The 144179-nt window shown below is 40.8% G+C and overlaps 4 protein-coding genes and 1 pseudogene across 5 annotated transcripts; 3 read left to right on the top strand and 2 right to left on the bottom strand.

Annotated features, from left to right (window-relative positions):
* Positions 1-23865: 23865 nt before the first annotated feature.
* Positions 23866-24819, bottom strand: OR5B21 (olfactory receptor family 5 subfamily B member 21). Its single transcript, XM_025928458.2, has one exon. The coding sequence runs from the start codon at positions 24814-24816 to the stop codon at positions 23866-23868; it is 951 nt and encodes a 316-aa protein (XP_025784243.1). The 5' UTR covers positions 24817-24819.
* A 3251-nt stretch (positions 24820-28070) lies between these two features.
* On the top strand, positions 28071-37141 carry LOC112865076 (mitochondrial calcium uniporter regulator 1 pseudogene; annotated as a pseudogene).
* Positions 37142-44695: 7554 nt separating this feature from the next.
* LPXN (leupaxin) lies at positions 44696-83504 on the bottom strand. The gene is made up of 9 exons (XM_086677336.1): positions 82750-83504; positions 76567-76724; positions 70913-70959; positions 63962-64061; positions 60356-60523; positions 59264-59437; positions 59100-59181; positions 45835-45983; positions 44696-45519 (listed from the first exon to the last, which is right to left on the bottom strand). The coding sequence occupies exons 1-9, from the start codon at positions 82760-82762 to the stop codon at positions 45250-45252; spliced, it is 1161 nt and encodes a 386-aa protein (XP_086533462.1). The 5' UTR covers positions 82763-83504; the 3' UTR covers positions 44696-45249.
* Positions 83505-86295: 2791 nt separating this feature from the next.
* On the top strand, positions 86296-133120 carry ZFP91 (ZFP91 zinc finger protein, atypical E3 ubiquitin ligase). Of its 2 annotated transcripts, none has more exons than XM_086677335.1 (11): positions 86296-86775; positions 92429-92457; positions 121110-121322; positions 121552-121588; positions 122215-122316; positions 122845-122979; positions 123748-123798; positions 124222-124300; positions 125659-125773; positions 128808-128907; positions 129258-133120. In XM_086677335.1, exons 1-11 carry the CDS (start codon positions 86426-86428, stop codon positions 129766-129768), a joined length of 1722 nt encoding a protein of 573 aa, XP_086533461.1. In that variant the 5' UTR covers positions 86296-86425; the 3' UTR covers positions 129769-133120. The 2 variants fall into 2 exon arrangements, with proteins under 2 accessions (XP_086533461.1, XP_025784284.2); XM_025928499.2 differs by having other exon boundaries at positions 122212-122316.
* A 148-nt stretch (positions 133121-133268) lies between these two features.
* Positions 133269-140835, top strand: CNTF (ciliary neurotrophic factor). The gene is made up of 2 exons (XM_025929104.2): positions 133269-134983; positions 136199-140835. Exons 1-2 carry the CDS (start codon positions 134870-134872, stop codon positions 136685-136687), a joined length of 603 nt encoding a protein of 200 aa, XP_025784889.1. The 5' UTR covers positions 133269-134869; the 3' UTR covers positions 136688-140835.
* Positions 140836-144179: the final 3344 nt, after the last annotated feature.

Below are 144179 nucleotides of genomic sequence, written 5' to 3'. Positions count from 1 at the left end.
TGGCCATCCAAGTAGAGTGTTGCATAAATAATTGGATATGTAATCCAGAGCTTAGAGGAGAGGACTGGCTGTCTCAGATTATATTAATTTGAACGATGCTGGTAATCTTTAATGGTTCAACATGCAGATGTTAAGTGCACATCATCAAAGAAAAGAGTTTAGACAGAAATTAGAGTGTTCTAATGTTTACAAGGTTGAAAAGATTGCGAGATTCAGTGGTAAAGGGATATGGGAGAGAAAACAACTGCCCCAGGACACTGGTTTTGGTCAGACCAAGTAGGCAAAGAGACTTTCAGGGGAGAGGTTAAGAATGTATTGGGTTGTGTTGAAGACTGACTATAAATGCCAGAGGGCACAGTGTAATGATTTCAGGAGTTGGGCAGGAGTAGGAGCCAAGGGAATATGCAGAGATGTATGGACATTATTTTGTAGGAATTGAGGGTTTATATGACAATCCTCAGCTTTGTGATGAGTGACATGGCTAAATAAAATAATGAGATTCGTCTGATGGTTCTCAAGGTAGGGAAGGGGTTGGGAAGACTTTTTTTTTTTTAAGCTTATTTATTTATTTTGAGAGAGACAGAGAGCAGGTGCAAGTAGGGAAGGAACAGAGAGAGGTGAGAGAGAATCCCAAGCAGACTCCACACTGTCAGCATGAGCCCAATGCAGGGCTCAATCCCATGACCTGAGCTGAAACCAAAGTTGGACACTCAACCCACTAAGCCACCCAGGCACCCCCAGGAAGGTGATTTTGACAGGTCAGAGTCAAGACAGGCAGAGTTCACTCCCGCTACTAATGATGACAGGGCCACTTATACAGAGCAGGGTAACAGGATATCTTCTTGGTTCCTTAAAAAACTGCTCACTTGGGGGCACCTGGGTGGCTCAATCAGTTGAGCGTCTGACTTCAGCTCAGGTCATGATCTCGTGGTCCATGAGTTCCAGCCTCACACCAGGCTCACTGCTGTCAGTGAAGAGCCCACTTCAGATCCTCTGTCCCCCTCTCTCTCTCCCCCTCCCCCACTTGTAGTCTCTCAAAAATAAATAAAACATTAAAAAAACACTCACTTGAATCATTAGCGCAGATACAGATTTACCGAATTCTGGAAAAACAACAGTACGCTAAGGAATCATTTCAAAACTTTTCACTAACTTTCTTTTCTATATGTGAAATCTTAGGTTTTAATCCAACACCTTTCTGGAGGAAAAAGAAAGCTAAACCTGGTTGTATTGTATTGGAAAGAAATTAAGAACTACAATGATTCTTTGAGGCATTTGTTGACCTATTGTCATACTTTGCTCCACAGATGGAAACTTCTGATGGAATGGATCATTATATAGCTGGTGCTCAGTACAAACTGAAAAAAGGCAATCATCCTGACAAAGCATCCCACCCCCAATATAAAATCTCATGTAGTCTTTAAAGAATAACACAAGTTCCAAAGCTTTGCTGAAGTGTTCCCCAGCTCCTTCCTCTTCAGACACGACTATGTCACTATGATCAGAATTCATTACTTTGTTACCCTAAAAATATTTTTATTTTTATCATAATTTATCATTTTGTATAAGTGGAAATCATGATTCATAATGACTTACACTGTTACAGATATGGTTTATCGATCATCTGCTATGTTCCCATCACCAAGTGCTACTTTTTACCTCACTTAATGCTCACACATCATGGAGAGATTATCCCCACTCCACAGGCGTGGAAGCTGAAGAATTCTAACATCCAGTTATTTGCTTGCAGCTGGAGAAAGTTAGCAGGGCTGGGACTTGGAGCCAAGTTATTCTGAATCAAAATTTTAGCTCTTTATCATGATGAGATAGTCTTTTAATTTTTTAACATTTAACCCAAACTGGGCACAAAGTGACACATTGAGTTGACTGGCTGATGACTGGCTGGTTGAGTGATTAAGTCTATCATTGGACGTCAATGGGGATCATTAAAAAGCACAAACTTGGGAATCAAATATATCTACCAGTTTGTGTGAACTTTGGGCAAATACCTCACCTTTCTGTATCTTAACTGAATAACAAGAAATGGACCCACAAATGTTTGCGACCTACTTCAACCCCTCAAGAACTCGCATCACTAAGAAGGAGCGTGACTCTTTACTAATACGAACCAATAAGCCACATGGAATGCTGGATGCTATTCATTCCTTCATTCTCTATACAAGCCCATATGGTGCACCAGGGCGTGTGCTAATTTCCAGGCTTCCAGTGATGAACAAGATACATTCCCTGACCTCAGGATACCTAGTGCTCTGAGACACATATATAAACTGATGAATATGATGGGCTGTTCTCTTTCTCCACCCCAAGAAGGGGCACTGTTTTCTCATTTGCTCAGAACTCTGTGATGGTGGCTGACCTTGTTTATACTACAGTCATCAGTCAATCCATGTAACAGTTAACACACTGAGTGCCCAACACCAGAGAAGTCTTTAGTGGCAGAATTAGAATTTGAGATTAGATCTATTTATGTCCATAATATGTCTTGCGTGATTTTACACATCTCCGTTTTGGTGGATTTTGTGGCTGGTTATTAACCCTGATTTTTCCTTCATTATTATCCTACGTTCATTCTCTTTCTCTTCTTAGATATCATATGAGGTCCCAGAAGACAATAACATTTTATATTGATACCCATTTGATCCTCTTAACAGCTCTGAAATTAGTCAAAGTAACTAATATTATATTTCCTGAAAGAGAAAACTAAGATTAAAATACTTTAAATAATGTGTTCAGGGGCGCCTGGGTGGCGCAGTCGGTTAAGCGTCCGACTTCAGCCAGGTCACGATCTCGCGGTCCGTGAGTTCGAGCCCCGCGTCGGGCTCTGGGCTGATGGCTCAGAGCCTGGAGCCTGTTTCTGATTCTGTGTCTCCCTCTCTCTCTGCCCCTCCCCTGTTCATGCTCTGTCTCTCTCTGTCCCAAAAAAATAAGTAAACGTTAAAAAAAAAAAAATTAAAAAAAAAATAATGTGTTCAAAGTTGAACAAGCTTATGATTAGTCTTCTTGTCACATGATAAATATACGTGTTCAATAGGACCTCTGTAGTGTTTAGACATATAATCGCTGATTGTGCGAAGCAGATACAAGAAGTATTCGAAACATTCATGCCCAAGCTCTGAATAAATCAAAGGAGAAATCACTTCCTTGATGCATTTTCCTGTTTACTTCTATGCATGCAAATTTGTGCAGACAGATTTGATCTAGTAGATTTATAGGTTCACCTTATTCCCTGAACATGCGAGTCCGGCGCCTTCGTATGTGAGTGGATCTCAAATCAGAAACTCAGGCTGAGTGAACACCTTCTTACAATATTTTTCTTTAATGTTTGGCCAAAATGTTTAAATTTGTCTACAGGCAGGGAGAACCAGTGAAGACAAAAATGCTATTGGCCTTGGAATAAGCTGACAAGCATTCTAGTTCTGGATCTGATGCTCACACTTCTTAGATAAATAAATCACTTAACCTCTTTGAGCTTTGATATCTTCACTTATTACATGGTGGTAGCCCCAATGCCATTCTCCCTGAAGACTTCTGCTATGATAAGAAAATAAGACAATCTCCAAAATGCCTTATACTTTTAAGGGGTGATCATCACAATCACAGCGAACATCATTATTATTTGGGTTTGTTTTCCCTGGACGTTGCCACATGCTGTTAGTAAGACCAGTCCGGGGCAAGGTCATTGTTGCTGCTAGACAACTATCAAGAAATCAGATGAAGAAATGAAGGGCCAAAGTAAGTCTGGATCTGGGGCTGCTCCCTCTGAAACGAAGCCAGATGGAGTCATGTGGGAACTTGAAAGTTTAAATAATGAGAACCAGGAAGGAGTTATATAATCATGGAACTCTCAGGGAACAAATACCCTCTGAGGCTCCAAAACTCTTTATCTCACCTAACTAGAGAACAAGTGATTAAAGCGTCTACGGAGACCCAGCTCTGCTTGCTCAGGGAGATCATCAGTGTATTCACATTATTTTCAGTAATTCTCTTCGATAATGCAGAAATCAAGTCATACCATGACCTCCAAGGCTGCAATTTACATAAATGTTGGAGGATAGAGACAATGTCCTAAACAAGAAAAGTGGACCCCAGGAATCCATTCACCATAAATGTTTGTACCATTGAGAAGAAATATCAATGGATTCAACTGTTTATTGATCCCAAATGTGTTTCTGCCATAATGATGAGCCATGGGAATAGAGACCTATGCAAAATAAGCATCATTCCTACACTCATGGTGCTTAAGTCTAATGAAGAAGACAGACACTAAATGAGTGAACACTCTAAGAAGCATAGAACTGCATGTAGAATGAAATGCCACATATATGTAATTATGTATAGACTAGGCAGGTAATTATAAATAGTATTTACTTCATGGTGAAGAAGCATGATGGAATCAGGGAAAGTTTTGATATTAATGCACTATTATCATTCTATTTCTGATGGTTCTCTACATACACACACACACACATAAATATATATATATATATATATATAGAGAGAGAGAGAGAGAGAGAGACTATATATATATATATATATATATATATATATATATACACACACATTTATAGAGACTATATATACACATATAGGCTATATATGTATATATGTATATATGTAGGCTATATAGGCTATGAATTTATAGACAAGGTTTTTCATACATACACAAATGTATACATATATACATACACAGAGATAGTATACATAACTTACAAATTAATATGTATATTGTTATATATATAACCTTATGTGTGTATATAGATAAAATTCATGGAACATATATGTTACATGAACATTTTATGTATCTCTGACTTGAATTTTTTAATAGATTTTATTTTTTTAGAGCAGTTTTAGGTTCATAGTAATATTAAGAGGAAGGTACAGAGTTTCCCTTACCCCCAGCCTCACACATGCATAGCTTCCCCCACCATCAAGTCCCTCGCCAGAGTAGTACATTGGTTACTAATGATCAGCTTACACTGACACATCATGATCACCCAAAGTGCATAGTTTACATTAAGATTCACATTGGGGTACCTGGGTGGCTCAGTTGGTTAAGCGTCTGACTCTGGTTTCGGCTCAGGTCATGATCTTGCAGTTTGGTGAATTCAAGCCCCACATCAGTCTCTGAACTGGCAGCATGGAGCCTGCTTGGGATTCTCTCTCTCTCTCTCTCTCTCTCTCTCTCTCTCTCTCTCCTCTCTCTCTCTGCTCTTCCCCTACTCGCACTGTCTCTGTCTCTTTCAAAAATAAATTTAAATAAAGAACTCACTCTTGATGTTATGCATTCTGTGGATTTGGATAAAAGTATGTTATACATCCATCATTATAATCCATCATTGTAATATCATATGGCCCATTTTTATTGCCCTAAAATTCTCTGTGCTCCATCTACTCATCCCTCCCTCCAGCCAACTCCTGGAAAACATAGTAGTAGCCATAGCTGTGCCTTTTCCAGAAGATCGTACAGCCGGAATCAGACAGTATGTAGCTTTTTCCAAATGCATTCCTCCGTCTGTTTTCATGGCTTGCTGGATTTAAGGCTGGGAACCAGGAAGGAGTTCTACACTCATGGAAACCCCAGGGGACAACACCCCCAGAAGAGCAGATTGGGACTTCCAAAGCCAGATTGGGACTGAAGGATCTAGTGACTGATGTGTTGAAGGGGATTATACCGACGTGGAGCCCCTAGTGATCAAGTTCTCCCGTGAGTATACCCACGCGTCCATGCCTCAGGTACTGAACATTTTAATTAAAATCTTGCCTGTAGGGACCAAGATATGAGGGAACTTGCTAAGGAAATTCATGGGTGTGTGAGCTGTTATTTCTTCTCTAATATACCCATCTGTTCTTGGAAATAAGGAAAAAGGGGCCATCAACGTTCTTGGCAGAAGATGATGTGGACATCAGAGCAGGAAAAGACACAGAGGCTGGGGGCACTCAACCAGTCACGACTTCTGATAACCATGCTTCCATAAGTCATGTGGAGATTTTTCTTCCACTCTTTCCCTTTGGCAGTAAATATCCCTGTGTCTATTACGCTCCTCGACTTCTGAAGCCACATCACATACTGGGACAAAAATCTAGCAAATGGCTGGTATCCCAACTTTATTGTCCACGAATACTAATCTTTATTTCCTTTTATGCATGTTGCACAACTTCAAGTGAAATTTTATTTCTTGGCCTTCTTACAATTACATGTAGGCTGTGTGGCTTTCCAAGCTGTTCATTCCTAAGTAGTAAAGAGAGACCAGGACTTCTTACACCTGGTAATACTGGCCTCTTCCACAAGTGACTCCAAAGGTTTCTGTATGTTAGAAAAGAGATGTGGATATAAAAGCATGGGATGTGCATACCAGTTGGAACCAATCCATACATCCTAGCGTATTTGCAAGGGAATTTCTCTGTGCCTGAAAAGAACAATTATATAGCAAGCATGCACTTGGTCTCTGCCACAATCCAAAAGTAAGCATCAGTTAGAACATTTATCAGTCTGATTGTAAGGGAGGCTGAAATATCATACAGGTTACCAAACAGGTGGAGAGAAGTACTCCAATCCAATCCCAATCAACTCCTCCTCCTCCTCCTCCTTCTTCTTCTTCTTCTTCTTCTTCTTCTTCTTCATACTATATTATAAACATCAAAGTTGCTAAGAGACAAAGTCTAAATTGTTTTAATCGCAAAAAAGGAAATGATAACTATGTGCTGTGATAGAGGTATTGGCTAACACTACAATTGTAATAATATTGCAATAAATACATATGTCAAATCAGCACTTTGTACACCTTGAACTTACACAATGTTGTATGCCAATGATATATCAATTTTTTTAACTATGAAAAAATGAGATCTCTAGCATACCCCTTTTGTATAGTTAAAGCGTACAGGTACAATAACATTACACCATTTTCAAGAAAAGGCGTATATCTAAATACATTAGTGTTAGTGCCTTGCTGTAAAGATAATGGGGGGAAAGAGTGGAAATTAAGGAGGAAGGAAGTAAAATAATAGGATAGAGGGACTTGCAAAGACCAATTAAGACAGATTGCGATGAACTGGGGAGGAGGATTAACTCAAATTTATGAACCTACTTCCCCCATTCCCACAAAAAAAGGAGCCCATGTAGAAGACCACTTCAATTGCACCATCTCCTAGATTAGCTTCATCTCTGAATTGTCATTACACTGCTGAACGTGAAAAAGACAAGCAATCAATGGTGATATTTACCATCAAAAGTTGTTCAGTGCGTACTTTTGTACCACAATGTTTGACACTTAATACACGAGCACCCACACAATATAATTCTTTGAGTAAAAAGCATTTCTGTCTCTCTCAGAAAAAAAAAAGATGGAATGATTTGCAGAGTGTAACTCAGATGACAGAAAAGGCAGAAGCAGCAACTTTTTTCCCCCTACAATGAACTAAGTTAGTCCAACATAAGTCAGAGAGTGGACCTAAAAAGAAATATCTTAACACAAGATCCACTCAGCCGGGCAGTTATGATAGTCCCATGAAGTTTATCCATGACGTCCAGAGGAAGAAAAAGCCAACAACTAACAAATACTGGTGGAGTTTTCTTCATCTCCCAGGCATTTTCTAAATTGAGGTTTATTTCTACTATTAAAATATGCCAGCAGACACAGTCACACATACATGTCTTGGAAGAAATTTACAGATCGGGACAACAGGCAAAGGGAACGCTCCGTAGCATTTCAACAGAAAATGGATACTTTCCAGACTGGCATGTGACTGCACTATTCATTACAGCACTTCCTGACCATCTCCTTCAACGGGGCTAGATGCTAGAGCTGCAGAGATAGATTGAACAGCTCCCCAATGCCAAGGAACATACACCTTCATCTGGCAGGGGCCATTCAGAAGAAACGAAGAATACGCTTTTCAAGGAACACAAGCTTTGGGGTCAGACAGCTAGTGTGAATGCTGGCTCTGCCTCTACCAGCTGCTTAGCAAGTCATTTAGTGCCTTTAAATCTTATTTTGCCCACTCATATAATAGGAATTATAGCGTACGTTTGATAGAGATTTTCTGAAAATCAAATGAAACCAAAAATGTAAAGCACCAAGAGTGATGCCTAGTAGGAGGCAATACTTGACAAATGTGAGGTTCCTTCCCTGATCTTTTTTAAGATCAGATGGAATTGAGATACGAATGCTGTACGCATTGAATGTATACCTCTTGAGGGGTTTGAACATTGCAAACACCCATGATAACTTCACTACAGCTAAGGTACTAAATACATTCATCACTTACAAAAATGTTCTTGTGTTCTTTTGTAGTTTGTTTTGTTTTGTTTCATTTGAAGAATACTGAAAATGAGATCTTTTCTCTTAGATTTTAAGGTGCACAATAGCATCCTGCTAACTACAGGTACTATGTTGTATAGCAGATCTTTAGAACTTATTCATCTTGCATAAAAGAAAATTTGTACCTATTGCAAAGCAATTTGTGGGGCTCCTGGGTGGCTCAGTCAGTTGAGCATATGACTCTTGATTTCAGCTCAGGTCAAGATCTCACCATTTGTGAGTGTGAACCTCACATAGGGCTCCGAGCTGACAGTGTGAAGCCTGCTTGGGATTCTCTCCCTCTCTCTGCCTCTCCCCTGATTACATACTCTCTCTCTCTCTCTCTCTCTCTCTCTCTCATCTCTCAAAATAAATAAACAAGAAAGAAAGAAAGAAAGAAAGAAAGAAAGAAAGAAAGAAAGAGCAATTTCCCATTTGCCACCTGCCCTTCTCCCAGTCACTGGTAATCACTATTCTATTCCCAGTTTCCAAATTCCTTGCAGAAAACATAAAGGGAAAACTTCTTGATATTAGTCTGGGAAATAATTTCTTGGATTTGTCATCAAAAGCATAGGCAACAAAACAAAAAAAAATAGAAACATGGGACTGTATCAAACTAAAAAGCTCCTGCACAGCAAAGGAAACAATAAAAAAAAATTGAAAAGGCATCCAATGGAATGGGAGAAAATATTTGCAAACATCTAAAAAGAGGTTAATAGCCAAAATATATAAAAACCTACAACACCATAGCAAAAACACACACAAATAACCAGATTTATAAATGGGCAAAGATATGAATAGACATTCCTCCAAAGAAAACATACAAATGGCCACCAGCTTTATGCAACATCACTAATCAGCAAGGAAATGCAGATCAAAACCATATATGTTAGGATGATTAAAAAAGAAAACACACACACACACACACACACACACACACACACAAGATACGAAGTATTGGTAAGGTTGTGGAGAAATTGGAATCCTAATACACTGTTGGTGGGAATATAGAATGGTGCAGCCACTATGGAAAACTATATGGAATTTATTTTTAAAAAATTAAAATTAAAACTACCATATGATCAAGCAACCCATTTTTCTGGGTATATAATTAGAGGAATTGAAACTAGGATCTCAAGATATCTGCACTCCCATGTTCATTGCCTCGTTGTTCACAGTAGCCAAGATACTGAAAAAACTTAAGTGCCCACCAACAGATGAATGATAAAGAAAATGCTGGTGGGAATGCAAACTGGTGCAGCCACTCTGGAAAAGAATATGGAGTTTCCCCAAAAAGTTAAAAACAGAACTGCCCTACAACCTAGTAATTGTGTTACTGGGTATTTATCCAAAGGATACAAAAGTACTGATTTGAGGGGGCACGTGTACCCTGATGTTTATAGCAACATTATCTATGATAGCCAAATTATGGAGACAGCCCAAATGTCTATCAGCTGATGAATGGACAAAGAAGAAAAAGTGGTGTGTGTATACATATATATGTGTATACATATATGTATATACATATATACATATATGTATATATACATATATACATATATGTATATATATGTATACACACACACATATATAGACATACATACATATATATACACATATATATATATATATATATAATGAAATATTACTCAGCCATCAAAAAAGAATGAAATCTTGCCACTTGTAATGACTGGATGGAGCTAGAGTATATTATGCTAAGCAAAATAAGTCAGTCAGAGAAAGACAAACACCATATGATTTCACTTATATGTAGAATTTAAGAAACAAATCAATGAACACAGGGTAAGGGGGAAAAAGAGAGGGAAGCCAACCATAAGAGAGTCTTAGCTATAGAGAACAATCTGAGGGTTGATGGAGGGAGGTGGGTGAGGGATGGGTATTAAGGAGGGCACTTGTTTCGATGGGCACTGGATGTTATATTTAGGTGACGAATCATTCAATTCTACTCCTGAAACCAACATTACACTATACGTTAACTAACTAGAATTTAGTTTAAAAAAAAAGAAAATGTGGTATATACATACAAGGGGGTATTATTGAGCCTCAAAAAAGAATGAAATTCCTACCATGTGTAACAACATGAAAGAACTTGGAGGACATTATGTTAAGTGAAATAAGCCAGTCACAAGACAAATACTGCGTAATTCCACTTACATACAGTATCTAAAATAGTAAAACTCATAGAAATTGAGTAGAATGGTGGTTGCCAGGGGCTGGAGGGAAGGGTTGAAATGGGGAGTTGCCACTTAATGAGTATGAAATTTTAGTCATACAACATGAGTAAGTTCTAGAGATGTGCTGTACAACACAGTGCCTATAGGTAACAATACAGTATTGTGCACTGAAAAAGTTAAGAGGATAGATCTCGTGTTAGTGTTCCTACCACCACAGGAAAAAAAAAGGAAGGAAGGAAGGAAGGAAGGAAGGAAAGAAGGGAGGGAGGGAGGAAGGAAAGAAGGAAGGAAGGAAGGAAGGAAGGAGAGGGGGGAAGGAAGGAAGGAAGGAAGGAAGAAAGGAAGGAAGGAAGGAAGGAAGGAAGGAAGAGAGGGAAGAAGGAAGGAAGGAAGGAAGGAAGGAAGGAAGGAAGGAAGGAAGGAAGGAAGGAAGGGAGAGAGGGAAAAAGGAAGGAAGGAATGAATGAAGGGAGGGAGGGAGGGAGAGAGGGAGGAAAGAAGGAAAGAAAGTAGGTAGATAAAGACATACTTCCAACTGGCTCCCTGCCCCTCTCTCTCCCTCCCTCGGTCTCTGTCTCTGTTTCTCTCTCTCTCTCTTCCATATAGCTGAACAGAGGAGAGACCGGAGGACATTGAAGCAGAATGATATCAGCATCAGATCCTAGACATATGAGAATGTTTCTTAAATCAGAAAAGAGTAACTTAGGGGCACCCGGGTGGCTGTGGTGGCTAAGTGTCTGACTTTTGACTTTGGTTCAGGTCATGATCTCACAGTTCGTGAGTTCGAGCTCTGGATCAGGCTCTATGCTTGGGGTTCTCTCTCTTCCTCTCTCTTTCTCTCTCTGCCCCTCCCCTGCTAGTTCACTCTCTCTCTCTGTCTCTCAAAATAAATAAACATTAAAAAAGAAAAAAGAAAAGAGTACTTTGAGTTTATATAATTCTTGTTAAGAACAATTCTGGGTGTCCCCAAAATGTAGAGACACCCTCAGGGAGCTTCTTTTTTTTTTTTTTTAATTTTTTTTTCAACGTTTATTTATTTTTGGGACAGAGAGAGACAGAGCATGAACGGGGGAGGGGCAGAGAGAGAGGGAGACACAGAATCGGAAACAGGCTCCAGGCTCTGAGCCGTCAGCCCAGAGCCTGACGCGGGGCTCGAACTCCCGGACCGCGAGATCGTGACCTGGCTGAAGTCGGACGATTAACCGACTGCGCCACCCAGGCGCCCCCTCAGGGAGCTTCTGACCCACAGAGAGAACCCACAGAAGTCTGGATAGGATTCATATAGATAAATATGTGATTCACAAAGATATAAATATGATTCACATAAGTAAGTGGTGATTAGGATAAATATAATTTAGAAAAGGTCCAAGTGCATTATTTTGTTTTATTTAAATATGTCTTCTGCAAAGATGAGGCACTGCTTAAAATATGCTTTAAAAATATGATATTGCTTTTCAGTTCCTCATCATCAATGAATGATGGCTATCTCAGAGGTGAATGTGGTTGATAGGGTTAATCTGTTACAGGCCACTCTTGTCCTCAGTTGCTTCCTCTGTGAAATAAAGATAATTAATATTATCCAACTAATAATATTGATAATAATACCTAGTGTTTCCTGAGCTTTACGACGAGTAGTCACAAGGCTGCAAAAATTATGTCATGTGACCTCCACCAAGCCTTACAAACAAGATTCTGTTATGATCACCACTTTATAGATGGGAATTCTAGGCCTAAGAGAGATGTTAATAATTTCCCCAGGGTTGCATTGCCAGCAAACAGCAAAAACAATCTTCCGAACTGGGACTCTGATATCAGAAGCCACGGCATAAACTACCATGAGAAATTACCTCCTGATTAAAGTAACGCACATAATAGCCAGCACTTGATGTATCGACAGGATTAGTATTATTTTGTGCATGTACTACTTTTGTGCATCCCCACGATTCTTTATGCTACTCTACAATTCAGAATTTCTTGGGTCAGAATTCATCTGACTTTGCAGGCTTTTTTTTCCCCCATCCCTGCTGATATGACAGCTCAGAATTCTCTTGGAGAACCAGATTTTTCAGTTCCTAAGGAGACACAGCATCTCTCCGGTATGTTCTTGCAAAGTTCAAGCCTCTGAATTGAGGCCTTTTATCCTCTGTGCATTATGTGTTCATCAAATTGGAGACTCGTGAACTAAAAAAGGTTAAGAACCACAGCTCAGACTGTCACAACTAAGCAGGACTGCACCATTTATGAGGAGCTGAGGTTTGCAGCCTTTCTCCTACCCTGAGATTTCTTTTTAAAAATTTGTTTAAATATTTATTTATTTTTGAGAGAGAGAAACAGACAGACAGAGCATGAGCGGGGCAGGGGCAGAAAGAGAGGCAGACACAGAATCTGAAGCAGGCTATAGGCTCCTAGCTGTCAGCACAGATTCCGACGCGGGGCTTGAACCCATGAACCGTGAGATCATGACCTGAGCTGAACACTTAACCAACTGAGCCACTCAGGTGCCCCTTTATTCTGAGATTTCTATATTCAATTCCAGACCTCATCTAGATTTTCTTTCTGTCAAGCTCTATGCAACACTGGTATCATTCCACAAGTCCCCCACAAAAATTCTGTGCTATCAAGCAATTTTAAAAGTTGGAAAGAAAACTTAAATACCCCCATCCTACAGAGTCCAACACCCATTAGCCTATTAAAGTCACTGCTGAGAAGTATTGTAGCTAAGAAAGCTGTTGAACTTAGTTCTTATAGAAATGCATTTTGCTAGGTAAACCTGTTAACTCCTCATAGTGTTAGTTAGCATTCAGGGGAAAAAATTCCCTCTTAGAAGCGTGTCACCCGTGAAATCCCTACAAACTGTCCCCTGGGAACAAGGTAGTTCAGAGTTCTACTCCGAACATTTCATGCCAGCCTCAGGACAGCCACATATAATATGCCTCTTTCATGACTCTGTCTCATTAGCTTGAGCATCCTGGGAGGATTCGTTTTGTCATGTTTACCTTTCAAACACCATCAACACATCTGGAATGTATTAGTTATCAATATATATTTGGGGAATTAATGAGTAGTTCAGAAACTTTTGTTTGCTTCCAGGACGGAGGGGTTCCCTGGCGCTTGGGACTTTCAGTGCTAAATCCAGAAAGTCCCAGGCAAACGGGGACAAACTGGTCATATGCCAGGTGGCGGTGACTTCTTGTTGTGTTGATTTTTATTTTTCGTTATCTTATTTGTGCACTCCCTGCGTGTGCTGGGAATTGAGTTAAACACTGGCCATGAATTCATTTGTTTAACCCTCAAAACAATCCTAGGAAATAGGTATTGTTTCGTCTTCATTTCACTGACGAGGAAACGAAGACAAAGCTTTCATGCTTTGCCCAAGAATAGACGGCCTTAACCCCCATCTGGCTCTAGGGCCCGTGTCCTTAACCGTTTTTCTATTCTGCCTTCAAAAATGAATTCTGCAGGTACAGAAAAGAGAATAAGGCCGTGAAATTCATCTTTGAAAATAAACGCTTAGTAATTCATGTGGAAAACAATGTGGACAAGCCTAATCCACTCCCTGTTGGATGAGATAGAGACAGGGAGAGAAAGGAATCTGGAAAAGCCATAATCTTGACATTAATCCAGAAGGCGAGTGAATTTAAATATGAGCTTTTAATATCTTATAAACAGGCCAAGCAAGCCCAGAGCTATTTTTAGCTCTGAGTTATGAAACACAATCACATGGGCAGGTGGCCTACATTTTCCGTTTTACATTTGGTGAGGAGTTTTGCGATCTAAGTGAGAATGACATCCTACCGACCATGTTTCGAAAAGGCAGCCACAGCCCTACGGATTCCGAGCGCACGTAGCAAGACAACTAGTTGGTGTTGTGGAGGAAGAGACGGAAAATCTAGGTCTAGTCTTGCCATTGCCACTTTAGCAACACGACTTAGGTAGAGCCGCTTAAGGCTTCTGTGCTTCTCTTTCCTTATCTGAGAAATGGGAGAGCGTGTGGGGGTCTAGGTACAGAGGAAGGCATGTACAGCCCCCAAAAAACAGAGTGGATTAGAATCCTGGTTCTAGCACTTAGTGCCTGTGTATCTGAGCCTCGGTTTTGCCATCTGTGAAATGGGAAATTTAATTCATCCCTCACCCATTTGTTGTGAAATTTAAGGAGATAACGTACATTGAAATACAGAAAAACAAATCTGGCAGGGTACAGGTGCTCAGTAAAATTATAATTCCTTTTCCTTGAAGATCCAATCATCCATCCATTCAGTAAGACGAATCCTTGAACACCTGCTAGGTGCCAGGTAGTAAGCCAGGTGCTAAGGACCCAAAGGAGAAGATGACCAACCCCTTATCGTTTAGTAGGGTACGTTTCTCCAGCTGGGTGACCTTCAGTGAGGTCACCTCACTTCTCTGAGCTTCTATAGAGCATCATATTAGGATAATGAATTCAATGCTAACAGAATAAGTGTGAGAAATAAAAGTGACAGTGCCCAGCCGAGCCTCCTGGCACACAGGAAACCCTCAGGAAATCCTTGGGGAAGGGAGGTGATGGCCCCTAAGGCTCTTTACCTCTCCAGGGAACGTGAAAGTCGTGTGCTTGAAACTCAGGGCTATTATTTTCTGTTTACTTCAGAAAACAAGTCTGGAGATGTAGGATTTTATCTCTGAGACCACAAAGCTCACCTTCCTGAAAAAGAAAAACAATATTATTTGACGGTGAGAAGCTCTCAGAATTGAGAGAGGGTGAGGAGATTTCTTAGATCATATTTTCTGGGAAACAGGCTCTGAGACTGAGATTTGCATGCAGGTGGCTCACTGGGGGATGCTCTTGGGAATGGCACCTGTCAGGGACAGATGGCGACAGGCCCAGACACAGGGCCTCAGCCTATCCTTTGGCGCTCTCTGGAGCTAGGATGGCCCTCAGAAGCCATCTCAAAGGAACAAGACAAGGGGGGCAGGCCTTTGTGTCCTTCACTGCGCAGTCTTGGTTGCAGGTTACCTTGGGACAGGTAGCTCCCTGAAGGCAGTTCCTGGAGGGAGTGCGACTCTGAGGCCCAGGCAGCTCCCCGTGGCATCACCACGGGAGACACTATTACTGGCATAAGAGTTGCCTGGGATTGAAGAGAGGAAACGTGAAGGGAAGGTAAATGGGGTCCTAAAGAGAAGTTGCTGCTAGAAAGACAACATGTTGCCTCTTAGATAGCACATTCTTTCCAGCTGTAGCCAGGCCCAAGTGTCACTTAGGTATAAAGTGGCCATTATCAGAAGAGAGAACCAATTACGTGTTCATAAGGACAAAGAGTGATTCTATCAGAAATATCCAAGGAGAAGTAAAAGTGGGTGTTTGCAAGCATGGTATGGGACTGGCCACCGGCCAGCGTAGCTGTGACGTGCGTGAGGGTCTGCAGGGGTGGATCATGGCACGAGAGCGGGTTCGGCCGCTTCCTGGACACCAGACCACTTCCCCGGGCCTCAGCTTCCTCATCTGAAACATGATGGTGGGACAGAAGTAGCCCAAGGCCTCTTTCATCTCCATAGCAATAACTCTGGATCTTAATCAGCATTGTTAGCAAGAAAACGCGATGACAAAATGGATGGCTTGGTAATTACTTTGCTTTCTGCTGCTAAGATAAATTTTGTGGCAATGCTTTCTCTGCATTATTCATTTTCCCACTGACTCACTAGTTAGAATGCTGACAGATTCCTCTTGTATTATTGCGGCTTTTATTTCTCCCTCTTTTTAAAATGTTACATTTCCACTCTATTTCTCAATTTCTTGAGGCTGGGATCTGGTCTCTTGTTCGCTATATAATCCCTGGCGGAGTGTCTCTCACATGCTAGATGTATCAGTTATGTTTTATTACGGGCCGACTCAGGCTAACATGCAGAAAAAAAAAGGAAGTAATTTTGAAAGGATATCATGAAGTTCACAGAATCTGTGGGCAACTGGGCAAAAGGCAGGAACCAAGGGCATTTTGGAAGACGAAGGGACAGAAGTCAGCAATAAAGAAACTATGTCCTGTCTGGAATGGCCCCACCTGAATCCCACCACTGGGGCAAATGAACCCCAAGCCTTCCTGCTGTGCATTATCTCTTGCCACAGGTTCAAATTTGGAAGAGTGAGGACTTCTAATTGGCTGAGCTTAGAACTCATACCTGCCCTCTGTACACCTCCATGCACTTCTCTGTAAGAATCTCTCTCTAGGGGCCAGGGAAGGAAAGGCCTCCTTGCTTCGCCTCCCCCATAGACTCGGGCAGACACAGGGGATTCTCCCAACAACCCAGTGATGGTGAGATCATTCTCCAAGGAAGTCACAATGTTTTTAAGAAGGAAAATGGATTCCAGATACTTCAAAACATGACCAATGTCTGCTCCAACAAAAGTTGAAATAAATTTTTGGGTGGATATGTGTTCACACAAAAAATGCTGAACAATTTACCTGAAGTACATAAAATGCTTTGACTCAACACAGATGCATGTGCAAAACTGTTCTAAATGGTCTACAGGAGTTAGGATTCCACCTTTAGTCCTGATACGTGCATGATATCTAGACTTTCCATAGTTGAGTTTGAATCTGTAGTTTAAATTGGAACATCTTAACTTAAAAGAGAATATTCTTCACAGTTGGGCACCAGCTTACATCATTCCAAACTTATTTTCCATTACTTCTCTTCATGAATATTACGTTCCAGACAAACACAACACTTTGCTGAATACATCTGCATAGTTTCATTCTCATTTTGCTGTGTCTTTTCCAGAGCAAATGTTTTCATTTTTTAGTGCCCCCCCCCCCACATCCAGCCCTCCCCACCTGGGCCAGGGATCTTTTCTTTCTTCATTCTACTATAGCAATTTATGTGTACCTCTTGTTTTTTATCATTTGCTACATAGAATTAAAGTTACCTATATGTAGGTGCTGTCTCCACTTTAGTTTATGCTATAAAGTTCCTAAATATAGGAACTCTGTCAGATGTATCTTTTTTAATGTTGTTTATTAGTATTATGAAATGCATCTTATACAGAAAAGTACATAACATGACACATAACAGAAAAGTACATAAATTTCTGTTTTGAAATATAGGAATGAATATGAACTATGTTTCATTTTCCTTTTTTAACATTTTTACTCTGATTACATGCATATATGTGTATTCACACACACACCCACACACACACACACACATACACAAAAAAGTGCATAAAACATGTAGGTTGAGTTTAGTAATAGTTACAAACACCAATATAGACATCATCCAAGTCAGGAATAGAGCAGAAGCCTATATGTATCCATTCCATGCATTCTGTTTGTATCTGTTTGTAGTTTATTTTTACACAACAATTGAAAATGGCAGAAAGAATTGAAAAATATCCCACAAAAGTATGTTTAACATCATCAGCAATCAAAAAATACAAATTGAACAACAATAAAAACCATTAACCTCTCATCAAATTGGCATAATTTAAGAACCCAGTAATCCCAAGTGTTGGCAGTGGGAATTCTCACACTGTGGATGGGAGTAGAAATTGATACAACTACTTTAGAAAATAGTGTCCCCTTGTTTACCTCTGATTCAGTAATTCCACGTTCAGAAGTATATACCCTACAGAACTGAATGCACATGTGCACTGAGACACATGACAAAAAGTTCGTATCAGCGCTGTTCATCATTACCCCAGACTGGAGGTAAGACATGAACAATAGACTGAATAACTCAATTTTGTGTTTTTCTATTGGGCTATCTATCTTTTTCCCGCTGATTTGTAGGGAGCTTTAATATATGGGTATATGCATGCATACGCTGACTTTGTATGTATGTGTAGATGCTAACTTTTTGCTGGTTAAGCATGCTACAAAAACTTATACCCCCACACACACCCCACCCCCCCACACACACACACCCCTTATGAAATAATCACAGACCAACAACTGAGAAATCTCATGTCATGAATAGGAGGTGAGGTTCTTGGGCTTGGATCTGGGTATCTGAGTGGTGGAATCCTACAGAAGTTTTGCTATGAAACTGATTTCTCTGTAAGGACACAATGGCTCTCACAGGTCCAGGTTCTTCAACCGGTCAGATGGGAGCAAATCCTAATTGCCTGCAGAAGTAATGGACTGAGGAGCTGGTGGCCCATCTACTTGAAATCTGAGTGGTTTACTTTTCCTACAAGCCTCTGCCAACAGAAGCTCCTGCCATGTGCCATCCCATCTCTATTCCTGGGTTCAGGTGGGTCCCTGGTGGTCAAAAACTCCCCATTCAGCTCTGCTAATGATTTTGTTGTCAGCAGCAATACTATTAGCAAGAGGGTAACAACTCTAAAAATGCTCTCCTGTCCATTATCTACTTTGACCCTATGACATCTTTGAGGAAGATGTAGCCTGCTACTATCTCCACTTTGACGTGGAAGGAATTGGCTCAGAGATAAGTGACTTTGCCAGTTTCACAGCTAGTAAGTGGTAGGGTTTTGACCAGAAGCTAAGTCTCCTATGTTGGAATTCTGGGCTCCTTCTACATCACTCCTTCAGAGCTTGGCTCAAGTTCCCCTTCCTCCAAGGAGTTTTCCTTGCTCACAGGATTCTGTCTCGTCTCTGAAGAGTTCTAATTATTCTTTTCCATGCTACCCACTCGACAATGACCGCAAATGCCTTGAATTGCCATCTACCTTGTAGTACATGTCTTGTTTTACCTGCATGATTTGCAAGCTGCAACCATTTCCAAAGCAAGAATGGTGTTGTCTGTGGCCAGGTTCCTTCAGAGACCTCACACCATGCCTTTCGTGCAGCAGGGCCCAGTAAACATTGGCTGAGGCTGGCTCGCTCTGTGGGCTGTAGCATTCAAAGTGTCAACTCCAACTCTCAAAGCTGAAAACAAATGTGCTCTGATCCATTCGTGTTCCGTGGAGTATAGGAAAAATTCCTGCCAACAAAGTTATTGAATCCTGAGTCATTAATCTCAAAGCACATTGCACCAGTGCCCACGTATGCAGGAAGATTTGCTTTGTTGGAGTAGGAATTATATCTTACCGTCTTACATTTGTTTGTATTCTCCACAGTGCCTTTCCACATGGCAGGGACTTATCACGAAAGACTGTCTGTAAATGATTTATACATGAAATAAGTCCTTTGTTGAAACTTACTAAAATATAAGGTCACTTGTTCTTTCTCAGAGAATTGGGCAGGGAAGGCAAGACTCATGTTCAAATCTTGGCTCCTCTTATGAACAGTAGGCAGGTAAGCTAACTTCTCAGAGTTCTGGTGTCCTCAGCTGCAAAACTGAAGCACAAAAATCTACCTGGTGGTGAACAATGAAAGTTAAAGTGTAAAAATGTCTTCTGACACTTCAAAAACTTTATAGAATATAAAGGATGAATAAGTCTGGTAAGACTTGGTTCCCTATGAGTTGAAGCATGTTAAACTGTGGGAATCGGGGTTGTCAACTGTAAAATGAGAGGGTTGGTCTAGGTTATTTTTAAAGACTCTTTGAAGGCTAAAGAGTTATGACTTTGTAATATTAGCTTCAATGGTCAAAGACTCCTAATATTTTAATTTTCCTTTCCCCACACCTAAAACTAAACAAACCATCTAATATACAAAGGGAGCCTCATAGTTAGAATAACGCAATCATGAATCCTTTTCCAAAGGGGTAATGTATCCTGATATAAATAATCGTCTTGATTGATGTGTTTTCACTTTCTGTTTTTGGCCACTTCGAGAAGGGAAGTCTTCCCGTGCCTTTACTCTCCTGAGCTACAAGCCTTACTCAGTGCTTCCACATTCATCAGACCATCCCCGCAGGGAGAGGGTGGGTGTTGTTAATAACCAAATGGGCATTTAGTCTCCGTTTGACGGATTTCCCATGTGGAAGTGAAAAGCTCCCCACAGGAATGTGGATTCTGTAAATTAATGTCTTGCTGGCGACAAGCTGTCTCCTTCTGAGTACCTTCTGGAAATGAATACTCATGTGATATCAGCTTGAAATGTGTGTGATGTGGAATTGGGAGCTTGGAACAAAGGAAATTAGGCACTGGATGGAAATAAAAGCTTGGATTTGGATGGGGCAGAGAGGGAGGGAGCTCAGAAGCCAAAAGCCGAGACTGGGGTTGGGGGGGTGGGGTGCACCTGGACGGCTCAGTTGGTTAAGTGTCCAACTTCAGCTCAGGTCATGCTCTCACAATTTGTGGATTTGAGCCCCGTCGGGCTCTGTGCTGAAAGCCTGGAGCCTGCTTCAGATTCTGTATCTCTCTTTCTCTCTGCCCCTCCCCTGCTTGTGCTCTCTGTCTCAAAAAGAAACATTAAAAAAAAAAAAAAAAAGAAGCCAGAAGCGGGGAGCACAGGATAGCCGGGTGACAGCTTGCACAGGAATCTGCTGCATCAAATATGCATTCATCATGCTTGGCACATCCACAGACTTTATCTCATGTCATCTGAACAATTGACCCTGCATGTTGGGTTCAAAGAGATTAAATGACTTTCTTGAGGTCATACACCTGATAAGAAGAGTAAGGATTTTTATCTAGCTCTTGTCCCTAGAACTGGTATTCCCTTATACCCATCTGCAGTCAACTGTAACTCTAGTTTGGGAAGGCTTCCACAGGCAAGAGAAATATATAGGCATTAGACCTTTCACTCATACTTTTCTGCCTAAATTGAGGTGTGGAAGGACAAGAAACACACCCAGAAATACATCTTACTGGGTACTGTAACAGCTATGATATACAAACCCTAGAATTTGATTTTTCATAGAAGCCTAATGGCCCCTATGGTGAGGAGAGTTATTGGTTGGGTTGAGGATAGAAAGGGGTTGAGAAGAAAATAAAGGAGAAGAGAAAAAGAAGAAGGGGAAAAGGGAGGTAGAAGAGGAACAGAAAGAAGAGAGGGGCACCTGGGTGGCTCAGTCAGTTAAGTGTCTGACTCTTGGTTTCAGCTCAGTTCATGATCTCACAATTCACAAGTTCAAGCCCTGTGTTGGGCTCCTCTCTGATGGTGCAGAGCCTGCCTGGGATTCTGTCTCTCCTTTTCTCTCTGCCGCACCTCTGCTCTCTCTCTGTCTCTTTTAAAAATAAATAAACTTGGGGCGCCTGGGTGGCGCAGTCGGTTAAGCGTCCGACTTCAGCCAGGTCACGATCTCGCGGTCCGTGAGTTCGAGCCCCGCGTCAGGCTCTGGGCTGATGGCTCAGAGCCTGGAGCCTGTTTCCGATTCTGTGTCTCCCTCTCTCTCTGCCCCTCCCCCGTTCATGCTCTGTCTCTCTCTATCCCAAAAATAAATAAACGTTGAAAAAAAATTTTAAAAATAAATAAACTTAAAAAAAAAAAAAAGAAAGAAGAGGAAAAGAACCCAATTATATTGATCGAATAGGAAAAGAAGCTGAGCTCAGACCAAAAGGCACTCAGATAACTCCTCCCAGACTCACTTCCCAATCTGGGCACCCTTGAGCTCCGTGACTTCTGTAAGTCACCGAGAAGTGACCACTCCTATGTGAAGTGGATGTTGGCTTCTAAAGACTGTTCTCCTAGGTTTATTGCTCAGTAGGCCACTCTTCTGGGGGTGGGGGGGGGGGGTGGGGGGGGTGGAGGATAGAGGAGGCAGGTCCAGGGAGTCAAGGTCTTGGATCCAGGAGAATCTCCTGGTCTCTTCAGGTGGCGGTGGCCGTGTGCCAGGGGAAGTTTCTCCTAAAGGTCAACCTCATTTCCAAAACTTCCTCTTTGCTCTTCTCTCCACCAGACCCACGATCGCCTCTCCTCAGTTAGAGGTTGCCCTGCGCAGAATGAGTTTGGTAATTTCAAAACGAATTTGGCTTTCTAAGCTCCCTGCTTTAGCCCACCAAGATTTCTGGTTTTCACATTTAAAACAGAAATTATTTTTTCATTGTTTTTGAGATGTTGACATCATGAAATATGTAGTGACTTAGACTAATTGTGGCTATAAACACCACGAAGCCGTTGATATGTGAGAAGTAAAATTAATCACCGCCTCCCACACACACATTTGCTGATACCATCCCGCATACAAAATAAGACCCAAAGGTGGACTTGGGCTGTCCGTCACTGTGCCATTCACATTTAGGAGGTAGGTAAATTTCTACAGGCTTCTTTATTCTTGTAGGAGCTAATTAAAGAACATCGGAATGCAACAGGGATCCAGAGGTGAACTGAATTATTGAAAAAACAGAAGTCAAGAGGGCACAGAAAGCTATTATGTGTATTCATCATAGATTCACCGAACTTAAAGGTGCTAAAAATGCAAGCGTTTAATCCAGAAGACAAATCTCCTCTTTCATAGCCCTTGGGGAAAAAAAATGCTTTTTCCTCCAAACCTTCCACAAGCTTTGGTAATTATGTTAGACAAAGGCCAAGAGCATAGAACAGAGTGCAAACTCTCTCAAGAAAGATATGTTTATTTGGGTTAAAGTTTAAACAGCTTATCTGAAACTGTTACATACAAAGGTGGCTCACTGGGGGTTTTTTGTTTTTTTGTTTTTTTACCAAAGCTGTCCCAACACATTAGCAGAAGGAGACTGAGAATACAATGTGCTCCACCAATGAGTGAACAGGAATGTGTGTGTGGAGGGGGAGGGAAGGGGGGGCGCTGGGTGCGGCTGGAAGGACTGACAGCTGGGGCATCTGACTCTGGGTCCAGTGCCCTGTCCTTTGAGCGAAAACTTTTTCCGAGGCATTATTAAAATTAATAAAAACATCCTTTGTCTGCAGTAGAAGCTTTAACTTTCAAACCCATGGACCAAAGATGAAAAGCATAATGCAGTGCATTTCAAATGATAAATATTCCACAACGAAGATGTGATCCTGACACCAAATTTTAATAGTGAATGGAAATTTCTAATTAAAAATAAGGAAGGGGAAATCCAGTGCATTGAGTTTAGGCTTTGATCTTCTGCTTTGAATCACATCAAGAAACTAGTGCAAGAAGGGTTTAAATGTCCCATGTTGTTATCCACTAAATAGATTATCTCCCCGAGTGAGACATTTTAAAGTGCTGCTTTTGTGGGGCGCTTGGGTGGCTCAGTCGGTTAAGCATCTGACTTCGGCTCAGGTCATCATCTCACGGTTGGTGGGTTCGAGCCCCGAATCGGGCTCTGTGCTGACAGCTCAGAGCCTGGAGCCTGCTTCAGATTCCATGTCTCCCTCTCTCTCTGTTCCTCCCCCACTCGTGCTCTGTCTCCCTCTGTTTCAAAAGTAAATAAACATTAAAAAAATTTTTTTAAAGTGCTGCTTTTGTGATTTCCCCAAGTGGCAGGAGTAACCACTGTTCTTGGAGAAAAAAAGAGCTGAAATTTGCCAAACCTCAGAGTTCAATGGCATCTAGGTCTGAGGGAAGGTGTATCCCCCCCAGTTACCTGTCTACTTCCTACTCACACTTAACGACGGAGGATAAAGTTGGTTGCGTATTTTCCAGAGAGCATTTTTTACCTCTTTGTTCCTAAGGCTGTAGATCAAGGGGTTCAGCATGGGAATCACCACCGAGTAAAACACAGAAGCAATTTTGTCCGTGTCCATTGACTTGCTGGAGCTGGGCTGTAAGTACATGAAGATGATGGTTCCATAGAAGATGGTGACAGCAGTGAGGTGGGAGGCACAGGTAGAGAAGGCTTTCTTCCGTCCTTCCACAGAACGCATCCTTTGAATGGCGATGTATATGAAGAAGTAAGAGATGAGGATGACCAGGAGGGTGAAGAAGACGTTGAAGCCCACGACACAGAAGACAGCCAAGCTGCTGATGCGAGTGTCAGAACACGAGAGAGTTAAGAGTGGCGGAATGTCGCAGAAGAAATGATTTACTTCGTGAGAGCCACAGAATGAGAGTCTAAAGGTGTTTGCCGTGTGAATGGAGGCATTGAGGAAGCCACAGACATAGGAGCCAGCAGTCAGGAGGGCACACACACCTGCCGTCATGGTGGTGGAGTAATGGAGTGGCCTACACACAGCTGCATGGCGGTCGTAGGCCATGGAGGCCAGGAGGTAGCACTCGACAGTGGCAAAACCCACAAAGAAGAAGAACTGAGCAGCACATCCATTGTGGGTGATGACTTTGCTCCCTGAATGCAGTGCGGCCACCATCTTAGGAGCTACCGCTGACGAGTAGCCCAAGTCTACGAAGGAGAGGTTACTGAGGAAAAAATACATTGGAGTGTGGAGGTGGGGGTCTGCGCGGATGATTGCCATCATCCCCCCATTCCCAACCAGAGTGATGAGGTAGATGAATAAAAATACCAGGAGGAGGGGGACCTGAAGATGAGGGTCGTCTGTTAATCCCAAGAGGATGAACTCTGTTGCTTCTGTGCCATTCTCCATAAGGGCCAACTTGAATTTCACCTGGTGATTAAGGAAGAGGCGATGAAAATGAGAAGAAAGGATAGGAGAGAGGATGGGATGGTATAAAACTAGTAAACTGGGGCGCCTGGGTGGCTCAGTAGGTTGAAAGTCCGACTTCGGCTCAGGTCAGGATCTCACGGTCCGTGAGTTTGAGCCCCACGTCGGGCTCTGTGCTGACAGCTCAGAGCCTGGAGCCCGCTTCGGATTCTGTGTCTCCCTCTCTCTCTGACCCTCCCCTGATCATGCTCTGTCTCTCCCTATCTCAAAAATAAATAAAAACATTTAAAAAAATTTTTAAAAAATTAAAATAGTAAACTAACATGTGTTGAGAATGGATGAGGTGTCAGGCACATGCAGGACCCTTCCATCGTATGATAGCATTTAATCCTATGAGGTAGGTGCTACTATACCCATTTTACAGAAAGTTAAGGCTAGAAGAGTTTAATATCAACCCAAATAACCCAATTTCAGAATCAAAGGTCACACCTTTATATTTCTGAACCTGAAGTCCCATACACTCAGAGCTTGAATTGTTCTACCTGTTTATATCGTATAAAACAAATTCTGTAACACAGTAACACAGTTTTAAGATCTTATTTAAAATCTCTTTTTAAAAATAAAAAAGAGTCGGGGCGCCTGGGTGGCTCAGTCGGTTAGGCGGCCGACTTGGGCTCAGGTCATGACTCGCGGTCCGTGAGTTCGAGCCCCGCGTCGGGCTCTGTGCTGACAGCTCGGAGCCTGGAGCCTGTTTCAGATTCTGTGTCTCCCTCTCTCTGACCCTCCCCTGTTCATGCTGTCTCTCCCTGTCTCAAAAATAAATAAAACGTTAAAAAAATTTTTTTTAATTAAAAAGAGAACAGTATGAAGTAAAAAGTCTAAATCCCTCATATCTTGACTTCTTATTCCACTCCCAAGAATACAGACGCCATGGAGATTTCTTAACATTGTCTGTGCACATATGATGGAAGTATGGAAGTAATGGAAGTAATCGCAGAAATCAGAATAATGGCTTACTCTATGCTGCATTACTCATAGTTAACTCATTTAGTCCTCACACCAACTCTTTGGGTTTGACCCTGTTATTTTCCTCCTTTTACACAAGGAGAAACTGCCGAATGACAACCCCAGTCCCTCATTTCCCATTTTTCACCTTTATGAACAATGCTCCACGATAGAGCATTTCGCCCTCTTTCTTAGATTAGCTCCAGCTGGCAGTATTTCTCATGCTTGGGCTCCCTTTTCTGGCTACTATCTGCTCCTAAAATCCAGTAGCTTTTAGATGGGATTGGACAGCAATAATAATAATGATAGTAACTACGGTCCAAAGTCACAAAACTAGTGAGTGTTGGAAACAGAATGAAAAACCTGGCCTGTTAAGTCCAGAGGCCTTAACTACAACCCTTAGTGTCTTTATGAGTTTATTCTTCCACAGTAATTCAGTTGACATTTACGCATTTCCATGGAAATGCGGATGTCTTCACCTCCCTTCAGAAACCTCTGTTATTGATCCGGGTTACAATCAAGTCCTCCAGGTCTCGGCTCTCAGGCTTGATTAGCACACAATTACTTGGGCAGCCACCCAGCTCCACAAGTAGCCATAAGCCTCTTGAAACCCTTGTCCTCATCGCCTCTGGCCCACCCAGCCTACCAAGGCCCCTTGGCATACATAAATAAATATTTGATGAAAGGAAATCATCAGCAAAGTCTTCAAAGATTTTTCACGCTATCTAACTCCGCAACACACAGCTTGCTGTTCTGTCTAGCTGGACCCATGTTTCCCGCCAGAATATTAGCTCAGACCTGTGCTGTGAACAATGTGCAGAAATAACAGGCAAATGGAGCCGGCAGACCTGGCGAAGGGCTTGTGTCTTGATTCCGGTGCACGGTCTCTTTTTCCTGTTGTTCCCCCTCAGCCTGAAGTGTTTCCGGGCTTTCCCTACCCCTGGAAGCCGAGCAGAGGAAGAGCTCAGACAAGGGAGAGAAAACCAAGTGTGGAAGGAGAGGAAGGGCGAAACGAGGGATGAGGAGGGGAAAACGCCTCAGCTCTGCTTGACCTTGGCTTACCTTGGAAAGTGGCTGCAGTCTTCAGCTTGAGGAGCCTTTATTTTATTTTATTTATTTTCATTTATTTTTTAGTAGAGTTAATACACAATGTTACATTCGTTTCAGGTGTGCCACACAGTGAGTCAACAATTCTATGCATCATGCTATGCTCACCACCAGGAGCCTTTTTTCCACCAACAAACAAGGAGACAGCCTAGCCTGTCCTGTTTGGGCGAGTGTTACACACGCCAGTGCTGTGCAGCAGGTGAAATGCTGTTGCACAGCATCCACTCCTTGCTCTGCCGTGTGTCCCCTTTATAAACAACGTTCCAGTGAATACCCCTGCACACGGCTCCTCATGACTTTCTTGTTCTTTAGGATAAATCCTAGAGTTGTATATTTTTCATCTGCTTTTGCTTATTGATGGATTCCCATCCAGTAATGTACCAGCTAACTTTCCAACCAGTAGCACTTTCCACTATATTCATCCAAAAAAATCTGTGATTGTTTTTTTCCTTTTGACTTTTGCCATGTGCTTCCTCTCTAGAATTCAGCGATCATAATATCCTATAATCTGGGATAGGCAATTTCTCGACCTTGTATGTTAAAAACTGAGGTATGTGGTGCCCCCTCGAGATCACACAGTAACTTAATTGCAATATCTATGCAATGCTCCAGAGCAGGATTTCTCACTCTCAGCGCTATTGACATTATGGGCTGAACAGTTCTTTGGTTGCAGGTGGGAGGAGGGGGCAAGGAGCAGGCTGTCCTGTGAAGTGTAGGATGTTGAGCAGTATCTCTGGCCTCTACTCACTAGATGCCAGTAACACACCCCCTTCCCCGGTTGTGACAACCAACAATGCCTCCAGTCACTCCCAAATGTCCCACATGTTCCCTGGGGGGTGGGGGGGCAACACTGTCCCCAGTTGAGAACCAGTCTTCTAGAGTTTATAAAACTCTATTTGTGTTCATGCCTTCATTTAATTACAATTCCATCAGCCATGTATATTATACATCTTATAATATATGTTATATAATAAATATATAATATATATAACATACCTATATAATGTTTAATATAACCATATTCATGTACAGGTATATACATGAAGAAACTAAGACTTAGAGGCATGAAGTAACTAGTTCAAGGTTGGGAGATCCAGCCAAATATTGCTCTCGTTGGTGGGGGCATGGGGGAGAGCAGGAAGGGAAAACTGCTTACCAAGTACTGTGATCCTTTGACTAACAAGGTATTCCTCTCTCATAAACCAACTTCTGCCCCCAACCACGAGAGGACAAACAACCTGGAAAAACTCCAAGAATGAAAGGCAGCTGACTCAGTGTGGATGCTGAATTCTGTTCCAAAGCACCTTCTGAAAACGTTTGCTTGATCAATGTCCTTGGTTAGAACCGACCACTCAATTATATCCACCCAAGCTACAGGTATAATTTCTACCAGTTATCACATGCTCCTTATACTGAACTGCCCCAGAATGCCATCTTCATATGTTAGCAATTAATATTCAAGGCATTTTCTATGTTCTCAAGATGGACAACTCTTTCCATTCTGCATTGCAGTCACTGTTGACAAATGTGTCTGAATCCGCAGCAGCAAAGAGAAATCTGGAAGCGTCTTTTGCCCAGAGCACTCCCTGAAGGGTTGCAAGGCCTGAATCCAAAGCCCATCGCTGCTCCTGCCATTGTATTTCTCTTACCCAAGCCCTGAAAGGTCTAAAATAAATATCAGAAGTGTCCTTGCAAGAATAAAGACATTTTTAAATATTTGAAGGTAATATAGAATAGACCACTTCATTTAATAAATAATGAATAAGGAAGTGTGCTGAAAACTGAAAAACATTCAAACTTAAAGAATTTTTAGGAGCTTAAACCACCAAGATAGATAGTCTGGAAATCAAAGTTTCATCACAATTGTTTCTAAAGGGGTTTGAAGACTCACCCCTGGCCATCACACCCCATTTGGGGAGTTTCAAAGAAGATTCTCAATGGAAAATTACTAGACTGGATTTCATAAAGAAAGAGATAAAGTCTGTCATGGTTTTCTGTATCATTATTCACCGCCTAGACGGGTGCCAGGCACATGGCACAATATTACTTATTTATATTTGTTGAATGAATGAGCAGACTAGAAGCACAACAATTGAGTTAGCATAATAGTTTTTAATGCTTACTAGCTGTGCAACTGGAGGCAAGTCAATTTCCCTCTATCAGTAGAGGATTAAGTAAGATAAGATATGGAAAAATCCAGCCACTCTGTGGTCTGTGGTGGGTGCTCAATACAACCTAATTTATTTCTTTTTCTATTAAGCTATTGGTCGATCATCTGAACATGGCTGCTGGGTTTTATTAACACCAGTTGGTATCAGTATCCTATCTGGCAATGACTATGTCAGTTTCTATTTAAGAAAGGTGAGCCAAAATTACCTATGGGAGGCTCACTGTGTTTCCATTTTTTATGAGATGTGGCAGAGGAGAATGAAGAAAATAGACTTCAGAGTCATGTTTTATACCATTTCTGAGCCCCTTTCTCCTAGACAGACCCATTATTTTCACCCACAGTGTGAAGAACGGTGTTTTGGAAAAGTTCAGGGAAAATATACCTGGTTCCTGGGGAATTATGAGATCTCAATTCAGAACTGCCTTCAACTACCAGACTTTTTGAGTCTGAAAAAGAAAAGCAAAGCTGTTTAGTCCAGGAGAACCTCAGACTTCAAATAGTAAAAGATTTCCTCAGGCTGTGTAGCAAAAGTGTAAAGCCAGTTCGGCTACTTTTATAGTTTGTTTCAGAGCCCAAGTGAGTCATACCAAAGTGGGAGGGGGCTGGGGCCAGCCAGGAACTGGTAGTCATACAGATTTGGGATCCTCTGGAGGGACATACCCTAAGGTCTCAATCGCAACTCGGGGCTCAGTGTCAAGCAAACAGGCAATCAAAACACCACTTTTTCCCGAGGGAATGAAACATTGAGGGGATACTGAAGAGGTTTTAGGCCCAGGGGGAGCCCCAGTTCTACAAGCACAGGTTAAAATGATCTCAAGTTCCATCAAAAATGTCTTCAAAGGAGATGGAAGGTCCAACTGTCCCTCCTCAGCCCACAGATTTCTTACGAGTACTGAGATTTGGCTCTTTCTCTACTAAATGGGGAGAACTTTTTAAATGCCAAATACAGATGATAAACATCAGAATCTCCATTTTCCCTAAACTCAGCTCAGACTGAAGAACCCCAAGTTCCAGGGAGTTTTGGGGATCAAAACACTTTCAGGAAAATTTTTCCCCCAATCAATCTGGTTTCAAATGAGCTTTAACATGGAGCTTATAGAAAGGAGAGAATTCTATTTCAGCCTCTACTGAATTGTCAGATAGTGGGTGCTTCCTATGGTTCAGGCCCTTGTTTAAGTACGTGTATGTTATTTCACTTAAAGTTCACATAACTCTACAAGAAATGTATTACCTTTCCAATTTTATAGATGTGAAAACTTCACTGTATACCTGGCACCTAGATCTCGGCTTCAATAGAAGGAACCAGGGCTCCTTGGAGAAATGATTGGTTTTAGAATGAGAACAGGGGATATAGCAGACAAACACTGAGCATCTTATAGTTCCAGAAAGTGGGGACATGCTTGTCCATCGGACTCAAAGTCCATGTACTTTTACACAACGCTGTACTGCTCCTTTGGGAGTCAATGTGGAAGAGTGAGGATGTTCTCAGAATCTAGAAAAGCGTCCTATTTCTCATAAGGTTTCACAAATGCGTGTTCCAGTAAAGTCGGCTACATGGGTGAAGGCTACTTACTTAATTTTTTTTTCATGCAAATGTTTTCATGGAAAAATTTCCAGTTAGAACAAATTTAGAAATTTTTGATAGAAAAAGAAGTAAGAAGGGGCCAAGCAGGTGGCAAGGTTAGGTCAAATGAGGCCAAGGAGTTTTTGCACCACTCTTGGAATTTCATAGCATCAAATCTCCTGACCCACACACTCAACTCTGAAGACCAGGCGTCCTCCGCATTATTTTAGTTGATCAATACAGCAGCCAAGGGGAAAATGGAGAGAACAAGAGGGAGAGAATAAGAGAGAGAGATGAAAAAAGAAAGAGAAGAGAGAAGAGCAAGAAGAAGAAAGAGAAGGAGAGGAAGAACAAGGAGGCGAATGAGGAGAAGGAGAAGCAGGAGGCAGAAGAGGTGAAGAAGGCAGAGAAGGAGAAGAAGGAGGAGGAGACAGAGAAGTAGGAGGAGGTGAAGGAGGAGGAGGAGGAGGAAGGGGGAAAAGAAGGGGAAGAAGATAAAATAATTTAGTAGTCTCCTTTACCAGTGCTTAATAGTCTAAAAAATTACACAGCTGAAAACAAAGACTATTTACATGGTAAAACGGAATGGTCCCGGGTTGTGATGAGCGAGAATGTGCTGCTTACTGAATGAATAACTCAGATAAATTATGAATCTCTGAGTCTCATCAGTTTCTCACAGCACTGAATGTGTCTTCCTCCTTTTTCCTCAAGAAGGCTCTTAATTCCCCGGGGAACACTTCTGCTTTAACTTCTCTGGCTCCTTCAACAGTTGGTCTCCCCATAAGATTAAATAGTGGCTTCCCATTCAAATAGTTATCCCTGGGGGTTTCAGAAAAATGAGGGGCAAGACAGGGGCCAATTCTGACTTGGGGGCTAGTTCAAGCCCAGACAGTGGTGTCTCTATCCATCTTTGAGTTAATGCTGCCACCTTGAGGCCATTTCAAGCTTTTCATATGATGAGCCATTCCCAGCGGTGCTGACTGGGAAGGAGAGCCAGTCTTCATTAAGTTCATGGAGGAAACATGCTTGGGACTTACAGGCAGAATCCAGAAGCTACTCATCTGTCTAAAAAGTTAATTTCACGGACACATTATATGTCAGCACCTTGTACGAACTAAGAGATCACTGAGTGTTATGGTACCACAAGACACCATAGCACAGAGCACGTGCATGGGTTCAAAGCCCAGCTCTCCTCACCAGTGCCTAGAAGACTCATAAAGCCAGCCTGTCCATTCCTCGCTTTCTCATTACAGGATTGGTGTAAGAATTAATTAAGTTAATGGGTGTAAAGTACTTAGAATACTAAGCACCGTATAAATGTGTGCCATTTTGTAAATATCTAATTTCCTCAAGGAATAAACAGACTCATAGAGGTGAAGCGATCTGCCTAAATCCACGCCGCTGATTAGCAGCATAATTGAAACCCATGGCTCTGAGATTCCATGCTTGTTCCTATGCATTGATTTCCCCAGAATTTCCTGAGCTTCTGTTGACTCCTCAGCACCCCCACCCAGGTACTTGCATTCTCTGAGGATGACATCTTCCTCTCCTTTGCTAAGAGCGAGGCCATCTAATGTTAACTCTTCCTCAGCCCATCCAGTCTGCTTCCTCCTTCTTATCTCAGAACTTCCCTCCTCTTTTCTCAGCTTGCCCTTCAGTTCCATTACTGTGGATCCTATCTCGACTTTTGTGAGATCTTACTGTAGGAATTACTGCCCATCCCTTACACCCTCCCTTACTCACTCCTACCCCCATTTGTCCACAAACACGCCTAAGTTACCCATCCCTTCTCCCAAAACTCTCAAAAGGTTTTCTCTCACAACCACCCCCCACCCCCTGCACCTGACTCTTGATTTCAGCTCAGGTCATGATCTCAGGGTGGTGAGTTCAAGCCCCTCCTGGGGATCTGCTCTGGCAGAGTGGAGCCTGCTTGGAATTCTCTCTCTGCCCCTCCCCCTGCTTGCACTCTCTCAAAATAAATAAATAAACTTTTTTTTTTAAAGGCTTTATCCCACCCCAACACCCTTGTGCTATCCCAGTGCCTCTACCATCAAAATTATCAAGGGCCGTCTACCTCATCTTTCACCCTATCCTCATTCCACTGCGCTGGAGCCTCATCTCTTTCCATCCTACCCCCAACCCCCTTCCACTGAAACAATAGTCTTTTTTTTTTCAAGTTTATTTATTTATTTTGAAAGAGAGCGTGCACACGCACCAGCAGGGGAGGGGCAGAGAGGGAGAGAGAATCCCAAGCAGGCTCTGCACGCTCAACACCAAGCTGGACTTGGGGCTCGAACTCATCAACCACCGTGGGAACATGACCTCAGCCCAAGAGATTTAACCGACTGAGCTACCCAGGTGCCTCTGAAACACTGTTCTTCTTCTGCTTCTATTTTTAATGTTTACTTATATTTGAGAGACAGAGAGAGAGACAGAGCATAAGGGAGGGGACGGGGCAGAGAGAGGGAAACACAGAATCCAAAGCAGGCCCCAGGCTCTGAGCTGCAGCACAGAGCTCGATGTGGGCCTCCAACTCATGAACTGCAAGATCATGACCTGAGCCGAAGTTGGACACTTAACCAACTGAGCCACCCAGGTGCCCCTGAAACACTATTCTTTTTTCTTTTTTTTTTTTTTTTTTTTTAATTTTTTTTTTTTTAACGTTTATTTATTTTTGGGACAGAGAGAGACAGAGCATGAACGGGGGAGGGGCAGAAAGAGGGGGAGACACAGAATCGGAAACAGGCTCCAGGCTCTGAGCCATCAGCCCAGAGCCTGACGCGGGGCTCGAACTCACGGACCGCGAGATCGTGACCTGGCTGAAGTCGGACGCTTAACCGACTGCGCCACCCAGGCGCCCCTAAAACACTATTCTTAAAGGTTACTCAAGAGCCGGCCTCACAGACACACATCCAGCATAGTCACAGGGGGCCCTCTACTAACAAGGGCCCTACTTGGGAGTTTAATGCTCTGCAGTTTGCATCTTCAGATTATTAATAATTTCCTCTTTGAATCTGTGCTTTGTAGGTAAAATCCAGTGGGACGATGGAGCATGCATGGGAAGCTTGGAATCTCAGCCCACGCATGGTCATGCCTTCCCCACTGCCTCCCATTCTTCAATCCACCCTGTTCAAAACCCGGATGGCCACTTCCTGCCCACAGGATAATGTGCCTCCTGACGTTCAAAGCAAACTAGACCCAACCAACCTTTCCGGTTTTATTTCCCTTCATCACCACCGTGCACTCCCCCTTTTATGCTCATGTACCGCAGTGTGTGGCCTCACTAGAGGAGATCCTCGATAGACGAGCTCCTCCCTCCAACTATTTCCCATGCACGCTTTCCCATTTGCCTTACTTCATGCTTTACCCTCCAGCTGGAAGGCCTGGTTTTCTCTCTCTCACTTGTGGATTCCAAGTAAAGCCGTCTCCACCATGACATTTTTCTTGGAGGTTATGGAAAACGTGTGTGTCCTTCCATTGGTGACACTTTTCCAAAGTGCCTTCTCATGTTCAGTCCTGCACATTTTCTGGCTCCTTCTGTTTCTTTTCCCAGAAATTAGTGCAGACGGTCCCCAACTTATGACGGTTCAACCTAATGATTTTTTTACTTTATTATGGTGCCGAAGCAACGTGCGTTCAGTAGAAAGCTTTCCCCGAATTTTAAGTGTTGGTCTTCTCCCAGGCTAGTGACCTGCGGTACAAGCCTCTCTCGTGATGCTGGGAGGGGGCAGTGAGCCACAGCTCCCAGTCAGCCCCACGATCACGAACGCCAATCACTCACTCACCCGCAACCATTCTCTACCCACACAACCATCCGCCTTTCACTGTTAATGCAGAATCCAATAAATTACATGAGATAGGCACCACTTTATTATAAAGTTGGCTTTGTTTGAAAAGATGGGGCCAACTGGGAGCTAATGTCAGTGCCTGAGCACATTTAAGGTAGGTTAGGCTAAGCTGCGATCTTCTGTAGGTTAGGTATATTACATATAATTACTATATTTTCAATTTGGGGTTTATCCAGATGTAACCCCATTGTAAGTCAAGGAAGATCGCTACTTTTGCTTCTCCCACCAGATGTCCCTATGTCTTTCATTACCTTGTCCTCTGCTGCCAAGGAAGAAATCATCCTGTGTAGCTAAGCTCATATTAGGATGGAATGTGTGACCCTTCCTAGACTATAAACTCCTTGAGGACAGTGCATGTGTCTTACTCCTCTTAGGCTGCCTCCCAGAAGCTAGAACAGTGCCTGTAGATGGCAAGGGCCTACTGAATTATGCAAATCCTATCTGATTCTCTATTTAGTAAATTGGACGAGGCACAGAGGTCTAGGCACAAAGATGTCACTTGAGGAGCTCACTTAAGGGAAACATCCTTAACTCAGCAGTTGTGGTAGTATTTAAAAAAAAAAAAAAAAGGACCGTATGCTTCTAATTAGGAATAAATGGAAAATTATTGATTTGTAAGTTTATAAACCCTAGAGGCTTATTTTTTAATGAAAAATAAAAAGAAAGAGTTTAAGTTGAAATGTATCTCCCACCCCTGAAAAGAAAACCAACATCCATCTCCTGTATCACAGCATATTTGCATATATAAACACATAGAAGAGGGGCAATCCTCATTCCTAAGGGTAACACTCTCATCTGGGCTCTTGCCCCCACCTCATCTGTCTCTTACAGAACCTGGTTTATTTAATCAAGTTTTCATCTTAAATCTTCGTATTCCTCTTAATCTTCACCTTAAGCTCCAGCATCCCCATTGCTGTGGTCCTCTTCCTCTCAGCACACAAACATCTAGAAAATACTTCTCTACTCAGGTCACTCTTAGAGCTACCTTTCACGCACCTTTCCTTTCCACAAAACATCTCAGAAGATCTCTGTATTTAAAAATCTCTTATGTATTGCCTCTCTCTCTGTTTTTATCTTACTGTTCCTTCCCTTCCCCTATGTTCATCTGTTTTGTTTCTTAAATCCCACATATAAGCGAGATCATAAGATACTTGTCTTTCTCTGACCGACTTATTTTCCTTAGCATAAGACACCCTAGTTCCATCCACATTGCTGCAAATGGCAAGATTTCATTCTTTTTGATCACCAAGTAATATTCCATATTCCGTATATGCCACATCTTCTTTATCCATTTATCAGTTGATGGAAATTTGGGTTCTTTCCCAAATTTGGCTATTGTTGATAGTGCTGCTATAATCATTGGGGTGCATGTGCCCCCTTCAAATCAGCATTTTTGTATCCTTTGGATAAATACCGGAGGGGAGGGGAGTGGAGGGGATGGGCTAAATTGGTAATGGGCATTAAGGAGGGCACTTGTGGGGATGAGCACTGCGTGTTACATGTAAGTGATGAATTAATCACTGGGTTCCACTCCTGAAGTCAAGACTACACAGTACGTTAACAGACTCGAATTTAAATAAATAAATTATTTACTCTAAAAAAGAATCTCTGGGTGCCTGGGTGGCTCGGTCGGTTAAGCATCCGACTTCAGCTCAGGTCATGATCTGGCGGTCCATGAGTTCGAGCCCCGCGTCGGGCTCTGTGCTGACAGCTCAGAACCTGGATCCTGTTTCATATTCTGTGTCTCCCTCTTTCTCTCTCTCCCTCACTCATGCTCTGTCTCTCTCTTCTCAAAAATAAACGTTAAAAAAATTTTTTTAATAAATAAATAAATAAATAAATAAATAAATAAGAATCTCAAAAGAGATGTTCATGTTGATGGAATGAATGAACAAATGATAAAAAATCAAGTGATGCTGCACGAGGTAACAGAACGAGCGAGCAGCTCTGGGATGGAAACCCACACCCGAAGTCAAGACCCACATCACAAAGCCTTCCCCCGCTCTTGCCTACAACTCAAATACATCAGTCCAAGTGAAGCATGACTTAGTGTGTTAACTCAAAGAAAATGGGATTACCACACAACAAGCAGAAATCACTATATTCTATAAATGAGTTGGTTAAGACCATGGAGGTCGACATGAATATCATTTCAAAGGTTGGTCACCAGGATGCAGCCAAGATCTCTCTCCAGCAAATAACATCTCCGATTGCTAATGTGGAAAAGTGAATGGTTGTTTTGGAGAAGAATGAATTTTCATCCCTCAGAGCAGAAAGTGAGAAAATAAAACTGGAATTGCATGTGTTAAAAGAACGATGGCTGAAGCGACCAGAATCTGAATAGGATAGCAAATTTGACGTCAGTCTAGAAAGAAGCAGAGTAAAAGAATTATATTCGTTGAATGAAAGGAAGCTTCTAGAGTGAGGACAGAAATGGTGGCATTTCACGCCAAGCGAGATCAGGCCCCTCATCCAGATAGACAGGACGATAGACCCTGAGGTCACTGGCCTCAAAACCATGCTTGAATCACACAAGCTTGATAGTATTAAAAATTTAGGTCTGTATTTACATGTGTACCCGTGGCTCTGGAATTTTATCACCTGGGGATGTAATCAAGTGCCTATTGAAAAAAAGAAAAAGAAAAGAAGACCAAAATTTGCCCATCGGTGAGTTTGCAATTAGCTAACAGAGTTTGGCCATCAGAAAGCATGTAGAATTGTATCTTTGCCACTGTGTTCTTTTAAGTAATGTTTTGGGCTGAGTTATGTCCCCATAAAATTCTTTTGTTAAAGCTCTAATCCCCACTGTGTCTGTGTTTGGAGATTCAGTCTTTAAAGAGGTAATTAAGGTTAAATAAGGTCAGAGGGTGGGGAATCCAATCCAGTAGGACTTATAAGAAGAGGAAGAAATAGTAGGGAGGCACGAAGAAAAAAGGCGATGTGAGGACACAGTGAGAAAGTGGCCATCTGAAAGCCAAAGAGAGAGGAGGCCTCGGGAGAAACCAAACCTACTGACCCCTTGATCTTGGAGTTCTAGCCCCCAGAACTGTGAGAAAATACATTTCTATTGTTTAAGTCACCCGGTCTGGTGTTTTGTTATGGTAGCCCTAGCAGACCGATACAAGTAATAATGATGATAAGGATTTTCCTGGGAATTTCCCTTGACTGATGATTAGGCCATTGACAGGCAGTGAAAATCATAACATTGGAAGGTTCCTGAGCTTCCTCTCTGTGGCTCTGCTTCCTTAACCCAGGTTAGCTGTTTCCTATCTGTGGCAGGCAGCTAACTGGATGGATTTCCTGTGCCACGCTCACTCACTTGTGAGCATTGCTTTGCCAATATGTTGCTGCAAAGGAAGATTATGGGCTCCAATTCAAGCTCTTCTAATCTCCCAGCATTTTCAGTTCCATCGATTTCATCCTGAGCCTTAAAAAAGATTTCTAAAATCATACAAAAACAACTAAGAGCCTGCTACAGTTTCACAGTCTCCATGGCAATGTTAGAGACGGAAGCCATGTTGACTTCTTCACATATCTCCCGGACTATTTTGTCAGTGCCTTTTATGTTCGGTTTTGGGAGCCTTACAAAGCCTTTCTCACTTATTATCTTGGTTAATCCTCATGGCAAACTCATGTGGGAGGTATTATTACCTAATTAGGCCTATTATGAAACAGGTTTGGAGACGATAAGTGGCTTAACCAAGGTTTACACACTTTGTAAGTGGAAGAATCAACATTTGAACTTTGATTTGTCTGGTGCGAAGGCTGTTCTTGATCCTCTAATCACAAACAGCCTAGGCTACAGCAGTGGACAACTTTCCTGCCCCGGTGCCCTTACTTGTCACTTGAAAATTTACCACCTGGGCCACACTTCTGAGATAGGCTTTACATTGTTGGTGTCGAGCCTAAAAGACAGCGTCCCAGGCAGAGATGAGGCAAACTTTAGTCTGGTACTAGTGTTATCACTAAAATTGAGTGATCTTGGCCTATTCATGTAAATTGATCATTTTTCCCACAGGTAAAGTGGAAATAATAATCATCGTCCACTCTCTTCCTCAATCCCCTCAATCACCCAATAGGTGAAATGCATTAAGCTTCCCAGAGCAGGGAATATTTTAAAGCATTGCAAACAAATGTGTTGCTTCAATGTATTATGATTAGCAGTGACTGGAAGAACTTTCTAATGACTTTTTGCTTATATACTAACCCCTCCATAACTTTCCCCAAGAGATGTTGTGAGTTACCCAGCCCTACTGTTGGCACTGGCTGCTAGGCACACGCTGATGCTTCCTGAAAGCTTTCAAGCACCTGTGACTTAGACGAAGGGTTTTCTTTGGCCACAGAAGCATGTCCTGCTTGCAAACAGGGCAGGCTAAAGGAGGCAGAGGTGGGGCCGGGGTATTTATTGACTGACATCCCATATGTCCTCCCATAAATTCCAGACATCCTCAAGAACGCTGAGCTCCATCTTCCAACAGAGTAACCTATTCGTCAATGCACACTGAACAGGCCTGCTTCCCTTTGCTCTCCCCTTTTTTCCATTCTCCTACCTGTACATCCAGAGGTCCCCTCCTAAATAGACTATTGCACACAAATCCTGGTCTCGGGGTCCACTTCTAGCAAAACCCAAGCTCAGAGACACTCCAAGATAAGCAATAGCTTCCCCTGGAGCTGAGTGGCAGACTCCCCACCCCAATCCCCACTGCCTTTCTTGTCCTCACAGAGAGTGTTGTATATCACCTTCTTCTCACCCATCTTTCTTCCTTTGCTGGAGGCTCTGGAAATTTCACCTTGCCTAACTCAAGAGTTCTCTCACATATCTTATCATTTTCTCCCCTCCCACTTTCCCTGCCTTTCAAATTTTTTCAGATTATTTTAGGAAAACCTCTCCTTCCAAGCTCCTCACTTCATTTTGAGCCTCTAATATTTCTTAACTCATGTCTGAAAAATGCAAGAGCACCTGGAGCGGGCAAGTCCTATTTTCCAAGTTTCATTGCACATAATGAAACTCATCACCCTCAACCTCCAAAGCACTGAAAGGCGTCCCTAAGATCTTCTCTCAGAATCACTATAAGTGTTTTCTTTCTCTTCCTCAGGCTCTTGTAAACCCAATTTTTTTTCAAGGACCAACTTTCACGATGCAGGTAAATCCAATTGTCTTAAAATTTTCTAAATGTTTTTCTTTGTTTGCAAGTAAAACAGCAAGATTTTTTCTGAAACTATGTTTCCTTACAAATACACAGCATTACAATAACATTAAAGATGTAATAGTTCTCTGTGGATGAGCATTAGATAAAGCAGCACATTTAACGTGATTTCCAACACATTTTTTCATCTTAAAGAGTGACAGCACCCTCCTCTCTCTCCTCTCCCTTAGAGATATTGACACATACACCTCAACTTTATTAACAAATTGTTACAGGAACAAAAAGTTTGTATTTTAAGTATATGAGCTATCTACAGGATGCCTCAGACTTAAAATGCAAAGTGTTTCATGGTGCTCTAATGTAAAAAGCATTGGGAATACCAGATTTTTGTCTAGTAGTTTTACTGTGGTAAATAATGGGCCACTGCTGAGTTTATTTGTTCATTCATTTATTATTTCACAATACTGTAAGTCTATAAAGGAGAGAATATGCCTGTTCTTCTTACACAATTCTTCAGTGACATAATTCCAACTCAAATCAGTTGAAGCAAAAAAAAGAGGTTTTATTTGCTCACATAACTTCTCAGTCTGGGGTGAAGGTGTTAATATTGTAGGATTGAGTGGCTCAAAAAAAGAAGACTCTATCTCTTCATGACTCAGCAATTCTTTCCTCTGTGTTGGCTTCTTTCTCTCAGGCAGGCTCCTCATAAGTGACCATAAAGATATTTCCCAGCAGCAGTGGGTTTTTATTATCCTCACAGCTAGACTCTCAACAAAAGGAGAATACCTTTCTCCCCCACAAAAAATCCAGCTAAGGTCCTGGGGAGAAATCTAATTGGCTTTGCTCGGGTCACATGACTATTCTTGATCCAATCACCTTGGTCCAGGAGAACAAAGCACGTTTATTGGTCAGGCCTGAGATGTGTGTCCTCCCAGGGGCTAAGGGTAAAGTCAGCCCCACCTAACCACCTGGACCAAAGATGAGAACAGTGTGGTGCTCCCATTCTATTTCACATTCCCAATTATGTCTAGTCATAGGACATAACTTAGGCTTAATTAAGTTCATTTAAGTTGATATACTTTAAGTCAAGTTCAAAGGAAGTAAAGTCCTCTTTGATTTCTTGGTCTGCTCATGCTGAGCTATAGGAGTTTTTCCATCAACACTTGTGACCTGAGATATCTTCTCAGTGGAAGAAGGGTAGTTATCCCAGGCAAGAATGTTACTCCTAGAATACAGTGTTTGTTGAGATTTGGTGATATCCAAAATAGGAGGGAAGAAGGATCTCTCAGCAGGGTGCCAGGAAGTGTGTGCCATTGTCCAGAATCCATGATCTGTGAACCTAAATGCAGTTAAGACATAGCTTCCCACAGGAAATGAATTTAGGTACTGTGGGTTTACCATATCCAGGAAGGAGAAACCTCTTATATACACTGTCTCATTTCTTACAGAATAAATTTGAGACATTGCCACCTCCCAGCAGTTATAAATTTGCAATAAGGACAACTCAAGCCCCAGCTCTTCTCTGAGATGTCTTTCTTTCTCATCCAGTGGGGCCCAGTGGATTTCCATTTCTCCTTCGACCTCTGGGTTCTCAGTGCTCACCTGATGCCCTGATGGCAGGTTCCATCTAGCAACACTGTTCCCAAGTGTGTAGGGGGTAGGTGGTCACTTTTTCAGCCCCATGTGTGAGTGGCTGCCACCACCGCCCTTAGTAAGGACCAGTTCATGTCCAAGACACTTGCCCCTAAAGAAAACTGTCACTCCTTCTCATCTTTATTTCAGCTGGAAGAGCTCCCTTGATGTTGTTTTTTTAAAAATTCTTTTTTACATTTATTTATTTTTGAGAAACAGAGTGAGACAAAGCATGAGCAGGGGAGGGGCAGAGAGAGAAAGAGACACAAAATCCAAAGCAGGCTCCAGGCTCTGAGCACGCGGTCAACACAGAGCCCGATGAGGGGCTTGAACCCACGAACTGTGAGATCATAACCTGAGCCAAAGCCGGACGCTCAACCGACTGAGCCACCCAGGCGCCCCTGGAAGAGCTCACCTTTAAGATCACCAGACTGAGGCTGCTTTTGATGCTTCTTAATGCTGTGTCTGTAGGGGCCCAGTGAAAACCAATGCCTCTGTCCCCTGTTCCTCATGATCCCATCATTCCTGACTCTCCTCTCCTTTGGAATTCTGTTAAGTTCTCAGACATGTTGCTTTGGGCACTAGAAATACCTGCTTGCCTCCCTTCTGTATCACTTGAAAGTCAGAAATGCTTTAATATTTTTGTTTTTGAATGTATAGTCCTACAAATTTGAGATTCATCACCCCCTTCTTACCGGTACCCAGACTTTTAAAGTATTCACATCTCTTCCACACTGCCCTTGTGTTTTTAGCCCTGCCCTTAGCTCTAGGAATGATCTGGTTTGCCTTAAGCCAAGCTGCATCATCTATTCTTCCAGTAAAAATTACTGAGTAATGACCAAAACTTCTCCAAGTTAGGATGAATCTCAGGACTTTCACTCGCAAAGTCGGAGAAAAGTGCTCTCACTCCCTCTACTGGTCATGACAAAGGGAGCATGTGGCTGGAGGCCATCCTACACAGATTGAAGTAACTGCCGGAACTTGTATGGAAAAATCATTGTTGTTCTCCACTTTGGAGGACTTTATTACTTATTCCAAAGAATAATTGGCCAAACAAATTGAGAAATTTCTCTTTGAGAATAGAGTTCCCAGTCACTCATTCATATGTGTGTGTGTATGTATGTGTGTGTGTGTGTGTGTGTATATGTATATATATATATATATATATATATATATATATATATATATATGTATATGTGTGTGTGTGTGTGTGTATATATATATATATATATATATATATATATATATATATATATGGAGAGAGAGAGAGCTTACTGATGGAAAAGCTCTATTCCTCAGATTCTATTTTTTCAAAGCTAGCAGTTACTCAGAACCAAGAGTAAACAGATAGGGAATCAGTTTGAGTAATAGTATTTCTCTTGTGTGTGTTTTTTTTTTTAAGGGAAATTTCTTGTGAATGGTTTCCTTGCTGCTAAAACACTGGCCCTGAAGGCAGCATCTCTTCTTGGAGCAAATATGACCACTTATATTCACGATAAGGAGGAAAAAAAAGTGTCCATTTCTCTTTTTTAAATATTTATTTATTTTTGAGAGAGAGAGACAGAGTGTGAGCAGGGGAGGGGCAGAAAGAGAGGCAGACAGAGAATCCAAACAGGCTCCAGGCTCTGAGCTGTGAGTGCAGAGCCCGACTTGGGGCTTGAACGCACAAACCACAAGACCATGACCTGAGCTGAAGTTGGACAGCCAACCAACTGAGCCACCCAGGAGCCCCAAAAATGTCCATTTCATAATTGCACCTGGCAAACACTGGATGTTCTCTGACGTTGTTAAATAGCAGATTCTACTGATATCTCAAAATAGCTAATCCTTAAAAAAAAAAAAAAAGTGTTAGCACCTGAACATTCTTTCTTAAAGGATAAAACCTCAAGTGCATTTTGTCAAATTGCCAAGGCAACCATGAGCACTGTCATATTGACACCTGCATGTGACATCATAGGGTGCAGACATTATAAAGAAGATGTTTAAAAGGAGAATGAATACTTTGTTTAGTCTGGTACTCAACCAAACAGGGCAGGAGGCCCGATGGCTCCCTGCATGACCTCCCACATAGCATGGATGTGTTGAAGTTCCTATTTTATTAACCGTTACCACTTCCTTTTAATTCTCAAAAACCCCCTGATGATCCATTTCCTCAAAGGAGACAGATGTGATCAAGTTTAACAAGAATCATTCTCTAAGAAGTCGTTTCCCATATTGGTCTAAAGACCCTTAAATTGGTCCTATTTTTTTTTTTAATTTTAATGTTTATTTATTTTTTGAGAGACAGAGACAGAGCATGAGCAGGGGAGGGGCAGAGAGAGAGGGAGACACAGAATCTGAAGCAGGCTCCAGGCTCTGAGCTGTCAGCACAGAGGCAGACATGGGGCTCGAACTCACAGACCGTGAGATCATGACCTGAGGCGAAGTCAGACACTTAACTGACTGAGCCACCCAGGGGCCCCATAAATTGGTCCTATTTTTAAAAATACCTCTGATAAAGGAATTTTCCTCAGTAACTTAAACTCCGGGTTGTTGTTGTTATTGTTGCTGTTTTTTCAAATAATTACACAATTATTTTAAGACCATGGTAAGAAAGACATAGTACAGATCTTATCAATATCTCCTTTGAGGAAGGACTCATTCTGAAGTTTACTTGAAATAGGGCATGAGAAAGTCAGATTTCTTTAAGAGCTGACAAGCTTTTTCACAAATTTACTTATGATAGTTTGCAGAGGAACAAATAACTAAATGGAGATTGTCTTTGGGGCTTGGATTTCCTAATCCAAACTGGAAAATATCTAAGATCGTTCATAGCAACTTCCTTGAGAGAGAAAACAGCTATCTTGTCTTTTTGAGAGAACTGTGAAGTTGAGGAAGATGTTTCATTTAAAAAAAAAAGCTTTATTGAGATATAATTGATATAAAAAATGGATGTATTTAATACATACAATTTTATGAGTTTGTAGCAATGCATACATAGGCAAATAAGAATTTTCAAGTGTCTAGTGGAGATCTGTTTTTTCACTTTAGGTAAACAAAGGGAGGGAGAAGCAGGCTCCAGGCTCTGAGCTGTGAGCACAGAGACCAACTTGGGGCTTGAACCCACAAACCGCAAGAACAAAGTGACAAAAACAATTTTAAGGAGCTTTGCCATCTTTTAAGATGATTCAATCACCTCAATGCAAAAACTAAGATGAAATGAATGTTAAGGGCCCAGATTAAGAGAAAACTTAGTGAACAGGAATCCCTCCTTTCAATTTCTTTTGATTAAAACAAAGTGCCTATTGTGTGGAAGTAAACAAGAGATATGATGTGAATTTAATTGCACATAGTACCTAGTATATAACCCAGGAAGCGGAAGTTTATCTCTAAACATGACAGCAAGACATTAAAACTAAAAGCCGTTTTATTTATCAGTGATGTTGGTACTCAAAGTAGTCCAGTTAAAACCGACATCCTCTTGAAAAAGAGAAATATACTGAAGAGAGATGAAGGGAACTTGGGAGGGACCTCAGGACTGCTGACAGCAAGGATAATGCAGCGGTCAAAGGAAAGTGAGTCCCAGAGGGAAACCAGGGAGGTGTGAAAGGGCCCAGTTATGAGGGCCACAGGAGAGAAGACATGGGCAGGGTCGTCCCCGGGGTGAGAATGGGAGAAAACCAGCGGTGAAATAAATGTGTGCATGTGGAAGACGCATCTGCAGAGGCACTAACAGCAGGACTTAGATCTAGATCCAAGTACCCGATTTAAAAAAAAAAAAAAAAGACTAGAAATCTAAAACCTAAGACTGCAAGCCTAGCCATGTAACATCTAGAAGGTTCTTTCTAGATCTATTTACTTTCTCTCTATGCCCACTGAGAAGAGCGGTAACAACAGAGCACTCTTTGCTCTCCTGGTTTAAACTTTACAGGGCATCTGCGGGGACCGTGGGGTCAGCTGAGATTACAGTGGGAAGAGTTTGTGGAAGCAGGGTTGACAGTAGGTCTTGTCATCCTGCTCCCTGAAGACACCCTTTGACAACTGTGTCAGGCAGAAAGCACAGACAAAGTGCTCAGGATGGAACTTGTGGCCCATGGCACTGATGCAGCGGCCGGTGATGGGCTGCCCGCACCCGCGGCACAGTGTTCCTTGGCGCTGGTGGTAATGCAGCTCACAGTAGGGACGTCCGTCCAGTTCAAAGAAGGATCCAGCAGAAAAACTGCTGAAGCAGTCCTGGGGTGGGGGTGGGGGGGGGGAAGAGAAAGAAAAGGGATGCAGATGTCAAGAAACAGAACATCAGCAAAGTGAAACCGCAGCCTTAAAATTCCTGCCAGTTATCTATCTGGTGGATGGAGGCGAGGATATTACCCGCTTGCAAAGCACGCGAGCAAACACGCCCACGGGGGGCGCTGTGTTTTGTGCCTCCTTGAGCTTCACATCAAACCCTCACCCCGAGCTGTGAACCCTCTTACCAGCTGGCGTCCTGGCCTCTCAGAGAGGAGGACTCCCGACTTTCCCTAAATCCGACAGGTGAGTGAGTATACAGACCCCACAAACAAAGCATTCCGGGTGCCAGACGGTGTCCATGGCTGAAAGGTAGTTTTCCAACACTGGGCGGTTGCAGCCACCACACTTGGGTGAGAACATGGCTAAGAAATCCTTCCGGCAGTACGGCTTCTTGTCCTTCTCGTGAAAGCCTGGAGGGGCAAAATCAAGGTGCAGGGTGATACCTTCCGCCAAGTGGGAGGCTGAGAAGAAGCCAATGATTTTGGCTTTCCTGAACCCAGTGTCCTCATATTCAAAGCGGGGCCAATAATCGATACTGACCTCAATGGCTTATTATAAGAATACAGGAGATAATGGGGGACGAGTGCGTTAGTGCTGTGCCTGGCTTATCCCTAGTAGTTAGTATTAGAGTCTATTCCTCCTCCGTGCCTTTACTACCCAGGACTTGGCATGGCCCATCTCACCTTATGATTCAGCAATCAGCTCAGATACCACCTTATCACAGAGGCCTCTCATCAGCCCATATCCATCACTTCATTTTTTTAATTTTTAAAATTTTTATTTTAAATGTTTATTCATTTTTTGAGAAAGAGACAGAGCATGAGTGGGGGAGGGGCAGAGAGACAGGGAGACATAGAATCTGAAGCAGGCTCCAGGCTCTGAGCTGTCAGCACAGAGCCCAACGTGGGGCTCGAACCCACGAACTGCGAGATCATGACCTGAGCTGAAGTCAGAAGCTTAACTGACTGAGCCACCCAGGCACCCTCACTTCATCTCTTTTAAAAATCATCTTTCTAGTATTTAGCACGATCTGAAACTATCTTTGTGGTCTGTCCTCCATTGTTGGAGCATTAGCTCTGAAATGAGATATCCCTGGTCTTGTCCCATTAAGTCCCTCTAGTACCTAAAACAGGCCCTGAAGAAAAGTGCCTAATATTTAAAAAGAAGGTAATACGAAATAATAACTTCCAAATGGATGCAAGGTTCTAGATGTAATAATATAAAGACTTAAGCAAAAATGAGTGGGTTCCTCTTTAAACCAGGAATGAGAAAACTGTGGTAAAAATGGCTCAAATATCAAAAGCAAGTTAAACATCAATAAATTTAGCTCCATTAAAAATACCATATCAATGACTTGTGCATGACCAGAAGTACCATAGGCAAAGCCAACACAGGATAAACTGAAGAAAATGTTTGCCAAATATATCTCAAAAGAATAGGCGGAGGGTGGACAAAAGCAAATAAGTTAAACAACATTGTGAGGAAGCAGCCAGTCAAATCAAGAACATTTAATAAGACATAGGTTCCTGTTTCTTAAGAAACCAGTGGTATTTAAAAAAGGGAAGAGGGGCGCCTGGGTGGCGCAGTCGGTTAAGCGTCTGACTTCAGCCAGGTCACGATCTCGCGGTCCGTGAGTTCGAGCCCCGCGTCAGGCTCTGGGCTGATGGCTCAGAGCCTGGAGCCTGTTTCCGATTCCGTGTCTCCCTCTCTCTCTGCCCCTTCCCCGTTCATGCTCTGTCTCTCTCTGTCCCAAAAATAAATAAATGTTGAAAAAAAAATTTAAAAATAAAATAAAATAAAAAAGGGAAGAGAAGATCATTACAGGATTTTTATTCTGAGAGATAAAACCATCAAGTGCAATGCATACACTTTCCTTGGACCCAACTGATTCAAATAAACAAAGTAAATGAAGTGTTTTAGAAATCTAACATAAAAGATCTGTACGCTGAAAACTATAGAAACCTTATGAAAGAAATTGAATAAGGCACAAAGAAATGGAAAAACATTCCACGCTCATGGATTGGAAGAATAAATATTGATAAAATGTCTATACTACCCAAGGCAATCTACATGTTCAATGCAATCCCTATCAAAATAACACCAGCATTCTTCACAGAGCTAGAACAAACTATTCTAAAATGTGTAGGTAACCAAAAAAGACCCCAAATAGCCAAAGTAATGTTGAAAAAGAAAACCAAAGCTAGAGGCATCACAATTCTGGACTTTAAGCTGTATTACAAAGCTGTAATCTTCAAGACAGTAAGATACTGGTACTTTTAAAAAAAGACTCATAGATTAATGGAACAGAAGTGGACCCACAAATGTATGGCCAACTCATCTTTACGAAGTAGGAAAGGGTATCCAACAGAAAAAAGACAGTCTCTTCAGCCAATGGTGCTGGGAAATCTAGAACAGCAACATGCAGAAGAATGAAACTGGACCACTTTCTTACACCATACACAAAAATAAACTCAGAATGGATGAAAGACCTAAATGTGAGAAAGGAAACCATCAAAATCCTAGGGGAGAAAATGGGCAGCAACCTCTTAGACCTCAGTCACAGCAACTTCTTATGAGACAAGTAACTAGAGGAAAGAGAAACAAAAGCAAAAATGAACTATTGGGATTTCAAGATAAAATCTTCTGCACAGCAAAGGAAACAATCAACAAAACTGAAAGGCAGTGGATGGAATGAGAGAAGATATTTGGAAATAACATGTTGGATAAAGGGTTAATATCCAGAATCTATAAAGAACTTACCAAACTCAACAGCTGAAAAACACATAATCCAGTGAAGAAATGGGCAGAAGACATGAATAGACACTTTTCCAAAGAAGACATCAGATGGCTAACAGACATGTGAAAAGATGCTCAACATTGCTCACCATCAGGGAAATACAAATCAAAATCATAATGGGCTATTACCTCACACCTGTCAGAATGGCTAAAATTAAAAACACAAGAACAACAGATGTTGGCACGGATGTGGAGAAAGGGGAACCCTCTTGCATTATTGGTGGAAATGCAAACTGGTACAGCCACTCTGGAAAATAGTGTGGAGATTCCTCAAAATATTAAAAACAGAACTATCCTACGACCCAGCACTACTGGATATTTATCCAAAGGACACAAAAATGCTGATTCAAGGGGGCACATGCACCCCCATGTTTATAGCAGCGCTATCAACAATAGCTGGATTATGGAAAGAGCCCAAATGCCCATCAAACGATGAATGGATAAAGAAGATGTGTTATATATATGTATGTGTGTGTGTGTGTGTGTGTGTGTGTGTGTGTGTGTGTGTGTGTGTATCTCCACAATGGAATACTACTCAGCGATCAGAAAGAATGAAATCTTGCCATCTGCAACAACATGGACAGAACTAGAGCGTATTATGCTAAGTGAAATCCGTCAGTCAGAGAAAGACAAATATATGATTTCTCTCATATGTGAAATTTAAGGAGCAAAACAGATGATCATAGGGGAAGGGAAGGAAAAATAAGACAAAAACAGAGGGAGAGGCTAACCATAAGAAACTCTTAAATACAGAGAACCAACTGAGGGTTGCTGGAGGGGAGGTGGATGGCGGGGGAGGGGAATGGGCTGAATGGGTGATGGGCATTAAGGAGGGCACTTGTTAGGATGAGCACTGGGTGTTATATATAAGTGATGATTAATCACTAGGCTCTATTCCTGAAGCCAATTCTACACTGTATATTAACTAACTTGAATTTAAATAAATTAATTTAAAAAAAGAAACCTGAGAAATTTAGATATGGGTTTTAAATGATAATGAGGAATTAATAACTTCATCAAGTGTAAAAGTAGTTATGTTTAAAAAAAAAAAAAGTCCTTCTGTCCTTCTCAGATGCATGCTGAAGTATTTAATGGTGAGGTGACAAGATTTCTACAATTTGCTTTTAAATATTCCAGCAAGAAAATGGGGTAGATAGGTGGGTAGAGGGTAGAGGATTTTAGTTCAGTGAAACACGGACACTTGGTGAAGCCAGGCAGCAAGCAATTTCCATAACAAAAAAATTTAATCAATTTGTTGAAATGTAAGAGCTTTCTCTTTAATACTGGACATTTTCACTGTTGGGCTCATGCTGGAAAACCCTGGGCTTGAGTCTTATACATCCTATGTCTGGATAAAGAAGGATGAGAAACCCAAAGTGATTAATTTTTTTAAACCCCTTAAAATAAGTCCTCCTTGGGGCGCCTGGGTGGCTCAGCCAGTTAAGCGTCCGACTTCAGCTCAGGTCACGATCTCACGATCTCGCGATCTCGCGGTCCGTGAGTCCGAGCCCCGCGTCGGGCTCTGGGCTGATGGCTCAGAGCCTGGAGCCTGCTTCCGATTCTGTGTCTCCCTCTCTCTCTGCTCCTCCCCGTTCATGCTCTGTCTCTCTCTCTGTCTCAAAAATAAATAAACGTTAAAAAAAATTTTAAATAAATAAATAAATAAAAAATAAAATAAGTCCTCCTCACAAAGAGACAAATAGCACAAGAAGAAACACTTTTAGTAGTAATATATTCAACATTAGTAAGCCATGAAATTCAGAAGAAAAAAGTAAAGTTCTAATTTTTTCTAATTAGTAGTTTAGTTTCTAATTTTAGCTAAGTAGTAAAAACAGTGTTAAGTAAGTCTACCCAATACTGGAAAATACATGGAGTGAGTCACATATTTATATATTCCTGGTGAGAAAGTTAAATGTTAGTATTCTTTTGGGAAAATATTTGGTAATGCGTATCAAGAATTTAAAAAAAAAAAGATATAGATATCTTTCTCCTGGGAATTAATCCATACAAATATTCAAAAGAAGAAAATGTTATGTTTAAAGAAATTCATAGCAGCCTTACTAATACACAAGAGGTAACCTACTATTATGAACATAGTTGTTTACAATATTTGGTACTACAAATAAAGCTTCAATAAACATCTTTAAGCACATAATCTTTTATAATTTGTTTACATAAAGCCTGAATGGAATAATTGATATTATTAAAATTTATTATTATAAAAGTATGAAACCATGTGAGGAAACGCTTAAGTGAAAAAGAAGGAATTTTAGGTACACTTAACTTATGTATGCATAAATATTAACAAATGAAGAAAAATATTAGTTTTTATGTTGCATGAGGTAAACAAGGTAATCGGTTATAAGTGAAGATTTCTGCACTGTCTTTTTACTGTCTTTACATTAAAAAAAGAAAAATATAACAAACTAATTCATCTTCAAGCACCTATTTAAGTAATATGTTCCCTCTGCTTGGAAAATCACCTCCCCAAGATTCCCAGAGGGCTTGGGCCTTCACTTAACTGAGGGGGGGGGGGACCTGCTTAAAAGAGCAACTGACCCAAGTACCCTATCTCAAACAGCACCCTATCACTGTCCTAACGTGTAAAGTTATAAGTGACTTATAAGTAGAGTTAGTTAGTTAATTAGTTGGCTAGTTTGATTATTGTCTGTCTCTCTCGCTAGAGCACCTGCACCGTGAGGGCAGGAACCGTGTTTTTTGTCACTGTATCCCTAGGACCTAGAACAGTGCCTGACACACACAGGGCAGTGGCTTAATAAATGTTTATTGAATGAGCAGACATGTGAACGATATTACACTATTGACACCATCAGCTCCAGAATATGTGTCATTTAGAGCCTCTCCAGGACTAACTAGATTATGTATAAATAGGTGGACTTTTCTGAAAGGAGCTCTCCTTACCATTTATCAGGAGAGTCTGCCTAAAACGAAGGTGACTGTTGGCAACTCTGTTTATGCAGCACCTGCTTTGTCCTGGTTCCAACCGAAGGCTCTGCCTACGGTACTAATTGAAATTAAAGTCTTCGCAGCAACCCTCCCATCTTACAAGTGAGAAAAGGGAAGCTCAGAGAAATCACACATAACGAACTAGCCAGTAGAGGACCTAAGGTCCAAATCTAGGCCTAATTTCAAAGCCTAACTTCAGTGTCGCACCCCTAGCTGCACCCTAGTCTTGACCTCTGTGTGGGGACTGATAGTATCAGCTGAGCCCAAATATCATAACCCAATAGCTTTGTAAATATGAGGGCTCTACCTGTACTCCCGCCAAAAGAACAGGTAAGCAAAGTACGCAAGGGCATTGAAAAGCGGCCCACCCATGAAACACGGTTGCTAGGAACCCATTTTGATTACTAGCAGCCAGATCCAAAAAGGCAGGAGGAGGAGCCAGGGGTTGGGACCCAAATCATGCAACTTCAGTCTTCCTATTATCTCTGGTCACTTTTTGATATCCCTTGCTTTGTTCAGCTATACTATCTTTGAAGTACGGACAATTGAATGGACTTCTGAGGCCTACAGATCTAAAAATCTAAACTAATAATTTTATAAGCTGTTCTGTGTTCTTCTAAGGCCCTGAGACAAAGAAGAGCTTACTCCCCTCCACCCCCCACTTTGTCAAAGAATGTCTAGGTCTGATCAAGGACAATAGCATGCAGGAAGGCCTACCATTTAAGGAAAACAAACCAGCACCCGCAATCCTTGCTTTTGTGTGGCATGGTATTTGTCAAACTTCAGCATGCATCCAACACCTGGAGAGCTTGTCAATATGCAGATTTGCTTGGCCCTACCCCCCCCCACCCCCCCCCCCCCCCACCAAAGTTTCTGGTTCAGCAGATCTGGGGTGGGGGCCCAAGAATTTGCAGTGATGCTCCATAAAGCAAGCGACACAAAACTGAACTTGCCTGTAAATGGGTGTTACTTGAGAAAATCGTTAAGACATGCCAACTGACCTAGGAATGACCCTCATCTAGGCATTTGCAGGGTAGCTGGTCTCCAGAATGACACAGCAGGGAAGGAACCGCCTCTGGTGAATCTCAGGAGAGGAATCAAAAGCAATCAGCCAAAGTTGCTGTGATGCCCCCGCATTTAGTGATCCAATAAACTGAGAAAGTTTCAGCAGTCACTTTCCTGGAGGCTCTCTCTGGGGCCAATTACCTCTGGAGGACGGATGAGAAACACTAACAATTAAAAGTGTCACAGAGAGAGAGAGAGGTGTCTATACTCTGGTGAGGCTCTTAACCACAGGGGAAATTAGGGAGCACCTGCATGGCCTGGATAATGAACAATTAAAAAAGAAAGACACAGGCACTGAGGATCTGGTCCCCACGGGAGGATGCTAAGGCCTGATAGCTTAGAAAGTTGAGCCTTAAAGAGGAACTTTCTGAACTGAAACAAAAATGCAGATGAATTTAATTTCCCGGAAGGCTCAGTGGTTAAGCTGTCATTATAGAAACTCTGTATGACTATGTGACTCGAGGTGAGGCGGATGCCACCTAATTAACGGACCAACCATATGGCAGGAGACCCATTTGCAGAAAGCAAAAGATAAAAACAAAAATATAAGCTAGGAGGAGCATCTGATTAATAAATGGCCTTCTTTTGTCAGGTGTATCAATAAATGTTTTAAGTGTGGTCTGGTGAATATATAAGGTCATAAATAGCCCAATCTACCTCGTCTGTTAAGAGGGGGCGGGAGTCAAGAACAGTGATTATTAGCTACCCTCATGGTGCTTTCTGGTCATCCTATGGATAGGATAATTTTCTCTTGGATCTAACTTCTGTCTCTTCTTGAAATATGCCTGTGTTCTATTGTTCTGCTCTCAGGCAACCTCCATATCATAATCTTAAGTTTTTTTAATATTTATTTTTGAGACAGAGCGAGATAGACCATGAACAGGGGAGGGGCAGAGAGAGAGAGAGAGGGAGACACAGAATCCAAAGCAGGCTCCAGGCTCCAAGCTGTCAGCACGGAACCCAATGTGGGGTTCAAATCCACAAACTGTGGGATCATGACCTGAGCCAAAGTCAGATGCTCAACCGACTGAGCCACCCAGGTGTCCCATCCATATCATAATCATCCGTGGGCAGCACTCACTTGCTAACTGTTCTACTCAACTAACTCTAATACCTCTATGGCTACCAGTACAATACAAATTTACCACGACACACTTTCATATGATTCAGATTAAATCTCAATAAAAAAAAAAAATCCTGCTTAACTAAAGTGCAACCTGGAAACGAAATACCTAATGATTTGTGAAGAGCATTGAACAAGCTTCAGTGAACAAGCAAATTACTACAAAGCACTTTGCTAGTGCATTATGTCAGTGCTACTGTATCTGGGTCTATTGTCAAACAAAGTGAACCTTGTGGGTGCCAAGAAAGTGAAGATATCCAACAGCAGAAGAAGAATCGAGTCTATGTCACGCGGCAGTTGTGATGATGTAGAAAAAGCATGGAACCTGCACAAATGGGACCTGAGTTTCAATTCCATCTCTTTGGCTCTAGCTGTATAACTTTAAGAAAATTACTTTCCCTCCCGGGGCTCAGTGTTTCCATTTATAATTAGATTACGTGTAGGATAAAAATATTCTTACAAGACTGCAGTGGGGGTTAAATGATTCACAGTTAGGAATATACATAATAACATGCCTGACATTTACGTGAGTCTCTATGTCAGTGAAGGGCAGGATACATGGGACTATTTTCATTCTCTCTTGAAACACCACCAACATGATAAAGAATGATTTACATTAGAAACACCCATAAGGAATAAGAGAAAAGGAGAGGAGATGCCACAGAGGAGATATCAATACAATTTTGCAAAACTTTAAGTAGGTATAAGAGTGGCAACTAGCTTGGCAGGAAACAAGAAAATGAAGCCTGCGTTTCTGCAAAGGGGAGGTACCAAGGCAATGCAAGCTGGGGTTCCACAGCATCAGAGGGGCTCAGAAAGCGAATGTACAAGATAGTTTTCAAGTCTGGAAACAAGATTGGCTGGAAGTCTGAAGAGCTGTTAGATCAGATCCCCCACCCTGCCACAAAATGTAGTGATTAATTCTGGAAATATCAAACCAGAGAGTGTCAAGCCCTAAAAGACCTAAAATAATAATATACAGGGGTTTCCCAGCAAAATGCCTACAGCATGCTACCTGAGTATCACACAGCTGAGTCCACCAGTCAACAAGTTCTGCTTGTACCACAGAGCTCCCAGTTAACCTTTTAGTGTCTCATTCTTAAACAGGAAATGGACAACCAAAGATCAGCAGCATTTGACAAAGACCAGTGTAACAAGATGTAAGGCACAAGCCATGTAATAGATGTCAAATTTCTTTTTCTTTTTAACAGACAGAGCACAAGTGGGGGAGGGGCAGAGAGAGAGAGACAGACACACAGACAGACAGAATCTGAAGCAGGCTCCAGGCTCTGAGCCTTCAGTACAGAGCCCGACCCTGGCTCGAACCCACAAACTGTGAGATTACGACCTGAGCCAAAGTCGGATGCTTAACCGACTGAGCCACCCAGGCGCCCCAGTAATAGATGTCAGATTTCAAAGTGACATTTAGGACATCCCTCAAAGTAGAGAGCCATGGGCTGTTTACACAATTCTTGAACTCCTCACTCACACTGAGGATCTAAAACAGGTCAAAAGAAAGGAAAACTGAGAGAGGGACTTCTTTGGAAAAAAACTGCTATGGGTGCTTCATCGCCACCACCACCAAGAGGGATGAGGTATGCTTCCAGGTAACCTCAAGTCAAGAGAGAGACTTCGATAGGGCCACTCAGAGAGCCGGATATGTGTCCCCAGCCATCAATGCGATACAGTTGATAGTATTTAACTCACCCCTGGGAAATGTCCACGAGTGAATCTGGCTGAATACAGAGACACAGCTGATAACTAATTGCAAACCCACTGACTGTAAGAAAAACATGCCTGTCCCCCATGGTCTGTGTACAAAAGTGTGAGTGACAGAGACACGTGCAACCACTGTAATCACTTCTAAGAGATCACCAGGAGGGAACAATGGAAACCCTACAGAAATAATCTGTGCGGAATGAGTCCTTCAAGAAATGTACCAAGCAGAAAACAGCTAGCTAAGATAAGCGAAGGGTAATCAAGAGTTTGAAATTGAACCTGTACTGAATCCACAAGAGCATCCAAGGGAAAAAAAAAAAAAAGAAAGAAAGTTAGTTAAACATATGCCAGATCCAGAGAGCATGATGCAAATTTATGGCAGTACTAGGAAAGTTAGTATTTTCCTCCAGGCTTATCTTCCTCCTCCACTGTTTAAACTGTGGAGGGGTCAGATATCAGCAACAGGGGTGAGGGGGTGGATGCTAAAGGTAGGAAAGGACAGAGGAAGGGCTAGAACCCCCTTCCCTGGTCTCCCACAGCTTAAAGAGCCAACCAGGGGACAGTAGTCATCACTTAAAGTTGGATGCTTTAGCTATTACACAGATGGAATTACCCGAGGACTTAGTTGTATGTTTTATGGGGTTTTTTTCTAAGTTTTTAAAAGTTTGTTTATTTTTGAGAAAGAGAGAGAGAGAGAGAGCATGCAAGTGGGGGAGGAGCAGAGAGGGGGACAGAGGATCCCAAAGCAGGCTCTGTGCTAACAGCAGAGAGCCCAACATGGGGCTCAAACCTAAGAACCATGAAATTATGACCTGAGCCAAAGTCCCACACTTGACTGACCGAGCCACCCAGGCACCCCATGTGTTTTGTGTTTTAAACTGATTTTCTATTTATAACTGTTTATTAAGGGAGTGCCTGGGTGGCTTAGTAGGTTAAGCCTCCAGTTCTTGATTTGAGCTCACAGTTCAGGAGTTTGAGCCCCACATTAGGCTCCACTCTGACAGTGCAGAGCCTGCTTAGGATTCTCTCCCTCCCCTGCTTATGCACACATGTGCTCTCTAAATAAATAAATATAAATAAATAAATAAATAAATAAATAAATAAATAAATGTTATTTTTCTAATGTTGACCTATTTTTGAAAGAGAGAGAGAATGATTGGGGAAGGGGCAGAGAGAGAAGGAGACAGAGGATCCAAAGCAAGCTTTGCACTGACAACAGAGAACTTGATGTGGGGCTCAAACTCACGAACTGTGAGACCATGACCTGAGCCGAAGTTGGATGCTTAACCGACTGAGCCACCAAGGTGCCCCAATAAATAAACTTAAAAAAAAAAATAACTGTTCATTAAGAGTCATTGGAAATGACATGGGACTGCCCAAATTTTTATTTAGGAGACAGCTGCATTGTTTTCCCACTGAGGTAATTCTAAAAAGACAGGAAAAAAAACACAAACAAAAGAAAGAAACCTTCTGATTCCATGTGTGAGTCATACTAGTTCAAAACAAACATAAAAAGAAGAAGTCAGGGAAAAAAAATCAAGATAATTCAGAAGAAAGGAGAAAAAGAAAACTTGCAAAGAGAGAAAAACAGATCACACAGTAAGTATCAGGAATAAGAACAGAAGCTTAATAAAGACATCTCAACCATGGAAGCTGGAAGACAGGGAAGCAGTGTGTTGAGAATTCGAGGGGGAAATCCTTTCACCTAGAATTCTATGTCCAGGCAACTCAAGGTAGACCACAGAATAACAGTATTTTCAGATATTCAAGGTCTCAAGAGTTTTACCTCTTACTCCTCCTTTCCTAGGAGCTGTTCCACCAACGTAAAGGCAGTAAAAGACCGGGGATCCAGGAAACAGAGGATCCAACAAAAAAGGTAGTAAAGGAGTAAAAGAAATTCCCAGGATAATGACCCAGAATAAGTGCTTCACAGCAGGCCTGAAGAGGAAGCATTTCAGGCTGCGGTGGGAGGGCAGACGTCCCCAAAGCAAAATGAGTGGAACTGACTGACTACCAGATGTGGCTGACCATTTTGAGAATGATTCCACGACTCTGTCAGATAAATTAGAGCTAGGTACAATGGAAATTGAGCCAGTGAAAAAGAACTCTAAATATTAACTTCAGGGAGAAAACTAATTTATATGAAAAGGATACCATGATAGTAAAACTAATTTTTACTGTGTCTCCAAGTGGTGGGCACTGTTCTAAACACAAAACTGCCACTGCATCTCAAAGTCCTCATAATTACCCTGTGAGGTAATTAGTACTGGGCCCATGATGAAGAAAACGAGATACAGAGTGTTAAATGACTTGAATGATATCATATAGCTAATAAATACCGCAGCCCAGATTCGAACTTGGGCAGTCTGACACTAAAATCTGTGCTCTGCTCCGTGGCACCTGGGTGGCTCAGTGGGTTAAGCAGCTGACTTCAGCTCAGGTCATGATCTCAGTTTGTGAGTTTGAGCCGCACATCTAGCTCGCACCGACAGCTCAGAGGCTGGAGCCTTTTTCGGATTCTGTCTCCTCTCTCCGCCCCTCCCCCGCCTGCGCGCGCGCTCGCTCTCTCTCAAAAATAAACATTAAAATATAAAAACAGCAGTTTTAAAATCTGTGCTCTGCTCTGACCATAGTTTGCTACAAGGCTTAACAATGAACAATATTTCCATGCTTGTCAATATGTGCACACTGAATACTGGTCTGACCTGTAATTATGACCTGATTTTACATTGAGAGAATGGGGGAGGGGAAGTGTGTTGAGGGTAAGGTGGGATAGTAAATTCTCATCTTCCCCGGTAGAAACTTAATACGTAATGGTTAAAATTAAGGAAAAAAAAAAATCAATGTATGGTAATAGAAGTATATTCCTTAAAATACACAAGTACAAAACAGAAGAAAAAAAGCTGAAAACATTTGGAGACGATAACTGGATCTGGGGGTGGAGAAAGGAAAAGCGAGGGATTGATCTTTTTCAGGATTATCCTTAATGTAATATTTGAGCCTTTTTTTTTTTCGAGTGGGGTGTGGGGCGCAGGTGAGCAAGGGGCAGAGAAAATCCCAGGATGGGCAGAGGCAGGGGGTGGAGAGAGAGCTAGAGAGAAAGAGAGAGAGAGAAGCGGGGCTCACCCAAAGGGGTGCTCGAGCTCACCTGATGTGTGGGACTGGAACTCACCAACCATGAGATCATGACCTAAGCTGAAGTCAGATACTTAACTAAGCCACGCAGGCGCTCCGATATTTGAGGTTTTGCATTAGTATTTCTTTGATTTAAAAAACCAATTTAGTGGCGCCTGGGTGGCTCAGTCTGTTAAGCGCCCCACTTCAGCTCTTGTCAGGATCTCAGGCTGAGTTCGAGCCCCGCCTGGGGCTCTGTGCTGACAGCTCGGAACCTGGAGCCTGCTTCCGATTCAGTGTCTCTCTCTCTCTGCCCCTCCCCCGCTCACACTCTGTGTCTCTCTCCGAAATAAACAAACATTAAAAAAAATTTTTTAGGGGCGCCTGGGTGGCGCAGTCGGTTAAGCGTCCGACTTCAGCCAGGTCACGATCTTGCGGTCTGTGAGTTCGAGCCCCGCGTCAGGCTCTGGGCTGATGGCTCGGAACCTGGAGCCTGTTTCCGATTCTGTGTCTCACTCTCTCTCTGCCCCTCCCCCGTTCACGCTCTGTCTCTCTCTGTCCCAAAAATAAATAAAAAACGTTGAAAAAAAAAATTAAAAAAAAAATTTTTTTTAAACCAATTCAAACAGAATTTATAAATGCTGGGGAAAGGCAGGGAAGGACGGCATAGAGTACTGAAACAGGCGCTTGCTGCCAGCGGCCGGAACCACGACGACCACAACCGACCAAGGAAGAGCAATACCTTCCGCCCCGAACACCTCTCCGCAGTGCGAGCAGAAGAAGTGCTCCGGATGCCAGGTCTGGTTCATTGCCGTCAGCACTTTCTGGAAAAGGAGCACACACAGACGTCAGAGGGCTGCAACTCTATCACCCACGAGCCCCGGCAGGAGAAGGAGGATGACTCACGTCCAGGATGGGAGCGGCGCAGTAAGCACAGCGCGGGGAGAAAAGGTGGTGGTAGTCCTTGGGGCAGTAGGCCAAGCCACTGCGCTCGAAGAAGGGGCTGCAGCCAATCTCCTCTTTGCAGTGAGCGCAGACGAAGTGCTCCGGGTGCCACGCTTGCCCCAGAGCATGGATCGCCTGGGGAGGAAATGAAGGTGGGCCACCGTGAGACTGCAGCCAGGTGCCCTAGGGTGCCCTAGGTTGCACAGCTCTGAACAGCACTTGGCGCACGGTATTTCCTGTAAACGGTGCCCCCCTGGGGTTACGCAACACAGAGGCCTAGACCCAGGTCCCACCTACGGGGTCTGTTGCCCCTGCATTATGGAGAGCCAGAGGGTGCCCAGTTTCCTGACCAATCTTGCTGATAAAAGTCTGTTAGCTGTTGGTTGCCGCTACACAGCTCCGGAGGGTGGGGGAACCAAAATCGAGCACAGCAGTGACAGACAGGGATGACTACCGTGGCCTGGAAGGGATCCCTGGAAGAGGAAAAGGCCAGATGAGGGTTTTTGTTCCTCTGGTCTGAACACCTCATCTCACGCCCCACACCAAAGCCCTTTGCTGTGGGTTTTGGTGAAGGATGACACAGCAGGAGGCTGCGGCCACGATTTGGAGCTGAGTCAGCGGGAATCATAATCAATCAACTTGAGCGGGAAGTTGGCACAGAGGGAGCAGGGGGAGACTCCCTCCCAGGACAGGCAGGACAGAACAGTGGTTCAGAGTCACACACGGCAGGGAGGCTCTCCTGGGCTTCAAATCTTACCTCCTCTTCTTTCTAGACCTTGGACATACATGCCAGTTAACATCCCAGAGCCCTTGTTTCCCTCATCTTTCCAAAGGAACAATAATAGAGTGTCCCTTGAAGGGCTGATGTGACCGGTAAATGAGGAAATACTTGCAAAGTGCTTAACTCAGTGCCCGGAGCACTGTAAGGGATGGGTAGTTATTAACTGTTACTAAAATGTCGTAGAATAGAAGGCCATAGAGCAATCTTTGGTGAGGCAGACACAGACACACACAGACAGATGGCTGTAGGACCAACTTCTTGGCCCATCCCACCTTGCCAGCAATCGGCTTCTGACAGGAAGCACAGTGGCCCTTGGGCACTGTGGCAATTCCAAGGTCCTGCAGGTCCTGCTCCAAACCCCCCAGCATTGAGTCCAGGGAGGCTTTCTGATCCTGCTTGTTTGCTAAGTGCTTCTTGCTGGCATCTGCTTTCGCTGCAACCTGGCACCCAGGAGAGAACCACGAAAAGAATCAGTGTCATGTACATTTCCCTTCCTTGGCATCTTCTGCATGACCTGTAAGCTCACCTCTGCTGACGGATCCTTTCTTCCGTACCTAACCTCCCTCCAAGGCACTGGAAGAGTCAACATTGTAACACCAATAAAAATGCTTTCATCTCCCTTTTATCCTAAACTCCTCAGGCCAGATGAAATAGGAGTAATCATCCTTCATGTGTAAATCTTTTCTGACCGTGGGAAATCGAGTGTACGAAGATGACACTTTTCCTCACTCCTACAATGACCATAGGTCAACAATTAATCATATCTTCTTTTTACCCATTTGTTCTCCAATGTTTTTTGAGCACCTAGTTTGTGCTGGTCACAGCCCCAGGCTCTTGGCATAGAGCAATGCCCAAGGCGACCTAGACTCTGCCCACATGGAGTTTATATTCTCTAGGTGATAGACGATAAACAATGAAATAAGTATATGATGTAACATCAGGTAGGGATAAGACCTAAGTTCTACACCCACACAGAAGTAACAGAGGGTGGGGCGGTGAGAGAGAATTGATGTAGATGAAGGTGATCAGAGAAGACTGTCTAAGGAAGGTAACATTTGCACAGGTATTTCATGATGTACGGAAGGGCCCAGAAATATTGCTATTCATGGGAAAAGCATTCCAGAAGGAAGGAAGGCCCAGAGGAGGAAAAAAGTTAGGGGAAAAGTCAGAAGGTCAGGGGAGCTGGAGTAGAGGGAGTAAGAGTAAGTGTGGCAGCAGAAGACAATGGACAGAGAGGCGAAGATCACGTTGGGCCCTCATGGTAAACTCAGGTTTTATCCCAAGGGTGATGGAGCCTCTGGAGGAGTTCAAGCATGAGAGTGAAAGAATCTGATCTACAGGATCCCCATGGTAGCTGAGGGAGGGATTAAGTGTAGACAAGCAAGAGTGGAGAGGCACCAGCTAGGAAGGAGATTATCGTTAACAGTTCAAACCAGAAAGAATGACTTGGTCCCGTGTTAGGGGAGAAGGTGGTGAGAAGCTGTCATATGAGACTTGCTGATGGATTGGATTTACTTAAGCAAAACCCCAAGGTAGTTATTATAATCCATTCAAAGGAAAAGCCTCAAATTACAAAAAAAGATGCCCAGCTCGTCCTTCATCACTCCGTGTCCTGATTCTGTCTCTCTCTACTCCTTTCCGACCGAGCTACTACCACCATCACCTAATACTTCCTGATCAGGAAACAGGTGCTCTTCCTACGGCCTCCATGGCATCAGATTTGCATGCACTAGACAGACCTTCAAAGCCTCCCATCCGCTGCCCTCACTTTACCTTTCCAATCTCATCTTTCATTAGTCACTAAAAGCCTCCATTGTCTAAGGCCAGCCAGGCTCCCTGCAGTCTCCTGAATATATACGATCTGTTACTGTCTGCCTTCGTATCCTATTTTTACTGCCAGGAATAACTTCACATTATCTCACTAATCCAAAATGCTCATTTCCCTTCAAGAAACTTATCATCTGACAGATTTCCTCCCTCCTCTATTATAGAATGTTACTTAATGTTGAAGAGATTAGTGTTCAAAAGGTTAATGTCTAGAAGGCCCAAAAGGGCCATCCCTATTAAGTAGGTAAAAAAACCACAATTGTATATGTATATACATATCCATGCATATATGTCTATCCACACCCACGTCTACTTGCTTATATATTCCAGAACACTTCCGAATGAGGATGTAAGAAACGGGCAGAACTGGATGGCTGGGGACATGGCTGAGAGGGAAATAGCTCACTGCAAACTTTTCCACCTTTGACTTTTGTACAACGTGAATGTATGGCCCATTCAAGAAATGAGCAGATCTCTTTTATTTTTTAATTTTTTTAATATTAAATTTATTGTCAAATTGGTTTCCATACAACACCCAGTTGAGCAGATATTTTTTTAAATGTAAATAAACCATGACACATGCTAAATCAATTAGAAAACACAACATAATTAAAACTCCTAGTGTAGATTTTTTTTTTTTTTTTTGTCCTAGCACTTACAGCGGTACAATGAACTGAGGAATGTACCCAGTTTTGAATGTACCCAGGCATGGAAGAAAATTTGTTTCTGATGTTCATTCATCTGTTCCTGCAATGTGTCAGGAACTGTGCAGGCATTGGGAGTCCAAAGGTGAGCCACAAAGATAAGGTTCCTGACCTCCCCAGTCACACACCTTTTTATATACTGCCTTGTCTTAGTCACTTCATGTGGGCATATCGAAGCTTCCAACCAATTTAGAGGGGCTGGATTCTCTACCTTAAGAATTCTAGATGAGGGGTGTCTGGATGGCTCAGTTGGTTAAGCGTCCAACTCCTTGATTTTGGCTCAGGTCATGATCTCTCGGTTCAGGAGTTCGAGCTCCACGTTGGGCTCTGTGCTGACAGCACGGAGCCTTCTTGGGATTCTGTCTCCTCTCTCTCTGCCCCTCCCTCCCGCTCATGCTCGCTCACTCTCTCTCTCTTTCAAAAATAAATAAGAATAAAAAGAAAGAAAGAATTCTAGATATTTCCTTAAATAAATTCTTAATTTTTTTTTAATGTTCATTTACTTTTGAGAAAGAGAGACAGAGTATGAACAGGGGAGGGGCAGAGAGAGAGAGGGAGACAGAATCTGAAGCAGGCTCTGGGCTCTGAGCTGTCAGCACAGAGCCCGACTGCAGGCCTCAGAGTCACAAACTGCAAGATCATGACCTGAGCTGAAGTCTGACACTTAACCAAATGAGCCACCCGGGTGCCCCTTCCCTTAGTAAATTCTTAAAGTCCACTTCTCTGATTCCCATCCCCTGCCAGGCCACATGAGCTCACCACTCACTCTCTACAGGCCAGAAGGAGGTGGCAGATTTTATCAGAGTATGGGGCTCAGGACTCCTCCTCCTCCCTACTTTCAAAGCCACACTCTGATCTCCCTGGCTCTGCTGCAGCTTGCCCTCCGTGGTCCCACTCAGGCGGGTCTCTGAAGGTCCTGTCACATTCCATCCAGCCTCAGATGCCTGCACCCTCATAGGCTCATGCCCAACTGGAAGGGCCTCCTCTCTCATCTGTGTCCAAACTGTTTCCATTCTTCAGAGTCCATCCCACACCCCATCCCCACCTCTGATAAAATCTCCTTGACCTCTCTACCTTCCTAACGTTTGCTGTGTATATTTTGATAACCCATCTGTGTTTTATTCTATAAATGTTGCACAGGCTTATGCTTCCCTTTACCAAGCACATTCCACACTCCTTGAGATCAGAGCCTGTATCATATTATCTTTTGTGCCCAGATAATACATCCCACAAAGTTAAATTCACGGTTGAATTAAATTTAGTCTGGGAAAATGAATGACAACTGAGAGTTCCGAAGGGGGATGCGGAGCTGAGGGCCACAGAGATGCACCCAGGAACTATGCTCACCTGGGTTTGCATGTCACACAGATGGGCCATAAGCTCATCCAGCTGGGCAGCTGCTGAGGTTTTAGGAGGCAGCCGTGCTTTGTTTGGCTCTTGGGCCTCACTGTAGAGAGAGAGAAAAAAAAAACAAATCCTAACACATCAACACTCAGATAAATGTTAAGCCACACATAAAATACCAGAAAATGCAATTTTAATTACTAAACCCTTCAGTGTGAGTAAAACTAGAGAGAGTATTTAAAAAGTAGGTAGTGGGCTAAAAATCTCAACACGGTCTCCCTGCATTTTTGTCTCCGTGTCCTCCTCTGGTCATCTCAAAAGCTGACCATTGTTCTCAAGTCCATGAAGAAATGCTCTGGACATGTAGCTGGCAGGACATTCTCCCCCAACAGTCAGGTGCAAAGCAGCTTCTAAAAACGGCTTGAAGATACTGGCCCAATATATATTTTTTATTACCAAAGCATTCTTTTTTAAATTATAAATTATTACACCTTCTCTCACTTACTGTCAGGCGAAAGACAAACACTAAATAAGAATAAAGAGCAAGCAACAGCAAACTAAGGTCCAAGGGCCAAATTTGGCCATGACTTTCATTTGCACACTGTTGACTGCTGCTTTCTTACACAGTTGGATAGTTCCAACAGAGACCTTGTGGTCTACAAAGCCTAAAATATTTACTGTCCGCCTTTTACAGAAAAAAGATCACTGATCGAGTTTAGACAATGTACATAATACTGGTTTCACATCCATATAATTGGGAGTAAATTATTGATGAATACAATTTGGACCCAAGAAACTGAATACAGTCTATTCAAATATTTGCCGAGTTGTTAGTAAAATTAACTGTGTACAAGAACACAGAATAAGGCTCAATAAATTCTAAGAAGTAAGTAATACAGACCATATTCTTCTATTGCTTTAATAAAAGTACAGATTAATCATAAGAAATCTACCCACCTAAGAAAAAAATAAAACACCTCCAACAATTCTTGTGATGAAGAAAGAAAATAAACTGAATTTTCAACCTATCTAGAAATCGCAACGGAAGCACGTACACACACACACAAACACCCTTCAGAGTCAAAAGCAGTATGTTATCAAAAGGAAAAAATATAGGGGCACCTGGGTGCCTCGGTTGGCTGAGCTTCCAAGTTTTGATTTCCGTTCAGGTCACGATCCCAGGGTTGTGGGATTGCACCCCATGTGTGCTCTGTGCTGAGTGTGAAGCCTGCTTGGGATTCTATCTCCCTCTCTCTGCCCCTCTCCCTCAGTCGTGCACTCTCTCTCTCTCTCTCTCTCTCTCTCTCTAAAATAAAATTTAAAATAATTAAAAATAAAAAATAAAAGGAGGGGTGCCTGGGTGGCTCAGTCGGTTGGGCGTCTGACTTCAGCTCAGGTCATGATCTCACGGTTCGTGGGTTCGAGCCCGGTTGTCGGGCTCTGTGCTGACAGCTCGGAGCCTGGAGCCCACTTCAGATTCTGCGTCTCTCTCTCTCTCTCTCTTTTGTGCTCTGTCTCTTTCTGTCTCTCAAAAATAAATAAATGTAAAAAAAAATTTTTAAAGAAATAAAAAGAAAAAGATATAATGGACTGAAGTGCGATATTGAAAAATAAGAAAGACCAGAAACCAATAAACAGAACACCCAACTCAAGAATCTCAAAAAAAAAAAAAAAAAAAGAAACCCACCAAAACTAAAATAACTAAACAGAAGGAGTAAAAGCATGAATTACTGAAAAAGAAAACAAACAAAAACTGGGTTTTTTGGAGCACTGTGTAAATTTCCAAGTTCATAGAAAAATATGGAAAATCACCAAATAAGGTCTATAAATATCACAGAAATACAATACTAGAACCAGACAAAGAGAGAACAGTGTGTGTGTGTAATGTGTGTATGTGGGATGGGGTGGTGGGGGCAGCTTAATAAAGACAGCAGAAATATGTTTTAAAAACATCCTGGCTAGATAGTGTTATGCCAGTCTTTTAAGCATGCTTCAACATTAGAAAAAGGATTAATGTAATTCATTATACTAAAAAATAGAAAAAGCTTTATAAACATATTGATAGGTGCTGAACCACACAATCCACCACCATTCCTGTTGTTGAAGATGGAGGAAAAGAAGTTTTATAACCTGATAAAATACAAGAAATCTATAGTGAACCTTATATTTAATGGTCAAATACTAAACACATTTCTAATTAAGAGAAGAGGAGGACAAGGATCCTACTATCACTGCTGGTCTGCAATATTATTCCAGATTGCATTACCAAATGCATTCAAAAGTAAAAATAAGAGACTTATATATTGGAAAGAAAAAGGCAAAGCCTTCTCATTCCTATTTTATTTTTTATTTAAATTTTTTTTTAATGTTTATTTATTTTTGAGAGAGAAAGAGAGAGAAAGAACACGAGCAGGGGAGGGACAGAGAGAGAGAGACTCAGAATCCGAAGCAGGCTCCAGGCTCTAAACTGTCAGCACAGAGCCTTACGTGGGGCTCAAACCCATGAATAGTGAGATCATGACCTGAGCTGAAGTTGGATGCTTAACCAACTGAGCCACCCAGGCACTCATTTATTTTCTTTTTTAAATAGATGATATAATCACTTACCTGGAAAATGTAAGATAAATGATTGGACAACTATTAGAAGGTATCAAAAATATCAGGATGGTTACTGGGTACAGGAATATGGTGAAATAATTAGTCTCTTTCCTATAGACAGCAGTAGCCAATTTGAGAGTCCGTTGGGGAAAAAGCACATGTTCACAACACCACCAAAAAAACATATAAAATATTAAAGAATAACTCTAACAAGAACTGTGCAAGGCTTCTGTGAAGAAAAAACACTGGCAGACATACAAGACATGCATAAGTAATGATGCATAATACGATGTCAGTTTCTCCCATTAAACTACAAATTCAATGTAATTCATAAAGAAATCTTAAGAGAATTATTCAAGTTCATTAATAAGCTGATGCTGAGATTCATGGGCCAGAACACTCAAGATAATTTTGTAAAAAGAGGTGAGGAGGGAAGATGTCTCAATAGATGTGCTGTCCGATAAAGTGACAATAAAATGTGTGTGATGTTGGAAAAGAAACAGATCAGCCAACAAATCAGAGGACTGGAGCAGACAGAGCCCAGAAACAGACTCCTGAACCATGAGAACTTTGCATATGGTAATTGTGGCCTTTCAAATCCTCAAAAACAAAGTAGTAGACACAAAATGCACGACAGCCTATTTGAAACAATAAATTTAGATCCTTAACAAACTTTGCACGTGAGTAAGTTTTAAATGAGTTAAAGACATAAATACATTTAAACATAAAAGGAGTAAAAGAAAATGGAAGATTTTTTTTATAATTTGGGGTAATGAAGGCTTTCCTAAGAAAGGCATGAAACTGTAAAGTGAAAGCAAAAAAGAAAACAAAACATCAACAGAGCTAATTTCAAAAAAAAATTCAACATACATAAATACTTAAAACATAAATAATATTCAAATATTAAAGTCTGCAAATCAGTAAGACAAGCTAATAGAAAAATGAGCTAAGGATTTTTTAAAAAAGCAAGTTTCAGAAAAGGAAATTTGAATGCTTATTACTGTATAAAGATATGCTGATCTAGATCTTTACCATGCAAATTCAACAGTGAGATTCCAGTTTTTATCCCTTAGCCAAAAATTTGATAGATTAATAATGTGATTGATAACATTCCTCTCTTAAGGAAAAAAGACTGTCTTTTGGGTACAACATGTCCCACTACTGACCTACTTCCGTTTGAGTATTTAACAATAAGAAAAATGGAGGAGGAAGTGGATGTCTCCCCCTCTGAAGAGAAAAGATTTTGTCTTTTAGGTACAACAGGGCCTCCTGCCAGGCATAATTTTGTTTTTTGTTTTTTGTTTTTTTAACTGAGGAACAAAAATGGTCAAGTAGACAAGTGCTTGATTCAATCCTTAGAGGCTTCCAAGGAAGCACAGAGAGGCTCAGCCTCAGGTCACTTTGGGGTCATGACCCCTTCGTCATTGCTGCCACAGGCGTGTGTCTTGTGGGCAAAAGGCAGCCAGGCTGTCCGCACATTCTCGGCCCTGTTTCCCAGTGTAGAAAAAATGTAGTTTCTTATGTGGGTCTGTATAATCCTAAAAACCTGTCCACCTCACAGTCGGCGCACACTGGTGCTTATCCAAAACACTTCTTTTTTTTTTTTTAATTTTTTTTTTTCCAAACGTTTTTTATTTATTTTTGGGACAGAGAGAGACAGAGCATGAACGGGGGAGGGGCAGAGAGAGAGGGAGACACAGAATCGGAAACAGGCTCCAGGCTCTGAGCCATCAGCCCAGAGCCCGACGCGGGGCTCGAACTCACGGACCACGAGATCGTGACCTGGCTGAAGTCGGACGCTTAACCGACTGCGCCACCCAGGCGCCCCTATCCAAAACACTTCTTACTGGTTTTTAGCAAGACTTCTGGTGCCGTATGGAAAGAGAAACCCTTGTTGTGATACCTTAAGAGTAACTGGATCAACAACATAATGTTCTAAATAAGAATGGAAAGGTCAAAAGAGTTGGTGATTCCATCAGTACAGGAAGTGTGCCTAAAAAGAGAGGAAGCTCAAAATGAGAGCTCCTTTGATGGGTCCCCTCACTTCCTGAAGGTGGTAAAAGGGCTTTGCTGTGTCATGGGCAACAGTTTAATTCGTGAGTTAGAGGTTTTAATAATATACAAATACAAGAGGTGTGGTGTTTGTTTTAAAATGTTTGTTTGTTTGTTTGTTTGTTTGTTTGTTTGTTTGAAGAGAGAGAGAGAGCAGGGGAGGGGCAGAGAGAGAGAGGGGATCCCAAGCAGGCTCTGTGCTGTCAAAAGAATACAGATTCCTCACGTGAGGGGCTTCGTTCGCTGGAATCTTCCCCTATTCATTCCTCTGCGATGTTTTTATGATTGGTGTTTCTCCTTCTTACCAAAATTATTTTTGTTCGTGTATATGTTTCTAAATTATCCTTCATATTGCTTTGATATATAACTACAGTAGAAATATTACTACATGGCTACACATGCCACTAGTATTGAATACAGTCTCAAGGTTGAAAGCAGCGTTTGGTTCATTTAAGCAAGCCAGAGGAAATGGTGGAAGCAGAATGCAGGCATCTAGTTTCTGAGTCTCACGCTCTGTTCACACCTGCGAGCCTTATCAGCTCCGAGTTATACCAGCCTTAGGGATGTGTACCAGGCTATTGCTTATTTACTAGGCCACCTGGATTTCATATCAGTCTCCCATACCGATCGACACAGCAAGTGTCATTCGGTACTGGGGAAAATGTATCAGTCAAGGCCCACTCGGGAAAATACAAGCACTCTGGGAGTAAGCCAAAGGAATTTAATCCAGAAATTTGATTACACAGGTGATGGGATAACTAAAGAGGCAAACAGAAGATACTGAGGTAACGCAAAAGATTAGCCACAGCAGAAAGCCATTAAGCAAGGGGGTGGGGAGTTACTAAGAGCCAGAGGCCAAGGTACAAGCTGGAATGGAACCACAGTAGACCTGTCTTGCTCCAGCTGAAGCCAGAAAGGACATGTAACTGCTGACCCCAACACTGTGGAGAGAGATTAGGGGAGGAAATACCCTGAATTTCCCTGCCTTTCACCCTCCAGCGAAAGCCAACTGATCCTGGAGCCTGGAAAACCCAGCCTACAGGGGTCAGCGCCCCCGGAATACAGAGCGGAGCAAGAGAAGAGAAATAGGTCTGAGGGGAAAATGATGTGAGTCTTCTCCATTGGCATGCCATCAATTGATCGAAATGCCAGATACACAGGAAACTGGCTGTTGGTTGTGCTGGTTTTTCTGTTCTATGTTCCTGTTTTCATTAATATTTCTATCAAAGTCTTGGTTTCCTAGATTTTTAAAAAGCAAACATTTACTGAAAGCCTATGTGTGCCAGGCATGGTTTCATTGTTGTTTTGCTTCTTTTTTTTTTTTTTTTTTTTTACAAGAAGGAGGGATAGGGTGGTCTAGGGGGCAACCCACCAGGCAGTCTCCTGGAACTGGAACCAATTGGCAATTACATTAATATAAATTGGCCTTACTCCCATCCAAGTAGAAAGTGTTCTCAGGTGGGAAGTTACAAAAAGACTTCATAGTAACACAGGTCCTTCCCTTATTTGGCATCATGGGTGTGCACTATTGACCGGCTGCGATTCTAGAACCAAATAAGGTATGGTGTGGTACTCTACCAAGCATGAGCCTTTGCTATCTCGTTTCCCTTTTAATTTGTGAAGTCCTTCAATTTGTTTCCCAGAAAGCTGTCTGATTTTTCAAACTGTGAAGCACTACCTGAAGAGAGAATGAGAAAAACAGCCTTTTTCATTTTCTCAGACTGTTGATTCTGCTTTGGTCAGTCGAAATGGTTTAGTAAGTGGATCTGTTTGAATATGTAATGTTTTTAAAAGGAAATCCACCCCCCCTCCACCCCCCGCCCGCCAGCTAAATAAATCTTGAACAACTATAGAAAGAAGAAGTACAGATTCATTAGAAGTATATATTCGTCAGTCTGCTGCGGAGACCCTCTTGTCTCACGTCGACCCTGATCTTAGCTCTGGTTTTGTTGGCGTCTTGCTGAAATTTCTGTAGGTGTTTCCTCTTCCGCGAACTGGAGCGTGATATTTGGAGTAGCCCAGCCGAAACGTGTGGTGACTCGAACGATTTACACCTTTCCAGGTGGTGAAGGAAATAGTGGCTCACCCTAGCCTGGACGGCCCGTCTAGAAGGCAGGCACCCTAAGAAACTGCCAAGTGAGCTTGGCAGAACTCCACCTCTGCTGAAACACTATGGAAAGGGGAGGAGGGAAGTCGCCGGAGTTCTAATAATGAACGCATGCAAAGCAACTTGTTGTCCAGACCCAGATTGATAACAATCATCTAATATCTTTAATATTTTAAAGTACTGAATAAAAAACATACCTGTAGATATTGGGCTCCTGGATATGGGTCGTATACACGAGCTGTACCTAAGACATATAAGTGACAGAGAAGAAAGCAAACAATGAGTTTCTGCTGGGAGAATGTTGTCACTCATCTGTGCCCAGAATTAGAGGATGTTGTTAGCTTCTAAATAGGACTGATAACTAGCGTATCTCTGAGATTTTCTTTCCCAAGGCAGAGCAAAACCAGCCATCCCACAACAGAAGGCCAAATTCGAAGCAGCCAGCATGTGAACAAGTAACAGCGTCCCCCGCCCTGCCCTAAAAAGCACTGAAATAGAGAAGTTGATCGTACTCAGATAGGAACCATAAAACCGACGAAAAGAATCAGAGCAATTCCTTTACCTAGACAGGATGTTGTCTAGGGGAAGACTATATCATGGCTAACTCTGACATACAAAAAAATAAAATATGTGTGTCTCTAAAGGGTAGTTGACCAGCAACTCGTTTATTTATTGAACAAATACTTATTGGGTGCCTGTCATGTGCCGGGGCCAGGGATGCAGCAATGAAAACAGAAAATGAAACGAACGAACAAAAATTGTCTCCTCTGCCTCTGACATTATGGTGGTGAGAGCAGATAATGAACAAATTAATAAGAAAATAGAATAAATTCAGTAACGTGTAAAACTAATTAGGGGGGAGGGCATGAGAAATGGGAGAAAGATGGCAATGGAAAATATATCTGTCGATCAGGGAAGGACTCACTGAGGAGGCGCCACTTGAGTGAGGACTCACAGAAGGTGAGAGAAGTAAGGAGATTGGGGGGAACCCTGGAGCATCCATGTAACAGAAAGGCGTCCAGGGCAGCACAGTGAACTGGCAAGACAGGGACAGGGAGTAAAAAGGGCCAGATCAAGCAAGTAGGGTGACCATATAATGGTTCAAACTGGGATGTTCTTAAAAGCGAAAGAGGGGTAGGTACCAAAAATAATTAATACTATATAACTTTAAAAATATGTATTTCTTGACTAAAACTTGGGTTTTATTATATTGATGGACCTACAAAATAATTCTTTTTTATTAATGTTTATTCTCGAGAGAGACAGAGATGGAGTGTGAGTGGGGGAGGGGCAGAGAGAGAGGGAGACGTAGAATCTGAAGCAGGCTCCGGGCTCCGAGCTGTCATCTCAGAGCCCAACGCGGGGCTTGAACTCACGAACTGTGAGGTCATGACCCGAGCCAAAGTCCGACACTTAACCAACTGAGCCACCCAGGCGCCCCTACAAAATAATTCTCTTGAAAACTTATTTTCGAAATAAAATTGTCTAGGGGTGCCTGGGTGGCTCAGTCAGTTAAGTGTCCAACTTTTGATTTTGGCTCAGCTCCTGATCTCATGGTTCGTGAGTTCAAGCCCTGCGTCAGGCTCTGCGCTCACAGCAAGGAACCTGCTCGGTATTCTCTCTCTCCTTTTTCTCTGCCTCTCTCTCAAAATAAATAAACTTAAAAAAATAAAATTCTCTAGAATGTTTTTAGATGACATAGCTATAAACATTATTTTTTTTTATGTTTATTTATTTTGAGAGAGAGCACAAATGGGGGAGGGGCAGAGAGAGAGGGAGAGAGAGAATCCCAAGCAGGCTCAGCCCTGTCAGCACAGAGCCTGATGTGGGGCTCAACCTCACACACCGTGAGATCATGACTTGAGCTCAAATCAAGAGTCAGTCACTCACCTGACTGAGCCACCCAGGCATCTCTAAACATTAAGTTAAAAAAAAAAAAAAAAAAAAAAAGCTTGTATATTGATTATTTGAACATTTTTAAACAGCACAGTAAATAATTTTTCTTGATATAGATTCATATACCTTAATTGGTTACCTAGCCATTGTTATCTCTAACACTGTGATGTGGAAATTTTTCTGAAAGATGTCTTTTTTTAAAATATGATCTTATTAGGGCACCCAGGTGACTCAATTAAGTGTCCAACTTTTGATTTTGGTTCAGGAGGTCATGATCTCAAGGTTTGTGAGTTCAAGCCCTGCATTGGGCTCTGTGCTGACAGCATGGAGCCTGCTTCAGATTCTCCCTTCCTCTCTCTCTGCTCCTCCTCTGCTCTCTCTCTCTCAAAATAAACTAATAAATTTTTTTAATAAAATATGATCTTATTATTTTCATATCTTTTAGTATTGCAAACTAGTTAAGGAGCTGCATTTTATATATATGCATTTTATATATAATATATAAATATATTTTGAAGTTATTGATACTTTTAACTGATGCTTCTCTGTAGACCATAATATTGAGAATTAATTGAGAAAATATTCCCACTCTGGATGTTGATGAGCCTATAAGTTCAGGGCAAATTCTGCTAAATGGAGGATATTCTCAAATGTTTCTCATATTAAAATGTATAAATATTTCTGCCCCAGTATTTTCACAGGTGCTGTATTTCTACCTCCATCCAGAGCACCTTTCTTCAATAATATTTTTACAAGACAGAGCTCCTAAGTCGTCTCTTTGTGATTCTTTTCAACATTTTGCCAAATGTAGATACTGCAAAATCATAGGCCTTCACAATTTCATCCCATTCTGGTGGAGAATATAAATTTATCCAATTAAAATTAGAAACTCCATCAAAGACAAGATTTTTTCCAAAGCACAATTTTCAAATTAGGTAATTAAACCATTTGAGCTCTCATCTGTTAAGTTGTTCAATTCCTCCCCAGCTTTTGTAGAGAGAAATTTGAGCTCCTTCCTTTTTACAAGCTTTGTTTTACATAATTGCAACTTGCTGAAAGCTTCAAAAGCTGAATTTTCATGCTACATTCACTGAATAATTCGATTAAATATTTCTGACTGATTTTCCACATAATGCAACCTATATTTAAGTTGCTTTACAAAATGTTATTTTCAGAGGCTCAGGCATTTCTAAAATCCGATTGATGACAGGCAATACAGAGAGAAAATGCATGCAGCCATGCTGAAATGTTGCTTCCGTATTCAACATCAGCTTCTGTCACAGAAGTTTTGTAGATGAGTTAGATACATATATACTCTGATGGTGGAAATATATATCTGTAAATTTTGACATTTGCAGTTTCTATTTTGATTGGTAGAATCCTGGAGCTTGGATGCAGTCAGGAATTTTGTGCACATCACAACCAATTCAAGCACATTTCTGCTGCATAGGTTTTTTAATATGGAACTTTTTTTTTTTAACGGCAATTCTGTTCTCCATCAAAATTTGTATTCATATGATCACACACTCACAATAACCCACTTTGTCTTCAATGTTGAACTTCCCAACTAAATTTACAATGGCATTAACAATGTCAGATGTTCTGCTTTTGAGGGAAGAATGAATTTCCAAATACTGAATTTTGATCCTTTCAATTAGAGGGGAAAAAAAAATCAAAGCATTTTGGAATTAACAAATTTTCTAACTGAGGTCTCTGGTGGCACAGATATAAAATTGACATTATTTGACGGTTTGCAAAGGGAGTCAACTCAATCGTCACATTTACTTCAGTTAGAAGCACAAGAAAACTTGAAGCTGATACCAAACAAAACCAGTTTAGAAGCGACACTTGATGCAGATGTAAAGGTGTGCTTCACTGTGACATGTTAGACACGCCTCCTGCAGCTGCACATGCTAAACCATCAGGCACGTTCTTTTTACATGAGCAACTTATGAAGTAGATGCTGATGTTTCTTCCCTATGGCTGTGTCTTCCTGTCTTCTAAGGGGCACTAACATCTCTACTTGCCACCGGGGGTGGACAGGAAATGTTGGCAAATATTTTGTGCAGATTACACATTCATCATCAATTCCTTGAGAAAATTAAACATGTAATTCTGGGTTTGGTTTTGTTGTGAGCCAAATGCTGCTAAAAGCATCTGCTGCAAAAATAAAAGCATTGCCAAATAATAAAACAAATAGCTATGGCTGTACATACACAATTAAGGACAAAGCTGCTTTAATGAGAACATTTAGAATACACTACACTCAGCGGTGAGAATGCTTGGCCTCTATTTCCTGCACGTAATTTGTATGATATTAAGCCACAGTTTCCCATATTTTTTCTGACCCTGAGGAGGTCCATGCTTCTCATGAGCATGAGTGGTGCTATACAGGGTGACCGGCTGGGGAAAAAGCTTCCAAAGTTCCCCTGCCATCACCTGCAACCAGAGGTGTTAGCTGTCCCTGACGGTGCCTAAGCTTTTAGCTTTAAGAGCCCGCACCCTGCATGTTATCCCTGAAAAGGAGCTTGCCAGTTAGGATGTGTCTGAACAGGATCAGGGAAAGAGAGATGAGTTGTCATTAGCCATCTTTAGGATTCAGCCATAATACAGTTCGAATTCTGTTCACTGAATGTATTTCACATGCTACTAGATGAGGCGTTAGAAGAAGCCAGAAGAACCAAATGGAGGTCTATGAACCCACGCTGGTTTAGTGTAAATACTAATAAGAAAACACTAATAAGAAAACTTCCTAAGATATGTGAGACTTAGGGTAAATGCCAAAGCCAATAATAGGATGTCAAGAAAACAAGCATAAACTCAGGGCTCGTCCAAGTGAACCGAGCATATAGTCACCCCACTAAGGTCAGCGTAAAGATGGTGGCTTTTGCTTCAAATGGAGATAGAAATTCACTGTGGGGTTCCGAGTAAAGGAATGACATCATCTGATTTAAGTTTTACGGAATCACTCTGGCTGCTACTCTGAAAATAAAATACTGGGGGCAAGGGTAGCAGACCAGTTAGGAGCCTATGGCTATGATTTTGCATTGAGGAAAAGAGACAGTAGCTCCCTAGGAGAGAAATAAATGTTCATCCTTAAAACTGTATGTATATAGCTGGAGGGAGGAACAATTAAAGGGGGAAGGAACCACAGGCTCAGATTTCATGTCTGTGCAACCTGTGATTTCATACCAAGTGTACAAGGACGAATCAGAATATCATAGTTCAAAACACCACATGTGAAAACTACTTAATTCCTCTTCTACACTAATTCTATTCTCATCAAGCAACCTCCTAAGTACAACATAGATTCATGTAGACTTACATATAGGAAGGAAATATATATATATACATATATATGTATATAGCAAATACTAGTATCTATTATTCTATTTGATGGTTAGACTGTCTCTAACCAGACAATGATAAATTGGATTTCTGGATTTTTTTAAAAATATCATCTGAGTTTAATTTGTTTCTGTTGGTCCCCTAGAGTGTCATCATCTCTAGGTATACTAATAATTGAATATCCTAATACATTTAACAGAAAATAAGACGTGGAAAGTTGTGGCCTTAGAGGTCACCCTGAAAAGACTTGTCTGAGCTCCCACCTGGCCTTGCCCAGGTAATCCCTGGTCTTCTGGAGTGTTAATTCCAGACATACTGCAACATGCATCTCTGATGCTCAGACAGCAATATCAGAATTCTCCAAGTAAATTAGGGAAGACTCTGTTACCATGCCCTCACTAGAAAAAAATTTAATTCTCAAAGATTTATTCTTCCATGATGATTTTCTCAATTCTCCTCCTTTCCAAAAACAACCACCTTTAAGTTATCATTGAGGGATTTTTCTTGGATATATGATTCTCTCACATCACTCTACATAAGATACAATTAATTTTCAGAAATGCACTCAAACATTTATATTCAAGGTACTCCAATAAATGAAAGTTACCAGCAAGGGACTTGTATCATTCTGAACAGAAGGGACACCCGAAGTCTCAGCAAGGTCAGTCTCCTTTCTGGAATGCTGATCCAGGGAAAGAGGAGCTGAGCTGGAGGATTCATCACTGTCCTGGAGAGTGGAGCGTTCCAGTTCCTCCAATAAGGCATCTATATTATAAGATACAAGAGAAGCATAATACAGAATATGGAAGTCTTCTGGGATAATTTTCCTCCTTAATTATCCCCACTGTGCCTCCATTCATCTTCTTCTTTTGGGTTAGGGCTATTTTCAAATATCTTCTCTTATTCCATATTTTACTTCAAGACTGTGGTCTATTCTACCAGAAGATGTTTAATGCCTCCACATACTGTGACCTATTTCCTATGGTTGCATTCAATTTCACAGCATCACTCAAGAATTTGACTTCCAAGGGGCGCCTGGGTGGCGCAGTCGGTTAAGCGTCCGACTTCAGCCAGGTCACGATCTCGCGGTCCATGAGTTCGAGCCCCGCGTCAGGCTCTGGGCTGATGGCTCGGAGCCTGGAGCCTGTTTCCGATTCTGTGTCTCCCTCTCTCTCTGCCCCTCCCCCGTTCATGCTCTGTCTCTCTCTGTCCCAAAAATAAATAAAAACGTTGAAAAAAAATTAAAAAAAAAAAGAATTTGACTTCTTATAATGCAGCGTATTAACACTTATCATTCATTTTGGGTGGATTGCCTACAAAGATCCCCAATAAGAAAAAAGTAAATCCCTATATATTTTTCCTATCAGAAAAATAGAAGTAATTATATTACATTTTTTCTAAATATACCAAGACAGTGGGGCACCTGGGTGATGCAGTTGGTTAAGCGTCCAACTCTTAGTCTTGGCTCAGGTCATGATCTCACAGTTGGTGAGTTCGAGCCCCACATAGGGCTCTGTGCTGATGGCGTGGAGCCTGCTTGGAATTCTGTCTCTCCTTCTCTCTGCTCCTCCCCCATTTATGCTCTCTCTCTCTCTCTCTCTCTCAAAAAATAAATAAACTTAAAAAAAAATAAATATACCAAGACAGTAACACTCATTCTTAACTCTGATTATTTTTTTTTCTTACATACCAAGCACATGATAAAACTGTCAAAACCAAGTAGAAGTATTCTTTTAGACTATAGGGGGAAAAAAGGGATCATGGAGAAAACAGCTATTGCAAAATCAAGCAAGATGTTGCAATCCAAATACTTGAGACTTGTTTCCCTTGTAGTTTTTTTCAGAAAAACCAATGCACTTTACAAGTAGCACACTACCACTTTTCTGTTATGATGAAATTAATAATAATTAATAAAAATCAACACATTACAGGCACTATGCTCAGGAACTTATATATTTCATTTAGTCATCCTAATGCTTTAAGGCAGGTGATATTATCATCCTTACTTTGTAAATCAGCTACTCCTGATGCAGCCTTGTCTGACTGATCCTGGACTATCTGATCCCAGACCCTGCACTAACTTCAAGTCAAAAATTCCAGTCCCCATCCTCACGCGGATTCTCCGGGCCATCTTGGCATGACTTCTCCGAAGTCACTTCCTCATCCCCATAATGAAATCATTTTATTACACGTTTTCTCAAATTGTGGGTTGAGATCCATTAGTGGATCTGTGGTGGATTTCTTACCACAGGTCATGTTTTCTTTAAGTTAGCAAAACAGTGGATTATATTATTTCTAAGGATCTGCCTAGGTCTGAAGTCCTCAGATGAGGAAAATGAACTTTACACAGGTCATTAAAAAAACAGATTTTCATTTATTTTAGATATCAGGGGGGATGGGTATTTATTAACGGCATAAGAAAAGACTTAGTCATTTCTGCCCCAAAGTCCATCAACTGATGAACAGATAAAGAAGATGTGGTGTATGTATATACAATGCAATATTATTCAGCCATAAAAAAAGAATGAAATCTTGCCATTTTCAAAGATGTGGATGGAGCTAGAGAGTATCACGCTAAGTGAAATAAGTCAGAGAAAGACAAATACCATATGATTTCACTCATATGTGGAATTTAAGAAACAAAATAGATGATTGTGGTGGGGGTGGGGGAGGGGAGGGAAAGAGAGAGGAAAACCAAGAACCAGACTCTTAACTATACAGAACAAACTGATGGTTATCAGAGAGGAGGTGGGTGGGGGTGTGAGTGAAATAGGTGAAGGGGAGTAAGGAGCGCACTTGTTGTGACGAGCCCCAGGTGATATATGTAAGTGTCAAATCACTATATGGGACACCTGAAACTAATATTACACTGCATATTAACTAGCTGGAATTTTTTTTAAAAATCTAGTAATTTCTTGCAAGTGAAATTTTCTACAGATCTTTTTTTTTTTTTAATTTTTTTTTCAACGTTTATTTATTTTTGGGACAGAGAGAGACAGAGCATGAACGGGGGAGGGGCAGAGAGAGAGGGAGACACAGAATCGGAAACAGGCTCCAGGCTCTGAGCCATCAGCCCAGAGCCCGACGCGGGGCTCGAACTCATGGACTGCGAGATCGTGACCTGGCTGAAGTCGGACGCTTAACCGACTGCGCCACCCAGGCGCCCCTCTACAGATCTTTCTTAGTCACCCATCTCATAAAAATATTGAAGTTTATGCATCATTTTAGAGATGAGCAAGCTGAGCTAAACTCTTCAAGGCAAACTACCCTTCAAAAACTAACGGCAGTGGAAAAAAAGAGATGAAGGGGAAACAGATTAAAAGAGATTTAAGAAACAACTAATTTCGATGTGTAAACTTCAATAAAAAGAAAACAAGGAGGAATATTGAACACTGAATATTCAATACTTTAAATAAGCACTGTTAACTTATATTAGATGTAAAAAGACATTTGATAATATTAAGTAATGTCTGTTAACATTTTACGTGTTTCATGATATTAAAGAACGATTATGAATTTTGTTCATGATAATGCTATTATGGTTATTTGTATATGTATATATTTATTTTAGAGATTAATACTGAATTATTTACCAATGACATGAATGTAATATCCGATTATCACTTTAACATAATCCAAGAGTGGGGCGCCTGGGTGGCTCAGTCGGACAAGTGTTGGACTTTGGCTCAGGTCATGATCTCACCATTCACGTCGGGCACATGGGGCTTTGAGCTCACAGCTGCCAGCAAGGATCCTGCTTCAGATTCTCTGCCTCCCTTTCCCTCTGCCCCTCCCCACCACGTGCATGCTTTCTCTCTCTCTCTCTCTCTCTCTCTCTCTCTCAAAAATAAATAAACATTAGGGGCACCTGGGTAGCTCAGTTGGTTGGGCGTCTGACTTCAGCTCAGGTCATGATCTCATAGCTTGTGAGTTCAAGCCCTGCATCGGGCTCTGTGCTGACAGCCCAGAGCCTGGAGCCTACTTCAGATTCTGTGTCTCCCTCTCTCTCTCTGCCCCTCCCCCACTCACACTCTGTCTCTCTCTCCTTCAAAAATAAACATTAAAAAAATAAAATAAAATAATCCAGGAGTGAAAGGAATGGATGGGTGTATTAATGAAATAAGATTGGCCAAGAGCTGATGATTGTTTACGCTGGTTGATAGGTATACTAGACTTCATTAAACTATTTTCTTTACTTCGTATATTTTAAAATTGCTGATAATAAAAGATTTTTTTAAATGAACAAAAAAGAAAAGGAAAACTAAAGTAGAAAGAGAAAGCAAAACTTTTTTCTAATAACCTTACTAGCCAGAATGAATGCCAAACTGAGTTCCAAAGTTTTATTCGGTGCCCCTCCATTAAGACGTAGCCCCCTCCCTTTTCTTTTCTATTTTCTAAGCTTCACTCCAACCAGAAGTCATACATCTCCTTGGATTCAAAATAAAAGAGCATTTACAATAAAGATTAGGGGAGAGAGGAGACCCTCCATGAGGCACACACAACATCTCTAGGAGTAGGTTACACACCAAAGTTAGTGAAACTCTCCCCGCTGGGTCATGAGTTAACAGGCCTCCCTCTTCCCATTTCCTATGAATGCACATACACCAACACCCGAGATTATCTTGCTTTCTGCCAGATTCCGTAATTTGAAGATGACTAACTTTAGTATGACAAATGCAGGGTTACAAGGGGTGGGGGGTGGTAGTACGCTGAAAACTCCACAGTCCTTCTCTGTGGTGCTTCATCTGTGGAAATCCAATCATGTCAACATTAACATGAAAGGAGTAAGGTGAGGTCTCTTGGGGGATCTCACTGGATTGTAAAGCTTTCATTCAGAGCCAGAGGCTGCTCCTGGTTCCCCATTAGCTGGCCTCCCTGAGTAATGAAGCTTCAGGTAAAAGCTGGTGGCTGCAAACTACCGACCTTGGAGGAGATACTGCAAAAAGAAAATATCTGCCTGCCTTTGCTGACCTGTCACCTGTTAGGAGGTTTGGTACTTTCCCCCTTTCTCCATTTCTGGACCAGGTTTCTCTACCATTTCATCCTGCTCAACTAGGGCAAAACTGTACAAATCTAATTTGTAATTTTTTAAGTATCTGGGTTGTTCTACTGGCTGGAACACACTTCTAAAACAGGAGAGGGATGCCTGGGTGGCTCAGTTGTTTGAGTGTCTGATTCTTGATTTTGGCTCAGGTCATGATCTCACAGTTGGTTGAGTTTGAGCCCTGCATCAGGCTCTGTGCCGACAGCGTGGAGTCTGCTTGGGATTCTCTCTCCCTCACTCTCTGCCCTTCCCTGGCTCATTCTCTCTCTCTCTCTCTCTCTCTCCATCTCAATAAATAAACAAATAAACATTAAAAAAAAAAAACAATAGAACACCTTGTAGATTAATCAGTTTTGGTGTTAGGGGTTCCTGAGAGTGATACTGAACAAGTTTATTATTTTTCTTAGTTCTCTCATTGGAAATAAAAAGTGGATAATACCTATTTCAGAGAGTTGCTTCAGACACTAACATGATTAATATCTGTAAAAACGTTAGGTTTTAGCTTAACTCGCTGAATACTTATTAGTTCCCTTTTGAATTACCTGCGTGAAACCCATTAGGTGTTGCTAAAATATGAAAGAAGGGCTAGATTCTAGTGAGCTGGACTTTGAACTTAGAAACGTGAACTTCCCCAATTCTCACACAGAATAAGAAGGTGGATTCTAGTCCAAGTCCAAAACATGTTCTACCCCAAGCAGCAAAAGAGACTTCACCTTCAAAACAGTTTTGTGTCTATTAAATACCACCTTTCCCTCTTCATTAACATCTCTTTCCTCCTATAATTTGCCTTTCTTCCTTTCTCTGCTCCTCGCGCTCTCAAATTACACTCCCAATAACTAACACTCCCAATAATTAACAACAGCAACAAAAGACAATATGCGAGATACGTTTTGTTGTTGTTGTTGTTGTTGTTGTTCACACTTTTGACATACCCCAGACATAAAAAAAACCGGAACACTATGGAATTAATACAGCTTGGAAAGCGAGTAAAGGTTAGTGACTCAGTGTTAGGAAGGATGCCAGCAACAAAGGTCAGCCGAGGATAAAGAATGAATCCCAAGAATGACAAAGCTTCCATTACTCCAAAGATTTGAAGTCAGCGATCTCTCTGAGCCATGTGGCCAATTGTTTCACTGCTGGTTTTAATTGTTTGAAGTGGAAAGAGTATCATATTTGCAGTCCGTAGTAATCTGTTCCTTGAGAATTCCTCCAAATAAAGAGCTTAGCAACAGAATTGCTGGAGTTATTGTGCTAATTCTCCTTGGTTTAATACTAAACCATGGAACAAATGAAACCACCCTGGCCTTTCTCCAACCTTTACAGATGTCTCATTCTTGCTCTTCCATTTCTTCTCCTCACCAACACCATCTATCCCTCCCCCTTTTTTTTTCTTCCTAAATCATATCTCTGCAGGTGCCAACTGTGTGACCACCCTGTGACCTCCAATAGTCGCCAAGGGGCAAATACTCATAATAAACAATTCAGTCCAAAAGTATTTGTGCATGGTTTACTCCGCTAAGCACCAAACTCTGCCTGTTTGTGCCACTAAAAGAGTGCACCCGGAGTTCCCCAAGAACAATCCTAGTTCCTCACGCTTCACTCTTGGTTGGGCTGAGGTCAAGAGAGAAGTGGAAACAAAATCTTCCAGCAGCACCCTCCCCCTGGCTAGAAGTACATCCCACCACACAGAGATGGTAGCCAAGTCTTCATTCCTTCAGTTTCCCCTCCAGGAAGGTCCTCACTCACCTAACTCTTCCATTGTCACGCACCCCAAGATGCGCTGGTCCCACACAGGTTGTGAGGAACTGTTTTAGCATGTGCTGAAGAGGACTGCAAAGGAACTGAACGAAACAGCATGAAGCAGCCTCTATAACCCTTTTTGGTTCCTGTATTTGCGTAGCACTTCCTCTCTTTTGATTTGGTGAGTTTTTTTTTTTCTTTTCTTTTTGAAAAGTTAGGGTTCTAAAAATGGGACATAGAAAGATGGGTAGTAGGATTTGAGTTCTGTTAGTGCATTGGACAGGGTGATAAAGATTCAAAATTAACTTTGAAAAAATTGAACTCCTACTATGTGCCAGGATTCATCTTGAATTCATGGGAGTGGCAGATTTGTACGTTTCCTCCAGTGTGGCTGGAGCATCAGAAAACCTGCTGTGTGTGAGTGTATGTGAGTATGTGTATGCGTGTGTGTGCACATAAAGCTGGGGACCACAAAGGCAGTTTCCTTCATAAAATTTCCATCAGTTAACCAGCACCCAATTCGTTTTGCTGTCTTCATTCACTTAATTATCCTGAAACTATGCTTCCCTGCTTTCCTGAATAGACTGTAAATCCATTAAAAGCAGGGCAGAGTAGTAGTCACATTTAGATTTTCAGGGCCTGGCTACGTCTGTGGTCCAAAACACAACCAACTATAGCAGTCATGAAGAATGAAATGGGAAGACAAGACACAAGGCGTTAAGCTGCAGATGTCTCAGTGAAGCACAATTTCTGCTTAGCTATGTTGCTTTCTAGCAATTTCTCTGAAAAAGGACACTGAGATTAACTTTCATCTTTTACCACTCTGATTTTACTCACCTTGAATGAAATAGAACATTTACAAAAGGCCTCCTATGAGAAGGCAGTGTGTGAAGAACTATAATTATGGCCCTGTGAAACAGATATTATTATCTCCATCTCTACCAGTAGTGAAATAAATTCAAGGAATGGTAACTTGAGGAAATTAACAGAATTATAGGTAGCTTTACTATTTACTATAATCCAGAGAGAGAGAATCTAAAGCAGGCTTCTCACTGTCAGTGCAAAACCCGAGGTAGGGCTCAAACCCACCAACCCACGAACTGTGAGATTGCAACCCATGAATTGTGAGATCGTGACCTGAGCTGAAGTCAGATGCTCAACCAACCGAGTCACCCAGGCGCCCCAATCCAGATTTAGTTTCAATGCCTGTGATCTTTCCTCTGCAATCCAGTGGTCTTTTTTTTTTTTTTTTTGGTTGATCTAAAGGAATTATTGATTCTTTCATTCCCTCCTGACACAAAGATTTTTTTTTTTTAATCAAAAGATTCCCACTCTGCATTACTTTGAGCAGCCATTGGATGTCAGTGCTGTTCCAAAAGTCCAGATGGGTTTGAAAAAATTCCCATCCACACTAATCTGTAGTTTTTACAACTGAAATGTCACTAGTCCTATGAAAGTGCAGAACACTCGACAGCAAATATGCCATTTGCCTCATCTGAACTGGTAACTAAGCCAAGACACCGAGGAAAAATGCACTTCAGCACTTGGCTTGCAAATATTAGACTCCATCTGCAGTTTAACTTAATGATTTATGTGAAATTTAGAATTGGATCCCCAGATCTTGTTTCCAACTGCTTTCTCTGGGGGGTTTTAACCCTGGATGTTTTATTTTCTAGGGGTAAGAACCATTCTCTCACATCGCTTCCTGGGTATAGTTCATGAAAAGCAGTAAGGAAGGAATGCAGGAGTCACTGACTGCAACTTGGAAAACAAATGGAAACTCCCATTTGACGCATTAGGATAATATAGTTGCATACGCTAGTGAACAGACAGGTAATTTCTGACAAAGCTGCTATTCTGACCGTGCTTCTTGTGCAGCAGAAACATTCAAAACCACAGAAGCCAAGTGGCTTTGAGGGAGGGAGCATGAAAGAGGCCTTGGGTTTCTCTGAGTAGGTCACAGAATCATGATAACAACCCTTCACCCTACCCCCTTCCCTGCAGCCCAGGGACCACAGCCAAGTTAGGCAGCTGACGCCAGCTCCTTGGCACCAACATCTGGTAAAACAGCAACTCTAGAATCCTTTCCGCAAACTTTTATTTAAAAAAAAATTTTTTTTTTTTACCGTTTATTTTTAATAGACACAGAGAGACAGAGTGCGAGTGGGGTAGAGACAGAGAGAGAGGAAGACACAGAATCCAAAGCAGGGTCCAGGTTCTGAGCTGTCAGCACAGAGCCCCACGTGGGGCTGGAACCCACCAGCTGTGAGATCATGACCCGAGCTGAAGTCCCAGGCTTAATGGACTGAGCCACCCAGGCGCCCCTCCACAGACTTTCATTAAGAACCAAATGAGTGGTGGGTTTGTGCTATGCGCCAAGCACCCGACGGATCCAGATTCAGTGCCTGACCTCTAGGAGCTCACGGGTCACACATAAGATGACGAGGCGTATACTGCAAACATGAACGCTAGGAGGTGCAAAGTAACCAACCCAGGCCACTGTGAACGTGGCCACCCAAGAAATGTGTCGCCAACACCGATTCCAAAGTCGGGAAAACAGTCCTAAGCTATCCCAACCAGCAACTGCCCCGACAACCCAGCTGGGATCTGTGCAAGTTTCGCGGCCTAACCCGGAAATACTACCTCCTTGAAAGAACAAACGCCCACTGCAGAACGAGTAAACTACCTTTCCCATCGTGCATCACTCAAAACCTCCCAGCATCCTCTACGCCTCCGGTTGCCTGTCGTCTTTTCCTAAAGCTCAGGATATTCAGGACTTCATCTCCCAGGATGCCTTTTGACAAGTTGACCCTGCGCATGCGCCAAGAGGCGGGCCCTCCTTGCCCTCACGACCCCGCCTCTGTTCTACCGCCGCCATTTTTTCAGAGACTTTCATCCGGCAGCCGACGGCGTTTTTTTTCTTAAAGGAGAAGCGACAACTCAAAAAATTTTCCCCTTCTTTCCGCAAGACCTGGCGGCGCTGGGGACAGAAAGGCCACAGACAGGAAAGTGGGGTCGGGGTGGAGGCAGAAGAACGCCAAGGCTACTTCCACGGCTTAAGGAAGAAGGATAGAAAGAGCCCTGTGGCATTAGCGGCTCCTTAGGGAGGCAGGTGCGCGCGCAGCCAGTCCAGGGTGCGCGCGAGGCGGGGAAAAAGGTGCGTTTTCCTCCCACCAATCTCCTCGCGGGACCTGCTCCTCCCACTGCCCCTAGCGCGCGTTGAGCTCGTGGGGCGGGGGAGGGGGGGGAGGAAGGTCACTTTAGGATTGTCGCGAGACGCAGCCGTTTAACGGTGAGAACGGGTGCGCGGGGAAGGAAACCTCGCGCGCTCCCTTAGAGCCGTTTCCTGATTGGTTGAAGGAAGGGGTGGGGGAGGGAACCTGGTACGTCGCTGCGTGAGAGGCCGCGAGGGGCAGGGCGAAGAAGCCGTCCCTCCTCTCCGATTGGTCCGCTGCACGTCTGTGGCGGGCGCGCGCGCCGCCAGCGGTAGCGGGCCTTGAGTGGCAGGGGGTGGGGGGGGCGCCCTCGGAGCCGGGCGGAGGGGAGGGGGGAAAGAGGAGCGCTGAGTGAGATTGAGCCGGACGCTCCGGGAGGCGAAGGGGGCGGGGGGAGCAGCGCCGCGGCCGCCGCCGCCTCCGCCTCCGCCGCCTGGGACGAGGGGGTGGGGGACGGACGAGCCCCGATGCCGGGGGAGACGGAAGAGCCGAGACCCCCGGAGCAGCAGGACCAGGAAGGGGGAGAGGCGGCGGCGGCCAAGGCGGCTCCGGAGGAGCCCCAACAACAGCCCCCTGAGGCGACGGCGGCGGCGGCGCCTGCAGGGACCACTAGCAGCCGCGTGCTGAGGGGAGGTCGGGACCGGGGCCGGGCCGCTGCGGCCGCCGCCGCCGCCGCTGTGTCTCGCCGGAGGAAGGCCGAGTATCCCCGCCGGCGGAGGAGCAGCCCCAGCGCCAGGCCTCCCGACGCCCCAGGGCAGCAGTCCCAGGCCGCGAAGCCCCCGTCTCCAGCTCAGGGCAAGAAGAGTCCGCGACTCCTGTGAGTAACGCAGTCTTTCAGGCGGTGGGAAAGACCCCCCTCTGTCCGCACGCAACCTTCTCGGCTCCCGTAGCGCCCACTCCACGTGACATCCTGCCTGCTCTGCCCCCTGCCGGCTCGCGCGCCAGATGTCACGCCGCCTCCCTGCTAGCTGTCCCGTCGCTCCTCTCTGGCCCTCCCCCGTGCCCTCCGTCCGCGGGGCCACTTCCCCTCTCCCCGAGGTCGTCCTTTGTGGGATACACCTTTCCTGCGCCTTTAGCGGCCCTCCTCTTCCCCGCCGCCGCAGGCTTCGCCCGCACTCTGGCATCTGCACTCCCTTTGTCAGCCTGTCCCTTCCCCTCGTAAGGCGGCCCTCCAGTATTACATCACATCCCCATTAGGAAATCAACAGCACGGTCTTGGCTTCTAAAGTGTGTGGCCCCCACCCCCCCTTCCCATTAATTAGCTCGAGAGCCAGTTGTATGAGCAGCTTTATGTAGTTTGTTCCACTCTGCTGAATTTTCACATCACGTTTCACTTGTTTGAGGAATCTGGTGCTAAGGAGGGTGAAACGTGGCTCTGCCAATTTTAAGTGTAGTCTTTCACACAGCAGAATCAGATGGGTATCTTTTAGTGGGTTTCCTTTTATTTTATTTTATTTTATTTATTATTTATTTATTTATTTATTTATTTATTTATTTATTTATTTATTTATTTATTTATTTTTAGTTTTCGCTTCTCTGCTTGTGCTTATGCTCCAACGTAGGAACTTCATCCTTAAAAGACAATTCTTCAAGGAATTCTGTTATCACCTAGGGATAATGGAGGGACCAGGAACAAATAGTTAAAGATGTTTCTATGTCGGAAATACTGAGTACGTGTGTTTGTAAATTGTAGAAATTAATCATATTAGCCATTGAATTCGTCGCTGAAAACATTTTTATCTTTCGACTTTCAGGTGAAAAAAAATGGGTAAAAGGGAAAATTGGAGTGGGGGAATTACAGTTTTAAGTGCCCCCTCCCAAAGATAGTGTGGCAAGATTTGGCTTATCCCAAATTTAAAACTTGAAAACACCTCTTCCAAAATTAAAACTTAAGTCTCTGACTTGCATTCTTGTGTTAGAAGCCCCTCAGAAAGAGATAAAATTCAGAGGTGTTAGATGTACTTCAAATTTTTGAATGTTATTTAACATAATCCAGAGAATTTATTGTGTAAACTGCAATTCTGTGAACAAAGATCTGTACATACAAATCATTTGGCTGCGATTGGGATTCTAATTCCTGTAGATTAATTACAGTCACAAAAACTTTTAAGATTGTGTATTTAATCTCACCAGTTTGAAAAGAGCTATCATTACCCTTACTTGGATTAAGTTCCTTGGACAAATTTCTTCAACTGCGTGTGCTTTAGTTTCATTGTTCATAGGAGCTAATGTTAATCCTTATGAGATGAATTAGAATTAAGTACAGCACGTGAAGCACTTAACACAAAGCCTAGTACGTACTACATGCAGCCTTTGCTAAAAGTTAGTTTTGAGTGGTGGTAGCATACCAGAGAGGTAAGCGGTGCGTGGTGGTTTTATGTGAGCTCTGCAAAGTTGGGATTTTTTTTTCCATTTCCTTCTTTTGCCACACCTGGGAAAGTTAATAACCTCATAATACATTTTTAAATGCCCTTCCATTCTCACCTACCCATCTGAGTAAAATATACCTAAACTTCCTTTGCTAATTTCCCTCCCACTTTCCTACCAGTTTTACTTACAGAAATGATGTCTCAACCTGATGACACCCAGTGCAATAGTTTTTTTTTCCATTTCTTTGGTTTTTTCCCCCTAACTCTTGGCAAAAAAAGTACTTACGAGTCTTTTTACTTTAAAACAGTTGAACTTGGATGAAGATGACTTAATTAAATCCCTTCAGTTTTTTTCCTCCATATTATTCCCTGGGGGGAGAAAGATAGAGCCTTAATTCTTAGTGTCCTTCCCTTTTATCCAGTATTGTAAAAGATAGTAGTGTTCTTTTACCTTCTCTTAGCCTCAGAACTGTCTCTTAAAGTTACGCAATTTTGATCAGATTGTTAAAATAAATTTTCCTAGTAATAATTTACTGCATGCCCTAGAAATCAAAGGAGTTCTAAAGCATTTCAGTTAACTAAACCATGATTGAGCAGTAACTGGGCCCGGTACCCTGTTGGGCGAGGCTTTATAAAGGTAAATGAGACATTGTCCTGGTCTTGAAGGACTTTGCAGTCTGAAGGGAAGATGCAGTGATTAGTGCAGGTTTGTGAAACATGTATGCATGGTTTACGGATTTTCAGAGTGATAAAGTAAACTTTAAAACTAATCAGTTAAAATTATTTAACCGTTCAAGATATTTCAAAAGGTTTTTTTCTTTCTTTTTTTTTTTTTTCATGTTTGTTTATTTTGAGAGAGAGGTGGGGTCAGGAGGGAGGGACAGAGAGAGAGGGGGAGAGATAATCTCGTGCAGGCTCAATGGTGTCAGTGCAGAGCCTGACACAGGGCTCAGTCTTGGGGCTCAGTCTCGCAAAGCATGGGATCATGACCTGAGCTTAAATCAAGAGTTGGATGCTTAACCACATTACCCACTGAGCCACCCAGGCATCTCTCGTGAGGTTTTGAGTATCAGTTTACTGAACCCTGGTCAAGTATTCTCTGACCTTCTTCTCTATTTTCCTAACAACGTATGGCAATTTTTTAAAAAGAAGGAAGAGATTTAATCTCTGTCTTAATTACTTGTTCTTTTCAGGTTCTTTTACATATTCCAACGTTTCCTCCTATAAATTCTCAGTAATAGCTGTTTCACCTACATTTGTTTCTCTTGATTGAAGAGACAGCAAAGTGTACAGTAGTTTAAAAGGTTAATAGCTACAGGGATTTGGATTGTTTGAAACCTCTTTTTTTCTTAGAAGGCAAAGTAATGAAGTAGAAAAAGATTGGACTAGATAGTTTCTGCTCCCAGCTTTCTACTACTCACTAAGTGACCTTGGGCAAGTTACTTAAGCTCTTTAAATTAGTGTCTTCATCAATAACTGACAATTTATGACTTGTGCAGTTAGCTTTATAATTAAGTGATAACTAGGTTACAGTTTTTAATATACATTTATGCTTGTAACAATGTTTTCGTTTACATTGAAACATTCAAAAGTTAATGAACAGGAAATCCTTATGGAAGGAAATGATTTTTCAGTGAATTTGCTCAAAAGAAAGGCATAAAGTTAAATGCTAGAAACATTTTAAAATAAAACTTGAAGGCTAATTACAAGAAAAGATAAACCAAATATGAAGAAAGGTTTTTATATCAGTACTATTGAAGAATTTGGTTCATCATTTGCTGTATTTTGGCCAATAAGCTTAAGAGTTCAGATTCTTACATTTTAATTGCAGATGTTTATATACATGTCTAATTTTTATTTTATTAATAACATTTTTTAAATGTTTATTTTTGAGAGAGATAGACACAGTGTGAGCAAGGGATGGGGCAGAGAGAGAGAGAGGGAGACCCAGAATCTGAAGCAGGCTCCAGGCTCTAAGCTGTCAGCATAGAGCCTGATGTGGGGCTCAGACCCACAAACCGTGAGATCATGACCTGAGCCAAAGTTGGACGCTTAATCGACCGAGTCACCCAGGCACTCCTAATCCACGTCTCATTTTAAAGTATATGTACATTTCTCGGGGTGCCTGGGTGGTTCAGTTGGTTAAGTGTCTGACTTCTGCTCAGGTTATGATCTCATGGTTTGTGAGTTCTAGCCATGCATGGGGCTCACTGCTGTCAGTGCAGATCCCACTTCAGATCCTCTGTTCCCTTCTCTCTGCCTCTCCCCGCCACTCTCCCATGCTCTCGCTCTCTCTCTCTCTCTCTCTCTCTCTCTCAAAAATATTTTTTAAAAAAACTGTATGTACATTTCTACCATTTTTTTTCTGAACTCATCAAGTTAAAACATCTGCTTTTTACTAATACGGAAGCTAATTCTTAAACTAAAAGTAGGTTAGATTGCAAAAAAGGCTTCTTTTTGTTCTACCATGATCATAAGGCCTGTGTTTAGCCAATGCACTTCGTGTAAAACTTCAATAAATACTTTTTTAAACTTATAGCTATTGAGTAACCCTATTGGCTAAAATGGAGTATTCTTAGAGGGACTACTACAGGTTTCGGGGGAGGTTATAAATGAAGGAAACAAATATTGCTCTATTTTCTGGTACATGGCATTCCATTTTTGGTGTATTTTCTTGCTTAAAGTAAAATGGTAGTAAACCTTTGGGTGACACTTTCTTGCTATTTCCTTTTGTAAGGTGTCATGATAATGGGAATGAAAAGGCAGTAATATTCTGAATTGAAACAGCTTTTGAGACTCTTTGGAGAAAGCTCCAGTTGTAGAAGTTTAAAATTCTGAGCCTTCCTCTTATGGTGATCAATATGGTAATAGAAACATGTTAGCATTCCAAACGGTTTTTGGAAAGTTTATTGCATAGTTTCAAAATTTAGCAATTAAATCTGTACTTCTCCTTTAGAGTTAGGATGATTAGCAGTTATCTTATGTTAATTATTAACTGGGATGTTGATAATATAATTTAAAATAAAGTTATAATACCAAGCTTTAAAAAAAAAAGTGGGATGAGAAAATGATAGCTGTTCTTTCTAAGGAGAACAGATTTTTGTATTATGCTATGGCTTCTGTATTTGGACATTCTTTTATTACATAAGATTTTCATTTATATCAGGGTTACTTTCAAAAAATAAAAAAAAAACCAAACCAACTTTGTACTGCTTCAGAAATACTGTGTGACATCTTTACAATACAGATCCAAGACCTGAGGACTTTTGAATTTGGGTAATGACTCCAGGGGCAGGGGTTCATTTTACCACACTCAACAGTTATGAATGATAGAAATGTTAACAAATTTAAGACAAGATAGTAACATTTTTAAAAATCCATTTATAACACATAAAACTCTTTGCTGTTGCTATCTAATTTGTAAAGTACAAATTATATTTATTTCTAAGATCCAGTCTTTTGCCTTTGTAGAAATAGATTTTGACTTGGGTATAACAAATGAATAATTTGGGGTTTTCTGTTAGGTACATTAAATTTTTCTTATGAAAATTGTCAAGTATACACAAAATAGAGAAAACAGTACAGTGAAATCTCCATAGTTGTCAAGATTTTGCTCGTTACCTCTATCTCCCTTCTCCTCCCCGCTTTTTTTGACAGACATACCTTAGAGAAAATCTCAAACGTTTTATTTCACCCCTAGTTACTGCATTTAGTAAAATAAGGACATTTTCTTACATAACCACTTAATATAATCAGCAATATTTCCTTTGTATTAATCTTTTTATAGTTAGAAACTGTCTTGAAGAATACTGTAGCTGTGTGCTATCAGATATGATAGCTATTTAAATTTACATTAATCAAAATTAAAAATTCACTTCCTCAATTACTTAAGCTGTTCCAAGCACTCAGTAGCCACATGTGACTATCATATTGGAAAGTGCAGATATATAGTATTTTCATCATTGCAGAAAGTTCTATTGACCACACTACTCTAGGTGCTTTCTGCATCACTCTGGAGATGAACCTGAAAGAGATAAATATCTGTGTTTTAAGAAAGTGTGCAAGATTGTTCTTTTAATAGTTGATTCTCATTTCTTTCAGATGCGTGGACAAAGTAACAACTGACAAAGGTAAGACTTGATCATTCTTATCTGTCATGTACATTACACTGGTTGTTTTATAATCTGATAGAAAATAGAATAAACTGCAGCCTAATGATTCAGATTGTTCTCATTTAAAAGTGACTTTTATTCAGTAAAAAATTATTGGTGTGATTAGAACCTATTTAGATACTAGGTTTGGGCAAGTGGAACATTTTGGCATTATTTGGAAACCTAATCAGTGTGAAATCAGATTATCTCATTTCAGTTTATTGCAATTTGTTTTTAGCTATATGGTTTTTTAGTAAAGTAACAGAAATGATACACAATATACAGAGTATAGACAAAATCTTGGTGCCTGTAGAGACTCAAATTATAAATGCAGTTTGAAGAATGTGAGAAGAAAAGTGTTCTAAGATTTCATTCAGCCTGATGAATCATTAAATGGGATCATTAGACTGTTTCTCTTTAAAAGAGTTTTACCAAACCAAATATAGGTATTAAATGTAGTCTTCTGCTTATCTGGATTATGAAAGAAAGCTAATGTCCACCTTTTTAAAAACAAAAAACAACTTTTTTTTTTAAAGACTTTATTCTGGCTTTGCAGATTGGATTATTAAAATAGCCCCTAACATGCTGGGCCAGTTGCTCAGTCATTATATGTATATATTTTTTCTAGTTATTGCCTGCATTTCTTGATGCCAAATCAAATATGCAGCATCCGTTTTAAGACTGGAACAAGTATACTTTTAAGTGCATTTCATTTATTGTGTCTGACAAATCTACTAACTGAGGCTTGGCCAATTATGTATGTACATGTGTTTATGTATGTATGTATGTGTTTATATACATACATATGTTCGTATGTATTAAGATTTTTCTCTTCATAAAGAATGCTTTGAGAAAATGTAACATGTATAAGGCAAGTTTAAAACCTGGATTTTAATGCCATGTAGAAGAATGACAGTGTGATTAGGAACCAGTGACTTAAATTGGTGGCTGCTTTGTAAATAATTAGATACCAGTTACCAGGTTTTTTTTTCCTCTGAATTTTAGAACCTGAGGCTAGTATTTCATATCAGGCAGAAATATTTATTCTAGGCAAATTTTTTTGTGTAGAAAACTTTGCATGACCAGTTTGCTGCTCTTACTTGGAAAATAGAGTCTGCCAAGAATGGAAGGTCTGACGTTCCTTATTCAGAGATCATTTTGAAATGTTATATTGTGAAGAAAACATAGACAGGTGGCAATCAAGTACCAGAGCAGTTTTTATTAAAACAAAAGACAAAATCCTCAGTTTGCCTTTATTAGAGCTAAAGTTGTTTGATGTGTCTAAAGAGTATGTATAAAGAAATTATTTTGGGTTGCCTTGAGGAGAACTTGGAGGATGTGGTGGTAATTTTGAATCTCTGTTGGAGATAAATTAATTGCTCTTTGCATAGATGTCTTAAACCAGAAATTGGCTTGTTACATAGCCGTGCAGCTGTGGAGAGATTAAACTGCATTCTGGGTAGCTCAGTCTCCATCAGTTCACTCAATTCATTAGTTAAATGCTCCGAATCTCTAGTTAGAGCTCAGCACTTGAATTCAAGTTCTGCCTTTTATTGCAAATAATATCAATACCTGAAAATCCATTCAGTAAAAGGTAACTGTAAAATTTTGAAGAAATAGATACTCTCCAGCCCTCATTTTCATCTCTTCATTGTGGCTGTTCAACTCTGAACAGTATATAGGAACATAAGAAAACTGTATCTTACGTACATTTAAACAATAGACCAGGGAATACAGAAGTGGAGGCTATGGTGGTCACTTTTCCCTATGCTTTTAAATTCACCTCGATTCTTACCCTTTTTCTTGTCATTTAACTTCTCAGAAAGTTGTTCTGTTACTCTGGAGTGGTTTTCATGTTCAGTTGGCTGCATTTTAACTGAAGTAACTCAACTCATTCCAAAGTTCTTCAAAATTTTGAGCAGGTTTTTGATATTTTCTAGAGGTACTACTAATTCTGTTTCCTTAATATTGACAAGATGTTTTCAGGATTGTTTTTAACTCTTATTTACTCCAAACAGCGTGAAACTATATCCTTTCCTTCAGTCAAAGATAAGAACCTTGGACATGTTTGAACAAATAATGTTGCATACACACAAAAAACAGCTTGTTTTAAAATTATGAAGTTGCAAAGTGCCATGTTGATTGTTTTACACTTGAAATCGTAAAGAAACATATTTGTATTGGTTCCTGTTCTTGTATTTATTTAACCCAGATAGGTATATGTAAAACAAATGGAAAATGAAAATATATAAAAACAAATGGAGATTTGCAAAGATAGTGTTTATTAATTCATTGAACAAGTAGTTGTTGAGCATCGCATTATGTGTCCAGCAGCATTCTAGGTACTAGGTTGTGCTGGTAATCAAATCAGTGCAATGAAACATTTGATTAAAATAATGTGGTTCAGAGTTTGATGAAGTTACGATGTCATGGGAAGACCCCTTTTGAGGTGACTTTGTAACTGAGACCTGAGTGTGCATGTAGATAGCTGAAGAGCGTTCCACACAGAAGAAGCAAAAAGGGAAAAACTTGAAACATGAAAGTTAGTTTACCATTGCCAGCTTCCAAGAGTGTTAGCAGAAATTTTGAGGGATGGAGCCTAGCAGGTTCCTTTTTAACTTTGCTCTCTGTTTTCATTCTGTTCTCTGTTTTCAACTAATGTTATTCTTATGGTAATAAGTATAGTGATAGTTTGCCGCAATGCAATGTAGTTTATTAGTAATTCCAGTGTTACTTTATCCACTAATTTTAATTTCTTTACTTTCAAACCTCCAACTAAAACTGCCCAAGATGAAACCTTATAAAAAAAAAAAAAGGAGACTATAATATCTTAATGTTTACTAAAGTCAGTTTCAAGTGTTTCGTAGAATAATAAGTATTTACAGAGTCAAATGTGCTAGGTGTTTGAGTCATCAGTGTGTTAGTTTTTTTTTTTTTTTTTTTTATTGCAGGGCCTCTCAGATTTTGTTTGTTGAGTAGTGAGCAATAAAAATACCAAAATGTGCAGTAACTCCCTAACTTAATTGACTATAATACCCCCCCCCCCCCCCCCGCTTTTTTTAAGGGGTAGCTCATAAAATTAGAATTTGTGGAAAACACTTCGGAGCACTGAGTGCTTAAAAATTTGATTGTATTAAACTCTGGGTCTCACCTTTTATTCAGAATTCTTTTACTGTTTTCAGTTACTCTTCTTGTTACAGGGTAGTAACGTTTAGAAAACATTACCTAGACAGTCATCAAATAAGTTCATTACAGATCTGGGAATTTACTTAAATTGTTAAGAGCTTTGATTATTTGCCTTATCTAATTTATAATCAACATAATATCTGGAATTATTACTAAAATATTAGCTTGTTTTGTTATTTCTTTCCTGGATCACATCCTCCATTTTTGTGTTCATTGATCTAATTTATATGTTATAGCTCTGTATTCCTTTCTTTTAAAAATTGGAATTTATTTTTAGCAATTTTTATAGTTTTAATTTCATCAGACTATTTCATTTTTCCTATGTTGGAATACCTTGGATTATTTCTTATCCTGTCATTTCCAGTACCCTTAAACAATGTTTGTGTTATTCTTAACTATATAGAACAGGCTTCCCACCTGTTTTACCTACTCCCATTGAGAAAAATCTAACTTTAATTTTTCCATTTGAGTTTTTGTACAAAGGATGATGTGAGAAGTTACTTAGGACATTGTCTTCACAATTCTTTGAAATATTTTGAGTCTCCTGGCTGATAACCTGGTGTCCCTAGTTAAAATCTTACTGGTTTTGAATAGGAAAGAGCTCTGAAAGGAGAATCACTAGGCAAAAAAAAAAGGGGGGGGGGGCATATACTTAGTTTCAGTCTTAACTCTCAAATATATGATCACTTTTAACGGAAGCATTCTTCACAAATTCAATAATACTCTTCTAAAGTTGGCTTAAATATAAGTTTAAAAAAGAGCCTTGCTTTCCTTGATTTCTCTTAATACTGCTGACGCTGGAATATTTCAAAATGGACTTTACTAATTATTTATGAGAAACAAAGAGCTAATTATAGAAATATACAGAGTAGTCTGATCAGGTTTCAGAAACTCAAGTTTCTGACTGTTACGATAATGTTCATGTCTCAAATGGCTGACAGTACATAGCATTTTATCTGTCCTATTTTGTTCCTGGCTTTTTATCTTAAGGTAACAGGAGCTATATTATTTCTCTCAGTAGGAGAATGATCTACTCAGACATCCAGTTCCTCATTGGGAATGCCCCATATCCTTTAAACTATTTTTCTTGTTCAAATACCTAGACCTCCTGTGGTTCTTGCTCTCTGTTCTAGTTTTCTAGAAGTGCAGACATACCTCGTGTGGGGATTGTGACATGGGCTCAGAAAGCCCATGGGCTTATCAACTCATTTCAGTTGTGGGATGTTTTATCAGATAAACGAGTCTTTCCCTTACATACAAAGAAATAACTTTGTAACAGTTTGCCCATTATGATTCAACTTACATAGAAACCATCTCTGACAACACTTATAAGTTAATTTTGTAACGTAGAGTAGTTATTTTGTGTTGAGATCCAATTCCTGCCACAACCACTTGAGAGATGCAGCAGAATGCCCTGGTGGAAGCAAACTGAAGCATGAGTGGACAAGATCCTCTGACAAAAAGGAGTTAGCTATGATTTCATGCCCCTGACCTTTTAAGTCCAAGAAGGATCAAGCTCCTCTGAATTAAAACTAGCCAGATTGATCTAACTACATCAAGGCAAAGCCCCCTTTAGCTTCAGTGCAAGTAATTCTTAGAGGTAACTGTGGTTCTGTCCTCTGCCTGCCTACCTCATTGCTGTTTTGATCCCAGTTAATCTCCCAACTTGTATCCTAGCTTCTTTGTAATTTTGCCTCTTTTGAGAATTTCTAAACCCTATTTTCTTTACTGTGACTCTCCCTAAACTCTTGTATCACTTATCTATTGCCATGTAACCTTCCAAAAGTTCAATAGTTTAAAATACAGAAACTTGTTGTTTCTCAGTTGGGCTGTTCCCTCTTTGGTCTTTCAGTCTAGACATTTTCGGGTTGTGGTGGCCTCAGAGCAGTTTGCAAAAAGATTGAAGGCAAAATCTGCAAGGCATCTTGATGCTGCCTCACATAATACAAGATCAACATACAAAAATCAGTTGTATTCCTGTATGTTAGTAACAAAAATGTTGAAATTATAAAATTATACCATTTACAGGAGCATCAAAAAATAGGTGTTAGGGATAAATCTTACAAGACATGAAAGACTTAAACATTGGAAAGTGCAAAACACTTGAATGAAATTAATGACTTAAATAAATGGAATGAATGATGTACCTTGTTCATGGGTTTGAAAGCTCAATATTGTTAAGATGTCATTTCTCTCCATACTGATCTACAAATGAAATGTAATCCAAATTCCAATACAGGTTGTTTTGGAGAGTTTCAACCTTGTAAACCTCTTGAGAAGGTCTTGGTAACCTTTAGGAATTCACAGACTATACTTTGAAAGCCTTTAGCTTACACTGATCAGGAATCCCACCATGTGTCTAAGAGTGGGATCGAGTCTTTCAGGAAAGAGGAGGCAAATAGATGCTTGGTGGGCATCCAACCATGGCTACTACACATGTATATTCTGTAATTTATTTACAGAATAAATAAATTACCTGATTATAAATATACAGATATGTATAAATATACAGAATGTATATTCTGTAATTTATTTACAGAATAAATAAATTACCTTATTGAAGGACACTTGATATTTCTGTTCTTTTTTCCTAGGATTACAGGTGATCTTTTTGAAAGTCGGTTAAGATATGCCATACATATGCACGGGCTTACTTACCATAAATGTATGGCTTTGTGAATATTCACAAGGCAAGCCCAGTCATGTAGTCATTACCCAGGTCAAGTAATAGAACCTGATCCCTACCCCCAAGTGTAACCACCATTCTGACTTTGAACAGCGCAAATTTGTTTTGCCATTTTTTGGATTCTGTATAAGTGGAGTAATACAGCATGTACTCTTGTGTAGGGCTTCTTTGCTTTCCATTATGTAAGGTTTCTCTAGGTTGTGTGTGTTATATAGATTGTTCATTTTCATTGTCGTACAGTGTTCCCCTGTGAGATTGTCTCATGGTTTATTCATTTTACTGTTGATTGGCATTTGGGTAGCTTTTAGTTATTGGCCTTTATGTCTAGTGCTGTGATGCATATTATTAATAAGATTTTACTGAGACACAACTTATATATCATAAAATACACCTATTTCAAGTGTATAATTCTGTCTACATAGGTTTTCCTTTTCTGGGCACTTTATAAACAGACTTGTGTATAGAATATGTGTTTTTGCGTTTGGCTTCTTTCACTTTGCATAATTTTGAGGTTAATCCATATTATAGCACGTATCGATATTTTCATTCCTTTGTGTAGTACTTCTTTGTATGGAAATATTCTATTTGATTTATCCATTTATCAGTTGATCCACTTTTTTGCTACCATGAGTAATGATACTCTGAATATTGATGGGCAAGTTTTTGAATGGATGAATGTTTTTATTTTAGGTCGATATCTAGGAGTAGAATTTTTACATTGTAACTGATAAATGTATGTTTAAGAGCCTGGCAAAGAGTTTTCCATAGTGGCTATGACATTTATGTTCTCTAGTGATAGATGAGGATTTCTTTTGCTCCACAACCTCACCGGTGTTTGTTACTTTCATTCCACTCTTCTGTTAAGTCAGCTGCTTTAGGATTGTGGGGCACATGGTAAGGGCAGTGAATTCCATGAGCCATAGGTCCATTGCTGCATTTCATTTGCTGAGAAGTGAGTTCCTTGTTCAGAAGAAATGCTGTGTGGAAAACCATGACTGGGATAAGACATTATGTAAGTCCACAAATGGTATTTTTCACAGAAGCACTATATGCAGGGAAGGCAAATCCTTAACCAGATGTCGATTCCACAAAGAACAAAACATTGCCACTTCCATGGTGTGGGTGGTCCATTATAATGAACCTGCCATTAAGTAGCTGGATGATAACCCTAGGGAATGGTGCCATATCAGGGACTCAGTGTTGGTCTCTACTGCTAGCAGTGGTACTCAGAAGTATCTATACCCATTTGGCCTTGGTGAGACTCTGGGTTTGGTTTCCAGCAATCTCAGCTCTGTAGCTGTAGGAGATCGGGATTTCTTTCAGCACAGGCATAGAAACTTTCAGGTCATTTATATGGTACTTGAGCTAGGAATTTAAATCCCTAAGCACATCCCTATCTTTTCCAACTTCGTCTAGTGTCATTAGAAACAACTAGCCAATTTTCTGCTCATTTAACTTGAAATATTCTAAAGTATTGACTACATAATGGCCAGAACTTTGTCTGTTATTTTTTTTTTTTTCAACGTTTATTTATTTTTGGGACAGAGAGACAGAGCATGAACGGGGGAGGGGCAGAGAGAGAGGGAGACACAGAATCAGAAACAGGCTCCAGGCTCTGAGCCATCAGCCCAGAGCCCGACGCGGGGCTCGAACTCACGGACCGTGAGATCGTGACCTGGCTGAAGTCGGACGCTCAACCGACTGCGCCACCCAGGCGCCCCAGAACTTTGTCTGTTATTAAAGAAATATTTGATCAGGAGTATCCATTGGTGATTTTTTGCCATAGACTTTCAGTGTTCTCTTTACTACCAAAAATAGAGTCATTAGGGCCTTTAAATCAATTAAAGAAACGATTCCAGAAACCACAGAAGTAATTCAGAAAGCTCATCCTTAAGATTCTGTTCTTCTAGGAAGTTTATAGCAATATAGGCCTTCCTCAAGAAGCAAGAAAAATCTCAAACAACCTAACGTTACACCTAAAGGAGATAGAAAGATAAGAACAAACAAAACCCAAACCCAGTAGTAGGAAGGAAATAATAAAGATTAGAGCAGAAATAAGCAAAATAGAAACTTAAAAAAAAAAAAAGATCAATAAAACCAGGAGCTATTTCTTTGAGAAATCAACAAAATTGATAAACCTTTAGCCAGACTCATTAAAGAGAGAGAACTCAAGCAAAATCAGAAATGAAAGAGGAGAAATAAAAACCAACACCACAAGATACAAAGGATTATAAGAGAATATTATGATAAGTTATGTGTCAAAAAATTGGACAACCTATAAGAAATAGATAAATTCCTAGAAACACATAACCTCCTAAAACTGAATCAGAAGAAATAGAAAATGTTTATGGACTGATGATGAGTAATGAAATTGAATCAGTAATCAAAAAACTCCCAACAGAAGTCTAGGACCAAATGGCCTCACAAGTGAATTCTACCAAACATTTAAAGAAGAGTTAATACCTATTCTTAAACTATTCCAAAAACTAAAAAAGGAGGGAAAGCTGCTAAATTCATTCTGTGAAGCCAGCATTACCTTGATACCAACACCAGATAAAGACATCACAAAAAAAGAACTACAGGCTGGTTTATCTGGTGAACATGGATGCAAAAATCCTCAACAAAATGTTAGCAAACTAAATCCAGCAATACATTTGAAAAATTGTTCGTGATCAAGTGGAATTTTTTTCCTGGGACAGAAGGGTGGTTCAGGATTCACAAATCAATCAGCATGATAGGTCATATCAATAAGAGAAAGGATAAAAACCATATGATCATTTCAATAGATGCAGGAAAAGCACGTGACTAAGTACAGCATCTATTCATGAGGAAAACCCTCAACAAAGTAAGTTTAGAGGGAACACACTTCAACAGAATAAAGGCCATACATGAAAAATGCACAGCTAACATCATACTCAATTGTGAAAAACCAAGCACTTTTCCCCCCTAAGATCAGGAAAAAGATAAGGGTGCCTACTCTCACCACTTTTATTCAACATAGTCCTGGAAATCCTAGCCACAGCACTCAGACATGGAAAAGAAAAGGCATCTAAACTGGTAAGGAAGAATTGAAACTTGGACTGTTTGCCAGTGACGTAATACTATGTGCAGAAAACCCTAGGGGCACCTGGGTGGCTCAGTCAGTTAAGTGGCAGGCTTTGGCTCAGGTCATGATCTCCTGGTTCATGAGTTCGAGCCCTGCATTCAAGTTCAGGCTCCATGCTGACAGCCTGGAGCCTGCTTCAGATTCTGTGCCTCCCTCCTTCTCTCTGCCCCTTCCCCATTTGCACACTGTATCTCTCTCTCAAAAATAAAAAAATAAAAAAAAATTAAATAATAAAATGAATCTTTAAAAAATACATAAGAAAGAAAAACCTGATGGTTAACAGAGGGGAGGTGGGTGCAGGGATGAGTAAAATAGGTGAAAAGATTGAGAGTATACTTACTGTGGTGAGCACTGAATAATGGATAGAATTGTTGAATCACTATATTAAAAAAACATTCTCTTCCTCTAGAACCCCTTTCCGTACCAGAGTCTGTATTGTGGCTCCTCAAGTGAAGCAGAACCAATAGAATATATATATAGAGAGAGAGAGAGAGAGAGAGATTTATTTTAAGGAATTAGCTTAAATTCCTTAAGCTTAAGTGATTGTGGCTATCACGTTCAAAATCCACAGGGCAAACCAGCAGACTAGAAATTCAGATAAGAGGTGGTGTTGTAATCTTGAAGCCAAACTCCATGAAATCAGTCTTTGCTCTGAGGCCTTCAACTGATTGGATGAGGCCCACCCACATTATGGAGGGTAGTTTACTCAGAATCTACTGATTTACATGTTAATCATATCTCAGAAGGACCTTCACAGTGACATTTAGGCTGTTTGACCAAACAACTAGGCACTATAGTGGGGGTGGGGAGAAGAGGGTTTCCCACACAGCAACCAAGCAATTCTCAGATACCAGCAGGATATTCCAAGGATTCAACTCAATTCTGTTACTGTCTATAAGGAAATAGCATCAAATTCGGTAGGTTAAGGGCTCAGTCCTACAAGACTATTCCCTCACACTTCCATTCACATGCCAGTAGTAGGTCCAGGTTGTTACCTGTTCTGAACTATAAATCACAAGTTCCCGTGACCCCCTCCTTGTATTCAGTTAATTTGTTAGAGCAGCTCACAGAACTCAGAAACATTTTACTTACTAGATCACTGGTGTATTATAACTCAGAAACAGCTAGGTGAGAGTGATCTATAGGGCAAGATGTGAAGGAAGGGGTGAGAAGCTTCTGCAACCGAATCAACATGAGTTTATTCCTTGGTGAGTCACAGATAGAAACTACACCACATAAGTTGTTGCGCAAAGGAAACTTTATTTGCAACAAATAAGGTGATCACAGGGAATAACTTCCAAAGCCATGACTCTCCAAGATGCGTTCCTTTTATTTAGGGTTAGGATGAATATTTAGATAGAGAAGCCTTGTCATATGTAGAGACGGGTATAAGGTCACATATATGCCTTAAGGGAACATGTCTGTACATACATTGTATGTTATGTAAATGAGGCTTGGCTTCTCCTTGGGTGGAGATTTTAGTTTTATAATTAGGTAACAATAGTTGTTGGTCATTCTTGAGGTTACTCCATGGTCCATGTGCACAGGTGCTAGTCTGTTACAAGAGGGAGTTACACTCAAATGGCTTGGGTGGTCTGGGCTGGCTGGAGGTCTATCAGGGCACTTACTATTGCTTGAGCGGTGGTTTCAGTTTCCATTTGAGTTAGGAGATAAGCTAGAAAGGAGAGCTTAAGGAAAAAATGCTAGACAGAGGTCAAAGAGTAGGAGCCAGTGGGCAGGTCTTAGGGTCTATCTGGTGACACTTCCCTTCCCTCCCCTCTCAGAGCATGCCATTCTCCCCAGATCCCCACGTGTTCACCAGCCCAGAAGCTCTTTGGACCCTGCCTTGGGTTTTTATAGAGCTTTCATAATTCCTGTGATTGATTAAATCATTGTCCATTGGTGTTCCATTCGGCTTCCAGAAGTGGGGAGGGAGACTAAAAGTTCAACCTTCTGGCAGCCAGCCCCCTTCCTTAGGTAGTATCCAAAAGTAACGTTATTAACATAACCAGAAACACTTTTAACACTTAGGAATTTTGAAGGGTTTGGGCAACTCTGAGTTAGGAGCTTGTGGATGAAGACCATACATACTTTTCTTATAGATCACAGCATCACACTAGCCTAGTTGATAAATGAAATTAACACATAAATGATGTTAAATTAAGTTACAATGCATGTCTTCAATTTATAGCAGATTTTATGTTCTTATTTCTTTAACTGTTGCTTTTGCTTTCTCTGTTTAATTTGTTCTTTTTTCCCTCTTCTTAACCCTTTCTACTTTTATTTTCTCAGCTTAATACCTTTTCTTAAAGGTTTTAATTCTTGCTATCATAGTTTTAATTTTCCAAGAGCTTTTTTCTTCATGTATTACTATTCTTTAATGACATACTTGCTTCCTGTCAATATACAAGTATGTTTCTGTGTATATGTATTTTTTTCTGTTCCCTGAATTGCCATTTCTTTCAAGTTGTTTTTCCCATTTGTTTATTTAGCCTCTCAAGAGATTTTTGTCAAGTTTTTGGTGTTCCCTAACTTTCTTTTGATTTTTAGAGTAAAGTCTGTGATCGGGAAGTCTGTGCACGGATTAGACTTCCTGTCCCCTGTAAAGAGATGATGTGGGCATAGTCTTTCTATGGGCCATTTCATTTTCATCAGAGAGAAGTTCTGTATCTCTGGTTATAGTGTTGGGTGGGAGGTCAGTGAGGAGGGTCCTCAACATTTATTATTTTTGGTTCCATTTAATTACCACTGTTCTCTAATAATACTTCAACTCTGCCCTTACCTGAAACTGTTGATGCCAGGGCCTGTCTAGTTCACCTTTTCCTAAATAGTAAACCTATGCTCAGAGGGGTGGTTGATGGCAGCAAAGGGTAAAAGGGACCGCTTGTTGAAACTAACTTTTAAAACCTTCCACCTGCTCTCTTTTCAGTCTTACTCAGCATCCCCTCTTTCAGAGGCATCTTGTGACTCTGATTCCTATTTCTTTCTGAAGTGGCTAAGTGTGTGTGTGTTAACTTATGATTTGTTTCCCAGCCTCCTAGTGTAAGTTTAAACTCTATTTGATGTGAAAGTCTTTATCACTATTCTGGTTCAGGTCTTCTAAAATTTTGTTGAAATGAAATCATAGGGCTGTTGTCTCCTTTTGTGTTCCTTTAACTTTGTGATTCTTAGTCATTTTTAGTTCTTCTCTGTCATTTTAGTGACATTTTAGAAGGAAGCAGACCAAAAAAATATATTCAATCTGCTGTTTAACTAGAAGTCCCCTGCACACTATTTAAAACTTAAAACCGTAGTTAATTCTAATATTCCTTTTATTCCCTCTCTATGTTAATTACATTCATCCCACTAAATTTGTTTCTGTTGTTTTGTTTCTTGCATCCTCGAATGTGAAGAGTGAAAGAGTGAACTCTTACGTTTATGTTGGAGACGATCTTAGGGATCATCTCTGATCCTTCATTTTATAGATGAGAAAATGGAGACTCATAGTTACGTCTTTTGCTTTAGAACACATTGCCCTGAATTGGTGTCTTAAAGAATAGTTTATTATCCCATGTTGTTTTCCAGTTGGCTGGATGCTTCTGCTGTTCTCCTGGGCTAGTCGGGCAGCTGCGGTCAGAGAACAGCTGAAAGGGCCTGACGAGGCAAGATGGCCACACTGGCGTGTGAAGCAGTCGTGCTGGCTGTGGGCCAGCAGCATGGTTTTCCTCCTCATGGTCTCTCATCCTCCACTGGGCAAGTTCTTAATAATATGGCAGCCTCTGGGCAGCTTTACAGAAGGGAAGACCTCACTTGCAAAAGTGCCTGTCAGACCTCTGCTTGTGTCAAATTTGCATCTTCTGTATCATCACCAAAACTCTCTTTATATTCAGTTGTTTTGGACCTTTCTGTGTCACTAAAAATCTTGCACTGTGCCATAAGACCAAGTGATTACAGAGTTGCTTGGTGGACATAGTATTAAAAAAGAGATTCTGTGAGAAGGAGAATTCTATGATGCCAGCATTTCCTAGCATCAGGTTACTTGATAGCTCATGCATCCTTTCCTATAGGTGTAGGCAGAACCATGGTGTTTGACCACTGTATTTGTTTTCAAACACATTATGACAAGTTGAGAGCAACACCCATTTATCATCTCTTAGTTTCCCTCTGTCAGGAGTCTGGACACAGCTTAGCTATGTCCTCTACTGAGGGTCTCACAAGTCTTGAAATTAAAGAGGAGGTGACCAATAGGTAGTTGGTTATAAAAGTCTTAACTTTTAGATACTAATTGAACTCTGGGAATGGATGAGATTGTGTAGGTGTTTTCAGTGAGAAGAGAAGCAGGCCAGTAAACACCATTTCAAGTAAGGTATGGAGAGCCCAGATGAGACTGAGAAGGATGAAAAGTCCAAGAAGGAAAAAAAGTGGTGGAAGTGAAGGAAAGGCAAAGAGTTTTAACTTTTAGAAGGGGGTAGGGGCGCCTGGGTAGCTCAGGCAGTTAAGGGTCTGACTCTTTGACTTCGATCTCAGGGTCTTGAGATCGAGCCCTTCTTTCGGCTCTGCACTGAGCATGGAGCCTACTTGAGATTCTCTCGCTCTCCCTCTCTCTCTGCCCCTCCCCGACTTGTGTGGTCTCCTCTCTCTCTCTCTCTCTCTCTCTCTCTCTCTCTCTCTCTCTCTCTCTTTCTCTCTCTTTCTCTCTCTTTCTCTCTCTCTCTCTCTCTCTCAAAATAAAAAGCATTAAAAAACTCATTTAGAAGAAGGTAGCTGGAAGGGTAGTGGCAAGTGCTACTGAAAGGTTGCCCATGATTAAAAACAAAGTATCCATTAGCTTTAGCTCGAGGGGTCTGTGGATTAGCTATATTCCATTACAGTTTTCTTTGTAAGCCGTCTTTTAAAATCCTATTTTATTTTATACACTTAAAACCAATAATCCTGAGGCATATATGTTTTACCACATCCCCAGAGGAGTCCATGGCACACAAAGGTAAGAGCCCCTCTCAGCATTGTTGGCCTTGGCAAAAGCAATTTTAAAGGAACGGTAACATCACAACCAAAGTGATATTATATAGAGGTGTATATTACTTATTATACAAAGACGATGATGCATAGTGTGATGATTAAGTGCGTGCAAAGGACAGAAGTGAGTTCAGGGTTTCTTTAGTGTAAGAGCATCATGACTGAAGAGCACAGTCTTCAAAATCAGACAACCTGAACTTGAACTCTGCTTTGTTGGGAATTTACCATGTGACTTTGGGGAGTTTTCTTAACTTTTCCATGTCTCCGTTTCCTTGTCTGTAAAATTAAGAAAGTATGTAAGAAGTACTTAATGGAGTATTTTGAGAATTCATTGTGAGATGATATACATGAACTACTTAGAACAGTGGCAGCCACATGATAATATTCCTTATTATTGGTCATTAATTAGATTGGCCCAAGTGCTAGATCCATTTTTAGGTGACTTTGTGTAGTGCTGCATTTTCATTGTGTATTGATTTGTAGTTTAATTATAAAAGGCAACCCTTTTATTGTGCGTGGACAGTGCCTCCCTGTTAAAGCACCACCATCAGCTCTCATTCACTATACTGAGTACATATTAAAACCCCGAGGAGGGTGCCCGGGTGGCTCAGTCCGTTGAGCGCCTGACTTTGGCTCAGGTCATGATCTCGCGGTCTGTGAGTTTGCACTCCATATCGGGCTCGGTGCTGACAGCTCGGAGCCTGGAGCCTGCTTCTGATTCTGTCTTCCTCTCTCTCTGCCCCTCCCCCACTCATGCTCTGTCTCTCTCTCTCACTCTCAAAAATGAATAAATGTTAAAAAAAAAATTTTTTTTTTAAACCCAAGGAAGGTGACTACTTATGATGGATACAGGCAAGAGTAGATTACAGAGAATGAATGTACAATAAGGTGAGATGCTAGGATTAAGCTGTGGCATTTAAATCTAAAGGACAGTTGGAGGAGGAGGAGAAGCTACCAGGAAAGACTGGGGACAAGAAACTAGGAAAGTAGGAAAAAGACCAAGAAAGTGTGATACCGTGAAAACCAACTGTCAGAAGATAAGATGGGAACTGAAAAATGTCAATTAGACTTAACTACATGGAAGACATTGGAAACCTTAACAATAGCAGTTTCAGTAGAATAACAGGGGCAGATGCCAAGTAATCCATGATGCCTTTCTTCGTTACCTCTACATCTTACCCTGCTCAAGGTCTGCTCATTTTGTGCCTCTCCCTACCCCATTCCCACTTCAACCTATCAACCTTTTTCCATTAGCATTTTTAATTAAAGTCCTTATTAAAATTAAATATACAATTGCATCCCAGCCGATCTCCTTAAATTGCAACTCTCAAACCACGTCTCTTTATGAATCCATTGTGTGCCAGATTGGTCTCCATTCAGGTCATGTAGCTCTTAACTCTGTAACCTTCAGAGATTCTCTATTACCTGTCTAACTACAGATTTCTTAGGCTTGGATCCAGAGCCTCTACAATGTAGATGAATTATACTTTCTCAGCTTTGTTGCTCACAGTGTTCCTTAGGTGGACCAAATTTCTCCCTGTAATATTTCTGTGCCCCCATAACTCTGAGCTTTTCTGTTTCTGCAGCACTGTTGTGCTTTTTCCCTTTTCTTATCCTCAGTGTCAATGTTACACCCATACTTTAGTATAACTTTCTTTACATGCCCAGATACTCTGCTGCACTACATTTTACCATCAAAATATGAAAGAGTACTTAGGAGAGAATGGATTGAAAGACTGAACAAAGCAAAATCGTTCTATGGTTAATTTTTTTTAAATAGATTTTACCATATGAAACTACTTCTGGAACAGAGAAACCAGTGAATAAGCCAAATGTTGGGAATAGCTAAAAATAACATTTTCTAAAAGTTGAAAATGATCATTTTATGTGGACCTTGCTAAATCTGGATCATAGCACTGTAATCAACCATGGTAATGGCAATTCCCAGTTGTAGGTAAGTAGCCCAGACTCCTTCCTCTGAACTTTGGGCTCACTGATTTTTTTCACTCTGCGGACATTTCAAATTTAATTTATCCAAAATGGAACATATATTCTCCCTACTGTCTCCTCAAAACAGTAAAAGACACCTGATCTTTTTCTGTGAATACTTTCACCATCTATTCAGTTGTCCAGGTCATAAATCTAGAAACTAAATCCATGATACCTCTCTCTATCCCCGTCTATCCTTAGAGGCCTGTCTCCTCTAAGTGTTTTTGCAGATCTCCAATTCTTTCCATCTCCAGTGCTATTACTCTTTTTCAAGCTATTATTTGTTGCCTAGTGTATTGCAGTAGACTTTTAGCTAGGTCTCCTGGAATTCACTCTTAGCCCAACATAAGTCGTTCTCTAGCTTGCAACCAGAATGAACACAAAAACTACAAATCTCATCATGCCACATTCCAACTTAAAATCTTCCACTGCCTTTCTGTGGCTATTAGGATAAAATCCAAAATCCTCCAAGGACCTTTTTTTTATTACTATTATTTTTTATTTTACAGAGAGAGCATGTGAATAGGGGAGAGGGGCAGAGGGAGAGAGAGAGAATCCCAAGCAGCCTCCACACTGAGCATGGACATCTCATGACATATCACTGAGCATCTCATGACATTTGCACGTGCTCCTCCTTCCCACTTCCCCTCTATCACGTAGCTAGCACTTACTCATCCTTTAGAGTCCAGGCAGATCTATTCAGACTTAAATGTTAAATTTTGAGCTATGGAGACTGTCCAGTTAATGAACACTAGTTTTCAGAGCTACAGTTTCAAGGAGAATGTATCCTTTCACTTTCTCAAACCTCTGTCTAAGCAAAGCTTCTTAACATTTTTAAGAGACAGAACTAACTCACCTGATGACTGTACTTTGAAAATTAATAGCTTAGTTTGGGATTCTAGCATTTTTGACCTAATTTTTGTTTGTTTGTTTGTTTGTTTTTTTAAGAGATAGCACAAGCTAGGGAGAGGGCCAGGGGAAGAGAGAGGAGAATCTTAAGCAGGTTCCACTCTCAGCACAAAGCCTGACATGGGGCTCCATCCCACGACCTGGGGATCATGACCTAAGCAGAAATAAAGAGTCGGATGCTCAAGTGACTGAGCCATCCAGGCGCCCCCTAAAATTTTAATATCTGTATAAATTTTATGAATGCTCATTAGTATTTTTTATCCTTTATTTTCTTTCTCTCAGTGCTCCATGGGCTGATAACTGCCCTGGAATAGGTAAAAAAATAAAACCATAGATGTAATAAGCAGTGAAGAACATGACTAGAACAAGAAAGGAAAATCTAATTCAAGGGGCACCTGGGTGGCTCAGTTGGTTGAGCATCCAACTCTTGATTTCAGCTCAGGTCATGATCTCATGGTTTGTGGGATCGAGCCCTGCATGGGGCTATGTGCTGACAGCACAGAGCCTGCTTGGGATTTTCTGTTTTTCTCTCTGCCCTTCCCCCACTCAAAATAAATAAACGTTTGCGTTTTTTGTTTGGTTGGTTGGTTGGTTGTTTTAAAGAAAAATCTAACTACTAACACATATATACACACAAACATTTGCATTGATTTAAATGAGTGAACCAGGGGTGCCTGGGTGACTCAGTCGGTTAAGTGTCTGACTTCAGCTCAGGTCATGATCTCATAGTTCATGAATTCAAGCCCCGCATTAGGCTCTGTGCTGACAGCTCAGAACCTGGTAGCCTGCTTCGGATTCTGAGTCTCCCTCTCTCTCTGTCCCTCCCCCATTTGCGCTCGCTCGCTCTCAAAAATAAGTAAACATTAAAAGAAATATACTAATCATTTAATTTCTTAATTGAAGCTTGAAAATCTTTCAGCTTTGTTCTGGTATTTAATCAAACAATTCCCTCTATTCCTCTATTTTGAAACAAATGCCATGTGCAGTTTTAGATTAAAAATTCACTTTCATGGAATAATTCAGTAGAAAGAGTATAGACTTTGGACTTAGATGTACCTGAGTTCAAATTCCAGCTCCACAGCTTAATTTTTGAGTCTGGGAAAGTTAGTCACTTGCTTTCCCCATCTATAAAAACAAGAATAAAAATTACTTGGCAGAGTATAAGGTTAAATTTGAAAAAATTATACTGTCAGGTACTTAATGCTTGTCAAATATTTAACTTTGTTAGTTTTCCAGAAAACAAAAAAAGTAAATATTTAAAAAGAAATGAGAAGACCTTGACTGTGCTTTCTTCCCAGCTTACCAACTAACCATTCCCTGTTTCACCCCCCAATCAATATTAGCTTTGTAATCTTGAACAAGTCAAGATTTAATTCTCTAAGCTTCAGTTCGAAAAATAGGGCAACCTGAAGGAGAACCAGATCATATTGGGATAGCCTTTCTGACTAGAAGTGTTTTATCATGATGAAGTGGCTATCATCTTTTGGAATTTGATGAGTTAGTTTACTTGAAAGAATTATCTGTTGCTATAGGACTGAGATAAATCACTGTTACATTTCATCTTTTGCTACCTAGAAGAATTAGAAGAAACATTCCTGCCAGTAGTATGATTTCGTCTCAGTTCATAGTATCAACCATTTTTCTTTTGTCCTTTCTTCCTCTTTCAGGAATGTGGTTGTGTCTTAGGCTACTGTGGGGTTTTTTTTCCTTCTTTCTTATTATATGTTAAGAAGCCTCTTCAAAGTCAACTGCTACTATAAGAAACAGCTAGAAATTATCTTTGAATTACTACACAAAAGAAACCTGGTTCTTTTCTATCTGGTCATGATTGTTCATCCATATGTGTGGGTTATCCTTTGGTTGTCAGTTTCTACTCTGGAAACCTGACAATGCCTTTTGTTTAGGGGTTTTTTGAGGTTAAATTCACCCAACAAAATTAACCATTTTAAAGCACACAGTTTAGTGACATTTAGTACATTATAATGTTGTGCAACGTCATCTCTATCAAATTCCAGATATTTTCATCCCTACCAAACAAGACCCCGTACCCATTAAAAATAGTCATTCCCCAGGGAGCCTGGGCGGCTCAGTGGGTTAATCATCGACTTCAGCTCAGGTCATGATTTCAGAGTTAGTGAGTTTGAGTCCCACGTTGGGCTCTGTGCTGACAGCTCAGAGTCTGGAGCCTGCTTTGGATTCTTTGTTTCCCTCTCTCTCTGCCCCTCCTATGCTCACACTCTGTCTCTCCCTTTCTCTCAAAAATAAATAAACGTTAAAAAATTTTTAAAAATAATAGTCATTCCCCAACACCCCTCTCCCTAGCCTCTTACAAAAAGATTAATCTGCTTTTACCTCACTACCTTAAAACATTAATCTGAATTTACCTATTCTGAATATTTTGTGTAAGTGGAATCATACAATATTCGACTTTCATGTCTCCTGTTGTACAGCATAATATTTTCATTGTTCATCCGTGTTGTAGCAGGTGTTAGTATGTATTAGTGTTTCAAGAGTAATATGCTGTTGTATGGATATACTTCCTTTTCTTTATCCATTCAGTCAGTGTTTGATGGTCATTTCAATTGCTTCCGCATTTTGGCTGTTTTGAATTGTACAGCAATGAACATTCATGTACAAGTATTTGTTTGGTTTTCAATTTGGGGGGACTGTACCTAGGAGTGGCATTGCTGGGTCATATGGTAGTTTTGTTTGTTTTTGAGGAACTGCCACCTGCTTTCCACAGTGGCTGCACCATTTTGCATTCCCCCCAACAATGTACAAGAGTTACAGTCTCTCCACATCCCTCCAACATCTGTTTTTTCTGGGAGCTTTTTGTTGTTGTTTTGTTTTTAATTTTTTTTAATGTTTGTTTTTTGAGAGGGAGAGAGTGCGAGCAGGGGAAGGGCAGAGAGAGAGGGAGACACAGAATCCAAAGCAGGCTTCAGGCTCTGAGCTGTCAGTACAGAGCCCAGCTTGGGGCTCGGACCCACAAACCGTGAGATCATGACTTGAGCTGAAGTCGGACGCTTAACTGACTGAGCCACCCAGGTGCCCCTGGGTTGTTTTCTTTTTAAGTTATTATTAAAGCTATCCTAGTGGTATGTGAAGTAGTAATATAATATCACTGTGGTTTTTATTTGCATCTCATAAATGACTTATATTGAACATCTGTGTGTGTGTGTGTGTGTGTGTGTGTGGCCATTTGTATATTTTCTTTGGAGAAATGTCTATTAAAGTCCTTTGCCCATTTTTTTAGTTGGTTTGTCTTTTTGATCAAGTGAAAGATCTTTCTATATTCTGAATACTAGGCTCTTATCAGAATTAATACCTGTACATACTTTTCTCCCATTCTGTAGGTTTTCTTCTAAGATTTTTTAGTGTTAGCTCTTATATTTAGGTCTTTGATCCATTTTGAGTTCATTTTTATATATGGTATAAGGTAAGGGTTCAACTGCATTCTTTGCATGTGGATATCTAGTTGTCTCAGCTCTCTTTGTTGATGAGACTGCTCTTTCCCCATTACTGGTCTCAGCAAACTTGAAAATCAGTTGACTATAGATGTATGGGTTCATATTGAGACTCTCAAGTTAGTTTCATTGGTAATTCCGTCTGTCCTTTTGCCAGTGCCACACAGTGGCACTGATGGATTACTGCAGCTTTGTAATAAGTTATAAGACTGGGAAGAACAAAGTGAGTCCTGTAACTGTGTTCTTTTTCAAGATTGTTTTGGATAATCTAGATCCCCTACATTTTCATATGAATTTTAGGATCAAGTTGTCAATTTCTACAAAAAAGGAAGCTGGGATTTTGATAGGGATTATATTTAATCCATAGATCAATTTGGGGACTATTAACATCTTAGCTATATTTGTGTTCAAGTATTTTATTGTTTTTAATTGGATTGTAAGTGGAATTGTTTCCTTATTCCCCTTTTTGGATTACTCATTGCTGGTATATTTAAAACAACTAATTGTTGTGTGTTGATGTGTATTCTACAACTTGGCTAAATTTGTTACCTGTAGTAGTTGTTTTGCAGAATCTATAGAATTTTCTTCAGAAATAAGGTCATTTCATCCACAAATAGAGATAGTTTTGCTTCTTTCTTTGCAGTTTGGTGCCTTTTTCCCCCACCTTGGCTAACCTCTCTGGCTAGAACTGTCCGTACAACTTTGAAAATAAATGGAGAAAGAGGGCATCCTTATCTTGTTGTGATCTTAGGGAGAGTTTTTAGTCTTTTGCATTTGAGTATGTTAGCTCTGGGGTTTTGATAAATGCCCTCTATCAGATTGAAGTTTCACTGTTTCTAGTTTTCTGTGTGTTCTTACCATGAAAGTGAATTTTGTCAAATGCTTTTCTACATCATTTGAGATGATTGTGTGGGGTTTTTTTCCCCTTCATTCTCTTTAATGTGGTATAGTACACTAATTGATTTTCATATATTGAACCACCCTCATAATCCTGGGATACGTACCATTTGATCTTAGTGTTAACTTGCTTCATAGTCTTAATGTGCTGCTGCTGCTGACTTTGGTTTGCAAGGGATATTGGTCTATAATTTTCCTATGGTGTCTTTGTCTTTGGTGTCAGTAATGATGGCCTTACAGAATGAATTGAGAAGTGTTCCCTCCTCTTTTACTTTTTTGGAATAGTTTGAGAAGGATAGTGTTAATTCTTTAAATGATTAGTAGAAGAATCCATCAGTGAAACCATCTGCTCCTGGCCTTTTTTTTTTTTTTCCATTGGGAAGTTTTTGATTACTTTTTGTCTTCACTTGTGTGTTAAGATTTTCTGTTTCTTCTTGAGTTAGTTTTAGTATATGTGTATCTAGATGTTTGTTTATTTCATGTAGTTTATCTAATTTGTTTATATGTAGTTGTTAATTGTGTTCTCATAATCCTTTTTATTTCTGTAAGGTCAGAAATAATGTCCACTTTAATTTCCAATTTTAGTAATATGAGTCTTTTTTTCTTAGTCTAACTAAAGGTTGTCAATTTCTTTGATCTTTTCAAAGAGCCAACTTCTAGTTCCATTGGTTCCATTCTCTATCGGTTTCTATTTTCTTATTTATCTCTGCTCTAATCTTTATTTCCTTCCTTCTGCTAGCTTTGGCTTCTTTTTTCCCCCTTTCCTTTAAGGTGTAGTTAGATTATTGATTAGACATGTGGGGTTTTTTTTTTTCTATTTTAATGTAGACATTTATATCTAAATTTCCCTCCATGCACTGCTTTTGCTACAGCCCATAAGTTACACTATGTTGTGTTTTCATTTTCACTCATCTTTAAGTATTTTCTAATTTCCTTTGTGGTTTCTTCTTTAACCTTTTTGTTGTTTGAAGAGTGTGTTGTTTCCACATATGTCTGAGTTTTCTAGGTTTTTTTTCTGATACTGATTTCTAGTTTTATTCCATTGTGATCAGAAAACATTCTTTCTATGATGTCAGTCTTTTAAAATTTCTTGAGGCTTGTTTTTGGACTAACATATGGTCTACCCTGGAGAATCTTCTGTGTGTACTTGAGAAGACTGTATATTCTGTTTTTGTGTGAAGGATTTTTTATATGTCTGTTAGGTCTAATTATTTTTTTTATAGTGTTGCTTAAGTCCTCTGTTTCCTAATTGAACTTCTGACTACTCTATCTGTTACTGAAAGTAAGGTATTGAAGTCTCTATCTTATTTTAGTACTGGCTAGTTCTCCCTTTAATTCTGTCATTTTTTACTTCATATATTGGGTTTGTATAGGTTTATAATCATTATATCTTCTTGATTGACCCTTTTATTAATACACAGTGGGTATTCTTTGTCTCGTAACGGTTTTTGACTTGAAGTCTAGTTTGTCTCCTATTAGTGGAGCCACTTGCTATGGGTTGAATTGTTTCCTCCCAAAAGATGTTGAATACCTGTGAATGTAATGTATTTGGAAATAGGATCTTTGCAGATAAATGGGTCTTTTGTGGTAATTTGTTATGGAAGCCCTAGAAAACAAATAACAGAGTTTGATACTGGAAGTGTGGGGTGTTGCTGTAGCAAAATATCTTAAAATGTACACGTGGTTTTGGTTAATGGGTAGTAGCTGGGGAAATTCTGAGGCAGTTAATCAAAAAAGCAGCCTGTATTGCCTTAAAGAAGTTGGGAGAAATAGAGAAGTTAAAGGCAATCTGAGGAAGCCTTAGAAAAAAATGATGAACATATTAATGGGCAGTGGGAGAGAAGTGATCCTTGTTATAAAGTGGCAGATAATTTAGCTGAATTATGTTCTGTTGGGTAGAATGTAGAACTTCTAAGTGAGGAACTTGTATATTTAGCTGAGAAGATTTCCAAGCAAAGCGTGGAAAGTGCAGTCTGGTTTCTTCTTACTGCTCCATACTAAAAAGTGAGAGAAAAGAGATAAATTAAGGAATGAACTATTAAGCAAAAAGAAATCAGTACTTGGAATCTTTCTATATTGTGTGCCTATTAACACAGGTTTTTAATTATTGTTTTATACACTTTTAAGTAGGAGGAAAATGAGGAGTTATAAACCAAAAGTATAATAATACTGTTTTATATTTATTTATGTAATTACGGTGTTTTTATTTCCTCATATGGCTGTGAATTATTTCCTGGTGTCCTTTCGTTTCAGCCTGGAAGACACCCTATGTAGCATTTCTTGCAGGGCACGTCTATTAGCTACAAACTTCGCTTTTGTTTATATGAGAAGATCTCCATTTTGAAAGGATAGTTTGCCACATATAGAATTCTTGCTTGACATTATCACTTTAAATATGGTATCTCTGCCTTCTGGTCTCCATGGTTTCTGGTGAGAAATAGGCTATTAATGTTATTGAGCATTTCTTATACCTGATGAGTCACTCCTCTTAACACTGTTTTGTTTTCGGGAGTCTCTCTTTGTCTTTTGGCTTTTGACAGTTTGATTGTAATGTGTCTTGGCTTGGATCTCTTGAGTTGTTGACCTTAAAAGTAAAACAGCCAAGGGGTGCCTGGGTGGCCCAGTTAGTTAAGCGACTGACTCTTGGTGTTTGGCTCAGGTCATGATCTCACAGTTCATGAGTTCAAGCCCCGCATCAGGCTCCATGCTGATAGTGCAGAGCCTGTCAGAGAGATTCTCTCTCTCCCCCTCTAAATAAACAAATAAATAAATAAACTTAAAAAAAAAAAAAAAAACTATAACACCCAACTGTTTTACCAGGAAAATGGGTTTACTCAGGAATAGCAGAGGATTTACAATTCTGGACAAGCAAGCAATAACAAGTGATAGGCAAGTCCTTCAAACAAAGGAGACAAACTTCTGGGCAGGGGTGGAGGTGGGGGCTGGGGGGCCAGAGTCCAATGGAGTAAACTGGGAGTTTGAAATATAATAGTTTTTCATTGGCTGAGTTGTGACTGTGTCTCCTTGCCTGGCAAGGAAAAATCTTCCTCTTGCTAGGTAGTAGACTAGGCTTCTTTCTGTTGGGAATGCTTGGTACATCTCTTTCTCTTGGGTCTGCAAAGGGTTGCAACAGAGTGGTATGGCTTGGGTCAGCCAGCTCCCCCTGTAAATGTTTCCTTTATTCAGTTCCACAGAATTTGTCCTACTTGGAGTTCATGGAATGTCTGTTTTGTGTACATTCATGTTTTACTGATTTTGAAAACTGATGGCTTTTATTTCCTCAAATATTCTTTCTGCTCCACTCTCTCCTCTCTTTCTAGGACTCTCGTGTGTATGCTTAAGTCAGTATGCTTAATGGTCCCATGGGTATCTTAGGAGGCTCTGTTTACTTTTCTTTCTGTTCTTTGAATTGGATACTCTTATTTGACCTTACAGTTTGCTGATTCATCTTTCCTCAGATCCGTTTAATGAAATCCCCTAGTGAGTTTTTCATTTCAGTTGTTACACTTTCAGCTACAGAATTTGATTTTTTTTTTTTAGAATTACTACTTCTTTATCGGCATTCTTTATTTGTTGACATATTATTCTCCTGATTGTTGTTAGTTATTTGTCAATGGTTTAAACCCTTTAGCTTTTTGACCATATTTTTAAACACTGTATTCTTTGTCTTGTCATCTTTAAAGGCTGTTTCCTTTAGCTTATGTTCAATAAGTAATTTGATCAAGATTTCCTTAAATGTCTTGTATAACTCATCTGTTTCTGTTTTTTGTTTTTTTTTATTTAATTTAGTGTTCACGTGTTTGCTGTAACATGTTTGAGTATTTTCCAGAGTTTGTACAAAGTTGATTCTGGCAGTGTGTGTGTGTGTGTGTGTGTGTGTGTTTCTGATGAGGTACATTTTTGCTAACAGTACTCTGATAATGTTTCTTTTCTTTCTTATAGAGTTTAGGGGGAATGGGGTGGTATTCCACAAACCAGGCTATTATGCTTTATTTATAAGAATAAGCAATTCTCTCATGCATAAGAGGAATAGCATGAGAAGATATGGCCATACAATCCTTCATACTGAAGGAAAAAAGCTTTACAGGAAGTGAAATGGGTTTAAAGTCCAAGTTAGTGTCATTGGGTTGAGTAAATACATATATATTTATTTACTTTTTTTTTTTTTTTTTTTTTTTTTTTGAGAAAGAACAGGTGCATGAGCAAGTAGGGGAGGGTCAGAGAGAAAGGGAAAGAGAGAATCCCAAGCAGGCTTTACACTCAGCACAGAGCCCAACACAGCACTCAAACTGTGAGATCATGACCTGAGCCAACATCGAGAGTCAGACATTTAACCAAATGAGCCACCCAGGCACCCCTCCATTATTCTTATAATACTTTATGGAGGATGTTGAATTGCTTTCTTTGAAGAAATTGATGTATCTTATCTTTTTTTTTTTTTTTAATTTTTTTTTTCAACGTTTATTTATTTTTGGGACAGAGAGAGACAGAGCATGAACGGGGGAGGGGCAGAGAGAGAGGGAGACACAGAATCGGAAACAGGCTCCAGGCTCTGAGCCATCAGCCCAGAGCCTGACGCGGGGCTCGAACTCACGGACCGCGAGATCGTGACCTGGCTGAAGTCGGACGCTTAACCGACTGCGCCACCCAGGCACCCCTGTATCTTATCTTAAAAGCACTCATGACCTAGATGGAGAAGTCTCAAGACATGATTTTTATATCTGGGTCTGCTTATCTAGCTTTGTGATTTTAAACAAGTTGTCTTTGACCTTCCAGTTACTTATGGATAAAACCCATTGGATTGTAGATAGTTGAAGATATTTTAAAATGTAACCCTTTTTTATTATTATTTCATATTTTGATACTTAAAATAGTTCAGATATGAGAAGAGTGAGAAAGGCAATAATGAGTGGGAAAGAAAACTGAAAGGAAATGCATTTCTGATATAAAAATTATGTCAGGTTTTTAGGAGTTCCCACTGCTATTCTCTACAATTCAAACTAATTTTACTCCATTTCCTTAATATATTCTCATAAAATTTTCAGAGTATGTTAAAGCTGAAATAGCCTCCAGTCACCACCTTGTTCCACAGTAGAGGAAACTATATTTTTCATATCTTAAAAAACATGTTAGATATAGTTTTGTGTCTTACATTTTGCTTAATTTCTATTTAACAGTATTTTTACCAATAATTCCATGTCATTCTTTACAGATACCTCTATATAATATCCCATCTTAGTAATAAACCATAGTTTATTTGAATATTCTCTTACTCAGTATGGGTCATCATCTTGAAGGGATGGGTCGTTTCCATTCTTTAGCTGTTACAAATATGCTACAGTGAATGTCCGCTGCCAGTTTATTTTCCCAGGTAGATACTTAGAATTACTGGACATAATTTTGTACCTTCTCTGGAAGTGACCAGTATTTATCAATTTCTTGTATGTCCTTCCAGAAGTGTTATTATCATATATAAGATACATATCTTGCATGTATATTTATTTCTATATAAAAACAAATGTATACCTGTATAATACTTGGATATTACATGGATATGGGGTTTTTTTGCATAATGAAGTGTCATGGAAGTATTTCCATGCAGTTGCCTAATGACTAGATGTATCATAATTCATATAACCAAGCCCCTCCTGCTGTTTGCTACTCTTTTACTACTAAAAACAGTGCTTTGATGACTATACACAAGTCATTTCATAAATGTGATTGCAATTCTGTAGGATAAATTCCTAGTTGAAGTTAATGTGAAAGGATGTGCATTTATAATTTCAGTAGATCCTGCCAAAGTGTCCTTCATAGAGATTTGCCAGTGCACATGCTGTCATCTGTGTTACTGTCTCCTGCAGCCTTGCCAATACTCTGTTGTCAAACATTTGGATCGTTGCCAGTATGACGGGAACAATGGTACCACACTAATTGTTTTCATTTGAGTTTCTCCTGAGAGGATTGACCTGTTTGTGTGAAAGCCACATGTTTTTGTTGGCTTTTTTCTGTTGGGCTGTTAGACTTTGCTTTTAGTGGAATTTGCCATGCAGAAAATTTTTATGTTTACATAGTCCTAGGTACAACTGTTACTAAAATTTTGTGTTGTTCTTAGAAAGGCCTTTTCTATTATAAAGCATAGTCAAAATGTGCTCACTTTTAATATGCTAACATAGTAATAAGCTACTCTAGGGATGAAAGCCAGTTTCTTTTTTTTTTTTTTTTTTTTTTTAATTTTTTTTTTCAACGTTTTTTATTTATTTTTGGGACAGAGAGAGACAGAGCATGAACGGGGGAGGGGCAGAGAGAGAGGGAGACACAGAATCGGAAACAGGCTCCAGGCTCCGAGCCATCAGCCCAGAGCCCGACGCGGGGCTCGAACTCACGGACCGCGAGATCGTGACCTGGCTGAAGTCGGCCGCTTAACCGACTGCGCCACCCAGGCGCCCCGAAAGCCAGTTTCTAATACTAAGCTTTTTATTTGTTTTTTTTTATTGCTCAGGAGGGAATGGTCTTACATCACCTCATTCACCTTTAAAGCATGAAGAAAATCTAGGGTAACAGTAACATTGTGTGTATATCTGTACACAGCATCTCAGGAAAACTGAAGCAGAGCAACACTGGAGCTGGACTTTGTCATGATAGGCCCTGTAGATTTTTTTTTTTTAGTATTTGTTTATTTTTGTGAGAGAGAGCGAGTGCACATGGAGGACAGGGGCAGAGAGAGAGGGAGACAGAGAATCCCAAGCAGGCTCTGCACTGTCAATGCAGATCCCAATGGAGGGCTCGAACTCATGAACTATGAGATCATGACCTGAGCTGAAATCAAGAGTCAGACACTTAACCGACTGAGCCACCCAGGTGCCCCATTGATGCTATAGATTAATTGAAATTCATGGTTTGGTTCTAAGTTATTGAAAAGAGTCAAGGGACGGCATTTTTCTTATGGAATTTCTCTTCAGCAATTTCTTCCAGCGTTGTTTGGTTGTTAACACATCTAGACCTGTGATTCTTTCTTGTGCTTCTGTAAGAAGTTCCAGCCATCTTTCTGGGACCACTCACTTAATTTAGTTTCTTTTATCTTGGATGTAAAGGCTAGAATTCTAGTTGAATTACTTTGGTATATTTTGCATACTTGTCTTAGTGTTCCATTTTTTTCTAGATATGATATAAGACTACTACTTTATGACATGAATTTTTTTTTCTTTTTAGAGTGATGACAATAAGGAGAAGTTTCATCTAATTTTCCTCTCATGTTTCTCTTATTTCAGCAAAAATCTGAGGGGCTTTTCTCCTGAAAAAAAAATTTACTTTCTTTTTTATTAACTGTATTTACAATAGTAGATATACTGAGATGGTTATTAGTTAACCATAAGTAATGGTATATATTCTCATCTAGATCCTAAGGAAGAGAAAGAGGAAGAAGGAGATTCTGCTCTCCCTCAAGAAGTTTCCGTTGCTGCAACTAGGCCTAGCCGGGGCTGGCGCAGTAGTAGCAGGACATCAGTTTCTCGGCATCATGACACAGAGAACACCCGAAGCTCTAGGTCGAAGACTGGTTCATTGCAGCTCATCTGCAAGTCAGAACCAAATACAGATCAACTTGACTATGGTACAGTACAAGTAGAGTGTGCTGATCTAATAACCAGTTGCCTATTGATTTTAAATGTAATGTTGAACAACTGTCAAGGGTAGGTCTGATGACATAGGGCTCCTTTTAGACAATTTGCAGATACTCTTCTTTTGTATAGTTCTTCCAGGCAGTAATTTGGTTTGAGTCTCTTGGCTGCAGAGACAAAATATCAATATCCATAAAGTTCTGTTTTGCTTGCTTTCTCCAGATGGTGCAGAAGAACACCAGTCTCCAGGTGGCATTAGGTAAGAAATTTCATATGTCATATTTAAACCCTTGGGGACATATAGCACATACAGAAGTTGTTTTCTACTTGAAAGAATGTGGAACTGTTACAAAAAATTAACTTCAGTTTTGGTATTTAGATGCCACTTTGTTCTTAATTAAAGCTTTAACCATGTAATCTTTACTTATCCAGTTTGGAAAGCATGTCTTGAGTACCTTCTGTATTCTGGCTTATTTTGTGCTAGCCACTAATGGGAAATGTAGATGTTTTGACTAACTAGGGTTTTTGAAATTTATATTCCATGATAAAGTCATGTGAATTATTTTTTTTTTTGGTTGATCTCCTTTGATAGAGCAGATCGTCAGATGACTACACACAGTATGATAAAGTCAGTTGTTCTTTAACTCTTAGTGCTGTTGAGCAGTCATCACTTTACCTTGATTTAATGAAGTAATGTATTTTTAGTTCTAATTATTATTGTGAGGATAAAGTAGCTAGATTGCATCCAGTTAGAGTGTAAGGATGAAAATTCTAAATAACTTACTGTGACTTTCTGGTACCTCTAAATAAATTAGCAAATAAAATCCAGTCAGATATAATCCTTACAACTAGAATTTCTAATCTCTTTTTGCTTCTTTTTAGTAGTGATGAGGAAGAGGAGGAAGAAGAAGAGATGCTAATCAGTGAAGAGGAAATACCATTCAAAGACGACCCAAGAGACGAGACCTACAAACCCCACTTAGAAAGGCACGTCTCAGATTTTACTCCAGACATGTCGATGAAAAATAAGTTAGGAAAGCACTATTGTGTGCTTTTATTTTGCCTTGTTACTAAACTAATGGGTATGGACTTCATTTTAAATGAGCAATTATGTACTTGTTTTGCAAATTGAACATGATCTTCTAACTCCTTCACACAGCCCTCTCTTCTGTTTATATAGAACTTTATATTGATCATATCCAAATTATTGGATGTCTGCATGTTTATCTTAACAAGATACAATAATTGTCTGAATACTTAAAATTTTTTACTTTTGTCTTTCTGTGTATAACTATAGTGAATTTTGATTCTAGGGTATTGTTAGCCTAAGCGACTTTAAGTATGTATCATTACCATGCATGTGAGGAACAATTGACTGTAAATCATATTTCATGAGCTGAGGATCATAATTTTATAGTAAACCAATGATAATCACAGATTTTACCCCGTTGTCACAGGTCCCCTTGAAAAGATCATTTGCTGGATACCAGTGTTGAAATGCATTTGTGTTTTCAGGGAAACCCCAAAACCACGGAGAAAATCGGGGAAGGTAAAAGAAGAAAAAGAGAAGAAAGAAATTAAAGTGGAAGTGGAGGTAGAGGTGAAAGAAGAAGAGAATGAAATTAGAGAGGATGAGGAACCTCCTAGGAAGTGAGTAGGCAATTACTACTAAAAATGGAAACCTAACAGATTTTGAAGCCACTAGTGGGAAAAAAAGGGTGGGAGTGTGAGGAGGGTTATTGACAGGTACATATTGCTGCCTCAAGCAGCTGACAGTTTCATTCGAGAGACTCAAAAGCTTGAAAAGTTTAAATTTAATTCAAATCAGTACTTAAAGAGATCTAAATGAGTGGGTAAGACGGGAGCTATTGGGAGGCAGGGTAAGAGCAAAACAAGTATGGCAAATGTGGAGCCTCAAAAGAAGGGCAAATTAAGTAAGGCAAGTGATTTAAGAATCTTGACTTCCTGTCCAGCCATCATTGCCTGTTGCAGAAATAAGATTTTGTTTTTTTAAGTGTTTAGGCTTTTGGTTCTGTATAAGGAGAGTAGAGTTTATATTCTCAGGGTTTTAGATAATGGACTCTTTCGATTCTACTTTTTAAATTGATTAAATTTAGGTGATAGACTTTTTACTGAAACAACTCTTCAAGTAGTAACCTTGAGGTTTATCCAAATCTTCCATGGTAATGTATAGTTAATGAAAAGTATGTATTTAACTTGTGCAGATTTATTTAAGTGAAATTATTTTAGAATAACCTATTTGTTTGGCTTGTCAGATATGTCTTTGGTTCTGTCTGTTATGGGGTATCCTTTGTTTCTGCCACCTTCTCTGTGGTCTTGAGTACATGTCTTCAGCCATCCTTCACTCCAAGCTTCAATCTGGAATATGTGGGTAGTTACTCTGTTGTTTAATTACAGGAGAGGAAGAAGGCGAAAAGATGACAAAAGTCCACGATTACCCAAACGGAGGTAAGTAATTTATACCCTTACTGTGTTCCTTATTCCTGATGGTAAGCACTTTACTCACATAATTACTCACAATTACCTTGCAGGAATGGCTATTTAAAAATTTCTCAAATGCAACTTTATTAATGTCCTTGATGCAAAGTTACTGTGTTTTTATTTCCATTGCAGGGTCTTAAAAAATCTTAATGCTTCTTTACCTTTTGGGGAGTTCTAATTTATTTTGTCCAATTTTTTTTAAACTCTTTACAAAACATTTGGCCGTTTCTGGTTGTTTCTAACATAAATTCTGTGCAAGCTGTATACTAGTAAAGAGATTTTAATTCTTTGTGCTGTAAAATTGCTGTCCCCTATAGTGCACTGAATTAAGTCACTGTGCAGAGTGCCTCTTTTCTGTTTGCTAACATATCTCCTACATACTGATCATAGAAAAAAGCCTCCAATCCAGTATGTCCGTTGTGAGATGGAAGGATGTGGAACCGTTCTTGCTCACCCTCGCTATTTGCAGGTCAGTAAGTTGTTACATAAGGCAGCCTTTCAGGTTAGGTTCCATTACTAGTTCTCATATTTCATGAGATATTATAATTTGTGAACTTGTGCAGGCTTTATCATTGACGTACAATGTCAAGAAAAGTGTCTAGGGGCGCCTGGGTGACTCAGTTGGTTAAACGTCTGGCTTTAGCTCAGGTCGTGATCTCCCGGTTCGTGGGCTCAGGCCCCATCGAGCCCTCTGCTGTCAGCACAGAGTGCACTTCGGGTCCTCCGTCCCCCCTCTCTCTGCCCCTCCCCCACTCATGCATGCTCTTGTTCTCTCAAAAATAAATAAACATTAAAAAAAAAAGAAAAATGTCTAAAAACATAGCACAAAAAAAGGATTTCCTTGAAATAGTCCCGTGTTTCCTATTGTGGTGTAAATACTTCTGATAGATGATTTTACCAACATACCAGAGACACAGATGAACAGACTTTATTTTAATGTGTATTTTTAAAAATAAAATTAGCAACTCAAATCAGTGATTTCTTAAAATAAAATCTATTAATTAAAATAAATTTTTAGGGTTTTGTTTTTTTTTTAGTAGAGTTTTAAAAATGAATTAAAGATTCAGCTTATATTTAGGTCTAGCAGAGGACATGAAAGTGAAATGTTTATTACTAAACCTTAAGAAATGCCTCTTTGGGGGCACCTGGGTAGTTCAGTCGGTTGAGTGTTCATCTCTTGATTTCGGCTCAGGTCATCACGGTTTGTGGGATCCAGTCCCATGTCGGGCTCTGCGCTGACAGTGCCAGCACGGGACCTGCTTGAGATTTCTCTCTCCTGCTCTCTCTGCCCCCTCCTGCTTGTTCACTTGTGCTCACACTCACTCTCACTCTGTCTCTCAAATAAATAAACATTGTAAAAAAAGGACAAATGGCCTGTTTGATTTTTAGTTTAGCAGCAAATATAATGCAAGAGAGACTAAGCCCTCACTTTCTGATTCTGGTTCTGTTATAGTAATGTTTGGTACTATTCTTTTGCTATAGGCCATTTACTGCATTCAGCGTTATATAATACATGATCTCTATATTCTCATGATAATGCAATTGGTATTGTTAGGGCAGTAACTGTCTCCATTTTGCCAGTGAGAACTGTAGCTTACAGTATTTAAGTACACTTCCTAAGGTCACACTGCTCATGAATGATGGACCCAGATTGGAATCCAGATCTGTTTCCATAGCCTATGTTCTTAACTATTTTATTATACTGCTCCCTCCCCCCATCCATATGCAGAGTATTTGGTTTTTCTTTAGCACTTTTGACTTAGCAAAGGAACAAGCTTTCAAGAAGCCTTAATTTTTATCCCTCTTTCTATTCTCTTACTGTTTTAGCACCACATTAAGTATCAGCATTTGCTGAAGAAGAAATATGTATGTCCTCATCCCTCCTGTGGGCGACTCTTCAGGCTCCAGAAGCAACTTCTACGACATGCCAAACATCATACAGGTACTTTTTTAAATAAAATGTTTTATCAAGTGTTAAGTGCATTCTACTTTTAAGTATGTAGATTGGTAATGATACTTTTTTCTAATGTAAATCTTAAAAAGTCTACAGTCAAGTGTGAGAGAAAGGTATGAAAATAAACTGTAATAAAACATAAATTTTATAAAAGATGAACAAACTAGGGCTTTTTCGCTTTTATCCTTTGACTTTTTTAAGAACTTTTATGACCAGGACAGTTTTTTTATTGAGCACATATTCTATATCACCTGTGGACTAGAAACTTTACATGTTATCATCATCATTCAACATCACCAAGTTTGCTTATATTATGCTTGTTTTACAGCTGAGAAACCAGAGGCTTTGCACATTAACTTGGCCTTGGTGACATCACTAGTTTTTAACAGAACCAAGATTTTCTAACTCCCTTTCTGGTAGATACTTTGTAGTAGCTCTTATGGACTAGAAATGAGGAGTATGAAGAGAAAGCCTGGATGGTAAAGAGGCTTGCCTCTGGTTTATGCTAACTACTCACTAGCTCCTGGCAATTCTGGTGCTGTTGAAATTGTGAAGGCTAGCTATTAAGTTCCCATGAAATCTCCTGTAGGAGCTTTTCTTTTAAAAAGAGAAACCAAATGCCTTCGTAATACATAATACAGAATGGATTCAGATTTCACTCATTTTTAGCCACTGACAATCTCAAAGCCATTCAGTTAATAGGAACAAATTAGGCTGGGTATTAGAGTTAATTGAGCAGGTGCCAGGCACTGGATTATTACCTACTATCTTTTCAGTAGTTGTGGAGGGTACAACTAGTACAACTAGGAATTCTAGTTGTCTCCTACCCAGGGTTATACTGATATATGTACCCTTTCAGTCTTTTACTGTATGTGTGACTTAGACAAGTTGCTTAACTTTCGCCTTTCCTCATCTGAAAAATAGTGATAATAATGTCACAGATATCATGGAATTATTATAAGGATGAAATAAGATCACATCCATAGTGCTGTTTACTGCACAGGGCCTGGCACACAGACTTCTCAGAGCCCCAGGGTTTGAGCTCAGGTCTGACTCACTGCAAAGTCTGCAGTCTTCCCATGATACCATGCTGCTTCAGGGAGAATGTTGTCTCCACTCTATTCCTTGCTAGATGCTGCCATATCTCTGCTCCTTCTCCCTGTTAATACAGTTTTATTCTCTACAAAAGTAGTTTCTGACAACCAGTTTAGGGTATTAGCTATAAGTATCAAGTAACTACTATGACAAACTGACTCCTTTAGAAATTCACTCCATTTCAATTATTTGTATTTGGTTAATACAATTTTATGATGTCATTGCAGTTTTTCTTTTTCCAAATTTGTATGTACAGACTCCCTTTGAAAATGTAATTTATTTGGGGCACCTGGATGTCTCAGTCGGTTAAGTGTTTGACTCTTGATTTTGGCTCAGGTCATGATCTTATGGTTTGTGGGATTGAGCTGTATGTGGGGCTTGTGCTGATGGTGTGGAGCCTGCTTGGAACTCTCTTACCATCTCTCTCGGCCCCTCCCCGACTCGTACATTTTCTCAATCTCTCTCTCTCTCTCTCTCTCTCTCTCTCTCTCTCTCTCTCTTAAAATAAACATTGTTTAAAAATGTAATTTATTTGAGCAAGTGGATGCCCCACCCAGGTTTGCATGTTACAATGAAACTAGAAAGGTAGGCAAGACCTGGGAGACAAACTGAAGAGTTGTCTCTGGGTTAAAAGTGCATTTTTAGACCTTGCCTATTCATCATGTAGAAAATAGCCCAACAGGAATCGATGTCACTTGAGCGAGTTACTTACAGAATCTCAGACCCGCTCAACTAGCATCTGCATTTACTAATATCCCTAGATGATTCCCAAATATATTCAAGCTTGAGAAAAACCTGGCTCTTCTCCCACACTTGGCTTTAGAACTGTTTGGGATGGGGCATAGAATTAAATTGGATATTGTTTGCCTTTTAACTTATCCTCGTGTTTTCACTGTGACTATGTGTAGCAATTTTAAGAGAAAGGCCCAGAAAACATAGTGGTCATTTATTCAAGAGATACAGAGCATCTCCTTGTCCACTTCTCTCCAAAACCAAGTGATAAAGAAATAATTAAGTGCAGTGCTCCTTTGACCCATAGATTTTACACCATGTTACCAAGTTCATCAAAAATCCTGTGAAATTTGGGGGGATTGTGAAATGACAGAGGCGGGGGTTGAATGGTGCAGAAGATGTGGGGTAGGAGAATAAGGTAAAGAATACAGGTACTGTTTGCACATGTATGATGACAGCAACTTGAACCTTTTTGAGAGAAATTTAAATTGTTTATCTTGGGTAACATTTTTTAAACCTGAAACAGAAGACATGATTACCACTTTAATTGTGGATCACTTTTCTTCTAGGAGATGCCAAATTCTGTTGTTATTGTTGATTTTGGTGTTTGAGTGCCAAATTCTTCATATGTAAGCATTCAGCTTCCACAGTCTGGAAAAACTGTTCTAAAGAATAAAATCCAGGGAAAATGTAGTTGTTTACTTACTAAGCAATTTATCCAAGATCTGGATTATTGGTAAGATTGAGATTAGGGTTCCAATTCTCCTATTTCCATTAGGTTGTTTTTGTTTTGCTTTGTTTAGTTTTCTAAAACAAGTCCTGGGTGCCTGGGTGGCTGAGTCGGTTAAGCCTCTGACTTGCTCAGGTCATGATCTCATGGTCCGTGAGTTCGAGCCCCGTGTCCAGCCTGCAGCCTGCTTTGGATTCTGTGTCTCCCTCTCTCTCTGCCCCTCCCATGCTCACAGTCTTGTCTGTCTGTCTGTCTCTCTGTCTCTCTCTCTTCCTCTCAAAAACAAACATGAAAAAAGAAAATGGTATATATCTTTTTAAAATTTTGTTTATCCAAAGTGTATTTTATACATTGAAAACAATATTGCTCTTACTAACTGATCATCTGCTTACTTACTGTAAACTGGGAAAAAATACTTAAGAGGGATTCGAAATGGAACACTGACCACATTATTTTTCTTCTTAGATCAAAGGGATTATATCTGTGAATATTGTGCCAGGGCCTTCAAGAGCTCTCACAATCTGGCAGTGCACCGGATGATTCACACTGGCGAGAAGCCGTTACAGTGAGTGTTTATTTACTGGTGAACATCTGGGGGAGAAGCGCATACATGCCCTGCTCGTGGGTTAGCCCCTGTACAGACATTTCAGTTGCCACTGCTGTTTACTTTTACCAAATCAGAGGATTGATTGCGGATGCAAGTTACTTAGTGAACTTTTCCTTGTTTCCTCTGGTTTTTAAACAAAAGAAAAAAACAGATTAGTTTTCCATCTAGTTAACTTTTCCTAATTTTTCACAAGTATATGTTAGTGTCTATTGCTTGTATATGTGACCTCTAAGTTCTTGCCCTGACCCTGAGTAAGAGCCCTTTTCATTTCTCTGTTTGATCAGCCATTTCCTCTTCCGCTCTCTTAGATGCGAGATCTGTGGATTTACTTGTCGGCAAAAGGCATCCCTTAATTGGCACATGAAGAAGCATGATGCAGATTCCTTCTACCAGTTCTCTTGCAATATCTGTGGCAAAAAATTTGAGAAGAAGGACAGCGTAGTGGCACACAAAGCAAAAAGCCACCCCGAGGTGCTGATTGCCGAAGCTCTGGCTGCCAATGCAGGCGCCCTCATCACCAGCACAGATATCTTGGGCACTAACCCAGAGTCCCTGACACAACCTGCAGATGGGCAGGGTCTTCCTCTTCTTCCTGAGCCATTGGGAAACTCCACCTCTGGAGAGTGCCTCCTGCTAGAAGCCGAAGGGATGTCAAAGTCATACTGTAGTGGGACAGAGCGGGTGAGCCTGATGGCTGATGGGAAGATCTTTGTGGGAAGTGGCAGCAGTGGGGGCACTGAAGGGCTGGTCATGAACTCGGATATACTCGGTGCTACCACAGAGGTTCTGATTGAAGATTCAGACTCTACTGGACCTTAGTGGAAGGGAAGACTTTGGGCACTGGGACAGCTCAGACTTTGTATTTAAAAGATAAAAAGGACAAAAAAAAATTTAAAGCATTTAAAATCTAGTAAAATAACTGAAGGGCCTGCTCTTTCCATTGTGGATCACAGCACACACATCTACACCCACCTTCTTCTCCCTCTATTGTCCCCTTTATAAAATTGATGTTGCCTTTACCAAAAAGGTAGGCAAAAAAGAAGAAGCTCTTAAAGTGAGGGTTATCCTCCTACTCCGTTCCAGCCAGGCAGACTTCGTGCTCACCGGCAGATCCCTTCTTAAACCTGTAACTCTGATGTGCTCTGGATCAGCTTTTAACTCTTGATAGTATATTACTGTCCTCTAAGCCCCTTCTCCTTCACTGCTGCCCTATGGTTCTGGCTTCTACCCACCGCGGCACACTTACCCCCAAAGCATCATACAGTTCTAATCTCTGGAGGCTGGCAGCTTGACTTGGCACTTTAGGCCCCCTGGCAGGGTGAGCTGTTAAAACAGCCCACCTCTCTCACTCACCCCCTTCTCCTCCATTCCCTGCTGGGTTTAGGAAAGGAAGGATTCATGGGGACCACCTCCCTCCTCTGTGACCCCAGCACTTCAGTCCCCTCCCAACACCTCCATCTGGTTCTCAGTGGTGCTCATTAGCTTGGAAGCAGGCTCCCATCAGGGAGGGGGGCTGCCCTCTACATGGTTTCTCTGACCATAAGACAGGGCTCTGTATCAGTGAGAAAAGTCCCAGACTAATGGCAGAAATTTGCACTTTGAACATGTGTGTTTTTGTGTTGTGGAACCTGAGATTCCTTATTTATTAATGGAAAGTCTGATTTTCTTTTCTTTTTTTTTTTTTTTTTTTTTTTTGGATCTTTGTTGCTATATTTTGTGGGGCTGGGAGAGATTAGATTGTTCTGACATGGGGTCCTTTCCATAAGAAGTACTTTTGAAGGCAAGATATAGGGTTGAAGAAGCACAGCCAGCCTCTAAATCATAGCTCTCCAGTGGCCTTTAAAGAAAGCTGGTCCTCAGCACTAACAAAATCACTACAGTAGCATACAGTAGCCTAATGCTTTTTCAGAAGCCTATTTAGGGAAGGTTGTTAGGTTTTCAGTATTTAGTGCTCTTTGAGTTTTTAGAGCATTGAAATTTAGGAATTTTGAGAGGATGAGAAGGATTGTTCAGGGTCTGAATTACAGATACAACATTTTCTCTTATGCATTTATTTTCTTTTTTTGTCCCCTTCATTTCTTCCTGCACACCTTCCTGTTGGCCCAACTGTGGCCCCTTGCTTTGTTTTGGTTTTTGCTTTATCATTGGTTCATTCCAGCTCCCAATTAGTGAAGGACACTGCCATCAGTGAAGAGGTCTATGACTCGTACAGTTTTAAGTCAAGGAAAATTGCTCTGTTTTGTTTTCCTTCTAAGAACACTTCAGAAAAGGAAAGACTTCCATAGACGAAGTTAATAATCTGTATAATAATCACCTTGGCTTTCACCTAAAATTCTGGGAATTACCACTTCCATTGAGATAGAATGGGGTAGACTGCTTATTCCTGTCCATGGGAGAGGCAGGTGGTGTTTTTTTTTTTACAAGTTTATAACTCCCAGAAGACTAAAAACCTATTAGGGGATTTTTAGAGAATTAGAAGGGCAGTTTCTATCCTTCTGTGTACCTCACAAGCCGGAGTTAAAGGCTTGTCCTATTCATTGTCAGAAATGTGTGATGGCTATTGGAAAGAATGAAGTTTTGCTGGGAGCAAAATAAGGAACGGCTTGTTTTTCACAAACACTAAAACGACAAAGTTTATTAATTTTCTCTTTGATTTATTTTTTTCCAAAAAGAGGGGTAACAAAATGTCATCTCTGAAAGAGGCTTACTTTACACCCACTAGTGTCAGTGGTTGGGATGCCAGGGATAGGGAGTCAGACACCTACAGTGAACAGACTTAAATGCACCATTGTTTCTTTTCAGAGTGTTGCAGATTTGCCGTCCCTCCAGTGTGGGGGTAGAAAATGGAATAAGGATAGAAGGGATGTAGAATATGCTTTCCTGCCCACAGTAAGGATTTGGAATGGACTCTGGTATGTTGAGTACATTTGAAAATATTATCAGATTGATTGGGTGCGTTTACAACAAAGTCATTCCACTTCCCTTATAAGTCCTTTTTATATTGTTTCACTGGCTCGCATCTGGACTCCACACTTAACTTCTGTCGTCGTCACATTTATCTTCTTTGTCCCTGTAAGTTGTGCTTGCAGTGGTTAGTCATCAGATATTTTAACCACCTACACAAAAGCAAACTGCATAAAAAACTTGATGAGAGAAAGGGAAAATATGTTTTTCTCTATATAAAACTCCTCCCCATCAAAAGCAACAAGTTAGTTCTAATAATTAGGAACTTTCTGTTTCTCCTTTTGTTTCTTGACCTCTTTATAGGTACCATTTGCCAACAGTTTGCTTCAATAAGTTATTATTATCAGTATGCAATCAATTTTAAAATATTCTCCAGAGACTTTATCTTTTTTCCTTTTGAGAAAGGGATGCTAGCACAATAAAAAGTGGTGCAAGTAAGCTGGCTTCTACTAGGCCCTCTTCCCTTTCCCTGTCTGCTTATCACACTGTTTACTTCTATGTCCTTCCAAGGAGCTCTCCTAACCTTAAAATTCCACGTTGCCTACTCATAGTCAAATTGTGTTACCTTTTTAATAACTCTTCCCATTGCATATTCTCCATCTTGAATTGGCGATTCTAAATTCTGAAAATGTAACTCAGATACAAGTATTCTTTCTGGGAGATGCGCTTCCCCCTAATCTCTGGTTGCCTGTGGTTATTCTGCATAATTGAGACTTACTGTGCTTCAGAGAGTTTGGATACACACTGGCCAGGATTACTGGGAGTTAAAAAAAAAAAAAGAAATCAGGTATGGAAAAGCATCTACATAGAGCACTTGAACCTCCTTTGTACCTGTTGGAAAAAAATCTAAAAAGTGTACTAAAGCCAGCTAAGGTTATCACGGTCTGGTTGTTTGAAGTACCATTTTTCCCTCCTTCTTTTTCCCACTTTCCAATGTACTCAAGAAATTTGAAAAATTGTAATGGATCAATTTAAAATATTTTATTTCCTGAAAGCCTTTTTTGCCTGTTGTAATGTGCAGGACCCTTCTCCTTTGATGGGAGAGACAGGTAGTTACCTGAATCTAGGTTGAAAAGGTTATGTAAAAAGAAATTATAATAAAAGGGATACTCTGCTTTTCAAATCCTTGTTTTCTCTTAATCTAGTTAAGGCATATCCAAAATAAATATGTAAAGAAGAACAATAAAAGTTGTCTTCTTGGAAGCAACTTGTCTTCCTTGATTGTAATGATTACAGTTCTCCAAAGGATGAAGACCATTGATGCCGTTCAGTGAGAAACAAGTGCCCTCAGAGCAGGTTTTATGTGGCAGATGCTGTTTGCTCTCATTGAGAATCAGACAGTTAGCATCTGACTCATTTTAGTTCTTGATTTCTAATGCTGAGTTGCCATAGGATTCTGTGATCATCTGGCAAACTTGGAAATCCCTCCCATGTTTTGGCAGACTTGTAGAAAAGGTGGCCTTATTAGTCTAGTAGAGAGAACGTTAAGGATGCTGTGAAGTTTATGTTAGTCTGATAAGTGACAAAACCTTGGTGGCATTCAGTATCGGTGCTTTTTCAGAAAACTCCGTGTCCACGCAAGTACTAACTTAAAGAACTAGAATCCTCCTACATTCTTAAAAGGCCTACTGTGACAGCACCCACTTCTCACTTTTCTCCCTTCTTACTCTCGCTTATTGTTTACTTATGGAAGTTTGCACCTGAGGTGTGGGTTTCAGTGTAGAGGCAACGTCTATGCTATGAAACAGTGGGAGCTAATTGATTGATTCAGGGATGACACTTGCAGTTCTTGGGTCAGTAAGTATCATCCTCTAACCTACGGAGTTAAATGCAATAGAAGAACAACTCTGCACATGCTGTTAAACTCTTTTGCCCTCATTTCAAAGCCCAGCTCATTCTCTTATCTTGTTGAGAAGCAGTGTGGTGTGACTGGGCTAAGGAAGAAAAAGAAAAGCCTGTTGTCACTTGAGACTGCCTTAGAAATGTTACCCGGTCAGGGTTGGGTGTTTCCTGTCCTTTGGAAGAAAACAGGCCTAAACAGTACCTTCCTCATCCTGTAGCTATGAGGAAGGCACCATGATCGAGGTTAGAGATGCTTACTTTGCTGATTTTTTAGTGTAAATTAAACTAACTTTAGATACATAATGAAGTGATACAAATGAAAAGATGCTGTATTTTTAAGGGACCTGTTTCACATAAACTTTGTTTCTTAACAAATGTGAAAAACCTAAAGAATGAAATTGGAAAGTCAATGAGAGAAACAGCTGTAAAATCAGAGACCTATATTGAAATTTTGTGCCTGCTTTCTGGGTTTTGTGTACATTATTTACTTTCTTTAAGCCTCAATTTCGTATGTAAAATGGGGAAATTAATATTTATCTCCTAGAATTATTCCATAGGTCGAATAAAGGCTTTAAAGCCTTTAGCACAGTGTCTGGTCCAGAGTAGCTGCTTAATCAGTGGCGGTTGTATTTATAGTAATAACTTAATATTCTTGAACACTTTACCAGGCCAAAAAAAGGAAAGAAAGAGGAGGACATGGGGAATACAAAGGAGGGTAATAATAAAATTAAATGATTATATGTATATAATACAGATCACATTAGGCAGGGGTGTCATGAGGATTAGTGTGATAGTGACCTTGTTGCTAAGTGCAAAAGCAAAACAATGACATAAAAACAAGTAGGCTAGGCACTGAGTGGAGGAGAGAGATGGAGGCAGACACTGCAGGAAAAAAAGCTGATTAAAAAGGGGCCTTTGATTCCACAGGCACAAAAATCCACAGCCAGGAATTTGCTGCCACCTCTGAGTCAGGCAGGGGGTGGGGGTGGGGTGCACAATCCCATTAGTACAGAATGCCCAGTGGATTTAGTCTGAGAGTCACATTTCTTATTTGGACCAGTGTAGACAGAAGCAAACCCAGCTCACTTGTTTCCTGGGACATTTGAGTTAGGGGATGGCTTTCGCAGAGCACTCATCGCTGACCCCTCACCGCCGGGACCTCTGTAGCCGCTCTATCTGGCTAGCAAGGAAGATTCGTTCAGATCTGACTGCTCTTATGGAATCTTATGTAAGTTGCCTATTTTGCTGTTGTCTGTTTTCACTTCATCTCCTCTGATGGATCCCGTTACCACCATGTCTGTCCCAGCCCCCATTGCCAATCGTGAAGGCCCTCCTCATATAGTCATTCATAGATTGGGCCCGTCATTTGACATGGTTCTTCATGGTTCCTTCCCTTAAGGAAACTCCTGTGACCTTATTTTCTTCTCTAGGCTATTTAGGAGACATGCTCTTTGAATAAGAAAATATACATGGGGTTCTGGGTAGGATTGGCTGTATGTCTTGGAGGCTGTTCCTAATTTGATCGCCTACAGTCTGAATTCTACCAGAATAGATTAGCTGTGGGCCCTCTAAGTATGGGTTCTTCGTATACATCGTTCTGAATTTTTGCACTGTGTAAAGAGTGAGGTGTATAGGATTGAGAGAAGAGCAGCACAGATCCAAAGAATTTCTCCTAGCCACCCACTTTTTCATAATTTATACCAAGTCTCCCTGTGTCTAAATAGAATAGTCACCTACACTGTCAAAAGGATCCCCTAGAAAATTCACTGGGAGTTCCAGACTGGTTTTCTGATAGAAGGAGATCCCCCATCGGTGTCCATCTAAGGCCTATAGGAACACTGAAGGCCCTGTGAGAGTTCTGAATATAGATTCGTACAGCCTCACCAGTTAGAAATCAGACTCTTTGAGATACCAAAGAGTCTGATTTTTTTTTTTTTTAAACGAATTCCCACTGAATTCTCTTAAAGGATTGTCCTCACCATTGAGAGTGGACAATGGAAGAGACGGGGTTAAAAGAATTCTGCAGTGGGTTAATTCTAGGGCTTCATAGATGTACCCAGTGTTTTTAAGTATGTTTAAATTACTTAAATCTCCAATATGATTTAAAATACTTCAGTTTCCAGGAGGCAGTTTGAAGTGGGAAGGAAGCATTCTAGACCAGTGGTTTTCAACCTTTAGAACCCAATGAAAACTGCAGATTCTCCCACAAAAACTGAACAGGTAGTCAAAACAGTATGTATAATTTCAGAGACAATAAGGTCTTCCTAAAGTCCCATCATTGGATCTCAAATAAAGAGTTCCTTTTGTAGATTTGTTATTTTCTTTACAATCTGGATCCTTTTTGACCAGGAAGATGAAAAAGATTTTACATGAGATTTAGGGATGAAATAAAAATGTTGGGATAATTACAGAAGATCTGATGTTTTTATGTATCCTTGGCCAGATGAAACATCAGGGCCTGAACGAGAACATAAACCTGGACTCTGTGGATGGTGTGCCAGTGGCAAGCACTGATCGATGGAGTGAGCTGACTGAGGCAGAACGACTCCAAGACAACCTCCAAGCTTATCGTGCCTTCCATGTTATGTTGGCCAGGCTTTTAGAAGACCAACAGGTACATTTTACTCCAGCTGAAGGGGACTTCCATCAAGCAATACATACCCTTCTACTCCAAGTTGCTGCCTTTGCTTACCAACTGGAGGAATTAATGATGCTCCTGGAACACAAGATCCCCCCCAATGAGGCTGATGGGATGCCTACCGTTGTTGGAGATGGTGGTCTCTTTGAGAAGAAGCTGTGGGGCCTGAAGGTGTTGCGAGAGCTTTCACAGTGGACGGTTAGATCCATTCGTGACCTTCGAGTCATTTCTTCTCATCAGACTGGGATTCCAGCACACGGGAGCCATTATATTACTAATGACAAGAAAATATAGCAGTTTTCCCTCTTCTCTCCCCCTTCCTTTTCTAGTGGAATATACACAGTTCCCTGAGGCCTCACTTTCCCATTCTTAAGTTTTGAAAGTTTTCTAACCTTTTAAGACCACAGGCATTTTCATCAAGTATGGTTGGAGACATGGACAAATGGGCATAAGGTTTATTGTGGAGAGAGAGAGAGAGAGAGAGAGAGAGAGAGAGAGTGTGTGTGTGTGTGTGTGTGTGTGTGTGTGTGTGTGTGTGTGTGTGTGTTTTGGACCATAAGGGAGTGGGGACAAGGGCAACATCCTTCCACTTTAGTGCTCTAACCTTTTCTACCCGCTAAGTTAACCTTACAAGTATTTAACAGTCTCACAGGATAAATGTATGTTTAACTTTAGTCCTAGATGACTTTTCTGAGAAGACTGAAACAGTGAATGAAAAATCATGGACTCTACTAGCCAATTCAAACTCACAGATAATAAAAATAGTAACTAACGTTTATGGAGTATGTACTGTATTGTAGCAGTACGCCAGGGGCTCTGTGTGTAATTTCCACAACTCTGTTGAGGGAGGTAGTGTTCTCCCCTCTTGGCAGATGAGAAAACAGGGTCACAGAAATTACAACTTGTTCAAGGTTACCCACCTAGCAAATGGCACGCTTCAGTTTGAACTCAGATCTTTCTCACTCTAAAGCCTATGTGCCCTTCACTGTAGAGGCCTAATTATGAACTTCTTTCACTGCACCTCTGTGTCACAGAGGGTTGGAAAATTGACCCATGTAGTCTATCCCTAGCACTGGAAAAACAATCCCCATTATGTGTCCTGATATGTTACTAGAACAAAATTTGCATGAAGGGCAGTATTTGTTGCCCATGCCTAGCTAAGAAGAGAGCACTGGAGATGTTAAGATTCGGTTTGGGGAAAAGATTAGGCCCACCAGACTTGTGAAATTAGGAAGCTCCAGGCTGCTTTAGAGTGCCCACAAATGTTTTTGAGTTTTGGATTGGGCACAACTCGTACTAGGTTACCTCACATTTATTGTAATCAGCAATGTGGTGACATAGGCACTGTAAGCCAAGCATTCATGCACAATGGTTGGAATACTACTCAGGTTAAAATGTCACAAAACTCCTTTTACCACACATTCTCTGGACTTAGTCATGAGGAGAGGGTGAGGCCCACTCTGTTCCAAGTGGGAATGCCAGCGATACTGAAGCAATATACAGCCAAGCCTCCATGCTTCACAAGAAAGGGGCAGGGCATTGTGTTCAATGTTCTTGAGAGAAACACTGTATGAAAGACCCCAACTAGTAATTGTGGGCGTTAATGGAAAAGGTCATTTGCGGTCAGGCGTACGAACCAGTGCTGCAGTGTAAACCCAGAAGTTCTCAGGTGTGACGTTATTTTATGCTACCAGTTAAAGTCACCATCGTGGATAGGGGACCCAAATCAATTTAGTTTACTTACTGTGCTCTTAAGTGAACCATGAGTCAGAGAGGGCTAACCGCATAAGTTGCATGAGATTGGGATGGGGTGACTTAGCTTTCAACTTTTTCCCACAAGGGTTTGTGTCCACAACTCCACGAGGTCAGTGTTATGAGGACTCTGGGAGAGGCACTGTGGCGATACAGGGCAAGGAAGGCCCTGCTCTGCAATATACATCTGTGGAAATGGCCTTGTATGTGTAGAAGACATCGGTTCTGGTTGGAATTGTGAGGCATGAGGTTAGGGTTAGGGAGTTCTAGGGAGGAGCTCAACGAGGGCCAGAAATCATTTTCTGGAGGAGGGAGGAGTTTGGTTGTATCTCAGAGGGTGGCTGGGTACCAAATAAAGAGAAATCATGAGAAGAGGAAGAGTTGGCTGGTTAGAAGAAAGTGAGGCAGTAATAAACATTTGGGTTCAGCTGCCACTCGAGGTTAATGTTTGGTTTTATTTCATTTGTAATTTTGGTGTATAGGTAGATACTGTCTCAGTAAAAGCATAGAGGCTTACTTCATTTAAGCTTTCTCTGATTTGAACTTTTTCTTCTGCTTAAGAGCAGTATTTCTAATGGATAAAGTACCTGTTTATTAATGTGAAGCTCGTAGATTTACCTATGAAGTATTTTAGGCGCTTTCTGTTTAATGGATAAAGATGGGAATACAGTTTCTTACTGGGGAGTAACTGAACACAAACCTGAATCTGAAAGAAGTGGCTCCCAAGTGTTTTGTTTTTATATTCAGCAGATGAGGTAGAGCAGACGTTGGCAGAAGTTTTGGAAATCAAGGAAGCATGACTTAAGCTTTGTTGAGTTACATGTGTAGAAATATTTATCTGTAAGAGGCACATTTGAAGTGGCAGAGGGTCCAGGAAAGGTACAAGTACTAACTACTGAATAGGAGAAAAATAGGAAGCCGTGTGAGTCTTGATTAGTAAGCAGCCAAGTCCCCCTGAGTGTACGCCCAACATTGTGATAAGAGTTCTGTATCAGTTTCTTCAAAAAAAACTTGCCTCAAAAGAATTATGGGGAGGGGCGCCTGGGTGGCTCAGTTGGTTGAGCGATCGACTTCGGCTCAGGTCATGATCTCACAGTTTGTGAGTTCGAGCCTTGCGTCGGGCTCTGTGCTGACAGCTCGGAGCCTGGAGCTGGCTTCGGATTCTCTGTCTCCCCTCTCTCTGCCCCTTCCCTGCTCATGCTCTGTCTCTTCTCTCTCTCTCTCTCTCTCTCAATAATAAATAAATGTTAAAAAAAAATTTTTGTTTTTTAAAAAGAAAGAAGTATGGGGAAAATCCCTAGAAAAATGTAGACAGAATAAGGGAGAAATGAGCACTCAGCTCTAATAACAAAGTCGCAAAAGTGTGGATCTGAACGTGTCAACTGTGCATCTTGCTTCTCTGAAATGGACGCAACATTGAAGAAGGGACTGACAACAGGCCGTGTTCCAGGGGTGTGTCTCAAAATACAGATAGGAATGATGGCAACACTGTGGAAGTATGGTTTTTTTTAAGAGTCCAGAACCCAAAAGAGATTTTTGGCCTTTAGGTTTTAGTTCCCTTGTTTCTTAGATCTATATATGGATAGGATCTCTAGGGAATCATATTTTTATAGACATATAAACTATCTATAGTTATATAATATGCAACTATAAGATTTATATAAAATGTATAATGTAATTATATATATATGTAAAGGCATTTGTGTGTGTGTGTGTGTGTATATATATATATATATATATATATAATTTTTTTTTTTTTTAAGCATGAGTTTAGTTCCTAACCCCTAACTCATATTTTGTAAAGAGGAGTCCTTCTATCCCACAGCCTCTAGAAAAGTCCTTTGTTAGGAGAGAGATTCTGTTTTTCTGAATCGGTAAGGAATTACATGTATGAGAACTGGTAAACTTTGCATTGGTTTAAGAAGGTGATTTGGAAAACACTTGCAAATTGGCACAAACTCACAGGCCAACCATCAAATAAAATTAGCTTTGAAATGATCAGGTTTGAGGGAAGTGAAGGTTTTAATAAAGTCATCGCCTTGGTATTGCTGTTTTTTCAGGCTCATGTGGATTAAAGCCCAGTGGATGACTCATTCTTGTGACCACTGGTCAAACAGGCAGAGGACAAGTAAATGTTTCAGGGAGACCTACATAGTTCCAAAGTGGTTTAGAATGACTATGAATCCTCAGCTCTTCATAAAGTGGCTGAACACCTACTCTCTTAATACTAAGGAGTAACACAGAAATGCAGGAAGCAAAGGGGCTTCCACCAGGGCGATAAAGTGATTGGTGAAGAGGAAAAATAAGTCCAATTTGGGTATCAACTTCGGTCGATTTATGGTATGTGCACGAGTGTTAGTTACTAGGCAGTGTTTAGGCCAGGGCATTTAAGAAGAATGGTGTGGCCTCCTGCCTCAGCCCACCCAAGAACAAACCTCCGGATGTCGGGGACACTGAAAAAGTGAAAGGGGTAAAACTGTCGTCTTTCCACTCAGAAGCTTCTGTAGAGCCCTGAAGTCTACAGATAAACACAGTAAAAAATACAATTTGATCTTTTGATGAAATGTGCGGGGTGTGCAGTAACATCCATGTGCATGTGATTCTCCTGTTACTTGGATCCATCTATTTTTGGCAGATAGAAAGTAAAAGATGCAAGAGCGGCTAACAATAAAGATCTCGCCTCAGCAGGACCACGAGTCGCTTCTTTTATTTCTGTATCTTTGGATGAGCAAGAGGAATTTCAAGTGGTTTCAACATTGGATGAAATTTAATCCTCCCAGCAAGGGCCAGGCTCCGTCGAGCGTGCCGGGTAAATCTCCGTGATGCCAGGCCACCGGGAAAAACTCCCGAGGCCAGTCAGCCTAGAAAAGGCAGATTGCCCCACACCTATCAGCTAGCCTGCAGACGGGGAAGATTTCCTTTCGAATGGTTTAATTTCAACTCTGAACCCCAGTCAAAACCTTTGAAGGACAGAGAAGAACCCTGATTGGCCCGTTTCTAGTCCAGTTTGAAGGTAGACACTTAAGCTGGGAAAAATCGCATAGGGCAGAATATGAGACTTAACTAAGAGATGCTGCATTTTTATCTACATGTTCAAGGCAGTGTGAATACTGCCTCATTTACTCGTGCCAGGCAGTTAATCCTCTGAGATCTCACAAATGAAGGAAATGAGAATGAGCACTAACTTGCCCAGGTCCCTCCCCTAGTACCTGACCGGTGTGGAGTTTTAGTTCTGGCTCCAAGACTCACTCTATCACTGCCATGGCCACCTAAAAATCGAGGCCATTTTATGTTGAAATCCTCCTCCATCTCTGGATTTCAGATAAAGCCAGCACAAACCTGTGCCAAACCCTGGTAAGTTTCCAAACTTTGAGACAAGTCACTTTTTCTGAGTTTTCTCATTTAAGAAATGGAAGTGGCCACTAACTTCACAGCTTGGTAAATGGTTTAGACAAATGAGTGTCTGCAAGTACTTGTGAATGACATACACACATCAAGTATATTTCATGTGTCACATAGCTTGGGTTCGTGTGAGACCTTCAGCTGAGGAGAGAGGTCTGTTAAGCATCTCAGAGAGACACCAGTTGTTCCCCAGGATCCCATCTGGTCACAGCCTACATGTCCCCCTGTTGTGCCTGTGAGCCTTTGGCCAGTAGAGGCTGACCCGGCAGCCAGGAATCCCGCACCTACCTCCCTGAGAGCCCAGACTGGCTGTTCTCCACACCCAGAAGGTGGCTTTCAGAGGAGACGGGGTCAGGCAAGCTCCGGAGCAGCCTGGCAGACACTGCCCAGGATGCGTTAAAGCATCCATTTAGACAGTCACCTGCTACATGCCAGCACCTCCTCTTGACACGGAAAGGAACTCAAAACTTCTCCACCGGACAGCACCACGGGGCCAGAGGTTCAGTAACGTGCCCCGGTGTCGCAGGAGGAAAGCAGAAGAATTAGAGCTACGGCCGAGGGGGGAATTTCCCACCGCCCCGTCATGCTTCTGCACCAGACCAACCTCATCTTGGGAGGCATCTGGTGCCTCTGCGTCCTTCTCTTGCATCCAGCACTCTGGCAACCCTTCCTCTCACAAGCCTTCGGAAACTCTGGGAACAGTAACTCCTAGCCCAGACTTCTCTTGTGACCCTATATGCCATCCCTCCCCTGACAAGGAAAGTGGGACCCAGTCTGAGGTAGTGGTTAAATATGTTATTCCTTGCAGGATGAGCGTCGTCTGAACAAGGGACCCAGGGAGGCTTTTTCAAAATAAATTCCCAGGGCACCTGGGTGGCTCCGTCAGTTAAGCATCTGACTCTTGGTTTCGTCTCATGTTGTGATCTCACGGTTTGTGAGTCTGAGCCCTGCATCAGGCTCTATGCTGACAGCTCGGAGTCTGGAGCCTGCTTCGGACCGGCCCCTCCCCTGCTTGCTCTCTTTCTCTCTCTCAAATAAAAATACACTTTTTTTAAGAGTTTTTTAAATAAATACATTTCTGAGGCAGATGTCTTTAGGTCAGACCAACCTGATGCCACACCACTAGGTAAAAGGTTTAAGATGACTTCCTCTTCTCTTGCTTAATTATCCCTGGCTCCTTATCCCCAAAGCTTGGGGTGGGGAGAGAGTTGGAAGTTACACAGACAACTCAGTAGGTCGCTAAAAAAATTACCAACCTGGTTCTAAGCTCCAAAGCTCAGTCTTCCAGCAGTTTCCTGTCCCATTCCCACGAAATGCTTATTGATGCCTACTTTGGACCAGTAATAAGGATACAGAAAGAAATGTTAGTGGTAGTAGCAGACATTTATTCAGTATTTATTTACTCTGCCAGTCATCATTCTAACTGCTTTACGTGCATTAACTCATTTATCCCTCACAAAAAGTCTTTGAGCCGGCCACCCCAAAATGTGCCGCTTTGGCATACTGGTTATTTTAAAGTCACTTAAACAGCCTGTGCAAGGACATTCTGACCCTCTTTTGTCTCCAGAAAGCAGAAAATAAATCTGGGAAAGGAAGGACTCTCCCTGTACCAGGAGAGAGATATATGCTCATCACCAGAGAGAAGGAATTGAGGGCTGAGAAGTCTGTATACACAAACCATGTTCCTTCTTCACTAATTTACTACCCCAAGCCCAAACCCCTTGATCTTGTCAATTCTTCACAAGTTTGTCTAAAAGGTATAAAAGCTGCCTGCTCTGGTCACTTCTTTGAGTCTCATATTTTTATATGCGTATGTACGAAATTAAGTTTGTCTTTCTCCCGTGAATCCGTCTTTTGTCAATTATTAGACCAGCCAACGAATCTAGAGGGAAGAAGTTTTCTTCCCCTACAGTACAAAGATTTTTATTTTACAACCACAGGAACAGGCACAGACAGCAGATGGTTCCCTGCCTTGCAGACACTCATGATGTCCTAAGAAAGCAGGCAGACAGCCAATGGGCACAGAAGTCAAGGTGTGGTTAGTAGCACCCTGAGTAGAAAAGAAGAGCTGTAGGAGCCCCAAGGAAGGAAGGAATGTAGAGAACTGCTCCAAAAATGGTGTTTTGGGAGCTAGGCTTTGAAAAATGACTAGGATTTTGGCCTCAGGAAAAAGTAAGGAGAAGTAGGTAAGAACATTCTGGAGAGAAGGGAGAAGCACTAGTCAAGGCTTGGCTGCCGGAAGGTATGTAGCATGCTTGGAAATGTTTACCAGGACTGAGCTCAGGGTTCTCCAAGAACCACAGTAGGAGATGAGACTGGATGAATGAGGTGCTGGCACCTTCAGGAGAGATTCTCTGGAAGGTTCTTCAAGAGGGATGGTGCTAGCATCTACCCTTTGTTTTAGAAAAACAATTCAGAGGGCTCTGTGAGAGCTGTCCTGGGTGTGGAAGTGGCCTGGGGCAGAGGGATCCATTAAGAAGACGCTGTTGTTCTCAAGGTAAGATGTGTTTTTGGTTATTCGTGGAAATGTTAAAGGCACCAGGGTACAGAGGTGAACACAACACAACCCCTGATCTTTTAAAATTTGCACTCTGGTTGAGGAAGAGAGGAAACGGCTAATATAATTTAGAGA

This window comes from Puma concolor, chromosome D1 (assembly GCF_028749965.1).
Source record: "Puma concolor isolate L17-30 chromosome D1, mPumCon1.1.hap2, whole genome shotgun sequence".
Classification (NCBI taxonomy): Eukaryota; Metazoa; Chordata; class Mammalia; order Carnivora; family Felidae; genus Puma; species Puma concolor.
Note: the sequence above shows the minus strand (reverse complement) of the source record. Positions and strands in the feature narration are given on the sequence as shown.

Bases quoted from the DNA above. Each gene is read 5' to 3' on its own strand.
- OR5B21 (XM_025928458.2), bottom strand. From the start codon at position 24,816: ATGGAGAATGGCACAGAAGCAACAGAGTTCATCCTCTTGGGATTAACA.
- LPXN (XM_086677336.1), bottom strand. The intron at 70,960-76,566 runs GTAACTTTCATT...TATATGTCTTAG, and splicing joins ATGATACAAGTCCCTTGCTG to GTACAGCTCGTGTATACGAC. The intron at 59,182-59,263 runs GTGAGTCATCCT...CTCCTTTTCCAG, and splicing joins GCGCCGCTCCCATCCTGGAC to AAAGTGCTGACGGCAATGAA.
- ZFP91 (XM_025928499.2), top strand. From the start codon at position 86,426: ATGCCGGGGGAGACGGAAGAGCCGAGACCCCCGGAGCAGCAGGACCAG. The intron at 86,776-92,428 runs GTGAGTAACGCA...CATTTCTTTCAG, and splicing joins AAGAAGAGTCCGCGACTCCT to ATGCGTGGACAAAGTAACAA. The intron at 123,799-124,221 runs GTAAGTAATTTA...TACTGATCATAG, and splicing joins CCACGATTACCCAAACGGAG to AAAAAAGCCTCCAATCCAGT.
- CNTF (XM_025929104.2), top strand. From the start codon at position 134,870: ATGGCTTTCGCAGAGCACTCATCGCTGACCCCTCACCGCCGGGACCTC. The intron at 134,984-136,198 runs GTAAGTTGCCTA...ATCCTTGGCCAG, and splicing joins CTGCTCTTATGGAATCTTAT to ATGAAACATCAGGGCCTGAA.